We start from the raw sequence: 144,179 nt of genomic DNA, 5'->3' as shown, positions 1-144,179 counted from the left end.
CAATGTACGCGCAGGGTCCTAGGCCTTCTGTCATTTGTTATACGTGAAAATGTTTTCCTGTGGGAGAACATTACAAGAATGTTCGCCCATGGGCGAACAGGGCGAACATAACGAATGTACCTCCCTCACGTGACCGTGTTAAGCCAATCACTAACCGGTATTTGACTAACCCATTTAATATAATGTTATTAGCAGCATGCCACCTCTTAGACAGAAAGATCCGTCTGTCCGGAGGAGTCTTTCATTTTTTTTTACGTTATCGCTCTCCTCCGTATTGCATTTGCAATGTTAGCAAATGACTGTTAATACATATTTCTTCAGTGCATATTTTGAGAGATTGTTTTTACTTTACTTTTGTGCTTATTATGTATCTTTTGTTACCACAAAGTATTTTTTCTTGAGAAATATAATAAGTTCAACTGATACTGAAACTAAAATATCACTTCTTTTTCATTGTCTGTATTACCAACTTCATTATTTTTCAATTCAGTTCAATTCAATTCAATTCAATTCAATAGTTTATTTATTTCCATCATCACAAAGAAAAGAAAAGAAAAAGTTGACATAATCCAAAGTGATACAATTTTTTTTTCATTTCTCTTACACTCGTCCGATAAAGGATTTTTTCAATACAATATAAAGTATATTATACACGAATGTTGTGGTAAAAAAGAAACAATGCACTTTGTCATGGCAACAAAAATAGTAAATAATCACAATGATGGAAAACAGTGTTCCACTACAAAAGCCACGCTTGTAAAACGTGGAACACTTCCTCGTCAATTCATTCTTTCTCTCCCTTGCCCTCTCCCTCCCGCCATTTTCTTTTTCCTGGCCGTCCTCCTAGTCTTTTCCCACTCCCCTCTCTCCCTCTCTCTCTCTCTTGCTTTCTCACTGTCTGCACACAAGACTAGTCTATAAGAACGTGGTATGTGCGTTATCTGAAATGCACTCATGAGTGTGTGTGTGTGTGTGTGTGTGTGTGTGTGTATGAATGAGACAAACAGACTGAAGCAACGTACTGGTCGGAAATTAAGATTACATCATAATCAAAATATTCAATTACCCCTCCTTGAGTTACGTTCATCTCATTCATCCATATTCCTCATTTACATATCACAGAAAATCAGACAATATGATGATTAGTAACCCTGATAACCGTCTCTGTCACGTAGTTTAGAACAAACAGACAAACAAACAAACAAACACACAAAAATAATATTCATGATACTGTATATAAATGAAACTGTTTTATATTCAAACAGAAAAAAAAAAGCATCGCGTACTTTCCTTCTAACATGCAGACTAACTGCGTAATATATTACAGTGACATCACAATTATTGCTGCAACACTGCAGTAATATCTTCTCATGAATAAACATTTTTGGTTATCCTCTACCGTACTGCCTCTACCTACGCAATAAAGTGAACATGAGACAATCACAGACGCGGCTCGGTGTAACAATACTTTGTACCAGTGTTGATCGTTTCGTAATTCTACTCTACAAAAAAAACCACAACAACAACAACAACAACATTCTATACTGTTGCTACTATAGTAATAGACTACAATACTCCATGTAAGTCTTTAGAATTAATGACACCAATAACCATGAATTATACAATATTGTCTTTCGCATGAATTCTTTGAAAGAAAGTCTTTAAAACATTTAGTTAGCTAAAGAATAGGTCATTTGCCTACAATGAATCCCCACAAATTCCAAAATGTGATAAGTCGTATAAGATTGTCATAAAATGAAATAAAGGTCAAGATTCTTTGTGCGAATTAATTATACCACACAGACGGCCAAGATTTTACAACAGTGCAATCACGTGACGTAATAAGAAAGAAACAGTAAACCTCAAAGCATGAATAATACTGGCCGAATTTCTTATGAGTAGATTTTTTTTTTTTTTTTTTTTTTTTTTTGTTTAATGTTCTCTATCAGGTAAGCAAAATCGATTTCCAAAACCTAATGATCGACTTTCACATCAATATTGTGGAAATTCACAAAGGTAATTCAAATTTAGTCCATGGATGACAAAAATTCGTATTGCATGCGGATGACAAGTTGTGACACACCAACAGGCATCCAAAATGAATGTGTCCTGATACGCGCATCTGAAATGTTCGCCTATTTCGAACAGTTTTAGCCAACGGAATAAACGTAAACTGTGAGTTTCATACGAATACATTCGTGAATTCAGGTCATCTAGTCTCTATAAGGGATTTTAGAAGTCAGTGCTTCTTCTGAATAATCATTTCTTCCGAGGAAATCGACTCCTCATCGCGATGCCTTTCCAGCTCGCGAAGTAGTCCCTCCCTTCTTAGATTTGACTTTCGTAGCACTGCCGGACGATCTTGGGTTGGTGGTGGACGCGTTCGAGCCGCGACTCCGACCCACTCCGGTCGGCTTCTCTTTCTTGCCCTGCTGCGGTAGTTCTCGCTTGCGATATTGTGCCAAAAGTGTGGCTAGGTTTGTGTGAAGTCAAGAAGTGTGAGAGAGAATCAAAATGATCAATAACATTGCTTACATAAGACGTCTTATTACACCTTACATGAAAGGTCGGAAGTTTAAGATTATATAGAATAGTAAAATAAATAAATAATAAATAAGAATAAATAAGTGAATGAATATATAAACAAATAAATAAATACAACGTTCCGTAAAATCATCTGGCCAATGGTAAATCAATAGCGTTCAAAGAGGTATACGCAGTCAAAAATGCAAACGTAATGAACGTATAACGTTCAGGCCCGATATCCAAAGCTTGCCTGATGAACGAGCCAGAACAAACATTCTAAAGAGCGTCTCGAGCTACAACTGAACTTTCCCAATGCGAATCGTCAAACAGATTTCAATACCATACAACTAAGCTAGAAAAAATTCAAAAGAGGGCAGCAAGAATAATTTTGGACAAAACATATGACACACCGTCGGCTGATTTATTCAAAAGTCTTAAATGGATGACACTAGACAAACGTTTTGATTTCAGCCGCGTTATGATGATATATAAATGCGTCCATAACTTAGCACCTTCGTACCTTCAGGTGCACTTAGTTAAGCCTAGTGATGTACATGAACATCATACAAGGCTAATAGACAGTGGAAATCTATGTGTGCCAAGATTTCGCTCTGATTGTCACAAGTGCAGCCCAATCGTATCCTCTGTACTTGAATGGAACAGGCTAGATCATTCACTGGTGAACTCTTGCTGTGGCACGTACTTTTTATGTTACTTTGCAATGTACAGTATGCTGGTATGTATCTACACTGTATTATGTCATCTTCTGTATATACGTTTTGGTATGTAATGTACATATGTTCATCAATATTATTCAGGGCTCCATGGAAGACCACTATTTATTGGTGAATGGACTACCCTGACAAAAGATTAGAAATAAATAAATAAAATAAATAAATAAAAATCGTGTCAGACTGAATTGCTGTTCTTCCGTGCCACAAAGCTGGACCAAACGCAACCATTCCACAAGTAAGCTGCATGATTACATAATGTCTTATACATTTGTACTTCCAGGGAGGTGATTCTCTCACCTCCCTGGTACTTCTTACATCTTTACACTGGTGAAGGTCATGTGTAAGATTACCTTGGGTCAACTGACGTCTGACTCTCGAAACTTTTACCTCAAAATTCGCAACTTTTTTGTTTCTTGTTACCGATTTTTCCCTATTTTATCGTAAGTGGTCGTCTTCAGTGTTTTTTTTTTTCTGGTGCGTGACAAAGCAACATGCGATCAGGGCCCGTTTCATAAAACTTGTCATCAGTGACAACTGCCACCTTTCTATGACAAATTTGCTCTCAGCCATTCAGATGCAAGGATTTCAGTAGCTTGTCACGTCTATGACAACTCTTCACTGATGACAAGTTTTATGAAACGGGCCCCCGGGATGGCATTTCTTTTTAATGTGTGGTAATCTGCAGTTAGATTACATAGGTATATACGTACACATGAATTCCTCATTGCTCTTCAGTTGTGTTACAAGCGGTTCGTACGGCTTCACGATATTGTCTTCATCACCTGAAAGAGATGTAGAAATAATTGTAAAGAAAAGCTTATAAAAAAGCCCCTTCTTGTGAAGCAATTCACAACAATTTCACAGGGAAAATATTCTCGCTGGTGACACGACAGTTCAGGGGCGTCACCAGCTTTTTTTCAAGGGGGTGCGTTTTGACAGTAAATGTAAACTGTGAGTTTTTTTTAAATTTGATTTATTGGCTCCTGTGTCATCATGTACATTTACACGTACATAATTGTGATTGTATACATACACGAATCTTTCGCTATGGAGGACTATACGGGGTACATTATGTGACGGTGTGAGATCCTCGGCGATGATCTATTCCGCTCCTTCAATGCGGAGGGTGTGGGAGGGGGATACCCCCTCCCACGGTAGATTTTTTTTTTTTGTGTGGTAAAAACAAGAGAGTAAAAGTCGCGCTTATAGAGCATAGTAAAATACTATTACGGGGGTACATTTTATGTGACGGTGTGGTGTGAGATCCTCGGCGAGGGAGCGAAGCAACCGAGAGGGAGAGAAGCAACCGAGCGGGAGCGGGAGAGGGTGTAGGAAGAGGATACCCCTCCCACGGAGGGACTTTTTTTGAAAAGAAAAAAGGAGAATTGCATAACAATTAAATGCGAGCGAGCGGAGCGAGTGAGCTTGAAAATTTTGATATTTTACAATCCCAAACTGCGGTTTATAGCTATATTTTTTCGCTTTGGAAATGAAGGGCGCAACTGCTGGCAATTACTGGCAGCAACATGAGGATAATGGCATAACGATTAAATGCGAGCGAGCGAGCTTGAAAATTCTGACATTTTACAGTCCAAAAACTGCCGTTTTTAGCTCTATCTTTTCGTTTTGGAGATTAAAGGGGGGAGGGTGGCGCACCGGGCGCAACTGCTGGCAATTGCTGGCAGCAACGTCAGGAGAATGGCACAACGATAGAATGCGAGCGAGCGAAGCGAGCGAGCTCGAAAATTTTGGAATTTTACAGTAAACTAAATATGTTGTTTTTAGCTACATCTTTTCGCTTTGAAAATTAAGGAGGGGGGGGGGGGGCGGGCGCACCGGGCGCAACTGCTGGCAATTACTGGCAGTCACATCAGGAGAATGGCAGAGCGATTAAATGCGAGCGAACTTGAAAATTTTGACATTTTACAGGCAAAAAAATTACCGTTTGTAGCTATATTTTTTCGCTTTGGAAATTAGGCAGGGAGCACCGGGAGCAACTGCTGGCAATTACTGGCAACAACATCAGGAGAATGGGATAACGATTGAATGCGAGCGAGCGGAGCGAGCGACCTTGAAAAATTTGACATTTTACTGTCAAAAAAACTTCCGTTTGTAGCTATATTCTTCGCTTTGGAAATTAAGGGGGCGCACAGGGCGCAACTGCTGGCAATAACTGTCAGTAACATCAGGAGAATGGCATGACAATTTAAATGTGAGCGAGCAGAACGAGTGAGCTTGAAAATTTTGACACAGTCAAAAAACTGCCGTTTGTAGCTATATTTTTTCGTTTTCAAAATTAAGGGGGGCGCACCGGGCGCAACTGCTAGCAATTACTGGCAGCAACATCAAAGGAATGACATAACGATCATATCGTCTGTATCACTTTAGTCAATCAATTTTCCTTACAACGTTTTTGTTACCTCAAGGTTCCACAATATGTTTTCTCAATTTACTTTGTTTCGATATTGCAACCTTGTTCTATGTTACCAAAGAAAGTGAAATGTTTATGTTCTTTTCGAAAAATGAAATAAAGATTGAATTGAATTGAATTGAATTGAATTGATCAAAATACGAGTGAGCGGAGCGAGCGAGTTGAAAATTTTGACATTTTACAGTCTAAAAACTGCTGTTTGTATAGGCTATTCCTTTTCGCTTTGGAAATTAAGGAGGGGGGGGGCGCACCGGGTGCAACTGCTGGCAATTTAATACTGGCAGCAACATCAGGAGAATGGATAGCGATTAAATACGAGCGAGCGGAGCGAGCGAGCGTGAAAATTTTGACATTTTACAGTCCAAAAACTGCCGTTTGTAGCTTTGTTTTTTCACTTTGGAAATTAAGGGGGGGGGGGGGCGGTGCGCCACTGGTAGTCAAGGATGTCGGTTTATGTTCATGATTGGGGGAGGTATGACCAGCGAGGGGGCGTCGAAGTGACCAAGCGGGTGAAGGATGTCCAAAATCTGCACTTTAGAGCATCCCCTAACTGTTTGTGTGTGTGTGTGTGTGTGTTTTATACATGGAAAAGTTGGGAAATAGCCCAGGTCAAGTCTTATTATTGGCAATACAAAGCATTTTGATATAGACTATAGTATGTAATCAATACTCAGTGATCTAGCTTTGATATAACGAAGTGTAAGGTACAGAGGTGTACATTCTACATCACATTACGCAACATTGCAGCGACTCCCTACCGTTCGGATGCTCTGATTACACTGCCCCATCCTCCTTATCATTCAGAATGCCAACCAGGAATCACGCTGAATCACAATCTTTTGTCGGCTCCGGGCTTTTTGAACAATGTTTCACACTATTGATGCCTCTTTAATCATGGTTAAAAGAAATCTTAGAGAGAAAAAAAAAATTCTTGCTCACAAAAGCAGTTTACTAATCCTTGAATTACCATTTTGATATTTTTTTTTTGGTACCAGCCGAGGGGGGGGGGGGGGGGGCACGTGCCCACCCCCCCCCCCCCCCCCCAGTTACGCCACTGATTGGAGACCTATAACGGGGGAGGAGGGTGGGCGGGGTATCTCCCTCCCATGCGACGGAGCTTTTGCATTTTCTGAATTGATAATCCGTTGCACAATGAATGAAAATAATATACCTTACGTATACAGTAAACACTATAGCATCAGTGCTGCCAGAGCCGGGGTGCGATTGTTTTTGTTTTTTGTTTTTGTTTTGTTTTTGCTTTGCTTTGTTTTTGTTTTTTTCCTCCTGGTGCAAAATAAAATGAAAAAATAAAAAAAGAACAATTATTTAGCGTCCGGCGTTGAGGTCGCTCGCAGACTGAAGCGTTTTTTTTTTGTTTTTTGTTTTTTTTTAAGGTTCTGAAGGGGGTGCGTTCGCACCCAGCGCACCCCCCCCCCCCCCTGGTGACGCCCATGCAGTTGCTCCTGCGACAATTGCTCCGATCTTATTTTCTCCAAGGACTAGGGTTAGGATTAGGGTTGTGATAGGATTTTAAGTTTAATCTATATATATATATTATGTGAGGATTTTAGGATTAGGGTTAGGGTTATGTTTGTGGGTACTGATTATTTATGTTTGTCTTCGCGTGCAAATATTTCATGGGAGCAATGTCGCAGGAGCAATTGTCATGGAACCATTCTCGCTACCCACAGCATTAGTAACGACCAATTAAACTGCCAGATTTTTCGTAAATGTAAGTACTAGATACGGTGATTACAATTCAAGGCATGCAACGCCACATGGCTGCGGGGCCTTATCGGCAGCAGAACTGAGCTTGCCTAGCTTTAGACGCAGTAACTGCATTTGTCGTATACTTTAATAATAGTCACTGCTGTATAAATGCCCCGGAAGGGATTTTCTTGGCAGAATGCCACTGATTTTGCCAGTAACATTCTCGTGCATGCTAAACTTCAAATATATACAACGATCAAGGTTATAATATAAAGTCAACTGTGGTGCACCTTTATATCAATTTTCGTTACTTCATATTATTATCATGTCTTGTCTAAATTACTCAGCTATTATATTTCACTACCACCTATTATTCACACAGCTTGCTTATATTATAGGTCTCTTCTTGTTTCTCCGATATTTGTACAACCTGAACCATGAATTCTGATATTGACCAATCTTATTACCATTGTGACTTTAGATGTATTGTTACTACTTTCATGTTTGTTTGCAATTGAAGTGTAACCAGTGGCGTATCTAGGGGGGGGGGGCAAGGGGGGCACGTGCCCCGGGCGCCACTCCTTGGGAGCGCAAAAACGAAAAAAAAAAGAAAAAAAAGAAGAAGAAGAAAAAGAAAAAAAAACGAAGAAGAAGAAGAAGAAGAAAAAAACTCGCCCGGAAGGGGGGGGGGGGGGGAGGGAGAATGGGGGGGGGGGGGGGCAGAAAACCAAATCAAACAAGAAAAAAACAAAACATGATGATGACGCGGACAAAATAACAATGTATATTGTGTTCACACAAGAATTCCTTGTTCTGTCAGTTGAAATACAACAATTTTCGGCTCGCTCGCTGCGTTCGCTCGCCAAAATTTATATAAATAAAGAAGGTAAGAACAAAACGTGATGATGACGCGGACAAAATGACAATGTCTTTTGTGTTCACACATGTCATTTTATATTTAGCAGGCAAAATGTTTCACGGAGCAGCGGCTGCAATTTCATTCGTTCTGAAGCGATCGCCAATTGGATCAAAAGAAGGCGCCAACGGTTTCGAACATACGGGGGGGGGGGCGCAAATAAATCAAGCATGATAAGAACAAAAAGTAATGATGACGCGGAAATATACAAATTTCGGCTCACTCGCTCGTACAATTTAGAGTATTTTTTTCAAGTCCACAGTTTGTTGGTATAAATCGTTATCTATAAGGCCGTCACTATATCTTGATTAGAATTGTAAGATTCAATAAGCAAAAATGACAAGAATTCAATGTTTTGTAAGCTGAAATACAAACATTTTCGGCTCGCTCGCTGCGCTCGCTCGCCAAAATTTATCAAAAAAAAGAGAGAAGAAGATAAGAACAAAACGTGACGATGACGCGGACAAAATGACAATGTCTTTTGTGTTCACATATGTCATTTTATATTAAGCAGGAAATTTAATGTTACACGGAGCAGCGGCTGCAATTTCATTCGTTCTGAAGCGATCGCCAATTGGATCAAGAGAGGACGCCAACGGTTTCGAGCATGGGGGGGGGGGGGGCGCAAAAAAAAAACAAATCAAAAAAGATAAGAACAAAACGTAATGATGACGCGGAAATATACAAATTTCGGCTCACTCGCTCGTACTAATTTAGAGTACTAGTATTATAAGTCCTCAGTTTGTTGGTATGAATCGTTATCTATAAGGTCGTCCCTATATCTTGATTAGAATTGTAAGATTTAATAAGCAAAAAATGACAAGAATTCCATGTTAGTAGCTGAAATACAAAAATTTTCGGCTCGCTCGCTGCGCTCTCTCGCCAAAATTTATCAAAAAAGAAAAAGAAAAAAGAGATAAGAACAAAACGTGATGAAGACGTGGAAATATACAAATTTCGGCTAACTCGCGCGTACTAAATTAGAGTACTTTTTGAATTCCTCATGCAGTTTGTTGGTATAAATCGTTATCTATAAGGCCGTCACTATATCTTGATTAGAATTGTAAGATTTGATTAGCAAAAAAGACAAGAATTCCATGTTTTGTAAGCTGAAATACCAAATTTTTCGGCTCGCTCGCTGCGCTCTCTCGCCAAAATTTATCAAAAAAAAGAGAAAAAGAGATAAGAACAAAACGTGATGAAGACGTGGAAATATACAAATTTCGGCTAACTCGCACGTACTAAATTAGAGTACTTTTTAAATTCCTCATGCAGTTTGTTGGTACAAATCGTTATCTATAAGGCCGTCACTATATCTTGATTAGAATTGTAAGATTTGATTAGCAAAAAAGACAAGAATTCCATGTTTTGTAAGCTGAAATACCAAAATTTTCGGCTCGCTCGCTGCGCTCGCTCGCCAAAATTTATCAAAATTCATTACATTTAAATCACCCTAAAAAGACCCCTTTTAAGTGCTTGAAAAAGCATATCATGTGGACTTTGTTTAAAGTCCCTAACGGGATGGGGTTGGGGTTGAATACTTTTTCAGAAATTAGGGGCGCAATTTTCGCGCTTGCCCCGGGCGCCGTTTTCCCTAGATACGCCACTGAGTGTAACAACTTGTGCTCATACTACTAGTATCTAGGCCTACAATGTGTTCTGTTGCGGGAAAGATGAAATGAGATTATAAAAGAAGATATTTCTCCCTTTTTTATGGCATGACCAGCATGGAGTAATAATAATAAAAGTCATGACAGTCTATTCGGTGTGTTATGCTGATGAATTAAAAAAAGACAAAAACAAACTTGGAACTGTGTACATCAAAATCAGACCCAAGGCCTCAAACAAGCAAAGCAAACAAAACAAACAAAAGAAGGAATCAGACTTACGTTCAATCTTGAAAGGCACGTACACGGCCCGTGGTTTCAGAACGTGTTTGGTACTGATGCGGAAATTATACTCCGGGAGACAACGTACTATTCCCTCTTCGTCGGCCAAATCTACGAGGACTGCAAAGAGTCGAAATGTGACTTTTAAGGAAAATAAAATGATTCGAAGCAGTTAAGACGAGGAGAAACAACGAAGAAAAAAAAAAAAACCCGAAGACAAGAGTACAACTAATCGTAAACTTATTGGTTAACTGCACACCATAACGGTATTTTGTAACCGTGCACAGTTCCTATAAAAACCTTGCCCTTCCCTGTGTTAAACGGCATCGTAGATGGCGTATTTCATATTAACATTTTCAACAGATCAAGTACTAGCCCAACTGTACACAATTATAGAGATTTACAAGACATTAATCAAATTGGCACCTCTGAATTTCAGTTCATATCTAGAAATGTGTTCTAGGACAGGAAGATTGGATAGAGTCTAGAAGTTATCAAAATAATGTTAATAAGCATAAAATAAAAACAGAGATTTGCATAGCTATGAAAATGCCAATCTGAGGTTGCCATCAACCTTGACCACCTCCCCCCCCCCCCGAAAAAAAAAAAACAACAACGAAGACAGCTCCCGTTTCTTACCTTCTTCGTCATCTATTTTGCATTTCTTCCGAAGCAGGTCCACGACGTTTACAAGCATACAATCTAGATTGATAAGCTGGTACTCCGTGCCTGGTGAGTAGAAAGGAATCATGACAATAATGACAACATTTTGGTCTTAAATAATTTAATTTCAGAGTATTAGTAGAAGTACTTTTCATTATAGTACTTGAGTAGAAGTAGGGTCATCACTGTGGCACCTCGATCCCAATGACACACACGTGTATTCATCCCAGTAGGCCTTAGCTTCTTGGTCCACGCAAGAGCTGCAAGAGGGATTACAAGCATCAAATATAACATTCATAACATTCATATTAATGTAATTTTTATAAGACAGGCTGTCTTTACCCTTTATGCAGGGCTCGACACTAACGGTGGCCCGGTGGCCCGGGGCCACCAAAAATGAAAGTCGGGCCACCAAATTTCAAAAAAGGGCAAATTTGGTGGCCCGCCTCGGGCCACCAAAATTTTTTGAAAAGTATGTCAATAAATTCATAACTTTTTGCGCCGGAAATTAGCAGTTAAATTTGTTCAAAGGATAGATGAAAAGGACTGAATGAATGACTGAGAGTGAGTGTTGCAAGTTTGTTGAAGTTTATTTATGAGTAGATATGTCCAACTTCTAATTCTTACCATCATAAATCTTAAATATTTGACTCATTTAAAAAAAAAGACTTTTAATTTTTTTTTATTGTTTTTTTCGGGACTCCAAATTTTTCTCTCGGGCCACCAAAAATTTGACATTTAGGATTTTGGTGGCCCCATCGGGCCACCAAACAAAAAAGTTAGTGTCGAGCCATGCTTTATGATAAGTCTTCGCCTTTCTGCCTGTCTCCGATCGCAACGGTAACACTTTCCAATGTTAATACATCGATCCACTGTAGTTCTAAATCTACCCTATCTTGTTTTTCGTGTTTCTTTATGCCAGTGCTGTGAGTGTTGTAATTCTTATGTCTTTTATACAGACCTATGTCTTTTCGCTTATAATGCTGTCTTTTTTTTTAATAATCTGTTCTATGGAAGTGTGAAATAGAATAGAAACCTCAATGAATACTTCCCCTAGGGCTAGGCCTACCCCTTCCCCCCATCCCCCCTCCCCACCCCCACCCCCGTCCCATGAAACGTCAGTCGTAAATAAAATGGCCTAGCCCAAAGAGCATGAAGAGTGTAGGGTTGGACCTACTACTACTCATCGACCGCCTAATGTTTATTTGCTTGATAAGAATATTTAACACTGAAATTCACGTAAAAAACTTGACCTACGTGATTGAGAAAATCCAGCTCTATCAAATGCCGTTGTTCCCTTTTCGATTCGAAGTTTCAGTGCAAAACATATCGCCGACGAACTTGCATGGCCTCGTTTCAGCTCCCCGCGGTAACACTCGTTATTGATATTAGGATCGACCGCTGTTTTTGCATTGACAATGCACGCAAACCGAGTTGTATTGAACACCGTGTTGCACGAAGCTTTTTAGAAACTTCCATAGACATTGCATTACGATTCGGTGAAAATATTCATTCGAAATTTTGTCCTTGATTAAAACCATTAATACTAGTAAACCAGTGAATTTTCGCGTTTTTCCCACACCATCCTCATCAACACCCGTCAAAGCCAATCCATGTTTATGTGCTTTGCGCGCAGAGAAGTGCGTACTATAGTGTTCAGTGCGCCAATTAATACGCGGTCGGTTTAAAAGAAGGTGGCCGATATGTATGGTAGGTGTCCAACCTACCGACCGGGTCCATAACGACCGGCCGCGCATTATAATGGCATTGCGCGTACAGAAAGAAAATGTACGCATGGGACTACGCGCAACGGTGTTCGATTATTCACTTGGCTACGCTACCGAGTAAAATGTGGCGAAAACAACTAAGTATTCCCTCTAAATTACCGAAATTTAGCAAAATCGAATAAGGTTTATCGTGTAACTAACGTTACATATATTATAACTAGGCCTACCTTTGCTGACTCGTTGTTAGATGTAGAGTATCCTTCCGTAATAAATTTGACGATTTTGACCGCAAAATTGTCACCGCCGCTTGTACGATCGAGCACACACGTTACACATACACATGACATAAACATAACCGTACGAGTTGATGCAGAAACGAGAAATGAATGTGAAAAAACAAACCGACTCATCTAATTTATTTCAATTACGATGAAAAGTTTCCTTATGAAAATCAATTCAAATTCATCAAACGGTCCTTCAAAAGTAATATCGAAGGATTCAAAATATATTCAAATATTATTGGGAAAAAAAATGACGGCTAGAAAAAAACAGCGGCCTGTCGAAAAAACGCATTTAAGTGCCCTTTATACGTATTCTCAGGGTGGTCGGTGGAAATGAGCAGGGCAACTGAGTGCGGAAAAAATGACACCCCACGCGTTCGAAGCCGCCATCTAAGAGCGCGTACCTCAGATCGCATTTTCAGTGCGCGCTTGTGAATACGGAGTATTTTCTCCACACGTGAGTAAAATTTCAGGCCATTTGTGAGATTTTTCACGTTTCTATTGATAGAAAAACGTTAGGTGTCCGGTATTATGGACACCCAACCATATATGTAGTAGGGCTATCATACTGTTGTTAGCCATGGGGGCATGATACGCTATGGCTTAGCCCTACTGATGGACTTATGAATTCATTCAATTTCAAAATAGCATCATGCCATTCCACACACAGCGTATTAATATTCGAAGATATAACGTTATTTTCTAAGTTAAGGGTCTAACGTTACTGATAAGGTCATTAAATTATACGATTACGAAACTAGAAAAAGAAAACAGACTTACCACCCAGCCACACGCTTGCAAACATACTAGTTTCAGACATTGATGGGGTCTGTCGAGTAGCAACACGGAGACATCAGATTCCAGAATTGAAACCAGGCACTGCAATTCAAACAGCTAAAGCAGAAAGGGGGCAAACTAAACTCTACATTCACAAGTCATTCATAGCAAACATGCACTCTCGCTTGTATCGACATCGTGCTTGTAGCGACTCGTCCATATAGATAGCTAGCCGTAGTAGACATGCATTATGCATAATGCCCATGGCATCAATTCCTTTACATTTAATACGCATGTGTGATGTAAAAGTGTGCCAGTATTTTGCAGATCCCTCTTATATTTTTTTTCCTGTGCGATGCGCGCATAACAACATGAGGCGCAGGCATGCATGCAGCAGCCGACGCGAGCGCGTAGTACACATGCTTTATGCGTGCACGTAATAGAGGGTGTAGCGCGTCTGCTGATCTTACGCAATGCTTTTGCGCAGCAACATGTGCGCACACAATGTAAACAATAAAAGAGAACGCTCACCGTGTTGTGTATGTAATGTTGCTCCACATCCACGGCACTTCCATTCACCAGCATTCAACTTGCGCACTGCATTCTATAGCAACGAATTTGGAAGAGACTGAATTTTAACAGTTAAAGTAATTATACTCTTTCTCTCCTTTGTCTGACTTTTCTTGATATGCCTTTACAAAATCCTTTTTCACCGTCGCGGTTAAGACGTCGTCTTAGTCGCGAAACACTCAGCAGCGGAAAATCTTCCCCAGACGGACTTGCAAAACAAGTTCGCAATCACGGTCGACTCAAGGACGGTGATACTGGCAGTGGTAGTGGTAGTTCCCCGCCAAGGAACAGGCGAGATAATACGCTTGCACAGCGGAGGAAACGACTGAACTTGAGCGACAGCCCTGTTGGTGTTGCTGATTATCCACAGAATCACCAGACGACCAGGTAAGTTAGATATAGGGGTAGACTCTAGCTGGATGATTCAGTCATCAAGGGAGTTCACAAAGATGATGACAAGAGAAGATGAACATGATTCGGGAGGCCCAACGACTCAACTTATGCCCTATAAAATATTCGTAATAAAATATAAGATTGTAGGCCCTATAATTATATTTTTTAAATTAAAATTATAGAAATTATCATAAAATTATCAACATTTTGTAATTAGAAAACAATAATCATTTTCACTATAATCATGATGAAAATTATAGAGTAAGTTTCATCATAATTTTGTAATAAACGTGAAGCGGATTGGGAAGCAGATGGGAGATGATTTTAAATGTGTGAATGACAGTCAATAATCACTCAAATGGCCTATTCTAATAATGAAATTTGTAGTTGTCAAAATCTCCGTTTCTAAATGTCAGTATGGCTCTTGTTTGTTCTTCGCACCTTGTCAGTATTTGTAGGCATAGAAGTTCTAGTGGGATTGTATATTTTGTATGGAGACCTCTATATGTTTTTAATTGTGTGTATTCACTGATTCAAATTTATTTTGTAGGCCTATATTTTTTAAGGTTATAGACCACCCTACTCTCTTTCATTTTATTCCTTTGGGTGGTTACTTTCAATATTGCCACTAAGGTGACTTGGTCTACTTGATATTTGATGATATAGGCACAAATATGCTAATTCATATGACGCAAAACCGGTATTCTGGGTTTTTTTTTTTTTTTTTGGATAAATTCCGTCACAGCGGAGACAGATTTATCATAGTTCTCTCATAGTTGTATGTTTTGTGCCATGCTAATCATAAAAGTCTACTAAATTCACCTGTGCTGTGATGGTGACGAGAACTGGATATTTTTGCTTGGCGACTAGTGTGGTACATTATTGAACTAAAAGGCCTATTCACATACAGATTATGCAGATCTAGTCTGTGTGTCGTGTTGTTGTGTTTAATGCTACTAAATGCAGGAATTTTTACTACTTGAATTTCCCCGATTATTTTCTTTTCTTGATAGCAAGGAGCAGGGACGTGTCAAGAAGAAACATGAAGCCAACGTTACCGATAAGAGGATTGATCGTTCTCCAGCGTCCATCAGCCCGGCCCACCGTAAACCTCAAACACCGAACGTCATGTCACCCGCTCTCCCGTACAGCAAGGATTTCGGCACCTTTGACTTGACCCTGTGCGAGGCGATCGACGGCCGGTGCGTCGTCCTCGTCGAGTACGAAGACCGTGTGTTTCTGAACGGCAAGCAGGTATGTGTGCGTACCCGGGCAGTAATGTCCAACCTATTCGCTCGATCTCTTTGTAGAAGGTGAGAAACTACAGTATTGCATGGTTCCCATGTCAAATTTTCTGTATACATAATTATTCATCTTTCACTAGCAATGGAGAGAACACAACAACAGATGAAGGTTGAAATGATGAAACTCCACGGGATAAGATGGCATCGGAAAAAAAAATAAGATAAAATAATAAAGATAATCCTATACTATAATACTCGAAGTTGTTGTTGTTGTCGCGGCCTTATGTATTTCCTGTTTTATTTCGGCGTTGCTGGTTTCTCTATCTCCTCCCGAGCCGTCGGCTCCGGGCAGTTGCGACCGGTGCCGTCGGCCGCAGGAGAGTATCCTACATCGAATGGCGTGGGTTTCGTCCCCTCTCCGCCTCCGTGTCGACGTCGAGGACGAAAAAGAAAAATTAATTAGCTACATGCATAATGCATTTTTGTGCGTGACGAAAGAGCCGAGCGTTTCAATATTCACGGAACCTGCGCTGGCCTCCTGCTTTCTCGATCTTCCATCTTTTAGCTTGCAGAGACACTGGGGGATACTAAAGATGATGGTGCAGCGAAATCTCTGACATCTTCCGGCGGACGCGCACGCACACACACAATGTACCTCGCAGAACTCTATACACACTCTACACTGTGTGTATATAGTTCTGTGATGTACCTTTGCCTCCGCCTGTTACGTGTACTGAATGTATTGACGATGGTTTCACGAATCTGTGTGTGCGTGACATGGACTACAAGGGCATTTACGTACAGTTCGCCATTATTGGCGTCCCCAAATGAAAACAACGAACGTTGGTTATGTAATTGTATTTTGCACAACTGCAGAATACTATATGCAGCTCAGGTACGTCATTTAGTTTGCTCGCCGTTTGCTCTCAAGTCCGGTGTCATTGTACGCAGACTGTTTAGGACGCGGCTAAATATATTTGCCGATCGTACCCTTACATATCAGATTACACGCGCAGCTGTGTCCATTCGTTTACTGCAGAGCTGCTGTAATCATACATATTCATAAGATGAGCGGACGTAGAGGAAAACCTCGCTTTGCCGACCGCCTATTTTTAAAATTGCAAGTGGAAATAGAATGTGTGGTTCTATGGTCTATCAAACCAAGTTTTGGTGACAAAAAAAGAGGGAGCAAATGAAGACGAATGCAGTGATGTATATATTCTTCTTTCTTCCATAACATGGGAAAAATATTAAAGAAAAAAAATACGAGGTCGTGAGAACCTACTCCCACGGGTGCCTATTAAACCTGATGACTATGATCTCCCCCTCCCCAAATAATAACAATGATGATGATAATAATAATAATAATAATGATAATAATGATAAGGATAATGATAATAATGATATAATAATAACAATAATAGGAGCAATAATTGTAGGCCTAATATTAATTATGATAATGTACAATCTGAAGCAGATGTAGTTCTATATTGATATGATATATCAAGCCAAGTTTTGGTGATTAAAAACAACAAGGAGGGAGCAAAATTATGAAGACGAAAATATCTTGTTTTTCTCTCATAACGTGGGGAAAAGAAACATGAAAAAAAAACACAAAACAAACCGAGGCCTTGAGACCAGCCGTGGATTCCCGCGGGTGCCCGCGTGGATGCAAGAGCAGGGGGTAATCAAAGTCATAGTGTTAATATCTTCCCGTTTCAACGGGAACAACCTGTGGGCAGAACTTTCGGGGAATCTCATTTGCGTTTTTGGTAATTTTTCCCTGAATGTTTTTGTTTTTTGCCCTGCGGAGGTGGAAATGTGTGTGTGCGTGAGGGGGGGGGGAGGGGTGAGGGGCAACAAGACAACTGTTGGACTTCAACGGGTGCAAATAACCCCTCGAAACTCAAGTTCTATAATAAAAGCAAGTAGTGGCGGGAAGCGTGTTTTTTTTTTAGACGGCGCAGATTGGGGAAACTAAAAATTTATCGGGGACCCTATCCCTAAACCTAACCCTAATCCTAATCCTAACCCTAACCATCAAACCCTAACCCTAACCCTAACCCTAACCCCAACCCTAACCCTAACCCTAACCATAACCATAACCAAAAACCCTAACCCAACGTTTTTCCCATAGGTTTAACACGCGCCATGCCCCAATCTGTGCCGTCTTAAAAAAAAACGCAGGCGGGAATGATCCCTACCAATGGACCGGATCGCCTGGCATATACTACAAAAATGTATTATAAAATTTCTGGGAAGGGTGGTCATTTAGAAGACAGCACAATTAACGAAAGAATGAGAAGACTTTTCTTTTTATTTCTTCAATAAAAATGTGCAAAATCGTATTATGAGAAAAAAAAATAAAACCCCTCAGACCCGTGGATTTCCACGGGTGCTGCTAGTACATAAATAAATCAATAACTTCCAACTTCCAACGTGCACATTATATTTTCTTTCAAGGTGAGAGAAATCGCCTGACCTATTTAGCTTCATATAATATTTGCCCTCGCACATCGATATACCTCTGAAAATAAACCACATCATTTCATTTCGGAGAACAAGTTTTTATTTGTAATTTTTTATAATGGTTTGTTTTTCGATTCTATCAAAAAAATTAGATCTACATAATGCTGAATGGGACGGTCACAGATCGAGAGGGTAAACCAAGCAAGACGTTCCAGAAATATTACGACTGCGCCCTCAGCGAGAAGCGACGTATACGGTCTACTCGACATTCTGGAACACCAACCACCCGACCAGAGAAAGCTTACAACCACTCTAGGTATACACTGTCTACTTTCTGAACATGATTCCCCATTGTTTTAATGACACTTCCGGGTGATCAATTGTATTCACAGGTCTGAATTATGTTTAAATTCATGATGATAGGGTTCCTTATTTCTTCATTTTGAAAATGTGTAATCATTGGTATGATATGACAGTAACACTAAAATAATGTTATTTGAAACAAGGCGATAGAATTGCCTGATGATGAACGAAAAATTTGATGTATGAAAACGTACTGCAGCATTGATGTGTGATTTGATTTTCATCCTTTTTTTTTTCCTTGTTTAAGGACGGTATTGTTTATATCAATTATCAAGAAGAGTGAAACTTTGACAAGTACTGTACAAGTAAGTCATGCAAATTCATTATCCATCTGTATAGTTTGAAATGAAAATGTTTATGTACTTCTATGTTATAAAGACTTAAACAGTACACGTGACTATGTGTATAGGAAGCTATATACGAGATCAATAGTCTTTGTGATTCATGCAGTTTGTATTGATCGAGCTGAGCTGTTGGATGACTATAGATATTCAGGGTGTGTCGTATCGAAATGGTTTCTTATATTTAGGACCTCACATCAGCCCCGTGGTTCTAAGAGAGTCTCGAAACGCATATCCCCGCCTGGCAATGACCGGATTCCTTCATCGACAAACCGCAAAGAATCCAGGTTGGTCCTCAACATCGACATTTTCAGTCCCTTCGCAGTGAAGGTGTAAATCAGATTGCTGTTTTGCTGTCATAAAACTACATCAGGAGCCACCAACTGTATGAAATACATGAATTTTGAATTTTCATCAAATATCTAGATTTTGTTATAGTGTGTATAAGTAATTTTGAAAGGAAAATATGAATATTTGATATATAAACATTAAATCTTTGATGCACAAAATGCAACGTATGATAGACAGACTGTCACTGAGGCACAGGTCTGTCGAATCACAAGAGATGCTGCTCTAGCCAATAGCTGACAGCAACTAGGGCATTACCCATGGTCATTCTTGACCAACGGAGCCACAGGCAATATTGAAACCGGTGACGTTAACCCAGAAAAGGGGAAACAATTTTTGTTTTAAAGGCCTAGCGATCGTCGTCACTAAAAATACTGTCCGCATCATGCAGCGATACCAAGGTTTAGTAAAACGAAATATTAATGTCTTTTTCTTCCGTGATGTTCCCATGATAACTTAAAGGAAAAGGGTTGGACAGCAATACATACATTACACAATACATACTTTGCCACACATACACATACTGTGCCACCACAAACAGATATCAGGCCACCACTTTCAAGACATGATTTGTTTTGGTGGCCATCGATAGGCCCATCAATATTTTGTGACTGTGATTAGTTTTTAAAATGTATTTTTCTCATCCAGAGGGTGTTTCATAAAGATGTTCGTAAAGTTACGAACAACTTGCGAGCGACTGGTGATCAGTTGTGATGTGCTATACTTACCAGAATTTCAATAATTCAGCACATGAACTGATCACCAGTCGCTCGTAAGTCGTTCGTAACTTTACGAAGAGCTTTATGAAACAGGGCCCAGGAAAGGAGAGAATAAGTCGACTCAGTGTGTGCATGCGTTCAGGCTATAGAGATACAAGTGTTGCCAGATCGCTAGTAATCTTCACTACCAAACTCAATTTATTTTACGGCCAAATTTAGGATTATATATATATATATATATATATATATACATACATGTATTATATTTTCACTGTCTCTCTCTCATAGTCATGTTTTACGACCAAATTTTATGTTAAGTGGAAGTAGGCATACTCGAATATTCAGTATAACTGTTTAATGAACACGTGGTTGTCATAGAAAAAAAAAAGCATAACAAAAGAATCGCACCAAACGGTTTATTCTGACCGCCGTTCTACCTTCCTTGTTTTATCTGTCTATCACTTTTAACATAGATATTGCGTCATGAAAGAACTAGCCGATCTGGAGACGTCCTTCAGCGGCAACATCGCTCGCCTTTGCCAGACGGTCCTAGAATATGTTGGTCGCGAGGAAACAGGCACGGAAAGCGGGCACGAGGATGACGATCTGCCCAGCGAGGAAATTTCCCGTCAAGTTCAGGCCACACTCAGCAGGCTGATCGACCAGTTCCAGTCCGTTGTCGATCTCAGTGCGACCCTCCAAGAAAGGGACGACGACGATCCGGACATGGACGACGACAAGATCATCGAAAAGCTAGTGGAAGAGGCATTTAGTGGTGGGGCTAAGGCAACTAAGAAGGTCACGGAAATGAAGGAGACGAAGGAATCGGCGAAAATCTCGCAGTCATCCAAAAGGCGGACAGTGGGAACGCAAATCCGGGAGGGAACTAAAGAAACACGAGACAAGGGTGAACAGACGGAAAGAAAGTTCCTAGAAGAGACGAGAGGAATCAAGGCTCTGAGAGAAGAAAACGGGCTGCTTCGGGATGAGATCATTGCCATGGAGAACGATATAACCCAGATGCAGGCACTTTATCAGGAACTGGAAAAGCGGTACATAGCTGAAACAGAAGCCAAAGTCGAGGCGATGAAGCAGCTCCAAGAAATGATAGACAGCGACTGGCGGGAAGAAGCCACAAACTCGGCGAACCGGACTGAAGACGTCAAAGAGGTCGCTAAGGTTAAAATCGTCGAAGACAAGGTGGAACCAAAGACCATTCCCACCAACGCGACGTATACTCTCAGTTCCGTTAGCTCCGTCAGTATTGGTAGCCTTTCAACCGTCAGCAGCAGTGACTCAGATTGTCTCGCTGTTGCTGACACGAAGGAGCCCGGTCAGTGTATGCAGCTGAGGACCCGAGCCCTCAAGTCGGAGATCGGTAGACTCCGCGACGTTTATTCGGACGTGGAGGACCAACTGACAAGGATCGCCAATGAGAACTCGTCTCTCCGTCTACGAGTCGCAAAGCTCACTCGCGAAGCAAAGGAGAAGCAAAACCAACTGGCCCAGGCGAATCAATCGCGCGAAAATTACCTGCTCGAAATCAAGAATCTCGATTCTGTGAACTCGCAGCTGGAGGTAAAGCTGGCTGAAGTCATCAAAGAGAAGAAATTCTTGAACGACAAGCTGAAAACCGTAAACGAAGAGTTATCGGCAATGGATGTCGCTCGTAGAAAGGCGGAAAGAGAATCGGCTGAAAAGCAAAAGACTCTGTCGGTTATAAAAGAGGAAAAGCGCCAGATGAGTGAGGAACTTAGCAGGCTGGAAAAGGCTCACCTTGAGGAGAGTACAAAATCTGCTAAGCTGTCGAAAAACACTGCCGAAAACGAAGTACAGCTTGCCATCATGCGCGGACAAGTCGGCGACATGAGCGTCGAGGTTCATCAACTACGCGCAGAAAATCAAGCCAATTCGGATGCGCGTCAACGCGCTGAACGCGACAGCAGGAAGCTCGAGTCTGATTTGCGCGCGGCACGCAAAATGAATGTGGACTTGTCTGCCGAGGTGCTCCAAGCTAAATCGACGACCGGATCTCTGGAAGACACCGTGCGTCATCTAGAAGCCGACAACTCCAAGCTTACCCGGGAGGTCGTTCATCTTGAAGCTAATAAAGTTGCCCTGACGCAGAGTCTCACCGAAGTTAAAGCCGGCAATCAAATGTTGTCGGACTCTAACAAGGAACTAGAACTTGAGAAACAATTGCTGAAACGGAAGACTCTAGAATTGCACAACACGCTTGAAGAGATGAACAAAGTAAACGCAACAATTCGATCTCGACTTGATAACTGGGATAAAGACAGCGTGGACCTTGGCCAGCGGATGAAGCAAATAGTGGGAGCCAAGGCAGAGCTGCAGGATTTCATCCGGCAGCTGAACTCGGTCAATGCCAACATCGAAAGGCGATTCGAGAAGATGGATTCCGAGTATGAAAACCTGGAACGGAAGCTGCGGTGCGCTGGCATGGGGGACGAAGGAAAGGCAGACGATGTGGCCAAAGCATGAAAATATTGATCATAACCAAGGGAAACGAAAACCTTAGTGTGTGTGTTTGATTGTGTCTGTTTTTCTTTCGATGTACGGTGACGTCTACAGGAAGTTAGCAGATAAACTTGAAAAAAAAAATTCTCGCGATCTTCCCCCTGTTGATTTTATATAAAGTAAAAGGAGTCTTGAGTACGCCATTCGTAGTTCCAACAAGGTTTTTTACTTTTTAAAAAAAATGGTCCACCTCGGGCCTTTGCCAGTATATACAATTATAAGTCTTTGCAAACAAAATATTCATGAATCATAATAGCATAACAACGCCATCTGTAATTCCAACAAGAAGGTTTTTATTCACAAAATTGTCCACCCGCCTCAGGCCTTCGTCAGTGTAGTGTATACTAGTATGATGACTTATCATTCGAAACTCCTTCTTATATGATATATGATATGTAGATATAGGTATCATGGTTGATATAATGGTCTTCTGCTGTTTGTAACATTTTCCGATTTCCGTTACTTTCCTCAGAGTGAAAGTCTCATTCCACTTCCCAATGGTATTTCATCTGACGTGACCTGTACGACACAGTCCGACCTCTCCTATCCGGCCTCCCTTTATCCGGATCTCTCTATTGTCCGGATGCGATCTCGCCGTGATTTTTTTTTTTTTTCAATCTGATAATTACGGGGGAAAAGGGGGATTTTAAACTCTAACAAAATTCCTACACAAACTCATTATGAATTACATATTGTTCCCAACATAATAAACATACATTCATATAAAATATTAATCTAAATAACATGCATTCAGACATTCACTACCCCAAATCACCGCAAGAACATGGACAGAAAACTTTTCATTAAATCAGGGCACGATGCAGGCCGTGTAGGCAGCTGCGTGTGTTAAAAATTGAGTCTCTCGTATCCGGCCAAATCCTTCTATCCGGATGAGCGCCAGTCCCGACATGTCTGGATAAGAGAGGTCGGACTGTATTACGTAACATAATAAACATACATTCATATAAAATATTAATCTAAATAACATGCATTCAGACATTCACTATCACCGCAAGAACATGGACAGAAAACTTTTCATTAAATCAGGGCACGGTGCAGGCCGTGTAGGCAGCTGCGTGTGTTAAAAATTGAGTCTCTCGTATCCGGCCAAATCCTTCTATCCGGATGAGCGCCAGTCCCGACATGTCTGGATAAGAGAGGTCGGACTGTATTACGTAACATGAATGTTGCTAAAATTGTACAGATTCTTTATGCCTTGAATGTCTTCTCGCTTGAGAAATATTTATAATAAAGATGCACAAGTTCTAGTCTGATTTTGACCTATATACGTACTTGGTCAGAAAAGTATGGAAAATAAATTTGTTGAATACTATAGGTTTCCCGGTCAATTTCTAATGTTGTCATTCAAGTTCCTATTCCGAGCATTTGATTTCACGCATTCCACGCTCGCAGCACTGAATCAGCAATCAAATTCCAAATCCGGGGCCCGTTTCATAAAACTTGTCATCAGTTTTATAAAACGAGACCCAGATGCAAGGATTTCAGTAGCTTGTCACATCTATGACAACTTGTCACTGATGACAAGTTTTATGAAACGGGTCCCCGGTCATTCAAATTTACTATCGGAGCAATCTTATTGTTAGATAGGAGCACGCATTTCAGCAATGAGCATTTGAATTCGTTACAAGCCGGCGACAAAATCTCGTCGGTCATTCAAATCCATGAAAAGGCAACCATGTTCCCACAAAAGTATATGCTTATGTATACAATTTAAAAGAAGTCTTGAATTTAGTTAGCTTGGAGCCGTATGTCTTTCTCTCTTAGCTTTGAACAGATTGGGCTTTATGATGAAGACTATCTATTTTGCCGTGTAGCTCCACCTGTTCATTCTAAAATTTGAACGTCACGAGCATGAGGAGGGAAAATTGGCAGGCATATACAGGCACATCTAGGCACTGAACATAAACGAGCACATGGGGAATTTAAGGTTGTTTGACGTCTCCGAGAAAAACAATTTCGACTACACTGAAGCTGATAACATGAACATTGTATACGTCTAATTTGTTGTTTTATTGCTATCTCATTGGTTTACTTTTGCCGGACTATGTGAGATAATTGTGTGTCAGTGTATCTTTGAATTGATGCTTTGTGTGGTAGTGTTTGGCGTTTTTAGTTTTTTAGTACATGCGGTGTCATCCAGGAGTATGTTTACATTGTCGTGTTGTTTGGATGCACTGCTGATTGACCTTACAATATTTAAAATTTCTTGAAAAGAAAAACCAAGAATGCATGAACATAAAACAATACATGTATAGAACCATTGAACAATCTAATGCAAGCCTTTCTGGGTTGTGTATACTCCTTTTTTTCCTTCATCCTCACCCCATCACCCCTTCTTTAAGAATCTATTCCATTTTCTCCATTAAATTGATTGGACCAAGGAGGTATGAGTTCTCTCATACCTCCTTGATTGGACGAGGTAGGAAATTGATCACCTGAAAATTAAATTGAACTCAACCAAATAAGCTCAACGGGACTATCGCGTGAATTTGAATGCACGAGTAGGAAATGCAAAGCTCGCAGTTTGAAATTGAACGCCCATATAACATGCGTGAATTTGATTTGACGGAAACGAGGGAGCTTCCATTATTAATATTGATCGCACGGATTCTGAATTTGAATTGTTGAATGCCCGAATATTTTCGCGTGCGCGCATACAGTGTTCGTTTCGATTCGATTCAGTTCGATTTTATTTCTGCATATTTTTTTTCAAGGAAATTATATTTGACCACACGTGTATCTGTCAACAGTAAAGAATAAAAAAATATTACATTCATACTACCATAATCACAATCTTTAAAGTATAAACTTAACAATGAGATCAAAGGAATCAACGATACATTTGTTTCCGAATAAAGAGGAGGAAGAAAAAGAAATGCAGGAGCCTGCCGTCTTTAAGCATATGCTTGACGATGATGACAGCCTCAGAATCTCAAAAAAGAAATAAGAAACATGGTAATACTTGTACGAAATGGGCAATTCCCATCAAAATGCTTTGTACTAACTTTGTGGCGTCCGCATGGGGACGTAAGGCCAGTGGGGAAAAAGAAAGGAAAAAGAAAAAGCAACATATGCATATAGCAGTGAATAAAGTGCATTAAGTGCAATGAAGTGTGCTTTTATCATTATACTGTAGATCAATTAGAACGAATTGTATGGATGTCGGAGGTCGTATGATTACTAATACCTCTGATCATGAATATTGTGTATATGTTTGTGAACTTGCATGTGTTTATATTAAATGTGTGTGTGTATGCAACCTTGTATGTGTGTGTGTGTGCACATATTATGCGTGTGGGTTGATTTACACTGAGTAGTTTAATAGTTTGAAAAAAAAACCTATGTTCGTCCATTCTAAAATAAATGATTATATCTTGTATCAATAGATAAATGATTAATTCAAAAGGAAAATCAACTAATAAATTTCATTGTACATGATATTTTGAAATAAGATATTTCTTAAAAAGTGCCTTAAAGAAATTTACTGAGGAACATAATATAGCTTCAAATAATCGGATAAAGCGTTCCATACATTCCGTCCGTGATGCCTGATTGATCTTTGAGCTAAATTGAATTTGGGATTATCTAAATCGTAATCTGTTTACTTCACACATCACTGCATTCACTGCGATAATCTGTTGGCTTTACACATCACTGCTTTCACTGCCATTGTGAGAGCGAGAAAAAAAAAGTCAGTTGTATCGACGCATGCAACTTTGTCGATTGTGCTCGATCTTCTGTAGACATAGGATATAACAGCTCTGCGCTTCAACCTTTCTTAATGTCTCAAAAGTCATATCTCGTTCCATATTCAATTTTAGAAGTAATACTCTGTATTAGAAAGTGAAGATGCATAAGATATCTTCAAAGCCGGGAAGCCGCGTCATACTGTGGACGAACCCGAGGTCGACGTCCAACGCATTTACAAGGTGCGTAGGACAAATCCCTGAAACCGACATTTGGATAGAACCATTTGGTTACGCCTATTTAGCTTCGCTGAATATGAAGATGAAGGAAGGGGTGGACCTTCCCTGTCAATACGAAGGCAACGAGGGGCTGTATAAAAGGGCGGCCAACCTCGTCGGATCAGTCATGGATTTACCGTTTACACCACATCGCCTATCGTAAGTACAGGTTTTCCCGGCCAATTTCGCACCTTTGTCAGTCCATTTGATAGAAGGTTCATTCAATGTAGCGAAAATCGTCGTCACTGCACATTCTGCCAATCAAAATTGCAAAGTGTTCGTGCAATTGTTTAGCATTTCGATCAATGAAATTTGCACATGTGCCTTTCGAATTCGTAAAACGGGCATTCAAATTGGCACGTGCTCTTCAGGCATTCAAAATGCGCCAGCACTGGCCAAAAAGGGTATTTCAGTTATTCAATTTAGCGTTAGAGCAATCAAATTCCAAACGTGTTAATTGAAATCAACGTCATGTTATTTCTTTTTTTTTGTTGTTGTTGAAAAGGTGAAAACATTAAACGTGTATTTCTATGTGACATTTTGTTTCATCCACGCACTGATAAGCAGTAAAAGGATTTACCCTTAGATACGCTATAACTCGAGTTTGATGTTCTGTAACGATGGTAACGCGCCTCTTCTTTCAAACATGTTATTTTAGGCCTACATGTACCAATACTACAGATTATCTTCATCTTCTTACAGTCATGACAGCACAAGTTAGATACAGACTCCAGAATTGTTTCTCAAGAAGACAGAAAAATAATTATAGGAACATTGATGATCATAACCTTGACTTCCTAGAACTGGCCGACACACTCGGAATAAAGCATTCAACGGCCAGATAAGATAAGTTGTGCCCACACGCACTAATCTTCGAACTGATGGAGGACTCAAAAAGGACATTGAAGAGAGAGAGAAAAAAACTGTTGCCAAAATTTCTAAAATGAAAACGAAAATATGAAATGTAATGACGCTTACAAAACAATAACTATGTTGAAAAAACAAAAAAGCATAAACATGCGTGCTAAATATGACTGCAAAAGATGTTAAATTGGCTGCCCAAATATGAATTCGAATGAACGAATGCGACATGTCCGAGATCACGTGACTGTATCATTCTAAATTGAATGAACGAATAACGAAATGGTGCTTGTTTTACGAATTTCAATTGAAAAGGTGTTAATAAGAATGAGGCTAAAGGTAATCTGAATGCTCCAAAATGAATTTGAATGACGAGATCATAACATTGAAATACCGATCCATGTCATCTACGCTAAATTTTGCTAGATTGAATGCAGCAATTTAGAAATTGGACAACAAAAGTCAGAAATTGGCCGGGAAACCCTATAATAGATAGCTCCCATAGTTTATTATTTCGATGTGACATGCATTTTTATGCTTCCGCTTACGAGGTAAGTTCTGAAGGAATCTTATTTTGCAAGTATGATAACATGTGCGTGTTTCTTCTCTCTGATTCTACCTCAGAACGCAGGCCGATAAATGGGTTTCATACGAGGTTTCACGTCACGAGTTCGACACCCTCGAATAAAACAGCCCACGAGTTCGACACTAAGCAAACAAGGCCCACAAGACCGACACAAACATTGAGCCCTGTGTTGTAATGTCGAACTCGTGGGTTTACTAAGTTTAACCTAGTGTCGAACTCACGGGCCTTTATATTTGCCTTGTGTCATACTCATGGACTGTATGACTCATAGACATTTTTTTTTTCTGTGTCGAACTCGTAGACCGTATGACTTGTTGGTGCCAGTCTCGTGGGATGACCCCTCATTCGAGCCCTCTTATACATTGCATGTGTGGCCAGGACTACATGATGCTATGCCTGGACCCAAAAGACCGATTATCAGTCCGAAAATTTCGTCTGCTCTGCTTGACATGATGACTCTGACTTGAACCTCGATCATCCATATTATGATATTTTGAAAATTATTAAGAAGTGAATTTAAATTGTCCGTGCACTGTTTACATTTTGTCCCTCAAAGTCATATCCCACCTAAAGTTGCCCTACTACAACACAACTATCTGACAGTCTTAGTGATGACATTATACCGTATGTCCCCCAAAACATTACAACGGGGCCCAACGCAATGATATCTTTAAAAATATTGCTTCAATCTAAATACAAATTCAGGGTATGAAACTATAACTAATTGCCCACATCTTACAGAAAACCCCATTCGATTTGCTTCAGTGGTCAAAGAGAAATGAGGAATTTTGTAGAGGATGTCGGGAATCTCTTTTGTCCAAGTTCTGTCTATTGTTCACACACAAAATCATCGAAGTGCTAAACTTGGAAGAATCAGACTCATGACATGCTTTAGTACAATCCCCATTTCTCTGTGACCGCTTAACCAAATCGAATGGGGATTTCTGCAAAATAGAGCTAAGATATTATATTTTAAGACCCTGAAGTAGCATTGAAAAAAAAATAATCATATTGGATGTTATCAATGCGAAAATCTGATTGTAATTTTTGGGGGACATACTGCAGTATGTCCCCAAAAAATTACAATCAAATTTTCGAATTGATAACATCCAAAATGATCGACCTGTCTACGTTAGGTTAAGCGGTCACAGAGAAATGTAGATTGTTGTAAAGCATGTCATAAGTCTAATTTTTCCCATTTTGGCAATTCAATGCTCTAGTGTGTAAATAATAGACAAAAGACAAAAAGACTTGGACAAAAGAGATTCCCGACATCCTCTACAAAATTCCTCATTTCTCTTTGACCACTGAAGCAAATCGAATGGGGTTTTCTGTAAGATGTGGGCAATGAGATATAGTTTCATACCCTGAATTTGTATTTAGATTGATTCACTATTCTTAAAGATATCATTGCGGGGGGTCCCGTTGTAATTTTTTGGGGACATACTGTACGTGATTTCTGATTTCAAATTCAAATTTATTTATAGAGTTTTCTATACATTGAACATGCTGAACATGATATATCTCAAATGAAACTTGACACTGTACTTTTATTTTTCGAAAATGATAAAATGTACTATAGGAGCATTCAAACGTTCCTAAATTTATGAGTACAATGGACTGATATCAAGATGAATGAACATGTTGATTAATAAGAACTAAGGACTGAGGATTTAATGATGATCTGTCTGAATTGAATATGTTACAGTGTTGTGCGGAGTCGGAATGCAGAAGTCTGTCGTTCGATAAGCAATAGCTTCAAGAGACTACAGCCTTAAAGGGCAGGTTCACCTTCATAGACATGTGGGTTGAGTGAATGCAACAATATCAATAGAACACATTAGTGAGAGTTTGAGGAAAATCGGACAATCAGTTCAAAAGTTATGAATTTTTGAAGTTTCTGCTTAGACACGGCTGGATGAGAAGACTACTTTTGCTTGTGATGTCACATGTGTACAACGATATTAAGAAGGTATAAAGAAAATTCAACATACAAGTATTTGCATTTTTCTCGCATAATAAAAGAACACTCGACTTCTCTCTTTAAGGTGTCGGATAGTGAGCTATAGGTTGCCTGTGAAGGTCATTGCGAGGGCGGGTAGTACATGCACTTTATGATGAAGATATCGAAAAAAGTAGTAATTATTAATTTTGTTGTTTTACTTGTATAGCAGATCGGTAGGTGTGAAGATCCTTTATGCTTTCAGGATTTTGAGTTGTTTGAATCGATTGGTATGAGCTAAATGAGCTTCTATTTTTTCTCTATTCTTTCTCATCTCTTCCTTCCTCTCTCTCTCTCTCTTTCTTTCTTCTTGTTCTTTGTTGTTGTTTATTAGTGTCACTATGCTCTCTTGCTTGTGTCATTTGCGTACAGGTAAAAGTGCTTAGTATACACAGGGAGGTACACTCTTCCACCTCCCTGGTATACACGTGTGTGTGTCTGTGTAATAAGAGTGGTTAGTGTAGAACTCTCCTTTATTTCTTTCAACGTTTACAATACAATTTAAAAAAAAAAAGATGAAATGAATCATAATTCACATGTTACACACAAGCGATGGCATACATAGGTCATCATAATACACTGGTGACAAACCACGAAAAAAAGATCAAGAAAAAAAAAGTTCGATAAAGTGAATGAAAAATGGTGTCCCTTGGAAGCCTGAATTTGAAGGGCTTGGAGTGATGGGCTCACCTGACTCTGTAGAGTCGGATCAAACAATGAAAGAAATTGCAACGCTTGTACGATTCATCACACAGGTGTTAGATCAAGTGTGACACAAACTGAAACTGATATTTAGCGAGGAGGAATGTTTTCAATTGTTTTTTAAACGTCCTATTAAATTGTGAACTTCGAATACTGGGCGATAGTGAACTCGTATTCCAAAATAATGACGGGACCAAGGTGGTCAATCGATTTTGAACGGATGTTTGTTTTCCATTTTCCAGCGGCGGACTTTAAAGTTGACTTTTGGGTGTTGCATGGAGCTACAGTCTGTATGTAGCTGCATGGGTGTTTTGACTATAATGTATACATTTTCATTCAAACAAAACATTTCAGTGAGGTAAATGGGGAAATTATAGACTACTGGTTGAATACATATGCATCCGACTTTTTTTTGTAATCGCTCTCCTTGCAAGTAGGTTATTTCATAGACTCATATTCCGCTGAAATGTTGTACATGTTTAACTTTAAATTTAATAATGAATATGACGCTTAATTTGCATTTTTTCCTCATAAATTTACACAGATATTCGTACACAAAAAGAGCACTGGAAGAAGCTAAAGAAAAGAACGTCTTCGTGAAGGACATGGGCATCGGGATTCGAGAAGACGAGCTTCGGGAATACATCCCATCAGGTTATCGACACGCCTTTCTTATCCGGCATCCCTTCCTCACTTTCCAGTCCCTCCGCAAAGCGAGTTTCAAGCAGCTCCTGTGCGTTGGCGCTATCAACTCGGAAGAAAGCGATCTGACGTTTGATTGTCGACACTACCCGGAACTAGGGGAGCCGTGGGAGTTCTACCCGAGACTGCATGCTCTCTGGACCTACGTGAGGGAGAACATTGATGCTAAGCCGATAGTCATTGATTCTTCCGACCTCCTTGCCAAGCCCGTGCCGATGATGACCAAGTTCTGCGAGAATGTCGGACTCCCTTACAACGAGTCCGTTGTGAATTGGCGGGCGAGTGAGGCTGCATGTGGCACCCCGTGGAAGTGGCCTGGCAACTTTAGCTGGCCCGGTTCGTACAACGGAACAGTGCTTTCGAGTACGCGGCTGATGGCGCCAGCAGAACCTTTGTCACGTGACCAGCTTCCTCATGATGTCATCGCCTTGTCGGATGACGCCATGCCATACTATCAGGACATGTATAATCATCGTCTAGTTATTACTGCAGCTTAAAGGAGGAAGACGCCTATAATGTGTGGGTTGGATAAATGCAACAATGTTAGTAGAATAGGGTAACCTACATCAGTGTATAGTTTGAGGATAATCGAACAATCCATTCAAAATTCATGAGTATCTTAAGTTCCGGTGCCACCATTGCTGGATGAGAATATTGTTCACTGCTCTAGTTCCAAAGCTGCCAAGTCTCCCTGATTCTGCAGGAGTCTCCCTGAAAATGTCAAAATCTGTTCTTGTCTAAATAAGAAAATATTAAAATCTCCCTGATTTGGGAATTACTTTAGCCCTTTGAAATGCATGTACCCAGCAAACACGTAACGTTTTCAGAACGTTTCCTAAACTTTTTTTAAGGTTCCGTACGTCTTCGTATAAAAATGGACGTTTTTAAAACGTACATACAACGTCAAAGTTGGAACTTAATAGCATTTACCGCAAAGCACAGGTCTTTTTTTTTTGTGAAAACGTTTAAAAAACGTCAATGGACGTTACAAAACGTTTTTATCATGTCTGCTATACGTCGACTTCGTCTTTAATGAACGTTAAAAAAACGTTTTTATTTGGTCCGCTACGTGTTCGTCATTGGTTTCTATATCATGAATATTCATGCCTGTTTATGAATATTCAAATAAGAAAATACATGATTTGAAAACTAGTGGAAATAAATAAAAGACATTGGAATCTAAAGATTTATGCTGGGTTAAAACTTTCTGTGTTAAAAATAAACTTACCTACGTTATTGTTCAGTTATTCACAATTTCAAATTGTGTTATGGAGAGGTATTTTCATATGTTCATAGGCCTAATTAAGGTGTGTGATATCTAATTTTATTAACCACGTCTTCATGCATTACTACAGTTTGCTGGTATAATGGGATAAAAGAAATGTGATACAGATTCATCAATTGGAAATAGGATGTAGTATAGGTAGGCCTATAGGTGGTAGGACATTAGGAACAGGTTAGGATAGGATAATCATATAGGATTAGGATTATGTATGTAATCCCAGATTGTGTCTGTATAATCTCATAACTATAATTTCTTTTAAAATATCCAATAGAAAATAAACAGACGTTCTTAAAAGGTTCTCTGGACGTTCTAGACGGATATGAAAGGTTCTCTAAACATTCTGGAACGTGTCATAAGACTTTTTACACGTTCTTAAAACGTTTTTGAACGATTTGGATGTGGGAATGTTGGCAGATCTGTAGTTCTATAACCGAGCACTTTACGTACCTCTGTCAGAAAGCAAGGAAGTAGAATTATCCTTATCGTACATCTTAGTAGCAAGTCGCGGGAATGAAATTGCCTTCACTTTTTTTTTTTCATTAAAACAAGTGAAATCCTTTTTGTATTCTTACACTCACTAGCATTTGGGTTTTTTCCCCTTTCATGATATGGAGCGTATAATTCCTTTCTCAAGGATGCAATCGATATTTTCACCCTGATTTTGACCAATAATTCTATCAGAATACAGTGCACTCCCGTTATAACGAAATGCTCGGGACCGGCAGTTTTCTTTCGTTATAACGAAATTTCGTTATAACCGAACAAATACAATATATAACTAAAACAAGGAAACCACGTTTACATATATCATGTTTGCTGAATACTCATCATACACTGGAAAGCTATGTGAAATGTGATGGGATAACTGTATTACAATATAAATAAACGCAAGGTCCCCTCAGAAACTGTGCGTGACACAAGGAGCGGACACACAGTCGTGTGAAGCGTTCACACATGCAGAGACGCTATAAATGCTTGTTCCGCTACGTATTTTCGAAAGCAATTCACATTTCGTTATAACGGAACACATTTCTTTTGTTTTTCCTTGTCTGTGGCGCTCGGAAAAGACTTCGTTATAACGGAAATTTCGCTATAACCGTGTTCGTTATAAGCGAACTTTGTACCATAGACTTTGATTGTGATAATTTTGGGACCAGAAGATTTACTTCGTTATAACGAAATTTCGTTATAACCGTGTTCGTTGTAACGGGAGTGCACTGTATGTAACCTGTGTAAGGTGTTTGGGGTGACATACAGTAGTTACAGTTTACTTAACAGTTTGCATGCGAGCTGATGGATAATGTGGTCAGTTGGAATGAGGAAATTACATGTACATTATACGTTAAGTGTGTCTACGCCATTCTCAGGGAGTACAGTGTAATTCAACAAAAATTAGGTGCACATCAATAGAGTGAGTAGGCCTACGTAAGTTCAGTGGTCGAACGATTTAGAAAGTGGTATTTCGCCATGTCTTTTGTTAGTCACATTAATATGACAGAAACATGCATGTTACGCTAAGTCGAGGGGAAGGTGCATTCCAATGTCTTTTGTTAAACATTTCAGTACTTTAGCAATGATTGACAGATGAGGTCATCTCAAGAGTATTAATATGGATTGGTTTGGAAGGATTTTTTGTGGGCGTTCCCAAGTAATGTGAAGAAAAATAGAATTAAAAAGTCGTAATTAAAAATGTAAGAAATGTTTCTAGATATTTGTTTTACCGCAAAAGGGATATTGAGGGTATCATAAATCAACACTAATCAACATGCATTTGGATTTCTGAGCCCCTTTAAGGTACTGAATCAATGGAGGTCAAGTTTGACCGTCTCAAACGACAGAATACTAGCATTGTGTCCATCAGATTTTGGTTTGTGGTGAAGTGGAATACGCATTGCGTAATTCGCTTCGAAGAGCTGATACTTGCGGTCTTGCCACCACGATGTGATTTGACAGTCTGTTTGTTTGTTTGTTTTTTTTTGCGAGCTTGCGCACATATTAGTTCCATTTTGTTTCTTTTGCTTTCGCTTGCTTTGTCACCGCAAAAAAAAAAAAAAAAAAAATCGGGTAACATTGTTAAATCTGTGTTTTGTCTTCCTGTAGCGTTGTAAGTAAACATTCAGTTTATTGGTTCAAATTGTTTCAATATTTTAGATGTATAATGTTATGCAAAACAACGCAAGGTAGAGAATGAAAATCTGTTCTTGTGATCTTACTATTCGAAATTCTTTAGATGATAATCATAATCTGGGGGGGGGGGGCGTTTCATCAACGAGTTCGTCGGAGGTTTTCACCGACAAATTTGCTATCAGCCAATTAGACGCACGGATTTCAGTAGCTTTTAACAGTTGTCAGTGTAAATCACTGACAAAAAGTTTCATGAAACGGTCCCCTGATCATGTTGTGATTATAATAAACGTGTACCTGGAAGTGCAGAAAGCTTCATAATAAGCATTACAATTGCAGGTTGCTAGCTTCTCTATGTTCGTTCTCTCTCTTCTCTCTCTCTCTCTCTCTCCCTCTCTCTCTCTCTCTCTCTATCTTTCTATCTATCTATCTATCTATCTATCCCTCTATCTCTTTACACATCACTGTAATTTATGTAAATGAGAATCCACACAATTAAAAAAAAAAAAAATCTACAAAGCAGATATCGGCCTCTATAAGTGTACATGCACACCGTCTTATGCTCACATACGTACACATGGTTACCAGAAAGTCACGCGAACATTAATATTGTTTTAATCACCATGATTTAAATCTATATCTTTTTATTCTCATTTTATCACTCCATCCGGAACAACAAATGTAAAGTAATTCTGCGCCACACTCTCCATCCTGACCCATATCGCTATGCAAAATTAAACTGCGTAAGTACCATGGGAGTCAACTACCAACTTAAAGGGATGGTATATTATTCATTGAGGTGAGGATTCAGCTTTTAACTTTTTGCGAGATATTCAGAAACCTCTTAATGAAACGTTACAGGGCATACAATTATTGTAAGAGGAATTCAAAGGTTATCTGATGAAAGTCGGTTTTTGAAATGGCTGAGAAATATGAAAACAAAGTAAAACAAAAACGATTCTAATAAAAGGTGGGTCCCACCTTTTACAAGAATCGCTTTGTTTTAGATATCTCAGCCACGTCAAAACCAATTTTCATCAATAAACTTTGAATTCCTCTTAGAATTATATGTTCTTTCATATTTCATAAGATGTTCCTCACTATATCAAAAAATTCCATCAAAAAAGTTGGAAACCTGAAGCCCCATCTCAACTGAAACTATACCATCCCTTTAACCTTCGGTGGTAGCGGTGTGCTCAGCTCAAACAGGTTACATAAACTCACTTCCTAATTAGAGGGCGGACTACGCAAAATAACTGTTAAGAGGTCGTATACAAATATTATATTTCAAATAAAAAATAGTAATGTTCTTTTGGTGATTGGTTGAAAGAGCTTCACGTGATCATAATTAACATTTTCAACTATTTCAAACTGTTGGCCTGTTTAACACTCCATATACTATCAAAATAGTATACAATGGGGTGTCAAACATGCAGGCCATTTTTTTATTCTAACATACTTGAAAATAATTTCCACGTTTTGGAAAATACCGTCACTTTGTACGACAGTTTCTAAAGAGTACACAATTTGCGCGATTATGTTAGAAAGCAATTGTCACATCACAAAGCAATAACTGACATCGCGCACTGCTTTATACGGGGACTCTGTGAAAATCGAAAAATGTCACAAAGCAGTTGTGGCATCGTGCCCTGCTTCTTACCGTCATGCAGTGTAGGTTCCCTCCACAACATCGCATCCACCACAGGACTTCTCGCCTAATTCTATATCCTTCTTTTTCTTTTCTTTTTTTTTTTAAATCTAGAATATAAAATGAATATATCCTGCACGCCTAATCTTGAGTTTCTGTTTAAAACCATGGACGTCGGTGCCTCTAATAGTACTATTCACTTCGGGACTGCGCCCCCATATAGGACAATAGTACTATTCATTGGAGTCACCTCTGCCATAACCAGACAATCTAAAAGACAAAGTAATTTTGTATACTATGTAACCTCACTGGTTGGCCTACGGAGGTTCAATGGATGGAGTCATATAATGTCTTATTGTCTTTGAACAAGCTTTGATGCCGCCACTCAAAAATATTTTGAGGTATCTATTAAACTGGATCTGTTTATAACAGACAGGAAGACAATTGATTTATGTGTCATTGCATACTGACTATCCCTAGACATAATTATAATTAAAAGATTGGCCGTACATTATTGTAAAGACGCGGATATGCGCGAATAGATACTGATTGCTAATAGACATGCAAATTACTCAACTGCACATGTCTTGACACTAATCTGATACATTAATTTTAAAAACGAACAATACTTGCAAATCATACCATATCAGTCTCCTTGCGGATATTAATCAGCGAAGTGATAAAGTTCAAACGCTTTCACGACATACGGCTCTGATTTACACTTTTGCACATAATTCTCGGCATGACGGACTTTAGTTTTTTTAATGTCTTCGCATTAGGTGACTGAAATTTTATTTCTTTTATTGAAAAAATAAGCAAAATCTACAAATAGATTTTGAGGTAATGTTCGCATTGCTTAGAAAGATGACGGCATCAAACCCTAAGAATCAAAGGCAAGAGTGCAAGTGTGATATTCTTTTATGCATGCATCCCTAGAAAACTGATACCAGTTTAAATAACTATGGCTACTTACAACTCATGCTCTTGAACCTCCTTTGCTTAGCTGAAGAAGTTGGAGGGGAACATATAGCCATCTGTAGTACATCATGATCACCAGTACATTTTGTAATAGAGATTTAAGTAATTGGGGAAACGAGTCAGCAACCTTCTAAGGGCAACCAGTGCCGTATACTGAGTACGGCACCTAACCCTAAAAGGGCCGGGGGGGGGGGGGGGGGAGGGGGTGGAATCAATCCCCCCCCCCCCCCCCCCGTCGACATTTTCCCCGACCATTCTGCCGCGCGATTTTTTTGACCGCGCCGCTCGCTGACTTTTTACTTTCAAGTCTCGCACATCTTATGACACCATTTTCGCGAAAATCGGACATACCGTTACGACGCTGCACGACCTTTTATACATGCTTGTCGGACCGAAAATGGCTCAAAAACGTGATTTTGTGTACAAAGTCTATGCAAATAGAGTATTTCTCCTTATTCAAAAAGATATGATTATTTTCACTTACATGTGGCTGAAATTAATCAATTTTAGCATAATTATGCTTAAAATACGTTCTGTAATGACTTTTGTGAAAAAATGGGGGTCGAAAAAATACATAAGATATTCATAACACAATAGAATACATAAGAAATCAATTTTGATACCAGATTTTTTTCAAGTACATTATTAGGAATGCTATACAAGGAATAATGTCACCAAAAATTAGGATGCCATTAGCTTAGATTCACAGATAACCAAGCTTCAGCGTGTTCAGAATGCATGTGCGAGACTTGTGTCCAGTTCGTCAAAATTTTCACATATCACACCCGTTTTTACGAAGTTAAATTGGTTGCCAGTAAGGCAGAGAATTGCATTTAAGATTTTGTTACTTATTCATAAAGTATTGCATGGTTAAGCACCTGGTTATTTATCAGAATTAATATCAATAAAATCATATCCATATGCGCATAATTTACGAAGTACACAGGATAAGTAAGAATCTAAAGCAACCTCACTTAAAAACAAAAGTAACTTTAGGGATTGTGCCTTCAGTTGTGCCGCTCCAAAACTTTGGAATAAATTACCTGAGAAAATGGGGAAGGCCCCATCACCTGCTGTCTTCAAATCTATGTTGAAGACATTACCTTTTTTCAGAAGCATTTGATCAATACTAAAAACTTTCATCGGTTGGGGATGACAATGAATTTAAATGTTTAAGCTTCTACCAACCTTTAATTGTAGTGGGCAAGCTTTCGTCCTACTCCTGAGGACTTTCTCAAGCCTTATGCAGTGAAGTGTTGTCTTGCTGCCGTTGCCTGTCTTTGATGATCACTGGAGCACAGATGGGTGAGAGGGTATACTCTGGCTACATGCCCTCTCACCCATCCATGGTCCAGTGATCAACAAAGACAGGCAACGGTAGCAAGACAACACTTCACTGCATAAGGCTTGAGAAAGTGCTCAGGAGTATAGGACGAAAGCTTGCCCACTACAATTAAAGGTTGGTAGAAGCTTAAACATTTAAATTCAGCCTTTAATTAATTTGTTACTTATTTTTTGTGTGTCTAATCAGTAATAATGTTGGGAGCTCTGTTACATCCCAGCGCAGTAGAGTATATTTACATAGTAGCTGCGCCATACAAATTTGTCTAATTATTATTATTATTTTCTGAATTAGAGCAAAATTTATGATTTCACGCATATTAATTAATTTAGAATATAAAAAATGAAAAATTCTTTTTTTTTCTTTTATAGTTTGGTAGATTACGTAACAGGTAATGTATGTGCCAATTTTCAGGGCGATAGCGCGATCGACGGCCGAGATCTAGGGTGGGGGGGGGGGGGGGGGTTGAATCAACCCTCCCCTGGCCACAGAACAGGCCAAAAAGCCCGGCCTGGTTAGGGTTAAGGCTCTGAGGGTAACCAGAGGGTAACGGCAAGAGCACGCCATCAACGCTGCTATGAGAAAGAGAGCGGAGAAAACGAAATAATCAGCTGCTGCGCTTCACAAGATCAGTTCAGAAAATATTGCATCGATTCGAGAAAACGTCGACCCTACAAAATTCCATGCGCTAGTTCTTACCATTCTATTTGCAACTAGCTTGATGTGACGTCGATATGTTGCACTTGTAAGAAATACATTTTGCAAAAAAAAAAAAAAAAAACGAGATGAACATAAACACGCGCAAGAAAGATTGGAAACATAATTATAATATAAACAACATGATTTTCAAAAAGTTAAATACTGACGAAAGAATAGCAAAGTCATAGAATACATCTTCTCTTCATAACGTCCCCTCTCACAGATATTCAACGTCTCCATCTGTTTTTCTTTTCTTTGTCTCTAGAGGGCGACAGCAGGTTGTCTCGCGATAAAAAAATGCAGCAAAACATTGAGTTCAAGTTCCAATAGTCTTTATCTCATCATGACACCATAAATCACGTCACAGTCCGAACATGATTACGTAATGAATTATACCAATTTGGTATAATTATATCTGCTCGACTCTTATATTCAGTCTTCCGCAAATAGCGGATACGTATAAAGCATCTTAATGATCATTTACATTTCATAACAAATGTTCGCTTGTCGCATTGCCTTCAAGCGAAGAAAAAGCACTCATTACTCTCATTACAATGTGTCAACATTTTCGTATAAGCACATTGTCCACAAAAAAAAGAAGAATTCAAACTGATCTAAATGGCATCGTATCGGTACTCCCAAACGTTTTTCCTTGACAGTAGTTCACCAAAGGTACGACGGGGAAACGTACATGATATCTCGTCACCCCTCCTACATTGCATTGGATATGTGAGGAGAGTGCAGCATTATGCATTCCTATTATCAAAAGACCCCCCCCCCAAAAAAGTGATTTAAACATCGGAAGCAAGCTTACTGGCATGCAAGAATACAGCAGGACTTGTATTCAACCCATTGCCACACTTCATCAACTTACAGTTTGGATCGGTCCCCATGAAGATTCATTCGCCAATTAAAAATAGTTTCGTCACTTTATGAAACTCTTGGTCGGGAAGTCAGAAATGCAGCAGAGCAACATGCACCCACACAACCATATTTTTGAGAAGGCTTTCAGGTTTGGCACTAATCATTATCAATAAAGAAAAAAAATCTGGAGCGAAATACCGTATGTCCCGAAAGAAATTACAACGGTACCCACCCTCCACAACGATAACTTTAAAAATAGTGAATCAATCCAATAATTATAACTCATTGCCCACATCTTACAGAAAACCCCATTCAATTTGCTTCAGTGGCCAAAGAGAAATGAGGACTTTTGTAGAGCATGTCAGGAATCTCTTCCCTCCAAGTTCTGTCTAATGTGTTTACACATTAATATGCAGTTCCAAGAGCATCCAAGTGCTAAACTTGGAAGAATCATACTCATGACATGCTTTACAACAATCCACATTTCTCTGTGACCGCTAAACCAAATTGAATGGGCTTTTCTGCAACATAGAGCTAAGATGTTATATTTTAAGACCCTGAAGTAGAATTTAGACGGTTTAATCATATTGGGTGTTATCAATGCAAAAATCCGATTGTTTTTTGTTTTTGTTTTTGTTTTGTTTTGTTTTGTTTTGTTTTGTTTTGTTTTGTTTTGTTTTGTTTTGTTTTGTTTTGTTTTGATTTTTTTTTTTTGGGGGGGGGGGGACATATACTGTATACTATCAGCCATCTATCATTGCCTGTAGCAAGTTTGGTCTCTTTGCAACATTGCGCAGGCATTTCCTCATATGAAATTCAGCTTTGAAGTAGACCTTGCAAAAGCTATGGCAAAAGCACATACGTAGTGCCCTGTAAAAACAACACTGGCACTATTATCGGGATAATGAATGATGCAAATATTAACGACGATCTCGCTATTTGTTTCTGCAGCATTCTGAATTAATTTCCGTTCATCCTGAGTTACATGAGCTTCTTTTTGGAAGAAGAAAAATTGTGTCTTCTTATATGCAAACAATTATCACTCAGAATTCGCGTTGATCACCAGCTGTCTTCAAAATTGTGCAAAATATATTTCTCAAATTCATTCACTGTATCAATAAATGACATCTTGTGGAGGTGAAATGAGTATTCGCAAGAACAAGAATTTCCATGGAGTTGCTAATAAAAAAATATAAAAAAATCAGAGTCCACTCGCTAATAGGTCTTGAGTGAAGATCGTATTGGCCTATTTTATCTTAAAGCTGCTTGAGAAACACTGAACGCCCTCACACAGGAATGGACTTGGCCGCACGAGTCATATTCGTTAGTTTGGCGTGCAGGATGTCTCTGGGGAGGAAACCCAGCCCGCAGTCGGGAGCGACGACCAGTCGATCCGGGGACGGCAGGTGTCGGAGGACTTCGATTAGACGCGCACGGATCTCTTCCACGGTTTCGACGCGGCTGTCGGCGATGGCCACGGATCCCAGGATGATGGTGGTTTTCTTAAAGCAGTCGAAGAGGGCGAGATCGTTTCGACGGTGGGTGTCCTCGATGGATACTGCCACAAAAAAAGAAAAAAAAAATCAGCGATACATCTAATGGATTACGGATAGGGAGGGGGGATTGTTACAATCTCACTGTCATGATCTATGCATATAAATCATGACAACTCTTAAATCTTTTTCCTAATTATCGTTATTGTAATAAACACGTCGCCAGACATTTCCACTAAATTGCCTGCATAAACACGTCAGTGTATGAAATCAAAATAATGGGTGTAGTCAGCAAAAGTTTGAGCTTTTGAAATGAGTCGGCCCGAATCCAAGATCTTATATAGCTGAGAAAAATTATAGCATTTCTAGAATTTCATGAATTTTTAATAAGTAGGGCATAGAAGAATATCTCATTCTGAGGCACTCTGAGCACGTGCTGGAATTTTCAGTCTAGATTTTGAACCGTTTCCCCCTGTTTTTGGTGATCTGTGATGATCTGATATGGTGATCTATGCTCACTGATTGATGCGGACATTTTCAGCACAGGCACGAAGGACGTCATTCGCCTTGAAAACAGTTTTTATCGATCAAGACGCTTGAGAGGAAACCTGAAGCGTGTTAAGTTGGAAAAGCAGATTTCTGAGGTGGAGAAAAGCACGACGATGATGAATTAAGGGAAGATCGTGAACAGTAAAAGCGATATCAATAATAAATTTAATAGTCTGTGCATTTGCACATCACTTACTCTGATCGAAGCCCGCGCAGTCAAGTTTGTCCGCCAGCTTGATGTACGCATCCTTGTCGGCTTTTGGGTAGTCTTTCTGATCCTACGAAATGAGGAAAATCATAAATAAAAATAAAAAGTTTTCTTTGTTGACCCGATATGATACAGCATTGTACAGGGGCCACGGAAGCAGGGGTAGGGGTTTTGATGATTTATTAACTTTATTAACTTTTACCACAGCTTTGCCAGGTGATATACGTGTATATTCGTACGTGCATCTGGGTCAAAAGGGACTTTAATACGGGTACAACGTCTTGTCTAGACATAAAAAAATGCACAGAGCTGAGTTTCTAACCACAGACTTTCTGATACAGATCCACAGTCTCACTATTATACTCCCATGGTGTTCCCACAAATATTCACAAGCTCTTAAAGACTGTCGTTGTTGCATGATAATGACACTCTGGTATTAGTATTGTGGGCTTCATTTTGCAGTGTCCAAAGGGGTCAAGGGTCAAAGATTCAACGGTATGCACTCAATGTGGCGAAATGCCTTCTCTATACGGTCATTTGTTATCTTCACAAACCTCACTGAATCGCATTTAGTGAATCTATTTAGAAAACGAAACCGTCAAAGCACTATAACACTGCGTGGAAGAATAGGCTCCACTGTAATTCATTGTGCTGGGGCCTATTCATTAGGGTATACATGTACTTCATTTTCATCAAATTTACGTATTCACAGACCCGCTCTCCAACGACTCTGAGCCGTTGTTGTTGAATGAAATGCATAGTGATGATGTACTTTTTTTTTCAGTTCTATGTCTCATGGTATACCCCATGTATACACAAAGTTGGGCTCAGGAGCTCTCTTGAAGGAGCTCAACTTGATTTCGTATTGCATACTCCTGTTGTTGCTATATCGGGCAATGATATTCACTTATTTCACACTTCCAGGACGCTTGAGGTGTGATGGCTATAAAGCCTGTATCAATTAATCGTGTGTTAAGTATGAACGCATAAGCTGACCCATCTGTAAAGGCATTAATGACTAGAAAAGCACTCAGTGAGCGCAGACCTCCGCCAAGCACCTCATTTCTGCCCTCACTGTGAATTCCACTCTATATCAAAGTCCTGCATTCATCATCTTCGCTATGACCAGCATGAAAAAAGAGCATTGCGCTTGAAGCGGCATGAAATTATGCTAAATTGCCATGAAACTATGTCACATCATATCAACCAATTGTGTTGCACAATCGCCTACCAAGCAAAAACAAAACAAAAAACAAACAAATACAAAAACAAAATAAAAACAAAACAAAACAAACGTTCTCACATTGTTTCCTACAAATTTGGGCGCCCAATTCATGGTCCCCCATCAGATTTTATAATCGTGGTTCCCAATCAATCGATTGTGGTGCCTAATCTACTGACGAGCAAGGTTCTCACTTCGGGTGTCTGATCGGTTCCCAATCAGCTGACAACCAATAAAAAAAAAGTTCAATAAAAAAAAACTAGGTCTAAACAACTTTTTGCTGACAAACAAACGAACAAAAAAAGTGCCACAGTATAAAATACCCATAGTGATTTTCTTTCTGTAAGCAATGATGTCAGAATCATGCTAAAAACAGATAAATATTATGCCTAGCATAATGCTCGGTGCTGAAGAGTAAAAAAATTATGCCAGAAAGCATAATTATCCCAGCTCTGGCAACGGAAGCATTACATGTACATGTATTACATTTCTTGACCATCAAAACGTACCCTTACTGCTGCCCAGCTGCCGCTGCTTCCGCCGAACTTTCTGACATAGTGGTATACTGCGCAATGGCTCTGATGGTTGCAAAAGCAAGCGCGCCACCTAGCGTTCATGATGGGCTCTATCAATGATATAGATGCTTTTAGATATTATATCATACTTATTAAAAATCATAGATCAAGACTGTGATCCAGATTACTATCAAAATCACGATCTGCTGTTCCTTGTGTCATTATATACATTTTCTAAAAATGTCATCCTTATCTGTTCCAAACTTTTTGAGTTATTTTGCACAGAGGCAGACTGACAAACAAACGAACGGACAAATTTAACCGGCAAAAAAATTATAACCTCCGTGCAACATGGCGGAGATAATGTTTGCGGTACAAGGTCACAATATCAGGAGAGCTGTCTCATTTATTCTTACCATAACATGGAATACTATGATCATGCATTGTACATGTAAGCTACTACTGCAGCCCCGTGCACTACTTTTTAAACGAAATTCTGAATACATTGTATATTAAAGATAGAAAACTCTCTTTTACAGAATATCACAGAACAAAATAATTCAAAAGTGGCGAAGATTGTACCAGGTACAGCGGATAGCCGCAGCAGAGGTGAACTGCTTTCGTCACTTCCGGTCCGACGCCACTGAAGCACAGGGCGGCGTCATCGATGCCGTATTCGAGAGCGACGTCGGGTTCGCGCATCATGACGGGTTCATCGAGCTGGATATGTCGGCAGCCTGTAAAGGAAGTACATGGTTCGCCCCAGGTCACTGGCAATGGTCAGCAAATTGTATCAACCGGGTACATGGTGCCATGATACACTTAAAATAATGGCCAGGAAACAACTGTAACGAGATACTGGACAGAAATCACAATCTGCATCAATCATTGATGGAGCATGTGTATAAATTGACACAGACCTTAACTCTCCGGATTATTTTGAGATGTGTCAGAGAAAGAAAGGAAAATCTAGGGGGTTACAATAAGCTGTATAGGCATCGATGCTGAGGGCGCTATCGTGATTTGTTGCGACAGTAATTTTCGCTCATCTCTACATAATGTGTTAACGTCATATTATGTAGAATCAGTTATACAAGAAGGGAGTAACTACATTTTGGTTATTGAGGAACTAGAGAAGGACACGTGAATCTGGTGAGACTGATCCTTTCTGCAAACATGAGAGGTTTTTAGGCGCGTTTGTCGTCGACCAACTTTGCTTTATAGCAACAGTATGTTTTCGGTAACTAGGAAACTAACATTCTATGATTTGCTCGATTGCGAAGATACGATAAAAGCGTGCTAATTAAGTCACGACTTGACCTTCTTATCTAAACGTTGGCGAGAAGTGAATAGGATCTAAAATGTAAGAGCAACCCCTTTCTACTTTACATACGTCATCACAGATCATCCGCTTTCCTTTTATGTCTTCGTTCAACACAGCTGCAAACATCTTGCTTTGCAGGGGCGGATCCGGAAATTTCATAAAAGGTGGGGGCGCCTTTACAAAAGTAAAGGGGGCTCACGCTCCCCTCCAATTTTTTTCTTTTTATTTCTTTTTTTTTAAACAAAAAAGAAAGGTTCCGCCACTTGCTTGTGTCCTCGCCACCAGCCGTTTCTTTGCGGTTACAGCCGAACTATATGGTATATAAAGACAGATACTTTCCGGAGCTGAATGTCTTACTTCGGTTTAACGAGAATTTCGTTACAACCGTTTTCGTTGTAACCAAAGTACACTAATATGTATTTCTTTTTCGTCTCACCAGCATCGGCCAAACATTTAATGTGAGCATTCACGACTTTGACGAGCTCCCTGTTGAGTTCCCTGATGTCATCATAGGCCGTATCTGATTTGGTAGGGAGAGAGAAAGAAGGGCTTAAAGTACGATAGATATTGTGGTCTTTGGTGAGGCTATTGCATTTTTGCAGAGGTCCAAATTGGATGACAGACATACAACGAAATTAAGAATAACAACAATAATTCCAATGATAATGAATATTACGAATGACTAAAGACCTGGTCTGCAAAAATAACTTTACTAATCATATTGATCACAGTAATGATAATACCTGTAATCTGGAACACCACCACTACTACTACTGCTACTACTACTAATACTACTACTACTACTAATAATTTTATTTGTACCAATGATAATGATAATTATAATAATAGTAATTAATAATAATAAAGTTGATAATCATAATCATCATTCTAATATGGTTGCAAGAACTTACTCTTAGACCTGTTCCCTTTGGGTGGTTCATTTTATTTCTATTTTTCTTTTAATGCTATAAATATCTTTTTCAACCATAACGGGGGATTATAAATGCCTTTAGTTACTAATACTCTATGCACTCATGTACCAATGCAACTACTTCATTGTACAACCAAGTGAATAATCTTTAATTCCTATTTTTGGAAACCCCCTATACAGTTATGGCAGATCTAAGTTTTAAAATTGAATCTGAGGATAGGGCCCACGATTAATTGTTTTTACGCCAGCGTTGACCAGTACAGTAAGAGGGTCCGACCCTAGGATCGATCTAGAGGAAGAATGAGGTCTAACACTTTCACCTTGGACCTATATGAGACCTGAGGATCTCCGTAAAGAGCTCACAGAACAACATGTAACTTAACCCTATTCTAACTGTCGCGCCACGAGTCCGCAACACGCAAAGATTTCGTCGCGTCGTTTCATGACTTTTTTCATTGAAGTCTCCCGCATATTTTGAGACCAAATTCGCGACGTCCGGGTACACCGTTCTGAAGTTACGTAATGTTTTGCATATGCTTGTCAACCCCAAAAGAGCTCAAATTCATGATATCGGGTGCAAATCCAATGCAAATTGTGTTTTTTGGTTAAATTGATATAAATTAGATTATTTCAACTTTTAACCATTTAAATTAATCAATTCTAATGTAGATAAGCTTGAAAAAGTGCCTGCAACAAATTTTGGCAAAAAACAATAAAAAAAAAAAGGTCGAATAAGACACTGAAATGCATAAGAAATAACAGAACAATAAAAAACAAAAGAAAACGATTTCGATAGTGCTATTCTTTTACAAGAAAATTGTTCGATGTGTCTTGAGGAACTCAGACATAAAAATTTAGCAATCCTTCAGTCTTTTTTAATGGAATTATTGGTGAACATATGATTTCATGCATAAATTTGCATAATTAATTTACTAAAAATAGAAAATCAACATTTTCTATTGTATGACCATGTATCTTGTAGTTGATACCCGGCTCTATGCTCAGGCAAAATTTTGCGGCGATTGCGCGATCGGCGGCCGAGATCTGAAGGGGGGGGGGGGTGTCAAATTGACCCCCCCCCCCCCCCGTAAAAAACTTGGTCTCAAATAGCCCAGTTAAAATAGGGTTAACAAGTCCATTTTCTATATATCACATTTTTATCGATCGACAGCGCTGATAATTCGTAGGTAGACCGACCACGTCATGGCAGGATACGCGTGAAGTATAGAATCAGTCATAATTTGTCTTGGGTTTTTTTTTCTCTTGGATAACTTGCCATTAATTGTTTTTAACAATAACAACAAAACAAATCTTATCTTATCATCGTAGCGCCTAATGTCCAGTACTGGCTCCAATTGTGTCTGGAATTAGAGATAATGGGTACCCAACCGCATTTCATCTATGTAATCTATTATGTAATCATATAAGCAACCATGAACTGTCACTGTTCACCTATACCTCGGTGAGAAATATTTTGTCATGCCTTACTGATCAATGATCCAGGTGAACTAAATTTAACCTCTCCTTTCTCATTATCCTTTCTACTATCCTATCTCTATACGCAAGTCATCCCTCTCTCCTATGTTTTTTTATGTGTATTATGTACACATATCAAGCCTTACTGTATTATTCATTGTACGGTTCTATTGCTGATACGTTTCTGCTGCACATTGTGTAAAGGCAATGAAGAAAAAAAATTTTGTTGAGCAACTGATGTATATGTATTATGTATGGCTCCAACAATATATGTACAAGAATATAAATGTGCATGTATGTTCATGTAAATTGATAATACAAGAATCAATAAATCAAATCAAAATCAAATCAAATCAAATCAAATCAAATCACAAGCTTAAAGGGGAAGGGTAGTAACTGATCAGTGGGAATCAGTGCGAATGCTGGGAGATGATTGTTCCAATCCTTGTGGGATTCATTTAAGAGTACATTATATATCTATTGTTGTGTGAAAATTATTTGCTTCAGAATGGTCTCATATTCAAGTAATGTGCAGTTTAATGTTTCCAGGTTAGCGTGCTTGGTCAGTGACGGGGCATTAATCTGCACATTACTTGAATATGAGACCATTCTGAAGCAAATAATTTTCACACAACAATAGATATATAATGTACTCTGAAATGAATCCCACAAGGATTGGAACAATCATCTCCCAGCATTTCCATTGATTCCCACTGATCAGTTACTAGCCTTAATGATTAATATTATAGACATCTACTGGTTCTTGGAAGTTTAGCCGTGTACATCGTCACGGCAAAACGTGAAACATACTCGCAGTGGATCCTATGATAGTCATGGGTCCCGGAACCGTAGCCTTGACGGGTTTCTCGCTCTTGTCCTGAAGGATAAAGGTAGAAAAATATTGACTGGGAAAAATGATGCGTCAATCCACTAGCAGACAAAGCCGTGTGATATCAAAGGTTTAATGAAATACAAATACATATTGATTTGTGTTTTCATATATACCCTCAACATCACTTTTGCGGTGAAACGAATATACTATCTAGGAAACATTCCATATATTTTTAAATAATTTTTCTTCTATTTTTTTTCTTCATTGCTTGGATACGCCCACAAAAAAACAAACCTTCCAAACCAAGAGTCTGGTTGTGACTTCATCTGTCAATCATTGGTAAAGTACTATTAGTATTAAAAAGAAACATTGAAATGCACCCTCCCGAGACCAAGCATAACTTGAATGTTCCCTCGCCATGTCTTTTGTTAGTCACATTGATAGCTCAGAAACATGCAAGTTATGCTGAGTCGAGGGGAAGGTGCATTCCATTGTCTATTGTTTAACATATCAGTACTTTAGCAATGATTGACAGATGAGGTCACAACCAGAATCTTGGTTTGGAAGGTGTTTTTTTAGGTGGGTGTATCCAGGTAATCTGAAGAAAAATTATTTAAAAATATATGGAATGTTTCTAGATATTCGTTTCACCGCAAAAAGTGATGTTGAGGGTGTTATGAATCAACACAAATCAACATGCATTTGTATGTCATAAAACCTGCAAATTAAAAATAATGTGACCCTTCTACCCCGAATTTGTTGTATACACTGTAAAAACATCGGTGTTACATTTAACACCACGGGTGTTAAACCTAACGCCGATCAAACTTCAATAAAGGACCACACCCACAGGTGTTGAAAATGCACTGTGATGGTGTTGAAAAGTGTTCACCTGACACTTCGTGGTGTTAATTTGACACTGTACCTGGTGTTATTTTGACACTGTACTGGTGTTAATTCAAAAATGACACCACATGGTGTTGATTTGATATTTGTTGGTGTTAATATCTATGGTTTAACACCCGTCCAGCTTCAATAAGAGCCCACACCAGCTGGTATTACTGTGGTGTAAATTTATTTTCACATCTTTTCAAAAATCTAGTATTTTAATGTAAAATTCTTGATCGTCTTGTTTAAATCAAAAATCAACAAGAAGTGCAGTGACTAAGAAACTCTTCAAAAAACAGTTTAAAATTTGGAAATGACACCCGGAGGTGTTAATTTAACACCAGAAATGAGCACCGAAATTTAACACCAGCTCGGTGTTCACTATTTAAAACCGGACTTTTTGCAGTGTAGAATCAGGACACCGTAAAGGCTCCTAGAGATGCCACCTGCAATGCAGATAGAGAATTCTGTGTCTTTCTTGGTCCTGTCCCATGTTCACAGACCAATGAAACCGTCTAATGTTGGTATGGAGCTACACCCTGTCAGGAAGTTAGCACATTAAAAGACTAACATTCCTCCGTTTCGATATACACTCCATGCAACATTCAGGCGCAGGGTACCAATGGCAACTTTAAAGGGATATTCAAAGCTTAGAATGTCTGTGAATCTATTTTGTACATCATACATCATACATACCCACTGAGGAATAGCGCTCGATAGAGCCTATATGATACATAATCATATCTCTTGCGTTCACACATTGGTGCACTATAGGACAAATTTTCCACCATTGGGAAAGTCTTTTGAACTTCAATGCTGAAAGCTTGATCATTTAGAAGAAAACAAAAACAAAATGTAAATGTGTTAAATATGTGCTTGCTGCCCTGTACTTCGTATATGGGGAAAGAATAAAAAGAGGTATATATAGCGTCCATGTTGGCACAGCATATTCCCGTGTATACATTGTGCTGGTCTTGCAGTAATCTCGAATAGGGGAAAAAGAATTAAAAAGAAAAACAAAAACAAACGTCCATATCACAATCTCGTTTATATGCCTATCTCATTCACGAGCAAATACTTTACCTGTGCGTCCTGCCATTCCTTTGCGATCCAGTTGATATCACCGTCAACCTCTGCATGTAAGAATAATAGGCACAGAAACCCCGGATGACAAACATAAAATTCAACGATTAGCCACGGTATTATCAGCCCACTTTTAGCGTGTATAATTGCAACAGTATCTGATTCCGCTGAAACATTGTGACCGTTGAAATGTTACATTGAAAATATGAAGCTAAACAATAGCACGATATTCCACATGAACAAAGTCCAGACTACATGCGGCTGGTACAACTATTTTTAGCTTCTCGACATGATAATTAATGTCAGTAAATTCAGCGTCACATTCCCAGTCTTAAATAGGGGAGGTATATCCCTTAACTTTGGATTCAGCGATTGTGGAAAGGTTAGATAAACACTGTGGTATCAATATTGACCTTTCGAGGAAAAATTAGACCATCCGTTCAAGACTTCTAAATCTTCAAGATTTGGGTAATTTCCACGGGAACTCAGTAACACCTTTGCAGTGGCATCTTAGCGACATAACAATAACATGTATACAGAAAGACATACATGAAATATGTCACACACACACACACACACACACACACACACACACACAGTAACACAATCATTTTTCCTAAGAAGTACAGTATACTTGACCGAGAACCTTAAAAGAAATGTATTGTTAACAGTGGCTTTTACCCCTTTATTAACGAGTCAAGGGAATACAATGTATGTATATTTCACGAAATCATGACATCAAATAAAAGCTAACAACAGCTTGATGTTATACTACTTGGTGCTTGAATCATTTCGTATCATTTCTCAAGATTGACACGATAGAAGAGATGTGATCTGTAGATTTCGACATTTGATTATTAATACATCAGGAAACAGTCAAATTGCCAGATTTCTTTACGAAACATGAACGGTTATACCAATAAATTCCATGCATGAGAAATGAGTATATATGAATCGAATTGAGTGTCAACATTTCGTTCATAATCTTGTTAGCGAGAGATCAAAGACCAGTTCAGAAAGTAAAAACTTGCCGATTCAAATTATTTTGCAAAAGCCGTAAACTGACCTGGTTTGGCGCGTATCGTTGGCACGTAGGCTACCCAGGCTCCGTTTCGACACGACTTTTTCGTCAGGTTTACGAAGTCGATTCCTTTGATGTGACGGCTGAAATTTGGAAACAAAAATGAAAGTTCACTTTAAAAAAAAATAACAGTTCATACTCATGTGTAAAGTGGGCATGCACATTATGAGCATTTGAAGTATGATGGTGTAGTTCATGAAGTCACATTGATTTCACGAATTTCATTAATTTCATTTAAGTGATTTCATTTCAGTGATGAAGTCAAGTTGATTTAATAATGTGTGTAGGTTTATTGGTTGTTTTCATGTACTTGTACTTATTTCTGATATGACCTCATCCAGGTCAAGCTCTGCTTATGATGACGGTATTGCTTTCTCTTTTTACAGTGAGCATTATAAGCTTGTTTTGAATTACATTAGACACGATGTTGTCATGAAATTGACGATTTCTTGTATGTTTTACCTTTTTTTTGCATATCGCATATCGCCTTAATTGATATGTCATTGTGTAACACATGGAGAAAGACGATGCAGAAATAAACTAAACCAAATCAAACATATTCATATTGGTCTTTGTCTCATGCCAACGACTGCATCTATCAGAGATTTGATTTGATTTGATCTGATTTGAAATGAATTCATTTGCGCTTTGTGTTCACAAAGACTAAGATACAAATATAACCTCATTACAAAAACGCAGCATAGGAAATAAATCTATTGACCTGTCACATAAAACCGTTCTATGAAATGTAATGACCAATTCAAAGACTGTATACAGTATGTCAAAAAGAATACAATCGGATTTTTGCATTGATAACTTCAAATATGATTGAACTGTCTGAATGCTATTTCAGGGGCTTAAAATACAACATCTTAGCTCTATTTTGCAGAAAACCCTTTTCAATCTCGTTAAGTGGTCACAGAGAAACGTGGATCATTTTACAGCATGTCATGAGTCTGATTCTTCCGCACTTGGATGCTATTGACATTGACAATAACAATGACAATGTTCTTTTTTTGATTTTCTTACGTCACCCAAAGTATGGGTATTGAAGAAAATTTGGACCTCCATATAAATGTGTGAGCGCAAATCACAGAACTTGGAGGGAAGGGATTCCCGACATGTAATAAGTTATAATTTCATACCCTGAAAATGCATTTGGGTTGATTGATTATTGTTAAAGTCATCGGTGCAGAGGTTTTCGTTGTACTCTTTTTTTTTTCTTTTTTTTTTTTCTTCTTTTTTTTTTTTTTTTTGGGGGGGGGGGGAACATACGGTATATCCATGAAACTCCTAAACAGACTCTTCTGTGAACACTTACCACAGGTGGTTGATGTAGTTGTCTCTTCTGATCTCGCCATCTGTGACGACGTCGATGCCGATCTCGCACTGCTCGTCCAGGATTTCTTGCAGTCCTCTATTGATAGACTGCTCATGCTCTGAGAACACAGACAGTGACACATACACAATGTAATATATATGTGGAATATATGTATATATATATATATATATATATATACATATACATACATACATATGTATATATATATACATACATATGTATATATATATATATATATATATATACATATATACAGAGAGAGAGAGAGTACACTGTAATAGTAATGTCACAATACAGGAATGCTTTAAATGCCAATTGGCATTTAATGCGGTCCTCTATTGTGACATTATAGTATTACTATTTCTTGTACTGCCAATACGCGGAGCAAATACAATGTTTGGAACAAGTACACACACACACACACACACACACACACACACACACACACACACACATATATATATATATATATATATATATATACATGTATATATATATATATATATATAGATAGATATATAGATATATAGATATAGAGAGAGAGAGATACATACCAATCAGTATATAATGCGCAAATTGTAGTAGTGCACGAACGACTGAGAAATCGTTGATCTCGATCAATATTACGAAAAAAAATGCAGGAGATCGCCATCTTGAGCGAAAGCCTGATTTTGATGACAGCCTCTGACAAGAGTACAAGCAATGGCCAACTTGGTCATTGCAAATAATTTATTACTAAATTTTATTGCGGGGTGGGGTGAGAAAAAAAAATGCTTCAATACAAGGGCGAGTTAGTCATAGTGGATGAATAACTTCACAATGGATGAATTATAGTGGATGAAAAAAATTCAGAATTATGATCAGTCAGATGTAATCATACTATTTAGGATTTGAGACTGGGGTAATGCGTTTAAACAAAATAAAAATGGAGATTTTAGATTTTGTGTATACAGACTGTTTGGAAAGTTGTGAGGCAATGCTCATCAGTTCACTCATTTGCATATTCATATTGACTGTTCGATAAGTCAAAGTGTTTAGTAAAAATTAGCAAAACTTCAAAAAAAATTTCACAAACCTTCATTAAAACTTCACAAAACTTCATTAATATATTCTTATCCGATTTTCAAATTTTCACAGTTGAGATAAAAAGATTTTACTCTGTTTGTCAGACGAACTTTTCACAGGACCGTAATTCCCACAACGCAGAGAGGTGTCCACAATACAGCATGTGTGATTACCTTGTGCAACGAGAACAATGATTAAATATAATCTTGTTATGATATGACAGAGAATATGTTCAAAGCATGCACTGTTGTCTACGTGGACCAAAATGAGTGTCAGCAAGCTGCACAAAATTATGGCATCGCAAAGAAAATGAAAATCACAACACATATGGGGTGAATAGTCTGACAAAACGAGCACAGTGGTTGGAAATGTCTGCAAAAGTGATCAGTACAGATATCAACTCATCGGAGGAAAAAAACAACAACACAGGCGATGCTGCGTCTGTACAGGATAGACAGTTTACATGCCAGGTGTTATAAAAAAAAATCCCACTTTGATCCTTAATAGTTCAAAAACTATACATCAGATAACGCTGTCATTGGCATGAGTAATAGCTGAATAATGTACAATTTAGTTGGAGGTGATTTGAATATGAGAGCATGGATCAGTTTCGTTAAATTCATGATTGATTTTAAAGTAAAGTTCCAGATTTTGGTCAAATTTGAACTCTCTGTTACTGTGTACAAAATTGAACTTTACACAAGAACCAATGATGTGTATGTGAGTGTGTGCTTACAATGACCCTGAACAATAGACATGAATACCACGAATACCACCTTTTCAGATCATTCCTGGATATTGTAAGGCTTCTGGTCTCTTGCTCCAAGGCTGATAAATGCTTTATTAATAATTCATGATGGATTGTCCTGGGCACTGCTAGTCTTAATTCATGATGGTAAGGGGTAAAATGCATGGACATGAAAAATATAAGCACATGTTTTCATGTGCTTGCATCCACTACATTTCAGGACGAATAAAGACTAGCGGTGACAGTGGAGTTTCTCATAAATATGTAATAGAGCATTCCAATCCTGGCCCTTGTTCAGGACCATTGTCAGGGTGTTTAACCAGTACTGCCATGCACACCAATTGACCCCTGTGCAAAATTAAAATTTTGTACACAGGGTTGAAAACAGAGCAAAATCTTACACCTAACTTAAACATAAATCTTGAATTTAATGAAACTAATTTATGCTATCATTCTTGAATTACCTCCAACAAAATTGTACACTATTCAGCTATTGCTGATATCAATGTCAGTGTCATCTGATATATAGTTTTTGACCTATTAAGGATCAAAAGTGGGAAATGTTTTTTGTAACCCCTAGTACATTAGTATTTTGTAGACCGATCTCATGTTACAATTCAACCAAATTAGTCTTCATGGAAACGAAATCAGGATACGTCAGTGTTCTCTGCAGCTATGAAATGATTATCAAATCCATTTACCTCTGGAAGAATGTTTCTTCTTATGCTCTTCCAGCCTCAAAGGACTGAACTTGCCCTGGTTGGTGAACCAGTTTGGTATTTCGCAATAAGCCGGTTTGGGGTAACTTCCGATCACTGTAGTTCGCAGGCGCCGCACGGCAGACGTTACTGCACAACAGAATGACAGCACAATGAATGATAAAACATCTTCAAGAATGAAGGACTTACTTAGATGCGTATATACCACGTGAACAGAATGAAGGAAAATGTTATGTCTATAAAGTAAAAAGAAAAAAATAATGGTGTGTGTAACTTTCAATCGCTGATTTATTTATTTTTTCATCAAAGTGTGCACGAATCAAGGACCCAGTGTACGTAGTACACCAAACACACACAGTCATGGGGTTTAACAAAAGCACTGCTAGACTGCCTTCAAAGCTCAATATTCCCTTTCCCATCTCACACCGCCTTCCAAGAGCATATTCCGAATGCACACACAAACACACACATACACACATACACACACACACACACACACACACACACACACACACACACACAAACACACACACACTCACACGCTTACTTATCAAACTTGAGCTCATGTATAGGTATAGGGTCAGATAATGTTCTTTTTCTTTCTCGCATGCGTTTGATACTCTCAAACTTTTATCTCTGAAGATAAGAAAGATTGTCGTGAAGCTTGCTGGACTAGGGGGCGTGAGTGCTGGCGGTATAGCGGATGTAAATTGAATCTTGCAAAGATCGCATCTTCATATGGAATTTCATCACAGAAAGCAGCCTTATATTCCCATTTCGTTCTGCCATATTAGTATCGACTTCCAAAGCTCTCGATGGTGCGCTCATATTTATAAGCGCGTATTCAGTGTTTACGAACTATATACAATGTGTATTAGTTGTACAAAACTACGAGACTTTTCGTCATTTCTGTACCTATAGCTGTTCTATACTGTAGTAGATTATGTATCAATATTAAGCACTGCGCTAAAAAGATGATTACGACTGCTATACCTCCGTTACCCCAGATAAAAATATAGATATTTACGTTTATGCCAGGCACTTCATGAAATATTTCATGGCCGCAAAACTCGACACATGATCACGTATTGTTACCTAGCTTCTCAATGAGTCTAAAAATGAATTTGAGCCCAGATTGTTAATGATTATCGGGCTGTGGGAACAATGGTGTGAATGTTTGAACATCATGGAACCATGAAGACAATTCAAAGGGAGCAGTAAGGCTTGATAATTTACGTGTACTGATAGTCAGGGGGTGAAAATAGGCAAGTGACAATGGACTCTAAATACTTCGAAAACGGAGGGAGAAAAGTGGAGAAAAGGGGGTGCGTGTAAGTGTGTGTGTGTGTGTGTGTGTGTCCGGGCAAAGAGATTTCATAGATCTGAAAAAAAAAAAAATCTCTTTGGTCTCCGATCAGTGAATTACATCCTGGGGAAGCATGGATCAAATAAGAATCAGCAAAATCGAGTATAGCCTCATACTGTTTTGTTCTGACTGTAGCTTTTTATGAACGTCCTGCTGGAGACACGTTTACCATTGGATATGTGGGAGGCATATAGGCAAACCTCCTTGATATAACCACGGACCTATTTATAGCTCCATGATTGTATATAGTCAGATTTGTTACACATTCTGTACATCCTGGCAGGGACATCGTGGGCACAACACTAGAGATAAGGATGCGCCACGAGGGGATGAGGAAGGGTCGGGGGCGGGGGGGGGGGGGGGGGGGTGAGGCAGGGGGAGGGGAGGGGATCGAACTGGATTCTCTTACTTTTGGTCTTTAGATCTTAATATTCTTAAAGACATTATTTACCATTTGCAGATGGAACAAAAACCCAGCTTTAGTGCTTCAAAATACAGCCAACTTGTATACAGCGGCCACCCAAGGGAAACAACAAAAGTGGCCGCTTTAGACAAGTGGCCATTTGAATTTATAACAGAAAATACCGCATGCTATTAAAAAAAAAAAAACATCAAATAAGTTTGCATGTTCAGCTATCATGGGGATTTTTGATATACAATTCACTTCATTTTATTTTTTTTCTTTGCCTCTTCTGTTCTTTTGATAAAAAAAAAAACACGAAAATTTCGGGCCTGAGGCCGGAACTGCATGCTCTGGTTCGTACCGGTTTGCATGAACCGGTACGATTCATGGATACGTAAAAAGCAAACAATACCAAGACAAGTATCATGTTGTCCTTATTCATATAGGGACTTGAACACTATCTAGCCGGCATTTTAGTAAAATTCTACGATGTTATTAGGAGTTGTCTAATTTGCCTTTGTAGCATCTATTCAGGGCGGCATTACTGAATCCTACTCTATGATATTCAAGTTGTCTGTGTGATTGTGACTGAGATAGGAATCGGTAGAATTTACGCAATGAACATAAAATACATAGTATTCACGGCTGATTTAACGGTTCAGCTAAATTTTTGTGGCCGCTATATACGCAGGTATAGATATTCACCACGGGATACAAAATGAGTGGCCGCGTTAGGCAGGTGGCCGCTATATAAAGGGTCTATAATACAGCAATTTCGTGAGGGGATTTTTCAGTGTTCGCTAAGACAGGTTTGACTGTAGTTCTACATTTAATGCGAGTTAGGTGTAGACACAACCAGTGTATATGAATGTTAATCAGTATATTCAGCGTCAAGTATTGTTGAATAATATTATAATAATGTGAACAATAGTAACAAACAAAAATGTTTCCAGAATAAACCGTCTACAATTATGTTTTTGGTTTTTTTAAAGAAAAATAGTGATATCTTCTTATATTCTTGGCTCTATCGCGATCTTTTTTTTTTATGGGAGGATATATGTTTTGTGATACAACTGACACTATACACAGATGCATCAAAATGTGATACAGTACTCGAGCACTATCATAGCTTTTAAACCATTGCTCCCAATTATATAAACATCAACACTATACCTTAAGTTCCTTTAATTATAGTATCCGGTCTTTACCTTGGTGATCAACTTCTGCAGTGAACTTGTCGTAATCTCGGCTTGGGCATTCCTTGGGCTTCTGTCCAGGTTTCTCGTCGAACCACGAGGGCGTATCAACACACTCGGGCTTACAGTAGCTTCCGATGACAGTGGTGGAAAGCGACATGGCGGAGTGGGGTGGGGTAGGAAACCGAGCGAGACTGAGGCAACCAAACCACGATGGCACTTGAGAAAAATTGAAGTGCGTGAAGACACTGTTTTTATTAACCCTCTTGCTACACAATATTCCACTTCCATAATTTATGTAGATTGAATGAAGGTTTCTTTCGCCCAAAGCTCATTAACATTAGTTCTGAAACATCAGCGAATATAACATATAATATATTATTGTCTCTGTGAAGAATGAATATTACATTATGTTGCATTCATTCATTACACTAAGAGAAATATTAGTTCTCTTCATTTTTGGCTAGTCATATAAGTAATAAAAAAGAACAAAGTTAGGAAAATCGGGAATTAAACAATAACAACGCCTAGGCAAGTGGAATAACAACCTGGCACTCGTCTGATGAGTAGTGCGAAAAAGATACATAAATCATTGACATTTTTTCCCCCACTGATATTATCATGCATTATAGGCCATGATAGCTCTGAACAAACACCTGTACTATCTAGTAACCGTCTTCGGAAGCTCGACATATTATATAGGAAGAGACGAATTTTTCAATTGCCGACGTTGGTATTGGACAAACGGCGAAACGTTTTAGAAGTGAGTGGAAATCAGGAACATATACGACTATCGTTAGTCCCGTACCAATTTATTCAGCTTTTTACACTCGCCAATTAGTCCCGTACTATCTCTTGTCCGGGGCTAAGGAGAAAACTGACCTTTTTACACTCGTATTTCTTAGCCCCGGACTTTCCAAACCACATGAATATTCATAATTACGCTGTGTATTGTACACGTACACGCACGCACCGGCAGCACTTGATTACCTCGTTTCTGATTGGTCAGTGAGGGTCGGACTTCGTCTCCGTCGCTTAGCCCAGGATTATTTTTTCGTTCTGTTTACACTCACTTGCTTGGCACCGCAATTGCGGTGCTAGCACCGCAATTGCGGTGCTAACCCCTGCTATTTTGCAGGGCCAGATAGTACCGTACTATCGGTGGGGCTAGCCCACTTTGGCAAAAACGAGTGTAAACAGAAAGTGGGCTAAGGATAGTCCCGTACCAACGGTGGGGCTAAGGCCCCCCCTTAGCCCCACCGTTGGTCCGGGGCTAAGCAAAAATTTACAAGTGTAAAAAGCCCTTTATTAAGTTCATGCGATATTATGGTTATATAGGTAGTGACTTTCTCAAACTCGCTGTCACAAAATAATATATCATGATCCCTATATGCCAAGTCTCTCGCTACACACCTTTGCATTATGGCTATATGGTATATAGAGCGCATTTTATAGACAGAAAGATCCGTCTGTCCGGAGGAGTCTTTTATTCTATTATTATTTTTATCATTTTGACGTTATCGCTCTCCTCCGGGGATCTGTGAGGCCATAAAGACAGACGCAGTATCCACGGAACATAATTATCCTCGACGACCAGTTCGAGGTCCTTGACCAGATACAGACCGATCTTTCGGTCAATAGAGCGCAGTGAGCGTAGATCCTGCAGCAAGCGTGTATACATACGATCAGCTACTAGTATAAGGATTCTCCTGAGCTCGCGTTTTTACACTCCCTCACACCACACCACACCATACCACAATCAGATGTAAACATAATTATACTGCAATAGCTCCACTATAATATATACTTTTGTGACATCGTCATGACAGATAAAAACGTACAATGCATATAGATCGCCACAAGACATAGACACATTAATATTGAGATCATTTTATTCATATATTGTTCTCCATGTTGTTTGATCGTTTAGACTATTCATTATTGTCATAAGTATGGTTGATATAAAAAAAACACCCACATTCTCATTGTCTTTAATTAATCTTAGTGTACAATGTCAATACCATTATCCACAAATGCTTTGTGAGACATATTTTCATATACACAAATCTATAGACGGCGCAATCAATCAGGCCGATTTTCATTGAGTCATAACTCTTTATACTAAAGCTAGGCTCTATATCAAACTCATCTTCCGAGGTATGTTTTTATTGCAACGATGCAAGAGGTAACATCGCAACGAGAGCTCTGCGTCGTCCGTTGAGAGAGATGAGTGCAAGTATACAGTTGTCTAAATGCATCCGGCACAATACTTGCCGACCTTTATATTGACCTGGAAATGACGCTCCAGCTTATACAAGGCACAGTCAAATACAGAATAAAACCGGCACATAGTACAATAAAACGACACCGGCAAAATACATATCAATGTACCGGCATTATACAATGAGATGCGCGCGCCGTACTAATATTATGACCAAGCCGGGCCTTTGGGGGATGGGCCACCTCTATGTTACTTGTATACACAGCAGTCTCGAAATCTGACAGCTAGCTATACATCAGTTCTTAAAACGTACCTGTTGTAGTCAAATAAGCCAGACAGAGCTCACAAGCTTCCTTCAGGTTGGACCCGTAAAGACGTCCCTCTTTTCATATGTTGCTCAAACGTTCAAGAGAATGAGAACTTGTACGCTGCCGCGTCGAAATGATAACAATGGAATGAGCATTTGAGCATTAGGCGCAGAGAAAATTACAGAAACATACAGCTGCGCAAGCAGCACCCACGGAGCCTCAATGGAGCTGTAAAGTTCAGCAGACACACACATGCCATCGCTTTTCTAGGGCACATGGACTGCTAGGCTATATTTCGCAGACCCCTATTTCATAATGATGATAATAATACAATGTACGGTACTAGTAACAGTGGCTACTTGTATGGTATTTCTGTGGACGTGCTTTTTTTTTCCCCATAAAGTCCAAAGTCCTTTACGACTGGCAGACTTTGAATCAAGCGTGTTTATTCTGAGATGATTAGGATTAATTTCGGATCCAGAGTCTGTCATTTGTATAGTCGTGAGTCGTACAATGATAGATACCCGGAACCCGCCCCCTCTTTCGCATAATACACAGTAATAAATAAAGTGTAACCACCTGGGGCCCGCACTGTTTTTTTTTTTTTCTTTACCCCGGAAGCGGCGCCAGAAAGTTGCGCTGAAGGCCTTTTTTTTTAATCTTATTATTATTTTTTTCTTTTTTTTTTTTACTCGTGAGGTGATGAAACCAGGAAGGGACATTAGAAATATAAACTCCCCCTACCTCTAACAACACATACACACACACACACTTTTAAAACGTGGCGCCGGCCGAGACATACATTATCCGCATACAGAGTGAGAGAGAGAGAGAGAGAGAGAGAGGGGGGGGGGGGGGGGGGGGGGGGGGGGGGAGGGGGGGGGGGAGGGAGGGGGGGGGGGCAAGGGTTTACGTCTATGGTGTGTGTAAGTATCCGTTGCTTCCCTGTGTGTTCTGTATGCTACATTGTTAGACTGAAAATGCACTTGACTTCATAAAATAAAAGTAAAACGTAAAAGTCAATGCTGTACTGTTTCATGTAAATATTGAGTTTTGACAATATACCTGCTTTCTGACTTTTTCTAAACCCTCATCGTTCACCATATGTAGGCCTATTATACTTATTTGATAAAAATTCATTTGAACTTTGAGTGATTTTAGATTTTAAGTGTATAAAACAAATAACGTTTTGGTTGATTGATTGAACAGTGTTCTATAAAAAAAAAAAAAAAATCATCCAGCGCAGCCGCAGGATGAATTGCAGACAGTTCGTCGTAAAACCACATTTAGATATACTGAGATTTGTACAAAACAACAATAAAAGGTATTAAATGTATCCGTCTTGAACATTGTACAATAAAGTGAACCTTTTAAAAAAAGTCAAATTACAATTTCTACTTACTCCACATATTTAATAAATAGAATGAAAAACTATTTTTTTAAAAAAACCTTTCCGGATACAACGAATTTACCTTATTGATTAAAAGTGAATACAATTTATAATATTTTGTTTGAGAATTTCGATACAAAGAAAAACATTTCTATCCTCTCTCTGCATGCCACCACTGGTTCACTTATGATGATTATTTCCTATGTGTAATATCAAAAGAAAATCCCTTAAAAAAAACAACTTATTTTTCGACTTCTTCTGCTTTTTTTTTCTATTTTTAGCTCTTTAACCTCAACTTTCTCCGTCACAGCAGAAGAGATGTTTATAATGGACAACTATTGAAATATAGGAAACATAGCCGTCAGCAGGGTATCTGTAACCAGAATATCAACGAAAACAGTACACCATATTTTAGGGTATAGTCTCTCTTTCTGCCAGTCTACAGTGGCTGTTTATCCATCAGTGAATCTATCTATATCTGTTTATCCTTCTTTATATGTATGTATATATATATATATATATATATATATATATATATATACATATATATGGGTATATTTGTTGTTTCTAGTTTGTTGATGATTGATGAAGATCACGCATTTAATGTCATATATACATATATATATATATATATATATATATATATATATATATATATATATATATATATTAGTATATAATTTCTCGGGAATGATTGCTTATATCTCGATAAAGGGCCTAATTATTGTTATTACTTTTTTAGGCCACATCTTTAGTGAGTAACAGTCTCCGTTTGTTACAGCATCTTTGCAATGAAATGTATGTGGTATTGAGAAGAGTATTCTTCCGATGAGGAGACGACTCGTAAGATTTCTTTATAACGATTAAAAGAGTTCTTCAAGATTGATTATCAATTTGTTTACCATTTTCTGGTTCCTTGTGTTCATGTTTTGGTAAGGGAAAACAAACAAACAAATAAATAAACAATGTTTTAAAACAAAACCTCCATCGATTAGTCAGTGCCATTCTCCGTGAATACTTGTCTTGAATGCAACCCGTTGGACGAGCGAAATTCATCTCACTTCATTACATTTTCATTTCATTTCATTTCCACATCTGATTAAAATGTATATACAAAGACTGTAAGAACTTTCCATACTGATATGCATAACAGACCAACATAGGCACAATAGCTCAGCAGACATTTATTTATACAGGCCCAAGATTCTGGAACTCCCTTAGTCCAGACATAAACGATACTCCTTCTTTGTTTTCATTTTGAAAAAGATTGAAATCATTCCTTCTTAAGCCTTATAATGTAACAGAAAGAAATTAATTTTGTTTGTTTATCTTTTTCAGTAAGTAGGTTTTGTAAGCACCAGGATGCTGTTGATTTTTCATAGGCTTGTTAGGTCGCGTCTTTCGCGGAATTCCGCATCGCATCCCCTGTTTTTCTTTTTGCAAACTTGTACATTATTACACGTTCCTTCACAGAACAGATAATATGTTCTGCTATCAGCAATTCCATACAATTGTATATATCACTTTCTCGTCGCTTTCTACGCTCTACACTTCTAATATGGCTAATAGTCTCTGTTGGTTTGATCTTGAATATATCGATTGATCTAGGCTTTTTGTTTTTAGTTGTCTCGTCTCTTTACTTGTATTTCTGCTTCTTCCCTTTCCCCTTTTCCACTTCTTTTTTCATCCCGCATACTTGTAGTTAAGTTTTCACCTTTTTATTCCTCCTGCGAGGTGCCCACGTTGTACAAGCATAGTCTTTTGAGTGGGTACCTCCACTTTTTTTCGCAGAATGTATAAATATGTCTGTATGAAAAATGCCTAATTTTGTAATGATTATTGACAAATGTTATTCTTTGCTATCTTTGTATCATTCCTTCAAACGCATGTCGAATCTATATTTTTTGGTACATTCTGTTGAAAGAAGTGAAAATAAAACCTTTGAATTGAATTGAATTGAATTGAATTGAATTGAATACAGGAAAATTATAGTCCTGATAATTGGTCTTGAAAATATAGACTAGGTAGAGGCAGCAAACGCACACGTCCGGCCAGATAGAAGAGAATTTGTATACATCCAGTATTCGTGTATACTACTGATCTCTATAGAAAGTATCTGGACATCTCATTGGTCCATTCAACCTCCTCGCCACCATATTACCAGGCACTCCCTATTGGGATCTGCACGCCCAAGTTGTATGGACGACGGGCGTGATAAGGTGGCGGCGTGGTGGCTTCAAAGTGATTGGCCTGTATGAGATATCCAGACACTCTCTGTAGAGATCAATGGTGTATACCTACATACCCTGTCAGATACGGATTATAGTTCACAACGCAGTCATGCCCATGCCCATGTGCCTTCCACAGTTCGACCATGTGGTGGCGTAATGACCAGTTCTGAAAAATACAAGTTCCCTCGAGTGAAAGGGAATTTCTGTTAAGGTTCCTCTCCAGAGATACAGCCTTTTGTACACTCACTTGGGGATATATGAGTTTCCCAAATTTTTATCAATAAATGCGTTAACCCTCGTACAAGATATTTTTCATTTGAATTCTAAAAATGCAAAATGCCAAACCTACTATGCAGGGGCGTCGATCCCTGAGGGGAAGGGGGCAGTTGCCCCCCCCCCCCCCTTGAATGATAACATAAATGTCAGTATCAATTTGATGGAAGGCATGTAATTTTCAAAAATGGTTTTTGTGGAATTCCCTTTCTATTTTCTTTACATTGTTGTCCACACAATAATATGACGCCATAATCTCTTGTAGTTTCCTCATTTAGCGGTTCCAACATCAAAACTTTAAAAATGCATTACTTTTGCATCGATTGTCCGATTTTCCTCAAACTTTCACGAATATACTAATGTTGCTGCTTCTACCAAATCCACATTTCTCTTGGGATTTTGGTTTCCTTTAAAGGGAACGTAAACCCAAAGAGCAATGTGGATTGAGTGAAAGCAGCAACATCAGTAGAACGCATCAGAGAAAGTTTGAGGAAAATTGGGTAATCGATGCAAAAGTTATGAAGTTTTAAAGTTTTGGTGTTGGAACTGCTGGGTAAGGAGACTACGAGAGGTTATGCCGTATGAGAGGACTACAACATGAAGAAATTATAAAGGGAATTCAGTAGAAATTCATTTTTCATGAAAATTACACATTCCATCAACTTGATACTGACAAATGTTAAGGGTAGCACTTATTTCCCCTGCTTTCTGAAAGCGGTTAGTCAAGTACTCTTTCATTTTGCTGTAAAAGTGATTTTTTTGTTTGTTTGTGGGATTCCTTTTATATTTTCTTTATGTTGTTGTCCACTCATACGTCATAACCTTTAGTAGTCTCCTCATCCAGCGGTTCCAACATCAAACCTTTAAAAATTTATTACTTTTGCATCGATTGTCCGATTTTCCTCAAACTTTCACGAATGTACTAATGTTGCTGCTTCTACCCAATCCACATTTCTCTTGGGATTTTGGTTTCCTTTAAAGAGTGATCTGGTACTGACACTCCTTTATCTGGACTAGATAGTATTGCTTGTTTGTTGATGTTCTTCATATCGTTGCATTGGCTCGAAACGATCATAATATGGCACATAATGCATTTAGCTCTCTTCATATACACACAGGGTTTGTTTGTTTGTTTGTTTGTTTGTTTCCTCGCTGTACATCGGTTCTGTCACTCCCCCACCCCTCTCTATTAATTCTTCTTCTTCTTGGTGGGACGTATCTTGTTTTTGCGCTATCGAAGGCTATTTCATTTATTTATCTTTTTTTTTGCATGCTCCGTTTCGCTAGATCACTCCCTCGAGGACAAACGCCTCTCAAATCAAGACCAGTCCGTATAAATGGGTTGTTATTACTAGTAGTCTCGCAGCTATATTGTTCTGTACTAATCCTTTGAAAGTGCACTGACCATGTGGCATGCTAACAGGGTGCGACATTTCGTATTTTAATTGCCTTCATTTACTGTTATTTAATCATCTTTTGTTGCCGTTTTAGATGTCGTTTTTCTTTCTTTCCTTGATTTGAGAATAGGCCCATAAAAGGATAAATAAAGGAACACAATGAAAAAAAAATGTATAGGAGCACTCCGAGAGTACAGACCTCCACCAAGCAGCCATGATAAAAATGTTGCTTTTTCGTAAATGGTAACAACACAACATGATAAGGACATGATACACAATTAGGGAAAATGTTATCATCTATATTGTTGAGTTACTGATGGGAGAGTGAAATTAATTTGTGTCCTTTATGACACCCCTTTGACCTTTGACCTCGTGACTCGAGATTATTTTAGATCTACCTCATCATGTAAGTTTAGTGAAAGTCCCGGTGATCTGTTTTTGTTAGTTATTGGGAGATTTAAGCTTATTTTACGTCCTTTATGGCCATTATGACATTTCACCTTTGACCCTGAAATCGTATGATCCATTTCTTACCTCATCATGAACACACCCCTCAAAATTTGTAAAAATTCGTTCGAATTTATCTTGTACGTAACAAACAGCCACACAGGCAGACAAACAGTTAGACCAATTTACAGAACCAAACACATAATCTTACCTCCGTCGGCCGTAAAGGTTTCAACTATACGGGCGGTGGTAAATTCGAATAGTAAACACTGATTTCACACAAAGCCCCAGAAATATTGCAGGATGCTTTAAGTTGTAACCACTGAAAAAAAAAGAGTCGCGAGAATGTCAATACAATAATGCATCACCGACAATCTTATCTGTTACAGATGGAACTTTGGTCTTCTTTAATGTATTATTTTGTAGATAATCTTTGGAAGGGAGCTTCAACAATAGAAACGAAAGGCTCTAAGAAGAAGGAATGCTGCCTTACGTTACTAGCAGTTCTCCCTTTATATGGGACTAATACAGTGATTTTCATAGATTAAATCATATTTGTCTGAAAAGGAGAATTTTACCTGACCAGAAGACCTCTGTGACGTGCAGGAAGGGACAAACGAACAATTCATATTGTTAGAGACAGATAGAAATGAATAAAACAAAACTAAAGAAAAAGTGAATCCGTGTAAATGGAATATGGACATGAAAACCTATTTTCACATCAAAATATGTTATATGGAGTCACTTTGAAGAGCAAATCCAACGATTTAGCAGGTTAATTCTCACGCCGTTTTCAGAGTATGTTGTCTAGTAGGCCTATATGAGGAGTCTATATCAAGTCTTTAAGGTAAAGGGTGCATATTCTATGTAAAATAAGTAAGTTTTCATGCGGGTGTCCGGAAACCCAACCCCCCATTATACTTATACTGTATGTGCGGGACTTCCGCGAGTGCGACGTGCATAAAAGTTTGGGACGAACATCTTCGGACGTCTTGACCCACAAAGGTACGTGAAAAACGCTGAAAAGTGATGTTAGTTTTCGAATTTTCGACCCATTTTATAAAACAAATGATGCACAGGATTATTTCGTGGCGTTAGTGTAGGCGTAGCTCACTCTCGGGTATTTACAATGTAGTGCAACATGCACTCGGCTTCGCCTCGTGCATGTTTCACAATTGTAAATACCCTCGAGTGCACTACGCCTACACCAACGCACTCTATCCTGTGCATCATTTGTATAATATCGCATGCAACCAGAAATAATGCTAACACAAAACGAGGTGAAGAGTTCATTGCCTCACAGCATGTATCATAGGTTGAAAATAAAGATTTATAAAAATTCAAAGGTCATGTTGTGGCCCAGGTCATGAGACAAAGCAAGCACATCTCACCCACTTCCTTGTCGTTATTGATGAGTTGTTGTTGTCATTATTATTATTATCATTATTATTATTATCATTATCATCATCATCATTATCATTATCTTATTTCATTATCATCATTATTATTGTTGTTGTTGTTGTTGTTGTTGTTTTCATTCTAAAAGCATTTGATAGGGACAAATAATTTCCTCCATTTTTTGTTTAAGTTTCATTCAGGAACAAGAGAGGGCGGAATTCCGTTAACCCTAACCAGGCCGGGCCTTTTTTCTTTTTGTCTTTTGTCTTTTTTTTTTTTTTTTTTTTTTTTTTTTGCGGGGGGGGGGGGGGGGGAAGGGGGGGGGCGGAGGGTTGATTCAACCACCACTCCCCCCCCCCCCCCCCCCCCCCAAGATCTCGGCCATCGATCCCGCAATCACCATGAAAATTGACACTACATTACCTGTCGTGTAATCTACCAAACTATAAAAAAAGAAGAATTTTTCAATTTATATTTTATATTAATTGATATGCGTGAAATCATAGATTTTGCTCTAATTCAGAAAATAAAGCTAATGGCATCCTAATTTATTTTATCCTAATTATTTCTTGTAGCATGCCTGACAATGTACTTGAAAAAAAAATCTGGTATCAAAACTAAGTTCTTATATGTATTTTATTGTTTTAGGAATTTCTTATGTATTTCTTTGTTTTTCGACCTTTCCTTGTTTTATCTTTTTTTGCAAAATTTATGGCAGAACCTACTTTAAGCATAATCATGCTGAAAATAATTGATTTCAGCCTATGAAAGTGAAAATAATATATATGTATGAATAAGGTGAGAAAACTCCATTTGCATAGACTTTATACACAAAATCACGTTTTTGAGCCATTTTCGGTCTGACAGGCACATATATAAAGGTCGTGCAGCGTCGTAACGGTTTATGCGCAATTTTCGCGAAAATGGTGTCATAAGAATGATGTGCGAGACTTGAAAGTAAAAAGTCAGCGAACGGCGTGGTCAAAAAAATTCGCGCGGCGGAATAGTCGCGAAAAATGTCCGGGGGGAGGGGGGGTGATTCAAACCCCCCCCCCCCCGCCCTTTTAGGATTGATATTATATGGATAGTATGAGTCCTGCATTTCGATCATAAGAATGATGATGGTTGTGGCCAATTCACTCTTTTATATATAGAATGTCACGATATTAACATCAGGCCTCTCATTCTCTATCTGATCCTTTTGAAATTGGTGTGTATGATGATCCTCCTTTGCATGTTGATATGGATAGGGGAAGAAAAAAAAGATCTAGATTATGAACAATAATTCAGTTTTCTGATTTAATTTTTGATAGATCAGAACAGATTGTGTCATTTTATATTGAACTTCGTCGTAATTCAAATTTAGTTACCTTTATAGGTCGCCGTTGCAAATGCTATGTTTTAACCCTTTCTGCGCCAATGAATCAAATTTGCACAACTCTCACGCATCCCTATGGACAGGAGATTATTGTGACATACAGGGGGTTGATAGCGAGCTCTAGATCTGCGCGACGCAGCCTCCCTGGTTGGAAAATGGAAACAGCTGAGTAGAACACCATTTTTGTTTCTTGGGTTGTTGGTTATTTTCCTGCGATTAGCGTCGTCTTAGCGTTCGTGTCGCAGACTAGTCTAAAGCTCGCTATTGCTGATCATGATCAGAGGTAAGAGACCAAAGAATGATGAAATACCGGCACTACAGTTGTGAAAATTTCAATTTAATGTCACAGGAAAATGGAATCCCATGTATTCAATACCCATATTACATAAGGACTGGAACATCTGAATCATGTAAATCTCGGGGAAAGTGATATATGATGTGATATACGCACATGATATAAGTGATACAGTGTATATTATACTATGGAATTGATATATGAAAGTGATATAATTGTATTTCACTCATGTAGATAAACTCTCTAAAAAAAATCGAGTGAAAATTTTCACTCTAAAAAGAGTGAATACAAAAAAGAGTGAATTTTGAGTGAAATTGGAGTGAATTTTGAGTGAAAATGCTCATTTTCACTCCTTTTGGAGTGACGTCAGGGATCACTCGAAGATTTTGGAGTGATCCCTGACGTCACTCCAAAAGGAGTGAAAATGAGCATTTTCACTCAAAATTCACTCCAATTTCACTCAAAATTCACTCTTTTTTGTATTCACTCTTTTTAGAGTGAAAATTTCACTCGATTTTTTTTAGAGAGAAGGACTAAACGCTGTTTTGTATTTTTCTTTGGTGTATATCTTTTCTTATAGTGATCTACGTACAGTGATAGCTAATCAACCTGGAGGCATAAAGTTGACTCAAGGAGGTAAGATACCTATATACATTATAAAGGCGAAGCTATAAGTGCATGTACCTCATTGGATAAACTGTGCAAAAAGCATTGTCAAGCACGATGTACTCCCGTTATGAACAACGCCATCATTAGGGGAAAAGTTTCACAACGCAGTTTCGAAAAAGTTGTTCATTGTACATGTTGGAGAACGTTACTGATTACTAATACACAAACTGAAACGATATAGGCTCATGTTCAACAATGTGTCTATTGTTTATATATATATATATTATATATATATATATATATATATATATATATATATATATATATATATATATATAATCGCTATAATAGAATGTAATTAGAGGAAAAAACTTAATTGATTTAAGTGTAAATACAATAAATATCTTAATTGTCATGTTATTGATCCGTTGAGCAAACATAATTGATATTGGTACAACGTCGATATAAAAATAATGATGATTACTAGATAACTTCTCGCAAAATGTGTGTATATGGATCGTCCGAGAACCATATCTTTCTCTCTTTGTTTGCATAATTGAAAAAAATAATGATATTACGAATATTGTTTTGTTAATACACAATACATGTTAATACATGTTAATACATGTTAATACATGTACTTACATCAATTTTTTTATTAATCAATTCGTGCCTGCATGTGGGAGTATAAACTGTTAGGTCTGACGTGAACTTTGAGAAACTGGGCGTTGATTTTAAAGAATCCCCATTGGTTGGACTCAGCAGGTAGACTCTATACAAGTGAATTGTAATACATCTGTACTTCCCACAGGTGGTTCTAGAGGGGGAACAATTAAGCAGATTTTTAAAAGAGTATTTTGTCACCTTCGTGAATAAGAAAGTAACTTCGCCTTTCTGGCTGCCATTTACGCGTCCAGCGGTGTGTTCCCCAACACCTCTTCTTCGACCACGCCCACTCTCTTCTCAGTCGCTTTTGAGACGGATCGACCTCCGCACCTTCCATCATCGTGGATCGAAAAGTTGTACACTTGTACATATATATTATTTTACTAGTATATGATGGGCGCGGGTCCAAATTGTCAGTTGATTACTAATAAGTACACATTCGGCTATAAGGTATCTTCCCATGGCAGTGTGTGGGTGTCCTGCATTGATGAAATGGGAGGCAAAAGAAAGGCATGACTGGGGTGGGGTACACGCGTTACCAGCGCAGCACACACAGCGCGACGACGGTACGGTGCGAGCGAAAATGACGTCATCGTCGAAACCGGAACTCGACGTACAGTTGTACTCGCCTATGCATGCTACAGTGTACATGCAGTATGGGGCAATAGATACACACACGGTGCCTTGATCTAGCATCACAGGCATATCGCCGGTGCTATAGTGCTATCTCAGCACTAGCACTAGCACTAGCACCGAACTTGAAATCACCCATTGCGGTGACCATACTCTAGGCTCTAGGGACTTCCTCAGCATCCTACCAGCGGCGCGAGTTCGCCCGTGAGTTCATGCTTTGATAATCGGGAACTACACGTAGGTAACTTTTGCTTTTTTTTTCCTCTTCCTGTTACATGTCACATCATACTGTTGTTTTGTTTGATGTCAGTATTATAACGTGTTTCATATGAGATGTATTGAGCCACTGTAACGACTGTTAATAAGCCGTGAAATTTGACCACAAATTCAACAAGTGGTTTTGTTTCAAGTAGCCCGACCAGACGCTGTAAGTACGCTGTCGCGACGTAGTACCTGCGTACAGCGAATGTGTGATAGTTATGTTTCAAGTTGACTGTTGTCTGTGCGTGTTTCAGTCAGTGTCAAAAGTCACTGACATGCCATTCATTCACACAGTTTCCGTTTTTCTCTGTCACATGTGTAGATTCTAAGTTACACGTCAATCAACATTTTCTGTTAGATGAAGTTGAGGTGGATTCTCACTTAATTTCTAGAATCTAAAGTGGTTTGTGAACATGGCGATATTTTACACACAATTTAGTATAAAAACTAGTACAAATGTAGCGTGTAGTACAAAGTACGGTAAAAGCAAAGAGCTAAGATTATAAAAAACGTTACCATGGTTTTAAAGTTATCTTGCCATTTGGTTTACTTTTAGTTTACCTTTGGAAGGGTCATGCTTATTTTAGGGAATCTACTTTGCACATATGACCAAGCAAATCAGGTAACTCCTAATGGTAATGGCATTTCTTTTCAGAATTAAAACAATGTGTGAATGTGAATGCTGTGAATGCTAAGTGCTCTTGTCATAGTGTTGATATCGTGTGATGAATGACTGAGCTTTCATTTCTTTTCAATCTTCTTCATTGAATGAGTGGATTTTGCATGTCTTGGGAAATGTGTTCAGAAGCTGCAGTATGTCAATTCATTATGCCTAGGGAATGGCATTGTAGGAGAGTGGATCGTATCACCGCCGGATGCTTTTTTTTTTTTTTTTCGTGGCTCTGAATTCCACACTCATCAGAGCATGAAATTTCAGCCAAAAATAACACTAGTCATTCTTAAAGTCGTGAACAAAATTACTTGTTTTTTGACGGTGTAAAATCTCATCATGATTCCGGACACGATTTTCATAATGGAATAATCGACGTCTTTCACATCTTGTCCATAGACGAAGTCTACATCACAATTCATACCCACAATTCACTGTACAAATTCGTACAAAGCAGTTGACAAAGAGAAAATCGGCAAATGATTCTCAAATTTCGTATTGTGTGGGAAAAGATCTAACATGAACATTTCAAGCACTTTACGCAAAAAAAAAAAAAAATCTTGACTTGTGGTAAATCGACACATCTTCTTCGAAATCTGAGGTGAAATATGATTTGCTTCTCTATAAAACGTTACTACTTTTTTTTTTTTTTTTTTCAAATTCTGGCCCATACAACGCTCTGTGAGGCTAGTCTACGAATGTCTATTGTTATGTGAAAATTATTTGCTTCAGAATGGTCTCATGTTCAAGTAATGTGCAATTTAAAGTTAACGATCGCCCCATCACTGTACAGTCATGCTAACCTGGAAACATTAAACTGGACATTACTTGAATATGAGACCATTCTGAAGCAAATAATTTTCACACAACAATAGATGATATACTCTTACATGAATCCCACAAGGATTGGAACAATCATCCCCCAGCATTCCCACTGATTCCCACTGATCAGTTGCTAGCATCCCCTTTAAAGGCCTTTTGACATCACACTATTCAATGGTCATAAGTTTGTGTGATGATTAGTGTTATTGCTCTTGTATACATGTATTAAAGGCACTGCTCTTGTAAAGGCACTGCAAAATTTGTCTTTACTGCTCTATGAAGATCCCCCCCCCCCTTTCAGGTGACAGAGTAATCTAGTTTGTCTTGCAACATGCTCATACTTTTAGTTACAAAAACAGCCAACAGCAAGAGAGTGAGATACATTGTAGATGATCCCTGTATTTTCTTAAAGTTGTAGGTTTCGCACCTGTAAATGATTCTTTAAAAAAAAAATGTGTTAAGAATTCAAAGAAAATGAGATATAATATACATGAAGTAGTTGGCATTTTTAATCTTTTGTATACATGATGTAAGTAGACCAACTTGTTTCACTCCATCCTGAAATTTGCGAAAGTTTTTTCGTTCATTCTTTTTTTTTTCTACAATGTAGCTTAAAAGTCAGAGGTCCCTCAAGAAAAACTAAGCTTTCAACACTCCTAAAATGTTGTGTGTTTTCTTGATTATCTGTACCTGGAAACAAATATAGCCCTCTTAGAAATAAAGAAACAAGTCCAGCCTCCAAACAAGGTATTGTATCGTTATAGGGAGATCAAGGCACCCATGTCAACCACACTTATGTAGTTTTCAATAACAGAATGGTATGGCGTAGTTTGTATCATTTACCCAGATTTGTTTTAGTGTACCTGGTCGCTGGTTATAACAAAGTAAAAGGGCCTGGCCTGCCCCATGTTATTTGCAAACTTGTATATAGTGAGACTTCTTCTGTAAATCTGTTTATTGTCATGAGGGTCATGACGTAGAGCACATGCTTGACCCAAGTTGATGCTACCACACATACACCTGTACTGTGACTCAGGACAGGGTCAAGGGTCACTGCAGGCCATGTTGAATGAAGCTGTTCCCAGAATGTTCAGTCATTATATGTTTTATATACCAATGCTGAATGTCAGTGCCATAAAGGCAATACTGAGAAAACAAAAATGTGTCTTGCACACTGGACACAGTATAGAGGCTCATGAACACGTGAAGTATTATAATCATCTGCATGTCAAGCTACACATTTAACCTCCACAAATGATGGTGAATATAAAGTGAATAAAGGATATGAGTGCCTGAATGTCATCGTTTTACCCAAGCCTATTTTAGCTTCCATTAAAACTTAATGATCAAAATGATCAGTCTATGTTTTATATACCCATACTGAATGTCAGTGTCAAAAGCAGTACTGAGAAAACAAAAATGTGTCTTGCATACTGGACATACAGGCTCATGAACACATGAAATAATTGTCTGCATGTCAAGCTACGCATTTAACTGGCACTAATGCTTGGTGGATATAAAGAGAATAAATGATATGAGTGCCATCATTTTTATACCAAAACCTATCTAAGCTTCCATTAAAACTTAATTGAGTCATTTAGAGCTATTGCAGCCCTGGTATTCAAACAAGCCAAGGCCATCATTCTGGAATTAAGGCTTACTTTAAAAATGATGTCTCCTGTGGGATAAATGTTGATCTTTTGTGATGTGACAAAAAGTGATTATTTAAAAAAGAGGCAAGGGTGCATTTGCTGTGCAATCTCATTTGTGTATTCCTAGTTTGCAGCTAAATGAATGCCATAGTTTGCACTAGAAAGTGTAGAGTGTCATCTGATCAGTTTAAATACCACATAGGAAGACGCCACCCTTCCTAATCCACTTCCCACAAGCTCAAAGCTCTCAAATCATACCATGTGTGCAGCCAGTGCAGTGAGGCGGGGCCAGGCTTTATGGATTTAATCATCAAGGCCCTACTAAAAACCCACAGCCAGAAGCACAAAAGGAGTGAATGAAGTGATGTATAATAGGTCATGTAGTACCAGAATATAAACTCGTAGTGTCTTGGCTTCTATTTGTAGTCCTAGGGATCAGTACCATGCATGGCTCATGTCAACTGATGACTCAACTTGGGATTAAATACGTGCCACACTTGGTGTACTATGTAATTAAAAACCTGTTGTGGCTGAAGATCTGGGCCCCGTTTCATAAAAAGTTGATATGATAACAACTCTTGCTGGAATGTCAATTGTCATAGTAATGACATGAATGCAGCTTCCTGATTGGCTGTTGCTATAGGAAGTTGTCATTCCAGCAAGAGTTGACATCCTAACATCTTTTATGAAACGGGGCCCTGGACTATATTTCCAGCAGAGTAGAACCACAGACCAACACTTGATATCCTTGAAAGAATAGACAGATATCGTTTAAATTTCACTTCTCTTGTACACTATCATAGCCTATGCTTCATTGCAACAAATGATATTGAGGTAGATGTATTGTTGTAGATACAAATGTATGATGATATTACGTACAATGTGCTAAAAGTATTTGTAAATATTTCTTTTGAATGAGGTACCTGTTTGTTTCATGTTTGTTTGTCACATATTGAGATGTCTTGAAGTGGTAATGCAACAAATGGTAACCCTCTTGTCTTGAAGGTCATAAAAATGTAGTATAAGAGTTTTCTTTGTCTTTTTTTTTTGGGGGGGGGGGGGAGGGGGGATAAATCTGACCAGATATTACATTGTATGTGGCCAGTATGGATTATCTTGGAAAAGTGAATGTCTTAAAACTGAAGCTATCAAATTCAATCCTAACAGCATTCTTTATATCATTTTAACATTGTATATTTCATTAGTATATTTCATGCATATTTGGATTACTAATACAATTTATTACACAAGTTCCACAGTGATGAAATGAAAACACACAAGTTGTTCTTTTTCAGGTCAAAAGTTTGTGGTTTTCCACCTTGGTGACCATGTTCATCGTAATGTTCATCAGGTGTTTATTATGAGATGTAGAAATATTTCACACAAGTTGTTAATTTGCACATTTCAGCCAACTGTCGAAATTCTACCGTGTATGTTTGAAAACCTTCAATGTACATAGGATAGTTTATTTTTTATAAATTTATTTATGTAATTTTTTTCATGTCATAATAATAATAATTATTATCATTATTGTTATTATTATTATTATTATTATTATTATTACCTGTATTATTATCATTAATTTTACAGTGGAAAGCACAAATATATTATTCAGGTGGTTAACATCGGGGGAGGGGGCATTTTATCAAGTGTTTTTCAGTGATTTTCACAAACAAATTTGCTCTCAGCCAATCTGACGCAAGGGTTTCCACTAGCTTTAAAACAATTGTCAGTATTAAACAACACACAATGAATGTCAATAAATAACTCTTTAAAGAGGAAGGCCACCCTTAAAATACATGTTTGTTTTATTAAAACAGACCTAGATTAGTGAGGGAAAGAGGGTATGAAAGAAAGTTTGACCAAATTCTGATTTAGAATCGGCAAGTTATGAAAATTTGAAGGTGTTACCAGTCAAACAGAAATTGTGGAATCTGTGATATAGCATGATGACATGTAAGGTCACTGCAATTTTTCTCATTTTGAAACATTTGCCTGACTTCGATCTTCACTTGACCCAGGCAATCAGGCAAGTGCTTAATGCAGGACCTTGGATTTATCTTTTCTTTTGCCCTGATACAGGAGAAAATCTTGTGGAGTGAAGGAGCACTGAGGAAGAGAGAAAGCAGCTCTGAAACATACAATCAACTTCTAGAGCATCCCTGCAGCTTGAAGTAGCATCCTCCGTTGCCGGGCGTCGGCCATGTTTGACGAGAACCGGAAGGTGTGGGTGCCCCACCTGGAGCATGGATTCCAGCTGGGGCGCATCATCGACATTGGAGTCGATGGCATCACTGTACAACCGGAAACGGGAAAGGTAGGTCATCTTTTGAAGAGGCATACAACTGTACATTCATCTTTCATCTTTGGCTGCTATAGGTGGGGATGCATGATCCTTGCAATTATCTGTAGCAGGTGCTTTGGAAAGTGTCATTGTGCAGCTATGAAAGTACATTTGTCTTACATCATTTTGACAAAGCACACTGTATGATAGGATTATGACACCAAATTTATTCCACTGATGTTTTGTTTCCATGCTATGGTTACTGAGAGAACGACAGATCACCGTCGATACATCTTATTGAAGCTCTGTAGCATAATTAGTCTAACTCATCCACTGATATTCATTAAATAGTCAGGAAATGCAGCTACAGTAGTGGCAAAGATGTACCAGTGTTACCTCTGCTTCTAGCCACAGGTCTGTTCAGTGCATGGCAAACAGATTAAAGGGAATTTCATCCCAAACATGTGAATTCAGTAAGTGTAAGAATCTATAACACACACTGAAGTTTGTGGAAAATTGTGGAGTCTGTTCAAAAAGTGTAGTCAAATGTGTGTGCCTGTCATCACTAAATAGAAGGCTGAAACAATTTGTAATGTTGCAGTTAGTGGAAGTGGAACAATGCCAAAATATAAAGAGAATTCTACAAAATATTATTTTCTATTTGCAAATGAAAAGTACACATTCCCTCGCCTTATTACTGATATAATTAAGTGTATGTAAAGGTGAATATCATTCCCCCTGCCTTCTGAAGGAGGTAAGTCAAATGCTCATTCATTATGTTAGAAAAATAAATATTATCTTTCTCTGATGTGCTCTATTATTTTTTCTTCGTGCAGTAAATTCATGTAAACATTTGGGGTAAATTTCCCTTTAACAAGCATAACCCCTTACACCTGCATTGTACCCCTCAGCATAATTGCGGTTAAAAGATTACATTATATCAGTCGGCAGGAAATGGTACTGACTGTATGTGTCAGTATTCTTCCTTGACCACACAGCTGATGAATCATGAACAGCAGGGGTCTTGAAAACTTGTGACTCTCAGTTGTAAGGCATGCTTGAGAGTTTCAGTCCAATGTAGCTTAAATATAAATGATGAAGTTTTTATGTATGTTAGTAAACTTTGGATTATTTGTCATGGCAATTCATTGCCATAGAAATATTCTCATTGTACGATTGGAAGATGGCTTTGAGTTATTTCACTTGGCTTGCCATACACTGTAAAGCTGTACATCACTGTCCCATTTTGATTACATCTTTAATATGCCTATAAATAATTCTCAAAAGACACACATGGATGTTTAATGTGGATAAACAATCAAAATCTACAAAATACACAGAGGATTCTGTGTCTTAGCTTCATGCTTCTTGAAATCCATTTCAACTTGATTTTAAATTGCAAAGAGAAGAAATGGTGAAGATGTTCTTTGTAGGTAATACCCTAAATAATTTTAAAGGTAGGGAATCCCATTTGCACGCCTTAAATGAAGAGTTGTATAAATACAGTGGTATGTTGAAGAGAATATCATTTTAGAAACTCCCATAAAGTATTGAAAGTGGAAGGTAACATTTAGTACATTTTTTTGACCGTTAGATTTTGAATTGAATTGTTTTCGGGGCTCACCGTAAATTCCAGTACATTACTAGGCTATCACTGTACCTTTGCAGACCCATGTATTGCATGTGTGTCCATCATGTATATTTTGTGAAGAAAGTTCATCAACACTTACAAACATTTCTATAAAAAAAACATTCTTACCACACACTCTATATGTTATTACATCAGCTCTTGTACTTTTAGATTTGTGTTTATAGATCACAAATACAGAAGAATGCAACAAAAAGGCTTAAGTATGGCTGACACACAGAACTACTGAGTAGTTGAGTTTTGTGCATTATTCAAATTTTAGATAACTGTTGACTTCCAAATTTCTAAGCAGTGGCCTAAGCAAGTCCCCTGAGGTTCATATTTAATGTTTTGCTGCATTTTGGGAGGTCTGTAAAAGGTATCCCCTACCTTTAAGGTGTTTTGCTGCAGAAAGTGAGTTGTTAAACCAATTACTCAGTTTAAAGTCTTTTTTGTTTTCAGAGATTAAAAGGAGAATAAGGCACTTGTGTGTTGTGTGCATCTTTTTTTTTTCATGAAGTTGCAACAGTGGCAAGTTTGTTAGCTCCTATTCAAGACATTCCCCCTTTCTTCTTCATTTTCTTCTTCTTGTGTTTTACTGTATGTTATAGTCTTCAATGGACAACCTGCAGAATAAGGAACTATCTATAAAACAAAGAGCAAAAATAATATTTGTCCAACTGTTTGTAGTGAATATTATACACCCTGCAAACAGCCATTGGAAATGACATTAGCGTGGGAAGACCACTGACAGATTGTTTTGCTCCACCCGCCTCAGTCTTTTGTTTTGTTTCTGTTTTGTCTTGTGTGTGTGTGTGTGTGTGTGTGTGTGTTTTGGGGGGATATCACACTTTACATATACTATGTACTGACATTGTAGAAATGATTGAGCACTTTGAGTGAGTATCTTGGTATCACTTTCAAGTTTCTATGCTACCTAACTCGATTGACATGCACTAGTATTCACCTCAGGATGACATGGTTCAGCCAATCAATAACATCTGACATGTGAAGAGGGTCATCAAGCTTGTTCAATACCTTTGTTAAATATTCATGAATGCAATGTACATTGTATTCAGTATCAGGAATTCTTGCGGGATTGTCATTTTTGTGGCACCCTATGCAACTTTTGCATTCAAGAAACCTATTAGCCTTGAAAGATCTGGACACAAAAGTGAATTTGCTTCTAAAATGTAAGCTGGGGAAAATATTACATGCTTGTACTGTAGAGCAGCTAGCTTGTCGTGCAGAAATTCAAATTTGCATAGTAACAAAATCTCTTTATTATAAGGTGGTAAAATTTGCTGACGATACTGTGTTTGAAAGACCATTATTAAGACATTTGCATGCAGCTTCAAGTATTATAGCTACATTTTTTTTTTCAAATAATTGTTGTTTTAATAGTCGCCTTGATGCAAAACTTAATAGCTGTATTCATATCAGCTGATTCCCATGTTGAGTATATGTGTGCATTTACAAAACACATGCAAAGCATAGGCTTTGATTGTTCTGACCTGTTTTGACAATGTATTTGACCATTTTGACAATTTATATTTGACCATCTGAGGTAAACCTCACAACAAAGTGACTGAAAGGAACACAAGACTAAACCATGTATGCAGGGAATGATGGTAAATAGTTTTCAGTGAGGAGAGCGTGTATAATAGTCTGATGCCATGCTGCTGTTTGCTTCTCTCTTCAGACGAGGTTTACATTTGGCTAGGGTAAACACCCACTGGGCTTGATGTAGAATTCGCTGGGCATATGGCTTCGAGAGACGTGGCGAAAAGTCCAAAAGGCATAATTTGCGTTTTGGTGACACTCCCTCATACCGTGTGCTATTAACACTTAATGCAACTAGAGAATCCACCTGCTTGGTGATTTTGTGTCATGGGTTTCAGAGGGGGTCGGGGGTGTTGCCTCCTTAGTCAAAAGAAACCTTGTTTTGCTTGAAATTGGTAGGATTAAAGCACAGATCAGCAAAAGCTTTTTTTAAATATAAATCCCACAAATGATTGGACCCAGTCAAATATCTTCAATGTCCCATACATTTCCAAAATAATGATAGTGTGCAAATAGGGATCAATTTGCTCAAAATAAGTAATGAACACTTTCCTTGTGACCTAGGTACAGTAGTGATAATGCCTTTAACTTTTGCAGTTCCATCATAATGGTAATTGTTTTTGAACATTAATAAAACACAACTCAATACATACAGTGTACATTGTACATTGTACATTTATGAATACATTGTACGTTGTATAAGACTATAATACAAAGTGCATGGGGAATGCAGGGCCTAGGGCAAGATGACAGGCTTGATGATTATAAATGAACATTGTCTTGAAAAATTCAGATTGTGATCATACTAATCAGACTAATGAGAATCCCAGACAATATAAATTATCCTTGAAATAATTAATATATCACTGAAATGCACTGAAGCACAAACATGTTGTTCTACACCCCCATTAGGTGCATTTTATTATTGTACATTACAGTGTACATGTAATGTATATCATTGCCATAATTGTGATAATCAAGGCAATGTACAGTCAACGGAGATCATTTGTTTGTGTCAACAAATACATATTCTTTGGGGATTGGCTCATTGCTTACAAGTACGTGAATGAGTGTAATGTTCTTTGTTGCTTCATTTAGTGTGGAATCCCTTTTAACTGACAGAAAATGCTGTGCTGCAGCACTTTGCCAATAAGGACATTGATTAAATGTTAAGCTTCATAGGTACATGTCGTACATTAGTACTGCAGCTTCCTGTTATAGCGAATCATATTTCACTGATAACAGGAATATCCTTGGCCACAATTTCAGTAAATGTACAAATGTAGAGTGAAATTATAAAACAATCTATTGCATTTTGGTTAAGTGCTGATTAAAGCTGCTGAAAAACCCCACAGAAAATGAGGTATATTTTTAATCATAACTTCAAAAATATTTTTTATTATCTTTAATACAGGTTAGGTGTTGGGAGACCTGTTTTGTTTTACTCCATGTTGATCTCAACATGATGCCTATCCCATTTTGCAGTGAAACTCTTCAAGTACAAGTGTTTCCATTGACTTCAACATGAGTTACCTGAAAAATGGTTTTGAGTCGAGAGTTAATTACGTATGTATTATTCAGATGACAACATGTGCATCCAGTACCATGTATGATACATGTACCTGTACTAAAGGTGTGGCTATACACTGTAAAAGGAGACTGAAGAGTGGTGAAAATGATTTCCAAGAAGAGAGAGAGAGAGAGAGAGAAGAGAGGAGCCTCTTACCATGGTGGTGATGGAAGACAGCTCAGTTTCCATGGCAACCACAGAATTAATGCAATCCCAGCAACCTCGGTTATTATGTTGCTCTTGTGTACACACAGTCTAAGAAATGCACACACCTTTACCATTGGGAAAAAGACACATTCAGTGCAATACATGTACAAAATATGTCAATGTGTTACTGCATATTTTGTTGGTGTACAAGTTGCAGTCTACAGTGTGATGTATGCAGATGAGTTTGATGCCTCCTTGCTGTTGCATGCCTACGGCAACAGATTTTTGTCCCCTCATTGATATAAATTGTTAGAACAATTTAACAAATCTGATCAGTGGCAAAGCTTGTAGAACAAAATTTGAGTAGGATATCTTTCATTACTATTACAGTGACAGTGACAGACATACAATGTAAACAACTGTAGTAACGATATGGATATCATAAGCCCTATCTGTTTGTTGTTGTTGTTGTTGTTTTTTAAAGTAAACAGATAGATTATATCTCTAGATTAGGACCACAAGCTTCAGCCACAAATTACAATCGTGTACAATTTTGTATGTCACAGGTACACACAATGTTATGTTCCCCAGCCCCCCCCCCCCCCCCCCCCCCCCCCCCCCCCCCCCCCGTAGACTGGCTGCTTACAAGTACAATGTATTCATTCGTTTACCTTCCAAGTACTCAGTAATATGAGCTACTGTAAAACATGATATATTCGCGGCATTAATTCTTCGCGAATTGGAGCGGACGGCCTTTTTTGCGGCATGAAATTTTCGCGAACTGCCACTGGCATTCAGTGCATTCAGTTAATTTCGCGAGTCTTCACGCTCGCGAAATTCGCGAAATTAAAATGCACACGAACGTTTCTCGTTTTACGGTATTCCATTCATCTTTTTCCTGAATGCATCACTATGGATTGACTTACATGTTGCATTGTGGGATAGACCTTGGCAAGCTTTCTGTTTCATGAATTATCATTATGAAAGGAATTGTAAACAAGGGGCAGTGGGTGTCATAGTAAGGGGGAAAATCTGGTGAAACAGGTGTCATATCAATATCTGAAGATATACATGTATTCAAGCTGTGAAGAAATCGTGAGTCAAAACTGATTGATTTTCTTCACCCATTTTCGTTCGTGAGCACCTGTCTTCCAAGCTGAAAATGAAAAGTTGTTCTGGGGATGCAAATCACTGCACAAGTGCAGTGCAACACTTGGTCATTATATGCCTGTCTTTGTGAGCAGGGTGTTTCTTGTCGACAGATTTGTCTGGTAACTGAACATTTAGACTTTGAGGTTGTTTGAGTGTTTTGGGGTTTTTTCTTCTAATTTTTCATTATGGTGTTTATCGTTCATCCTGCCTTGGAGGAAAAAGACAATGACACGTGATAAAGTCAAATCGTAAGAATTTAAAACCACACGAAAATATTAACTCTGATCCTGATGTGAATATGTGTGCATGGATACATTTCTCCCTTCAGTACTGTAATCCACAATCAGCGAAAACTAACCACTTATGAAGATGTCGAGAAGTCCCGACTGCAAAAATTTAGACTCACATAAAATGTGACCGTGCACCTCAAAACGAACATAAAGTCGCACACACTGATTTTTCGTGAGGACTGAAAATAAGTGAAATGGGTCAACATAGCCGAACTTGACTTTTTCATATTTTCTGAAAGAGCAGGTCTTCTTTTACAATATGCTAAAATTTGGTATCATAAAACGGGCAGGAAAGTGTGTTTTTTTTAGCAGTTTATCTTGAACATTTTTGGTAGAATAGTGTGATTAGGTGTGTCTTTAAACTCCCTTTTTCATTTCTGAAAAACCTTGTCCACACTCTTCGCTTTCAACTCTAATAACTTTTGAAAGGATAGTGCTACTGCTTTGAAAGTTGGCATTAATTATGGACATAATGTGTTAATGAGGCATTCTTAATTTCAGTTTAATCTGAAAATCCCTTCATTGTTGGTACTCCAGTGGTTTACTTCCTGTTTTTTGTCCCATTCATCGCACAGCCAGCACGGTTTGGTAAAGATTAAGCACTTGAATAGACACTGTACTTCAGAGCCTCTTTTCTCAGTTCACACTTTTCCTGAGTTTGTGCTTTCTTTCCAATATTTAGATAGGTTAGGAGAGTCCATTTGATTTGAGTTATACATCATTTTAAAGCTTAAAGTCTGCTCTTTCAGAATATGGTCTTAACTAAAAATTCATGTCTGGCGACTTTTTGTTTGTTTTGAGATGCAGGGTCACATATGGTGTATACAGTGTATTCACTCTTAATACTTTTTTATCCTTCACTATATTTCAGGCCGTCAGTGCTGCTTATGACAGAGTCTTTCCAGCAGAGGATGATGAAGCAAAGACGGTGGACGACAACTGTAAGTGCAAAAAGAAATGAATAAATAAATGAATGGATGAATGAATGCATGCATGAATGAATGAATGAATAAATAGATAAATAAAATAAAAAAGAATGGTATGACTTTAGCAAAAGACAAGTCTGTTTCTTTGTGAAGATACAGTGAATGTGTAAAATCACATTTTGATTGTTGATGCCTCAATAGATGAAATCCTGTTCAAACAATTACATACAATGATTGGTCAGTATGGAATGTGACCATCTATAACATTGCTGTAATGGTGACGTTTAAAACAAAATGCCAATAACGAAAATTTCTCTACACCGTGCATACTACATGTACGACAACATTTACAATATTGTGTATTATGTCTCGAATGTCATCATGCGATTGATCAATGTATTTTTGATCCACCATGTGTCGAGTGCTTTGGGTATCAGTCTCATAGACCACGTTGTAAATCACGCCCACTGCAGTAATATACTGTTCATCTTCAGTGCTAGTACAATGTAAACATCTTTGTTGAACAAAATTTGTACTATTTTTCAAGATTTGTTGGAGGAATATATTTATCATGAACTGTTTGGTGCCACCAGTGAAATTATGATTCTTCGGTGACAGAAATTGCCCCAATATATATTTTCTTCAGAGCCTCGAGATCCAACATTTCAATTGGAGCCTCTCAGTGCATGGAGTATCCATAGTATCCAATAATCCTATCAGCAAGACTGTATTGCAGAATAAATGCAAATCCACTTCAGTTCTATTTGTATTCTCAGATTGTTCATGTGTTAGACGTGTGAGATCCACATTCCAGATGTCGGAGATAAGGACTGAGCAATGTGGTTTTATCACTGACTGTCATCATAGGAAAAATGCAGCAGTGCGACAAAATGATACAATCTTTAGAGTCACAGTGTATTATTTGACAATAACACAAAACACACACATATATATTCACGCACACACACACACACACTCACACACATATTATACTTGTACACAAAGGAACTGAACAAAAAAAAAAAAAATGAAAGTCGGAGCTATTGTTGTTGTACAGTTATTGTGCCTGGCATTGACCATCACCGTCCTTCACAGGTGATACACTCATATGCCATAAAATTTCTCTGTTGATTTTCTGCCTTGTGTATATGTGTGTGTGTGTGTGTGTGTGTGTGTGTGTGTGTGTGTGTGTGTGTGTGTGTGCGTGTGTACATAAATCTGTGTGCTGTCATGGCTGTCATATTGCAGGGACCCTTGCGTAGAACTTTGTGCATGTGGTGTATTGGAGTTGGAATGGTAATGGTAGAAATGTCTATTGAAGTGGCATGCATGATTATAGCGTAGGCTTTCACCTTGATCGCCGCAGCTCAAAAGTTGAACTTGGCATTTATTTTCATACTGATGACTAATCATACACACAAATGGTGTGTGTTAACATTAAAAATGCTCAGAAAAGAGCTATATTTAGGTAACACGGTACACATGTGTAGTTCAAAAGTGGGTAGTGATCATGATATCATACAATATACCTTAAAAAAGACTAAAAATTCTTATTGATCCTGTTGTTATTTTGATTTTGTGCATGCTCCACATATTGATTTGATGGTTTGATATGTCTGGAGAAGAGAAAGAGATCAATGCTAATATATTTCACACACATCTGTTATGTGTGCATGGTAATTTATCTAGAATTTGTATAAAGATTGATCATAATTGTATGCAGAACTTACCCTGCAGAAATATGATTATAGAGTTTACAGACAAACTTAACTCAAACACACACACACACACAAATGTCTTCAAAATTGTACAATTTGATAAATGAACAGGAAATATACATATCATGCATTATGAGTAACCATTAATACGCTTTTTGTTTTTCATGTGAAAAGTACTGGAAATATTTTATGATTGTTACGATGGTAACAGTGGTTATTAATAATGCAGCATGTTTTATGCGAAAAGTACTGGTAATATTTTATGAGTAGATTTCCCTGTGTGTAAGTACCATAAAATCTTTATCCCCATCAACTGTTCTGAGGGTAGATTTCTATCGAACCATTCCATTTGATTTTGTCCTGTGGTTGTTGAATAATGCAAGATAGATTTATCAGTGGATTTGCTTTCAACAACTTGTAGGCACGGTTTAGATTTACAAAATTCGTATCATAGATAATGAGTGAATATATGAATAGATTTTGATATTAAAAAAAAAAGAATGAATGAACAGGTAGATGGATGGATGAATAATCATCTAGATGACTACAAGTAAAATTTGCAGAATAAATTACAGAAAAATACATGTCTAGTCCTGTCCAGGTCCTATTGACTCAAATTTGAGCCATCTGTGGCATTTATCAACTTTAGGCGTTTTCACATCAGCTCGATGTTGCCAAATAGCGCGCTATTTTCTGACTTGGGAAATTAACCTAACGAAATAGCGCGCTATTTGATAATGTGAACACAAATTAGCGCGCTAATTGTATCGCTTTGGTCGAGAAAATTTCTCGAGTCCAACTCGGGATATTTCTGAAATAACGGGATAGTAGCGCACTATTTGATAATATGAAAACGACTCGAGAAATTAGCGCGATGCTTCCCATTATGCCTAGTGTGTGTGACCCGATCAATGGAGTGAAACTGCACACAAGTCATGAGGAATTTTTGAGAGGGCACACACGTTACTGATGCTGTTTGCACATACTCGGCTGTCGAATTAGCTCGAAAAAAATTTGGACTAATTCTCTTCAGGCTGATGTGAACAAGAAATGAAATAGCGCTCTAATTCGCAATCGCGAAAAATTTCTCGAGCTTGGATTTTTATCGGGCTGATGTGAAAACGCCTGTACACTCTATGGTGATAGTGTCATTCCATGCCTTGAGTGAAGGCCCTTTTCGTCTTAAAAGCTATAGTGTATGAATGTCACCGTATGCCCTGAAAGAGCTCTAAAAATGGATGGAAAAAAGGCTGTAATTTACCACTTCTTCATATCCCAACAGTTTAAAGATAAATTTGGTACTCGCTGTTGTTCCAAATTCTGCAACCTCCAGACTCACTTCTCTTTTTTTTTCTTGTTTTAGAGATTAATGTACAATATTCGTACAAAAACAGGCCTCTGTCATATCACGATGCAGATCTCTTTTAAAGCATTACTTTGCCTTTCGACTCTGCATAATTTGTGAGATATGCTCTATATTTCTCCACTTTCTTGGCAGGTTCCTTGATGTACCTGAATGAGGCCACTCTGCTCAACAACCTCAGGCTACGCTACAAGAAAAACCAGATTTATGTAAGTAGTGTGTTGCCATGGCAGCAAGACAAAAGATGTTGTCACCATCAGAAAATTTCTAATTTGTCATCCTTCATGACTTCTCCCTCTCTCTGTCTCTTTTTTTTTTCGGGGGGGGGGGGGGAGGGGGGGGGGCTTTTAAGGGATGTTCTTCATGGAGAATTGAACTCAAATCAGCTCTGATCAGAAAATGCCATTCAAGTGAAGATTGAAATTACATAAACTGGATATACAATGGGCTAAGTTATTGTTTTTTTGTTTTTATTTTTGTTTTTTGTTTTTTTTAGCTCAGTGTTGATTCTATTTGATTATTAGCTCACCTGAGCCAAAGGCTCAAGTGAGCTATTGCGATCGCCCTTCGTCCGGCGTCCGGCGTGCGTCGTGCGTCGTGCGTCGTCCGTCGTGCGTCGTCCGTCGTCCGTCGTCCGTCGTGCGTAAACTTTTTACATTTTCATCTTCTTCTAGAAAACCCTAAGACCGATTTTCATCAAACTTGGCAGGTAGCATCCCTAGGGGGTTAGGAACTCAATTTGTTTAAAATGGGCACCATGCCCCACCCAGGGGGCCCAGGGGGGCCCAAACCCCCCAAAATTAAGGAATCTGTAAAAATCTTCTTCTCTAGAACCAGAAGTGATAGAGCTAAGTTAATACTATGAGTTAGTACATTGATGACTGTAGTTTCAAGTTTGTTCATGGCAGAATCAGGGGTGCCCCCCTTGGGACCCAGGGGAGGGGGTGGGGAGGGGTCCTAATGGGGCCTAAATTGTACATTTTCATCTTCTTCTTGAGAACCCCATGACCAATTTTCACCAAACTTGGCAGGTAGCATCCCTAGGGGGTTAGGATCTCAATTTGTTAAAATGGGCACCATACCCCACCTAGGGGCCCCCAGGGGGCCCAAACCCCCCAAAATGAAGGAATCTTTAAAAATCTTCTCTAGAATCAGAAGTTATAGAGCTAAGATAATACTATAAGTGAGTACATTAATGACTGTAGTTTCAAGTTTGTTCATAGCAGATCCAGGGGTGCCCCTCTTTGGGGCGGGGGGGGGGGGGGGGGGGGGGTTGGGAAGGTCCAAATGGGGGCCTGAATTGTACATTTTCATCTTCTTCCTGAAAACCTCATGATGGATTTTCGTCAAACTTGGCAGGTAGCATCCCTAGGGGGTCAGGATCTCAATTTATCAAAATGGGCACCATGCCCCACCCAGAGGACCCCAGGGGGCCCCAATCCCCCCAAATTAAGGAATCTTAAAAAAACTTGGGCCCTTATTGTACATTTTCATCTTCTACTTGAGAATGCCTGGTCAAATTTTAGTAGAGCTGTGAATAATATACAAATGATGCACAGGATAGAGTGCGTTAGTGTAGGCGTAGTGCACTCGAGGGTATTTACAATTGTGAAACATGCACGAGGCGAAGCCGAGTGCATGTTGCACTACATTGTAAATACCCGAGAGTGAGCTACGCCTAATCCTGTGCATCATTTGTTTTATAAAATGGGTCGAAAATTCGAAAACTAACATCATTTTTTCAGCGTTTTTCACGTACCTTTGTGGGTCAAGACGTCCGAAGATGTTCGTCCCAAACTTTTACGCGCGTCGCACTCGCGGAAGTCCCGCACATACAGTACAGTGTGTATTTGAGTATAATGGGGGGTTGGGTTTCCGGACACCCGCATGAAAACTTACTTATTTTACATAGAATATGCACCCTTTACCTTAAAGACTTGATATAGACTCCTCATATAGGCCTACTAGACAACATACTCTGAAAACGGCGTGAGAATTAACCTGCTAAATCGTTGGATTTGCTCTTCAAAGTGACTCCATGTACGCGTCCGGTCCCATAACGCTTGGTCTACTGTACTGTACAAAGTGTACGTATAGTACAGTATACGTACGTACGCCACATATGTTATGCACAAGGGAAGACAGGCCGGCCGGCCGGCAGCCCGAACTAGAAGTTGTTTACAGGATTGACAGCGCGTACGCGTATGCATGCAATTCATCAAAGGAGCCGCCGCGCGCACAGACGATCGGCAATCTACCATAGGATTACAGGCAGTGCAGTTGTACTGAAGTAAAGGAAGGAGGTGTGTCTCATTTCAGCGCTTCCTATTGGCTACATTCTTGAACCCATTTTATAATTTAGATTAGTGACTGCGTGAAAGGTGAACTTGCGATACTCAGGTGAGCGCTAGACCCGCGGGTCTCTTCTTCTTCTTGAGAATCCCATCACTGATTTTCACCAAACTTGGCAGGTAGCATCCCTAGGGGATTGGGATCCCAATCAGTTCAAATGGGCACCATGGCCCACCTGAGGAGCCTACAGGGGGCCACAACCCCCAAAATCAAGGAATCTTTAAAACTCTTCTCTAGAACATGATAGAGCTGGGTTAATACTATGAGTTAGTACATTGATGATGTAGTTTCAAGTTTGTTCATGGCCTAATCAGGAGTGCCATCCCCCCCCCCCCCCCCCCCCCCCCCCCCCCCCGTTGGACCCAGGGAGGGTGTTGGGAGGGGTCCTAATGGGGCCTAAATTGTATATTTTCATCTTCTTCTTGAGAAAAGTACCCCTTGACTGATTTTTACTCAACTTGGCAGGTAGCATCCCCAGGGAGATAGGATCTCAATTTGTTCAGATGGGCACCATGCCCCACCTGGGGGACCTTGGGGGGGGGGGATGGAACAACTATCCAAAATCAGTGACCTGTGTATTATTTGTATAATATCAGTATTGTACTTCCACCACAGGTGTCTGTATTTCAACGAATAAAAGACTGACGGCTGGGTGAAATGAACCTGATATTAGTAACTTAGTAGCACTTATTAACTCTTAAACTGCCCCTTCACCCAAGTTTGCAATGTTCTTTAGGTAGACATCTACAAGAATCGTGGAAGGTAAATTTGCGATGCTCAGGTGAGCGCGTGACCCGTGGGTCTCTTGTTCATAATTCTGGTAGGATTGAGCCAGTATTAGCTCATGACTCTATGTGTGATGAGGCAATAGAAGGTAATTGTTCGCTTTGTGCTGGAAATAATTTTGCAGTTTACAATAATGCTTTTGTGTCTACAACTGCACATTTAAAGTTTTGTGACATGTGAGACACCTGTACATATGCAATGAATGTCACATACATGTTCATACATGTGTAAGTGAAATATGAAATGAAAAATGCATGTAGGAAAGCTTTGTTAGATTGGAACTGTATAGTGTAAATAGAGCAATACTTGCGGATTTGTCCTTACATGCATTTGTCATAAGTTTTTAATGTTATGATCCCTTTACTCTACCACAAATAATTGTTTGTGCAGCATATATTTAGTAACATATATACATGAAAGATACACGGTAATTTCTGTATTGTAAAAAGCTTTAAAGGGTATGTACAGTTCTGGTTGAGGTGAGGATTTAGCTTTTAACGTTTTGCGAGATATTCAGAAACCACTCTATGAGAAGTCAAAGAGCATGCAATTCTAAGGGGTATCAAAAGTTCATTTGATGAAAAATCGTTTTTGAAATGGCTGAGATATCCAAAAACAAGGTGAAACAAAGAGATCCTAATAAAAGGCATGGCCTGTCGCCTTTTATTATCATCACTTTTTTGGATATCTCAGCCATTTGAAAACCAATTTTCATCAAATAAACATTGAATCCTTCTTAAAATTACATGCTCTTTCATATTTCAAAAGAGGTTTCTCATTATCCCACTTAGGAATGTTCAAAACATGAATCCCCACCTCAACCAGTACTGTACAGTCCCTTTAATCTGTAATGCTAGAATTTGGATTTATGTCCATTTCTGAAGCACACTGTAGTTTGCCTTAAAAAAGATAGCTGAATTGCATGTTAGAACATCTTTAGACCGAGTCCTGAATGATTTTATAATCGATATATTTTCATGTCTGCATTGATCAATTTTCAGTTTTCATCTCCATAAGAAGATGGCATTATTTAAATTCTTCTGCTTACAGACAGTACCACGTGCAATAAACCAGCAACTTTTTACAGTGTTAAACTACACAAGAGCACAAGGAAAGATGAACTTGCTATTGTGTAGCATCAAAGTACAGTATTAGATGAAGCAGTATAATGGCTATAGTCCTGAATGGTTTACTTAGTAATCTTATTATCACATACTGACAGAATGTCGACTCTTTTTCCACAGGTTGATCATAATTATTTTGACCCTGTCTTGTTTGTCTTTGATACCTCAGACCTACGTGGCAAACATCCTGATCGCCGTGAATCCGTACAAACAGATGGGGGATCTCTACACCTCGGCTACCATCAAGAAGTACCAGGGGAAGTCCCTCGGCGTCCTGCCACCTCATGTATTTGCCATAGGTCAGTCACAACTTGAAACCCGACCATACTTAAAGGCATAATTTACCATTTGCAGATGAAACAAAAAACCAGCATTAGTGCTTTGAAATAGTTCTAAAATGTGAGTTAGGGATAGAAGCAACCACTGTAAAAATGTTAATCAGTAAAATCGATCTTAAGTATTGTTAAATGCTAGTATACAAAATATTTGTAATAAGAATGTTTCCAGACTAAACTGTCAACGGTTACGGTTTATTGAGAAAAATACAGATATCTCCTCATATTTTAGGCTTTATCGTGAAAATTTCATATGATAGGATGTTTTGTGATACGACAGACCTACACACACATATGCATTAAATGTCATATCTTGAAAAAAATTTATTTCACTGTTCCCAAAGGTAAACAGGACCTTTAAAGGGGATGGCTAGTAACTGATCAGTGGGAATCAGTGAGAATGCCGCGGGGTGATTGTTCCAGTCCTTGTTAACAGGCCGTTAACGATCGCCCCATCACTGTACAGGCATGCTAACCTGGAAACATTAAACTGCACATTACTTGAATATGAGACCATTCTGAAGCAAATAATTTTCACACAACAATAGATGTGTAATGTACTCTTAAATGAATCCCACAAGGAGTGGAACAATCATCCCCCAGCATTCCCACTGATTCCCACTGATCAGTTACTAACCATCCCCTTTAATACAAAAGCACTTCACTGGGAAGCTCAAGAAAATCTCATTACTCCCACACACCCATTTTCTTATCAGTTATTATTATTATTTTTTTTATGTTCTTGTCATACTCTTTGTAAGCTTGGTGGAACTCCATTCCAGTTGTGCTGGTCCAACCAATCAATGATATATATATGTGAATTTTTGATTACCCATAGTACAATGCAGCAGGGTTTGTTTTGGTGGTGGTGGTGGTTGTTGTTGTAACTAAATCTACATTACAATATGGCAGTCAAAACATATTACATACTTTAAACTATAGAGCAATTTTATGAAGGTAAGTTTTTGATCTGGTTTTAATAAACATATGCAAGGACATCTAGTTGTGTGTGTGCTTGAAGCGAGTGTATATGTGTATCTGTGTGGATTACGTAATACGTTCTTTGCAGTTTGGCAGCATATGCAGACACCGGAAGGTCTTTTATAAAATTTTATAAAATTACATATCTTCTGGTAGACTTTTGTCAGAGATATTTTATAAGTCCTGTAAATTGCTGATCAAAAGTAATAATACAATTTGAGTGTTAGTCTGATACTTGCATATCACACTACGTTCACAGCACTACCAGATTGCTTTTGAAATGTAGAATTGTTGACTTGATTTCAAATTTGATTAGAATGGATTCAAACTGTTAGTGTGGATTCCGAACTCTCTGATTACTGAGTGTGCAGAGATACACCATAGATATGGAGCATAGTACCTTAGTGGGTTTGGGGGAATTATGGGGATCTGTGCTGGTTTGTTTTGCTTTAAACATTAGTTTGCCAAGCATTATGCACAATTCTCTCATCATATATCTTTGTTTGATTAGCAAGGTTATCATATTTCCATAGGCCTGTAACTCATACATGTAGGATTTGGAAGTCCGATTCAAATTACATTGTTCAATTGAAGATCATTTGTGATTTTTGTTTTTGATGTTGTACTCACCAAAAGAATCATACAAACGTATGCTGATTTTAATGTAAATTGTGCGATTAGGTATATTAGATCAAGAAATGCATTGATTAGGTGAAAATTGTCTGAATTAAAGGTTTAATAAGTTAAGTTAGTGCTTTTGCTGTAGTTGTAATGTAATCATGCACACACAGACTCACACACACATTCCCACGTAGACATTTACACTGTATACATTTGTACGGGCCTTCAAAATGTGTATTGTGTGTAGCACACAATAGTGGTGTAACGTACATTGTACAGGTGTATGAATACTGTCTGATAAATCTTTCCCTCTTCCTCATTACGAGCCCTCTGATCCCACAAATTCAATTAATATCTACCTGGCCATGTGCTCATTTAGATGCTGATGGCTGTTTGCTTAATAACTGGCGAAAGATACGCCGCATGTGGTGGTGGTTTCTCACTGTACACAGATGGGGCGTGTGTGTAACGCCCCAACAGCACGATTACTAGTAGTTTGAAGCATGGCGTGAGGCGTTACCCTGGGTTCAGCGGACATGGACTTTGGCCGTTACACTGATATGTTTACTCTACCCTCAGAGCTCTGAGTCAGACAAAAATTTTCCCCCACATAATAGAGAACTATGACTTCATGATAATATTCAGTTTGTACTTGATTGGTCAAATTACATGAAGATTTGTTATTGCTATCAAACCAATGTGAGGTGATTAAAATGTGCACCTTATCTAATATACCCTGTGATTTTAACTGATATTGAATAGTAAACCGTTTTGTACAAGTGTTAAAAGCCTTAAAAATTCCATGAATTTCTTGTTGTTCAGGTTAACGCCTCTTGCATCAAGTTGTTGTTTTTTCAACTAATTGACAAGTTGCCCTTCATTGACATAATACACACTGATTATTCATGTGTTAAGAGTAATAGCCATGTTCTTAATCTTGTCTTTTTGTTATAAAGTTTTAACTTAAATGCATCTATTCAGATTTATTTTAGCTCTGATTATCAAAGACAACTTAAACAGGAATTATAACGATATCCATGATGACTGAGATTCTTGGGTCTTGTTTCTTCAAAGCTAAATTGTACCTTAATGGGAAAACTCCACTCCGTTTTCAAGTTGACTAATATCAAGAAGAATACAGTAAAACCAACGGCCCTGTAAAACTTTCATTGATATTAGACAAAGAGTAAGAAGTAATGAAAATGTTAAGATTTAATGCATTATTGGCCACGCTACGCTGACACACAGTGATGATGTTGTTTCATCATTTGCATATCATGTGACCATAATATATCACCATTCCATTAAAAAAGAAACATTTCAACTTTATAACTTTTGTAACTATTAAAAATTTGTAACTTTCTGATTTCTCCTTCAATCACTGTAATGACATAGTCTTCTGTATGCTTGATTTTGTTCTTCTTGGAAAAAGTCTCCTTGAATACAGGGCACATTTGTCAGTGTTAGAGTACATGTAAAATGATCTCATTGCACATTGTAAAATCACCTTCTAATGGTTCTTGTGAATGAGCACCATTACATGTCCGTTTGTGAGTTTGCAATGCACAGTCAGTGCGTGCATTGTGTGCACTGCTGCCCCTGTTCAAAACCCTGTACTGAAGTTGTAAAAACACATTGTAAGGACTTTGACCTTAGAAACCGGTTACCTAAAGCAATGAATACAAGAAGTCAAGATCAAAGCCCAGACAAAATGATTATCCTATTGTCCTTCAGTAGTAAGAGGTAATAAGTCTAGATATTGAATAGAAAAGTCATCTTTGTTGACTTATCTCACATGGGGTTGTTCCATGGTAATATGACTTACGTGGGAATATTGGCTGGTTTAATGATGGGGTGCATTTCACAGTTGATTGGTCATAAATTCTGACAGCATGTCATTAATGAACTTTATTTGTATTGGCAAATGTTATACATGTGTACCAGGTATCATAAGGTACATGTACAATATTTGTTAAAATATGTATTTGTTTACTTTATGTGTGAGTTTAGAATAGGGGATTGGCGTCAAAAGTGTAAAACAAAGACATTTCACTAGAAGGAAAATGAATAATGAAATTGATGAAAAATAGTACAAGTACAGAGCTTTAAAGGGTGTGTACAGTTCTGGTCGAGGTGAGGATTTAGCTTTTAATGTTTTGCGAGATATTCAGAAACCACTCTATGAGATGCCAAAGAGCATGCGATTCTAAGGGGTATCAAAAGTTTATTCGATGAAAATCGGTTTTGAAATTGCTGAGATATCCAAAAACAAGGTGAAACATAGAGATCCTAATAAAGTTGTGGCATGTCGCCTTTTATTATTATCACTTTTTTGGATATCTCAGCCATTTGAAAAGCAATTTTCGTCAAATAAACGTTGAACTCTTCATAAAATTACATGCTCTTTCATATTTCGTAAGAGGTTTCTCATTATCTCACTTTAAAGAATGTTCAAAACATGAACCCCCACCTCAACCAGTACTGTACAGTCCCTTTAATATTAATACAATTGAACCAATTTTATTCATTTACTTTCTTATAAATCTGAATTAGATACAAATACAATGGCTGTTGGGAATGAGGGGCAAATATGATAATACAATTGCGAAGTCAGAACTGAGAAAGTAAATCTAGAACTTTGAGATATCAAACTTACACGTAGCTGTACAATGTAGTATGAACTCATGTATGAAACAACAACATACATTTGTAGTGATCTGATGACATGTGATTATCATAGAATTATGAATAAATGCCCCACTGCCACAGAGCTGCAATTTCTCCCTAATTCTGAAGGAGGCTTCTTGAAAACTTCAATGTCTCTTCATGTTTCACTAAAAGAATTAAAAAATCTTGATTCAGGAATTTTTGGCCATTGAGATGCATGCAGCACACACGTATCTGCGTGACTTCCCTTGGGAGTCTCTCTGATTTCGATTTCTGAATGTTTGCAGCCCTGGTAAGGAGAAATATTTACTGTTATTATTTTGTGTTATTGTTATTAGTTATTGTCATTATGAATGTCACCATCAGTATTACTTATCATTCTATCCCACTGTCTCTCCCTATTCTGTAGCTGACAAGGCATATCGTGAAATGATCACCAGCAAACAGAGTCAGGCCATCGTCGTGAGTGGGGAGTCTGGGGCAGGCAAGACAGAATCTACCAAATACATTCTCAGGTGAGGCTTTCCTTTCCAGAGGATGCGAAACATTAACTTTTTATACCCCCGCCAAACGAAGTTTGAAGGGGGTATATAGGAATCAGCGGACGGTCGGGCGGTCGGTCGGGCGGTCGGGCGGTCGGGCGGTCGGTCCGTTGCAAATCTTGCGTCGCGAACTACTTCCTCAGTTTTCAACCGATTCCCATAAAACTTGGCACAGATGTGTGCCTTGGGTTGTAGATGTGCAAGACGTATTTTTTGACAGTACCCAAAAGTACGTTGCCATGGTAACGGCATATTATGGGCAAAAATGGGTACAAATCTTGCGTCGCGAACTCCTCCCACAGTTTTTGATCAATTTTTATGAAATTAGGTACAGATGTTCATCTGAATATGTTAATGTGCAAGACACATATTTCCGCAGTGGCAAAAAGTGCGTTGCCATGGTAACGGCATGTTATTGGTAAAATATAGGGCAAAATGCTTCATGGCAAAACTGCTTCATCAGTGTTCTTCCAATTCTCATGGAATTCATATTGAATGTTTGTCTTAGGATATAGGTCAGCATGACACATTTCTTGACAGTGACAAAAAGTATGTTGCCATGGTAACAGCTCACATATTATGAGCCAAAATGATGGAAAATTTTGTGTTGCAAACTACTTCCTCAGTTTTTGCCCAATTTCCATGAAACTTGGTACAGATGTGTGCCTTTGGTTGTAGATGTGCAAGACGCATTTTTTGACAGTACCCGAAAGTACGTTGTCATGGTAACGGCATATTAATGGCAGAAGATCAAGGAAAGATCTTGCGGATTTAACTACTTCCTCAGTTTTTTGACCAAAGCTTATGAAATGTGGCACACACCTTGACCTTGGTGGGAAGATGTGGAAGACATATTTTTCGGACGTGTCGGAAGCTGCGTTGCCATGGTAACGGCATATACAGTAAATGGCAGAAGATCAAGGAAAGATCTTGCGGATTGAACTACTTCCTCTGTATTCGACTGAAGCTCATGAAATGTGGCACACACATTGGTCTTGGTGGGAAGATGTGCAAGACATATTTTCTGGATGTGTCGGAAGCTGCGTTGCCATGGTAACGGCATATTAATGGCGGAAGATCAAGGAAAGATCTTGTGGATTGAACTACTTCCTCAGTTTTTGACAAAAGCTTATGAAATGTGGCACACACAATAGTCTTGGTGGGAAGATGTGCAAGACATATTTTTCGGACGTGTCGGAAGCTGCGTTGCCATGGTAACGGCATCTAAATGGCAGAAGATCAAGGAAAGATCATTCCTTGGGTAAGACTGTCGTCACGGGGCGGGGGTATTAATCACCTTCAGTGATATTTCTAGTTAGAATGTGTGAGTGTGTGTGTGTGTGTGTGTGTTTAGGGGGGGGGGTAGGGGTAGTACTCACTGTTTGTTGGGTGAAGGATTAATACTTCCTCGTAGAGGCATTGAGGCAGCGAGAAGAAGAAGGAGGAGAATGAGAAGAAGGATAAGAAGAAGGAGGATGAGGAGGTGTAGAGGCGGAGATGAAGGATGATGAGGAGGGGAGGAGGAGGAGAAGGAAGGAGGAGGAGGTGATGGAGGAGGAGGAGAGAGATAACCGGGGGGCCAAAAGCTAAAAACAGAGGTCGAGTTGCACTCTCTCTACAAACTAAGTAGACCATGCTTATTTTCAAGTTTTTATTGTAACAAACAACATTCCACTGGTCTACCTCAAAAAATTTGTTGCGAAAGCCTCCAAATCCAAGATGGCGTCCAAGATGGCCGCCATATTTACTGAATTTGTTATTTGAAAGATAGAATTTGATTGAAAGATCAGATTTCAACAAATGTGATGTCATATGAAAGAGAATAAAATTTTCTACAAGTTGATACCATTTTTGTGGGTTATTGTGATAAGTGGATTGAGATTTTAAGGAAAAAACACTGATTTTTTGATATTTTTCTGAAAAAAGGAAAATCATGAAAATGCTTGATTCAGCATAAATCAGAGAAAGACTGAAGGATTATCTTGAAACGTTTCAAGAATTTTGTTTGACATATAATTAATATTTGGAGAAAATTAGGGGTCAGTACCGTTTTTGGTTCAGGAGTTATAATGTCTCAAACTTGAAAACTCACTATGTAAAAATGGCCACTTTAGTTGTGACAATACCTTGTTGGTCGTAAAAAGAGCCTGCGCGCGCCAAGACTACTACACGCACCACTGACACTGGCGCTTGTAGCAGTGCCAGTGGTGCGTGTAGTAGTCTTGGCAAACGCAGACATTTTCTTTGACAAACAAGGGTTTGTGCCTGCAAACTAACTTTTCATACCAAGTGGTAGCTCAGGTGACGCTGATTGCTATTATTTCAAAGTAGATTGTTCTGAAGCAGATGAGATGAAGCAAAAATATCTTTCAAATAGAGGTAGAAGCTTGAAACAACCTTGCTATAGAAAGTTTAAAACAAAATCTGGATCAATCACTCAAAAAATTCAAGATTGCAGGCCATCAAAGCTGACATAGTGTATAAAATTGCGCCAAAGTAAATGTATTATTTCGATTTTGATACAATTTTGTCTGTTGTGTTATCTTAAACCGTCTTAGGTTTTTATGGACACATTTTTAGAACCAGTGATATTCTACTCTCCGAAAAAGAAAAAAAAAAACCAAATCGAGTGGAAGTTTTTGCTTTTGATGTGAGGAGTGAATAACAAGAAAACGGTGAATTTAGAGTGAAATTGGAGTGACCTTAATAGGCAGGGCTCCACACTAACTTTTATTTTTGGTGGCCCAAAGGCAAATATCCAATCTTTTTTGGTGGCCCGATCAGGCCACCTATGTTCTTCATTTCTGACATTTTGGTGGCCCGATCAGGCCACCTATGTTCTTCATTTCTGACATTTTGGTGGCCCGACGTGCGTTTTTGGTGGCCCCGGGCCACCGGACCACCGTTAGTGTCGAGCCCTGCCTTAGGGATCACTTGTCACTCTTCGAGTGATCCCCGAGGTCACTCTAAAATGAATGAAAATGAACATTTTCACTCTCGAGTGATCCTGATATCTAATATGGGAAAGCATCTACCAATGGCATAAGCTCAGGTCAATTGTGACACTATAACCCACATGAAATCAGCCTAAAAACAATGTAAGAAAAATCTGGTAACAGAAAATACAGTTTCAGCGTGCTTATTTGTAAATGTGAATATACAGCACGATTAATCAATTTGGACAATTTTATTCGAACAATATACTGAAAAGTAATTTCGCACAACACATTTCGCACAACAAAGTTGAGAAATTGCCGCCATGTCGGATTTTTTTTTTTTTTGGGGGGGGGGGTTCGGATCAGAAGGGCTTTCAAGGACATCTACGGATCAGACATTATTACACATATACCATTATCATTCAGGCGTTTCTACAACAGCAGAGTAACATACAAGTAAAAAAGCATATCTTTGATACAGAAGCATTTCTTTTTTATCAAAGATTGGGCCTTACCCTAACACTGGAATGAGCTCCACCCCCCCCCCCCCCTCCCCCCAAAAAAGACCCTCAATATGGTTGACACTAGCACAATATCGTTCGGATGTATAGGAACATGTAATAGACAGCAAAGAAGATTTAAAAATATATCAAATTATAAGTTATAAGTTGAGATTTAACTTTGACGCAACACACTAAAGGTATTCTACCATTGGGAGAGATATCACATTCGATTTATATGTGCAGGTTAGTTGTATTACAAAACATTATACCATGTAAAAAAATTATAATAAAGCCTAAAACATACGGAGATATCACCATTGCTTTTCAAGAAACCATAGCCATAACTGTTGACAATTTAGTATATAAAAAACATTCTTATCAGATCTATTTAGTATATCTAACAATATTTAGCATTAATCATACTGATTTCAGTTTGTTCTATCCCTAACTCACAGTTTAGAACTAGTTTGAGGAATTAAGTAAAGCTGGGTTTTTGTTTTACGTGCACTAATGGTAAATAATGCCTTGAACGACAACCTCGATTAATTACCGCCATCTTGAATTTTGTGTGGATACTATTTTTATCGCTAAATATTACACATTGGCAAAATTTGTGCCAAATTCCAAGCTCCTATCTCTTTTTGGAAAATACTTTCTGTTCAATTTTATCTGCCTCAGAACAATCTACTATGATGAAATGCTACAGTTATAGCGATCAGCGTCACCTATTGGCATGAAAAGTTAGTTTGCAGGTACTTGCAAGTCACTAGACCGTTAAAGTATTACATGTGACCATGTAAACACATTGTATGCAAAATTTATAATGCATAAATGTAATTTTTTTCAAGTTTTAGACGTTAAGTTGTCAATAATGTATGATATTGCCTGTAATTCCAGAAATATGAATTATGTCTCAATCTCAGTAAATCTCAATCTCAATCGCAGGTTTCAAAATAATTCTTCAGTTCTTCTTTGATAAATACTAAATCATGCATTTTCACATTTCTTCCTTTTTTCAAATTAATATAAAGATATGGATTCCCCCCCCCCCCCCCCCCCATTTATCACAATACACAGCTAAAGTGGTATCAACTTTTAGGAAGTTTTACTCTCCTTCATATGACATCAAATGTGTTGCAATCCAATGTCTCTATCAAATTTTATGTTTGAAATGTTAACTTCAATAAAAATGGCGGCCCTATTGGACCGCATCTGTACTTTCGAGGTTTTTGCAACAAATCTATTGAGGTGTACTTACGGAAAATTGCTTAGTATGCTTAATATTATGTATGGTCTTGTTTATAGAGAGAGTGGAACTCGAAAAGTAAGCACGATCTTGGATTTGACCCTCTGTGACGTCTTTGGGAACAGATGCGTGTAAATGCATATTATGTAAAATGGGATTTCAAGTTTGAGACATTATAACTCCTGAACCAAATACAATAATGACCTCTTATTTTCTCCAAATATTGATTATATGGGAAAGATGTTAATTTCTGCATGGTTTTCATAAACATTTCTAATTTAATTTTTTTTTTACTTTTTAGAGAAATTACATGGTGCATTCTGAAAAAAAAAAATGTCTCCGTAAAAACCTAAGATGGTTTGAAATAGCATTAAAATGTTCAGAATATATAAAAACCATATAAATAGACAGCAAAACAGACAAAATTGTATCAAAATCGAAATGATACATTTACTTTGGCGCAATACACTATGTCAGCTTTGATGGCCTGCAATCTTGAATTTTTTGAGTGATCGATCCAGATTCTGTTTTAAACTTTCTATAGCAAGGTTGTTTCAAGCTTCTACCTCTATTTGAAAGATATTTTTGCTTCATCTCATCTGCTTCAGAACAATCTACTTTGAAATAATAGCAATCAGCGTCACCTGAGCTACCACTTGGTATGAAAAGTTAGTTTGCAGGCACAAACCCTCGTTTGTCAAAGAAAATGTCTGCGTTTTGCCAAGACTACTACACGCACCACTGGCACTGCTACAAGCGCCAGTGTCAGTGGTGCGTGTAGTAGTCTTGGCGCGCGCAGGCTCTTTTTACGACCAACAAGGTATTGTCACAACTAAAGTGGCCATTTTTACATAGTGAGTTTTCAAGTTTGAGACATTATAACTCCCGAACCAAAAACGGTACTGACCCCTAATTTTCTCCAAATATTAATTATATGTCAAACAAAATTCTTGAAATGTTTCAAGATAATCCTTCAGTCTTTCTCTGATTTATGCTGAATCAAGCATTTTCATGATTTTCCTTTTTTTCAGAAAAATATCAAAAAATGAGTGTTTTTTCCTTAAAATCTCAATCCACTTATCACAATAACCCACAAAAATGGTATCAACTTGTAGAAAATTTTATTCTCTTTCATATGACATCACATTTGTTGAAATCTGATCTTTCAATCAAATTCTATCTTTCAAATAACAAATTCAGTAAATATGGCGGCCATCTTGGACGCCATCTTGGATTTGGAGGCTTTCGCAACAAATTTTTTGAGGTAGACCAGTGGAATGTTGTTTGTTACGATAAAAACTTGAAAATAAGCATGGTCTACTTAGTTTGTAGAGAGAGTGCAACTCACTCGTTAAGTAAGCGACTTTTTGGGGTTTGGCCCTCCGGTTAAGAGGAGGAGGAGGAAGAGGAGGAGAATGAGAAGAAGGAGAAGAAGGAGGAGGAGGTGGAGAGGCAGACAAGGAGGAGGAGGGGGAGAGGAAGAAGAAGAAGAAAATAAAAAGGAGCGGAGAAAGACGACGAGAAGAAACCTTACCTTATCAGTCTACGTATAGCTTTTATCGATTAGAAAGGTAACTAACGTTTATGTGAAGTGCATCTCCATGCCAATGATACTGGTTTGACTAGTATTCATAGCTGAAGTCAGAAGCAGATCCAGAGGGGGGTGCCCCCTTACTTTCACCAGACTTTTTTTGAGTGGATATTTTCAGTGGATTAATACAATGTAGTCGCTTCCTCGCTGCTGGTGCCCCCCCCCCTTTTTTCAAAATCCTGGATCTGCTCTTGGAAGTCATTGTCCATCTCACCAGACCTTTGGCCAGAGGTTTGTCTTTGACCAGTGCTTCATCTTTGACCCATCTTGACCCCCAGGTACCTGACAGAGTCCCACGGCCAGAGTGCGGGCATCATCGAGCAGCGCATCATTGAGGCCAACCCTCTCCTGGAGGCCTTCGGCAACGCCAAGACGGTCAGAAACAACAACAGCAGTCGCTTTGGGAAATTCATGGAGATGCACTTTGGAGACAAGGTAAGAAAACATTCATATACCTGTCCTGTAAATTGGTAATAAGAAATGAATAGATGATTAAAAAGATTTTTACGATAATGATAATGATAATGATAATGATAATAATAATAATAATGAATGCTCATATAATGCATACCATCATCATCATAGTATTTATGGAGTCAAGCCTGTCAATAGCAACCACCTGTGGTGAACACATGGCCTTTACTGACAGGTGGCCACTATGGACAGGATGGTAACCGATTCGATTTGACTACATATCATCAGACATGAATATCCTGAATCCAGTGGTCTCTATGCAACACAAAACCAAATTAGGTGATCCAAAAGATGACCATCATACACAGGGACCATATCAGAAATTTATGTGTAGCAAGAAATTGTCACTGGAAATGCATTTCACGATTTCTATGTGTCAGAAAATTTCCTTTCTTCCAACAGAAATTAAACATACATTTTTTATTATATGCTTCATGCATCTAGCTAAGCTTTCCTTTCAGCTGAGACATCAATGTCATTTCAATGATACTGACAATATCTTTAAAGAATTACTCATTTTTCCTCCCCCTCAAACAACTGTTTCCATTCTCAATTTCATGCCCCTCCAGAGCGATGTAGGCATGCACCAAGCTAATTTTAGCTTAAACAGCTTCAGCATATTATTATTGAAAGCCACGTAATTGGCATTAAGTATGATAGATAGTAGGCCGGCCCATCTGGTTTGCCCTGCTGCACACAGAGTTCGAAGTACAGGTCGTGCGTGATGAGGCGTTCATGCTCTGTTTGCACAGTTGTAGGATATGACTGCCATTAGGCCACTGACATTGTCATCATACAAGGCTACTACTACCCAGCTATCTATCTACTTGTACTTCTGTACTTTGTCCCAAAACTCTTGTCACGGTCAATCTCAGGGTGTCTTTCTACCACTCTACCTCCTCCTAGATACCAGAGCTTGTGGACGAGCATGGACACCATGCGTCATTGGCAGTTTTCTTTTTGCGAATTTTGCAAGTCAGCTATGCAAAATCACAAAATCTACAACACACACAAAATATTGCTTCTTCTAAAACACAATGAAGTTTGTTATGTTTTGTTTTGTTTTATGTCTTCAAGGTCAGAAATCAACTTATCTTGCCACTTGAAATGGGATATCATGCATGTCTCTTTCCTGTCGCTGAGGTTCTGGATTACCGGGAATTATAATTCAGTACCTCATCGATGTCCAGAAATTTACAGACCAAAGATATAACAAACTAAAACAGATGAACAAACATGAATAGTCCCAAGTATATTCTCTCTGGAATCACCATCATGTGTGTATATATCAACTATTTTTCAGATCTACTGATATCACCCCTTCTTAAAACAGTTACACTTAAGACCAAGTGTGTAATGCTTTTGAATGCCCACCAGGGGGACTCTCCACCCCCCCCCCCCAAAAAAAAAAAAGGTTCCAGACTCCCTTTAGTATGAGGAGAAAAATAACATATGATACTACAAGAAAAAAAAAAGTGCTCCCAACTTGGCACTCTGAAATGAAGCATGTGCAGAAAGTAGATCAGTAATTTTGTTCTGTCATTTTATTATGTTTGCTGATGTGATGTTTGTTTTGTCACACATCCTGCGGTCATGTGATGTCGTTTTGTCTGGTGTCTCATCCAGCACAACGTGGTAGGAGGCCACGTATCCCACTATCTCTTGGAGAAGCCGCGAGTTTGTTGGCAGAATGCAGAGGAGAGGAACTACCACGTCTTCTACTATCTCTGCGCCGGGGCTCCAGACGACCTCCGGGCCAAGCTACGGATCAAGACTCCAGATGACTATCAGGTGGGACATTGATGTGAAACTCCGCTCATTGTTTAAGACTCAAGGATAGAGAATGAAATCAGTGAGACTAAACAGGTACAAAGTGATGTTAACCTGACTAGAATGTAATATTTATCTAGATTTTATGCTTTCGCATGAATCAGTGATGGTAGCAGTAATTTCGCAGTGAAATTAATTAGTGAAATAATTAATTGAATTGAACCGGTGTCCAGTTGACAAAGACTCCAATACACTTTCTATTCAACCATTACAGTTACCCATTTGAACTCTTTATTAATCCAGTCATCATAGCAGTACTCACTGATATGCACGTATTGTACAATTTCCCATATGGCTTTTGCTCTTTCTGTTTAATTAATCAGCCCTAATTTTCTCCTCTTCTCTCAGTACTTGAAGAATGGAACGACACAGTACTTTGCAGGGAAAGAGTCCCAGAAACAACTCCCAGCCAACAGACAAAGCAAAGTGGTAAGTTCATAGTTAAAGCTTTTGGCGTTATGTCATATCAAATAGGTCTTTTACAATCATTTGTTTAATTGCAGTGGTACGTAAACAATCCACAAAAAAAAGTTAATTAATATTGTAAAACTAGGCTTATATGTTAAAAAAAAGTATTAATGATGATGATAATGCTTGTATAAATCAAATTATTGTAGTATTTAGTCTTGTTTAAGAGTTAAGGAGACTTGTGCTTTGTACATGTTTTTCTCTTACAACTACCCATAATTATGGTAAACATATCAACTTTTCAGGCCTTGTAATATTTACCATAGATTATTTCTTCTTGAATACATGTGCATAGCATTGCAGCCATTAGTTACATGTAAGAAGTAATCATGAAACTTTTTCATACAAATATGTTTGATTTTTCTTTTCCATGTATACTGCTGTGTTCTAAACTTACCAGACCCTGTTGGCGTACACCAACCTCCCTTCTACTTTAGTCGTACATGTTAGAAATAGAAGCTATCAAATTTATCTGTATATATCATGCATGTATAACCATATTTTCTATGACTTTTAAGTGATACCCTCCTCGTATTGCGAGTTGCGCTTCTCTCTTTACATTTATTGAAGTAGAATTATGTGCTTGTCAATAGAGTATTATCTGTCCTTGAATTTTAGAACTCTTGATAGTTGATTGATTACAGTATTTTCTTCTGTACTCTAGTACCTATCAACCTAAATTGAGATAGATTACTACCTTCCGTCGTTTCTCTTGTGGTAGAACTCTATGTTTTCATTTTTTTTTTCAAAATAATGTAATACTTCATATTCTTGCCATGACAAACCTCTAATATACACTCTTCTTTTTCTGTACCTTAACATTTTTCTCTGGATACTTCCTAAATGTATCCACCACAAATTCTACTTACTTGTTTCCTTTGACCTGCTCTCTTAACTATGGGTGAGTTGTCGTGGGTAATCAGTACCTACTGTGTCAAGTGAGTCCTTTTAGAGTCTGCACAATTTTTCAGTTTGCATGACATGTACGTCACATTTAGGTGCACCCCATTTGATTTTAGTTTGTTCAGTTTTGTTTTTGCATCATTTTGTGAGAATGCATGTGCACAAGAAATCTATGACTAGGTCCAAACTTTATCGTGCTGTTCACACTGCTATGATTGAAATTCAAGGTCCTGATGAATAAACATTTTGTAGTGAAATAAATGAATCTGTACCAGATGACTGATTCAGTGGTAGTCATTTACAACTTTTCACACAACTGTATCCCACTATAATTAGAGAGAAGCAAACTTTTCATTTTTTTTTTTCATATCTGTTGGCACTCTGTTACCATGTGATCCAATCTAAATTTGTCAATCAGTTTGAATGATCCAATCTAGTCAACAAAATATAGGCTTTTACACTCATTAGGAAACAAATACCAGGTATATAAAATGATGCAGGGCATTCATTGGCAAAACTAAACAGAAAATTCCAGCTTTTATATTTTTGTTTACCAAAATTCTAACAAAAAAAAAAAATTGCTTATTGTTTTTGTTCTTAGCACTTTTGAATATTCTGTATTCAGTGCTTTATCAATGTTGATTATTGTTATGATCATTGTTAAAGGAGAATTCATAGTAGTTATGATGCCCTGGACAGTTTACATGTGCCTTCATACATAGGCATTGTTTGACTACAAGCTGCTACTGTATGTCTAGCCCTCATTAGAAATGCTATGGTCTAGTTTGTTGTACAATTGGTGTTCTGCGGAAGGTTCGTCTTCAGTATTCAAACTCTGCCTCGGTCGATGTATCCTCTCATCTTCTTTGAGCAATGTACAAATGATGCACAGGACAGAGTGGATCTGTGAGAACTGGATGCGTGAGTTTAACTTTGGAACTGTTTAAACCCATGAGTGCAGCGAGTGGGTTTTAGACTGTTCCAAAGTTAATTAGAGCATCCAATTCTCACTGATCCACGAAATAGGCCTGTGCATCATTTGTGTTATAAAAAGGGGCCGTAAATTCATGAAATACTAGCATTTTCCGCATCATGCGTCCTGTACACCTACTACACTATACAAGACTTGAGCCATGCGTTCGGATTTTACCGGACGCATGGCTCAGTGTGGTTCAGTAAAAATAAATGCATGACAATTGACCAATCAGATTGCAGGGATTCTAAAGCCCATTTTATAATGCACAATAATCCACAATGCTTCACTCCACCCAGATGTAAAAAGTGGAACTTGGGTAGGAGGTGGAATATCATAATTATTAGATTTGATATTTGTGTGCCGGCAAATGGCAGCCTTACTGGAGTGCTCCTCAGAAAACTGTATTGATGTAAACTCCAACAGAGACAAAAATTGTTTCCATCAGTTTTCATCTGTCATGTCACTTAAGACTCTGTTTGTTGATGTGCCTTCTATGAAAGCACTTTTTTTTGTGTGTATTTATATGTTTATTTTCACAATTTTGCATTCATGACATTCACTGCAGATTCTACAAATGGTTTATGCAGTAGTGTCATTCAGTAGTTGGTAGAAAATGATTTTGGTGTTTCTCACTGTCATCCACAGTAGAGTATATGCCACCCTATCACTGCAAATGTTGTTTGATTGGCTTTAATGTCCCACCATTACTGTAAAGGTAATGTTGATTTCACCAGGAAATTTTTGTACTACATGCAATTTTGCAGATACCTGTGTTTTGTTTTGTTTTGTTTTTTTATTTAGCATGCTGGTTGTATTCAAGTGTATTATGTTTTCTATAACAAAGTATGCAACTGTAAAGCAGTTGCTTAACATTGTTAAGCTGCATTATTTGTTCAATATATGCATGTTTCTAAGTTTCTAAGTGGCTTGTGTCAGATATGGAAAGACATTATTGTTGCATGGCTATTAAGTGTAATGGTTAAATATCGTTGGCTGAGAATGATAAGGGTGATAAGTTGCCACAAAACCCATAGTGTTCAATACAACTTAATGCCCTTCTCATTCTCAGCAGACGATATAATCTGATGAGACAATGCAGTAAGTTACAAATGTATTCATAGTTAGTTTTTATGTACACATTTATATGTTTCTATATAAATATACCATATCTTTCTGTTTGTCACATGTAGTAACAATTCAGGCTTTGAAATGTCAAAACACCCCAATATTTCTGGTTTATAAAGTGTTCTTTCCAGACAGATAAAACACATCCGTGGGTATTCCAGAAAAGATGACCTAAATATTGCATTTGAAGATATTTTGTGTCATCAGAATTAGTCCTTTTTTTCCCTCTGCCTTGCATTTGAGGTATCCATCTGCTGACTTGTCCTTCCTATCCCATTGAATTACCTGCTGCTGTAAATTGTATTTCTGTTATTGATTTCAACAAGTAAAAATATTATTAAAAGAATGTTTACCTTTGGGAACAGTGATTTTAAATATGTTCGAGTTATCACATTTGCCACATATGTGTAGGTCAGTTTTATCACAAAACAGCCTTCCACATAAAATTTTCGCAATAAAGCCTAAAATACAAGGAGATATCAGTTTTATTCTCAATAAACAGTAACTGTAGTCGGTTTAGTCTGGAAACATTTTCATTATAACTATTGTTCACATTTTGTGTATATGACAACACTTAACATCGATTATACGGATTCAGATTTTTACAGTGGTAGTTTCTATCCGTGATTCACATTTTAGAACTGTTTTAAAGCAATAATGCTGGGTTTTTGTTTCATCTGCAAATGGTAAATTATCCCTATTAACAGTGAAGGAACCTGTTTTGAACTTCTCTCACCCACTACTCTAAATGTACCTTCCTTGAAACTGTGTTAATTTATACAGCACCAAAAAAAGGGGGCGCTGCTCGACATCCAGGTGGATGATTTCCGTGGTTACCAACGAGTGGTGGACGCCCTCCGGAAGATCGGTCTCAACACCAAGGAGGAGGCGGACATTCTGCGAATTGTGGCATTCGTCCTGCACCTCGGCAACATTGCTTTCAAGGGCAACGACAGCCAAGATGGTGAGAATACCTGTGATGTAACATCAGGGCTGCCAAAACATGTAAAACTACACATCAAAATCAAGGAGGTTCCATAGGGCTCTGAGGGAAATACTTGACATGCTACATGCATCTCAATACATGCCTAAATTACAATTCCAAAAACATAAGAGCTTTTATTTTAGCTTTTCAGGACATGAAGAGATTTTCTTTTTCATTTTTTCACTGAGATTCTAGTAGAATCAGGGAGGTTTGACAGCCATGTAACAGCCTCTGAGTTACAAAGTTAGTAGTGATACTTTGTTATTAAGGAACACATCAGAAGGGCTGGAATTATGATTTACCAGTGCAATGGAAGTTTGTAGAGATGACGGCAATCAGAAATGGGCTAGGTATGCTGTGATGGAGATTTCAATAAGACGTGACAGCCACTACACTATAAGCATACTTTTTTCATGAGATCTTGATTTGGAATGCATTTAATCATTTGTGATGATGCACAAAAGAGTTAAACATCAAGTAGTTGTTCAGATTTTCACACTGTCATTTCTTGTCATGTGACTCCCCTCATCATGTGACTCCTCCCTGTGTCAGGTGGTTGCTGTGTGTCACCTGAGTCCAAGGACTCCCTGGCCTTCACTGCCCAGCTCATCAGCGTGGATTCCAAGGAATTGGACGAGTCGCTCACCTCTCGCACCATGCAGGCCCGGGGCACCGTCATCAAGTGAGTCCCTTAGTAGCAGGTGTAGAGATGTCTGGAGGTATCAGCAAATTCCTGAAGCATCACACACACCCACTTACCAAATTCTAAAAGTTTATGCACAGACAAAGGTGTGCAAACCCTGTTATACTGAAAAATTCAGGACCACAGAATCTATCTCATACCATAATCCACTTAAAAAACAGACAAATGAAATAAAATAAGTAATGACAGTTAGTTTCACCTGTAAAGTTTTCTAGTACATATAAAATTTTGTTGTAGCCATGTCCATTTGTTGCAGGGTTCACCTGTATAACTGATCAGTAGCAAACAAAAGAGGGTTCTCAAATGACTTGAGCTTTTCATGTTGTGTTTTGAATGATAATGGGCTTTAAATCAGTGCTATGCAGTACAAGTCCTAGAAATACTGTTGTGAAGTTTTTACGGGAAATAGTAAAGATGAGAGGGAAACTGAGGCGTGGATGCATTCATTAATTTAGTGAAATGAGGGATTAGGGATGCTGACCATGCAAATAGAAGCCTCATTCATCCGTATATTCATAGATTCTGGCCACAAGTTACATATTTTGTTTTGTAGCTCTGTTCTTGAGTATGATATTTCATAGAGGAATTGAGCAAGGTTGTAAAGAAAACGTTTATTTCAAAGTAATACAGTGAAATTGAGTGGCAGTCAAATTTCTCTAAGTAAACCAAATGGCAGTTTTTGTCCCCGCCGAACGAGTTCGAGCAGGGGAATATGAAACGGGCTCCGTACGTGTGTGTGTCCGTGTGTCCGTCCGTCCATCCGTGCGTCCGTCCGTGTGTCCGTGTGTGCGTCCGTGTGTGATCAAAATCTTCAATTTGCTACTTCTCTGTCATTTACGAGCCAATTTTGATTCTGTTTGCTTTATATGATAGCACTACATGGGAGCTTTGAAACTTCTACACAGAATTTCAGTCGTGACCTTTGACCTTGACCTTTGACCTATATTGTACATTTTGCTACAAAATGCTACTCCCTCGCCATTTCTTACCCGATTTCGATTCCGTTTGCTTTATATGATGGCACTAGGTGAGGGCTTCAAAACTTCTACACAGAATTTTGACCTTTGACTTCTTTGACCTTTGACCTTGATTTTTGATCTATATTGTACATTTTGCTACAAAATGCTACTCCTTCGCCATTTCTAACCCGATTTCGATTCTGTTTGCTTTATGTGATGGCACTAGGTGAGGGCTTCAAAACTTCTTCACAGAATTTTGACCTTTGCTTTCTTTGACCTTTGACCTTGATTTTTGACCTATATTGTACATTTTGCTACAAAACGCTACTCCTTCGCCATTTCTAACCCGATTTCGATTCCGTTTGCTTTATGTGATGGCACTAGGTGAGGGCTTCAAAACTTCTACACAGAATTGTGACCTTTGCCTTCTTTGACCTTTGACCTTGATTTTTGACCTATATTGTACATTTTGCTACAAAATGCTACTCCTTCGCCATTTCTAACCCGATTTCGATTCCGTTTGCTTTATGTGATGGCACTAGGTGAGGGCTTCAAAACTTCTCCACAGAATTTTGACCTTTGCCTTCTTTGACCTTTGACCTTGATTTTTGACCTATATTGTACATTTTGCTACAAAACGCTACTCCTTCGCCATTTCTAACCCGATTTTGATTCCGTTTGCTTTATGTGATGGCACTAGGTGAGGGCTTCAAAACTTGTACACAGAATTGTGACCTTTGCCTTCTTTGACCTTTGACCTTGATTTTTGACCTATATTGTACATTTTGCTACAAAATGCTACTCCTTCGCCATTTCTAACCCGATTTCGATTCCGTTTGCTTTATGTGATGGCACTAGGTGAGGGCTTCAAAACTTCTGCACAGAATTTTGACCTTTGCCTTCTTTGACCTTTGACCTTGATTTTTGACCTATACTGTACATTTTGCTACAAAACGCTACTCCTTCGCCATTTCTAACCCGATTTCGATTCCGTTTGCTTTATGTGATGGCACTAGGTGAGGGCTTCAAAACTTGTACACAGAATTTTGACCTTTGCCTTCTTTGACCTTTGACCTTGATTTTTTACCTATATTGCACATTTTTTGCTACAAAATGCTACTTCCGGCGGGGACATACGCACCGCGTAATTTCTACTTTTCCTTGTTTAAACAATGTAAATGTGCATTGTAGATTAGGTTGACCGTTGAATGTAAAAATGCTTTCTAAACTTTCCAGGGTACCACTGAAGAGTGACCAAGCATCCAATGCTAGGGATGCTCTGGCCAAGGCCATCTACTCCCACCTCTTTGACCACATCGTCTCCCGCATCAACCAGTGTTTCCCCTTCAAGAGCTCCGCAAACTTCATCGGCGTGCTCGACATCGCCGGCTTTGAGTTCTTCACGCTCAACAGCTACGAGCAGTTCTGCATCAACTACTGCAATGAGAAGCTACAGCAGTTCTTCAACCAGCGTGTGCTGAAAGAGGTACATGTAGAGTAGGGTAGCTGGTTTCTTTCCACATGAGTCTTTAGTTTGCAATTTAGTGTGAATTTGAGATCATAGGTCACTGAATGTGTTTGTAATTATTATAATTGTAGATTTGTTGAGAATGATTGCCATATATTTCCATATCAGTTGGATTATGTATGTTACAGTGCAAGGGATGTCAGTGTGCCGAAAATCCTTGTATGAAGTTGAATGACTGTGGAACTCTGCATTAAAAGGATACAGTTATCAGTTACAAAATAATTCAAGTGTAACAAGTTTACTCTCATAGCAGAATTCCAGAAACTTTACCTCATTCTTTATAGCTTTTCATGGGATTTGATAATCTAAAAGCAACAACATGACTTTAAATAGCTGGTAAGCAGAATTTCACTTGTGCTTTTTAGGCAGCACCAATGAAAAGATGGTGATGGTGTGGACTCAAGTTGTCTTTCTATTGCCACAGACAAATTAGAGACTCAGTATGGTTATCTCATTTTTCTCAAAGCAACAAGAATGGTATAAGAGGGTAAAGTCTTTGATTTTTAAAGCAATATTCTGCTTTTTTTTCTGCTGGGTTGCAAACTTTCAATGGAAGTTTTGAGGTTGCAGATGTGAAAAGATGATGGTGTTGGAGTTCTTGATGTTACTGTTGCATCAGACAGTGTTAGAGTTAATATGTCTACCTCCCTTCCTCCCTAGGAACAAGAACTGTATGAGAGAGAGAGTCTAGGGGTGAACACTGTCACATACGTGGACAACCAAGATTGCATTGGTAGGTATTCAAACAAACAAACAAACAAACAAACAAACAAAAAGACACTGAATTTGCCATATATTTAGCGAGTTTATTTTTATTTTTTTAGGCATTGGGACTTCTAGACAATCTCACAATTGCTTAAATTCACAATCATACAGTACAGTAATGAATGGAGGAATATAAGTATTCACACCATATTCATGTTGAGATCAGAGTTAGTAATTTCTTGTGTTGTCATATTTGTGAATAACACCAAACTTGCAAAATTTGCAGAAATAAAAACCTTGTGAAATATTTGGAGTATAAAGTATACTTGGTGGAATATGCACCATTGTACTGACACAAAATTTATAGGTAACTTCTTTGGACACTTTCATAGTGAGGGTTGTCCTTTTTGGAATGCTTGTCGAGGCTTCACTGACATAGCAACAATAAATTCAGCTGAATTCCTGATATTAACATGCATTCAGCAGGAACGTGTGAATTCAGTTGCATGTTTGGGATAGTTCACAGGCCTGTTTCCGATAAACTGATATCGTCAAAATGTGACACTGTAATGTATGCAGGCAATGTTGCCTTTTTATAGAATTCCATCATATTAGTGTTTTGTGTAATAGGCCACTTGAAACAGACAAGAAAAACTTCATAGGGCCTACTAAGTTTGTAAAAGCCCCAGAGGATATATGGGTTTGTAGCACAGTGTACTGTGATGAGTTTTGCTCGTTTTAAGTGTTTATTTCTTTGTTTAACTTATTGTGCAAAAATTATATTCCAAAACAAGTGCCAGTTTGTATATCAATAAAGTAATTTCCCTCTTGCTAACTCAAATGTTGCCTCTATTTATCTTATCTAATGCTCGTCGTTATCGGTCAGATCTGGTTGAGGCCAAGCCAAATGGAATACTTGATCTTCTGGATGAAGAGAGCAAATTACCCAAGGCCAGTGCCAACAACTTCACCCACAATGTCCACCAGAAACACAAGAGTCACTTCAGGCTGGCTGTGAGTATACCTACTTGGCAGAGTTTGAGGAAAATTTGCCCTGGAAGTTTGTATCAAAACGTTTTGGAAGACTTTAAAAACAAATCAAACATCTGGTGGGAAAAAGAAATTAAAGTTTACCCACAGTATGCACCAGGAACATCAAACTCATGATCACTTATAGCTAATCTGGTATCCATTTGTACATGCAGCAGAATGATAGAAGTAGAATTATTTGAATGACAGCACAAAGGAGAAAAATGTATTTCCGATGAACTTGATGCCCCAATAAATTGCAATACATACGTTGAAAAATTGAAATTTCCTGAGTGACGTTTCTAAAGTTTCATCATAATTCCATGCACCCCATCGGAAAAATGATTTGACTTGAATTTAGTAGCAAAAATGAATACCTGAGACCTGGGGGGCATTTCATGGAGCATTTTTGTCCGACAACTTGTCGGACAAATTTGCTCTCAGCCAATCAGATGCAAGGATTTCAGTAGCTTTTAACATTTTGTCAAACGAAATATCTGACAAAACGCTTCATGAAATGCCCCCCTGATGTGTTGAAAACAAGCCGGCAACAAAAATGTTGCATTTGAATCTTTCTTGAGCTTTGTTTACTTTCAGATAATCTGTAGCCCTATGTTTGACTTTTCTGCAGATACCTCGTAAATCCAAGCTTACTGCTCACCGCAATCTTCGAGATGATGAGGGCTTTCTTATACGTCACTTTGCCGGAGCAGTTTGTTATCAGACGGTATGTCTTCATCAAATCAATGCGTGATACTGTAATGGTTGTTATGTTAAAGTGCAGACGTTTTCATGAATGAAGAGGTCACAGACATTTTTGCAAGATGTTGTTTTCGCTATTTGACACCATGGCTATTGTATTAAGCGCATGTAATGCCTGTTCGTTCACTCTGTTAATGTATATTTTTGCATGTTGTCAAATTCACAGCCCACCAGTGATTTGTCAAAAATTAGTGAAAATGAGACCCTCATGAACATAACAGCTTGTGTGTGCCCTCTGTAAGACAGGAAGTGGTGTCGCATTTCATCGGATGAATTTATGGTTACACGGGAGGTGTTAAATGTGTTCTACATTTTTTTTTCTCATTTCTTCTGTTCAGTGCTTATGTCTTTTTCAAAAGGTGAAAGCATTCAAGTTCTTTTAGGAACACTAGCTTCAATCTATGGATTGAATATCATACAAATGATGCACAGGATAGAGTGCGTTAGTGACCCGAGAGTGAGCTGCATCTCCACTAACGCCACGAAATAATCCTGTGCATCATTTGTTTTATAAAATGGGTCGAAAACTAACAGCATTTTTCATGTACCTTTGTGGGTCAATACCAGTCAGCTACATGTAGCATTCGCTCAAGAGTCAAGATGTCCGAAGATGTTCGTCCCAAACATTTACGCACGTCGCACTCGGAAATCCCGTACATATAGTACTGTACGTATAAGAGTATACGTACACCACACATGTTATGCACACAAGAAAGGCCGGCCGTGGCGGCAGCCCGAACTAGAAGTTGTTTACAGGATTGACAGCGCGTATAGTAGCGCGCGACGCACTTGTAACAACTGATTGAGTGCGCACTGCTAGTGTAAACATTGTGACGTCAGGCCGTGCATTCAGTGAGAAATTAATGCAGGCACACGTGACTCATTTCAGCGCTTCCAATTGGCTACATTCTTGAACCCATTTTATAATTACTTGATAAATGTTACCTGAAGTCCATGGATGAAATGTTAGCTAGATAAGTTACCCTTCCAAGCTACAACAAAATATGGCGTAGATGTGACTTTTCATTCAGAAATCCTGATAAGGTCACAGAAAATTGACTTTCTCACGTTGGTATTACGAGATCAACCAGTAGTCAGATTTCTCAGCTTTTTGTAGCAATTTATCATCTCAAAAATTCGACACGAAGGTGAATTAAGTACTTGGAAAAAGTAGCTATAAGTTTAGAAGCAGTCTGTTTTGCATTTTGACATAATAGAGCAATTCAACACATCATAGTGATGTGCTTCATAGCAAGAAGTAAGTTTTGAATTTCAACATATTTTTTTAGGCTATGAAATTCAGACAGGACATAGCTAAGATATCAATGCATTTATTATTAAGCTAATGTCCAATGCCTTTGCTTTCAGCCAAGCCATTCTATTTTGTAGCTATCTGAGCTTTAATGACTGCATCTGTACTTCATATATTTCCTCACTCTAAATATGTCAATGTAACATAGAGATTGGTCACCTATGTCTGTGTTAATCCAACCCCTTCAATCTATCGCATCACACAGAGTGAATTTATAGAGAAGAACAATGATGCGCTCCACTCCTCGCTGGAAGTGGTCATCCGGGACAGCAAGGACCCCTTCCTCCAGAGCCTCTTCCCAAAGGACACCAAGGAACTCCCCAAGGGGCGGGGTGGTCAGCCCATCCAGGTCCAGAAACTGGCCTTTGACAGTGTCGGCAACAAATTCAAGGTACGTCCTGCAGTTTTCCTCAGGGAGTCTTTCAATGTTTTTCACAAGCAGTTTATTAAAGATTTAGGCCTCCATTCTTGAAACTGGTGTAAAGGCAAGTTTGTGAGATAGCAAAACAACCTACAGTATTTCGAAAATTCATGATAAGTCAACTTAGTCACATATTTCAGTTTGTTTGAGTGTAATCGAACTCTTGACCAAATCTTGAAATCAGAACGCAGTCCGTTACTGAGATATGATGCCCCCTCCTGGCGGGAATTGCTATGATTTTGTTGGCAAAACGACGTAAACAACGATATGCTTGCCCCTTCTCAAAGCGCATTGGTCATGAACTTGGCAAAACAATGTTATGCATGCAGTAAGATGTTTTGCCATACATACATGTTTATACAGGCTGACTCTCGTTAGAATGTCTTACTTGTTGAGATATCATATATGATGCAATAGTTGGTACCCTGGGGTACCAAATAAAAATTTGCCATTTTGTTGAATTATTTCAGCCCTGTACCCTGGGTTACCAAAAAAGTATTATTATGCACAAAAAAATGTATTCTTGTTTGCGATTATGCAACATAATCAGCATTAGGATCGTTATCGCTGCACCGATTTTATGTCGGCGCTGATGATGAGAAAATAATTGTCATGACAACATTGCACAACTGTATGATAATGGACACGAGATGGCACTACTCAACGCCGTACCCCAGGGTATGGCGTGCCAAATCATACGTATCTCATGTATGCAGTCTCCTCTTGCCATCATATTTTAGGTGCAACTCAACCAACTGATGGAGAAACTCCAGAGCACTGGTTCCTCCTTTGTCCGCTGCATCAAACCCAATGGGAAGATGGTGGACAATCTCTTTGAGGGTGGTCAGATCCTTAGCCAGCTTCAGTGCTCAGGTAACCCTGCAAATCAGATCATTTTTTTTTTTTTTTGGGGGGGGGGGAGGGGGGGGGGGGAGGGGGGGAGGAGAGTTAGTTTTCCTAGAATATCCCCAACTACCATAATGATTGTACCAGCAGAGTAACACTGTAGAAGTGCTACAACATGATTCTTGTCATACAAATGAAAATATTACAGTAGCAGACTTGTCCTGTCAGGTAAAATTACAATAAAAATCAGTAAGTGAGAACAGCATAATGGAAATGATTTATAGCATGGATTTTCATTCCTATCTCACACTTTCATTGTGGCTGTATTTGCGTTTATTTCTTTCTTTGTGCTTTTTTTGTCTGTTGGTAAGAATATATTGGTAAACTGATACCAACCTGATAATGATGTTGATCAGATGTTAGATGCTAGTACTGTAAACGTCAATATTTTCGCGTGACTAATTTTTGGCACAGAGTGAATCAAAACCATATTCACAGATTTTTTAATTCGCGCTGTGCAATTGTCAACATATTCAAAATGTGCAGATAGAATGGGAAGATATTTTCACGGGTTTTAGAATTCATGCTAGACAAAAGTAGCGTGATATATACAAAAATTAATGTAATGCAAAAATTTCTGCATTTACAGTATGTTAGATTCAGAAAATGAGTGCTCTGGAGATGGACATGGATAGTCTTACCGGGTCTTCTTATCTTTCCCTGCAGGTATGGTGTCAGTCCTGGACCTGATGCAAGGAGGCTTCCCATCCAGGACCCAGTTCCAGGACCTGTACAACATGTACAAGCAGTACATGCCTCCAGAACTGGTGCGACTAGATCCGAGGCTCTTCTGCAAGGTATGTGAAAGCTGTGACACAGTTTTTAGTGATGTGCCCTAAATTAAAATGGATTGCCATACAAAACATGCTACCAAGAGTTTGTGACAGTGTGCACAGCAGTAAAGAATATTAGACATGGTCCCGTAATTGTTGGATCATTTTATCCTGGTAACGCCGCTTCGAAGGCTTCTCCAGAAAACGTGTAATCTATATTTCCAGCACTATTTTTTATGCTCATGTAACCACCTTTACTTTTCTTCTCTGCCTATCGCTATTGAAAATCTTCTGAGGGTCTCATTGCACAACTGGTTGTACATAGCAGGCAAAAGGGTTCCATGACATTTGCTTTTGCGACAATTGCTCCCACAAAATATCTGCATGCTAAGCCAAATGTAAATTCTACACACAAACATAACCCTAACCTAGTAATCGTAATCCTAATCTTCACATCAAACTGAACCCAAAACCCTATCACAACCCAAACCCTAAACCTAATTCCTTGGAGAAAATAAGACTGGAGCGATTGTTGCAGGAGCAAATGTCGTGTCACCGACAAAAAAGGGCTTGGAAATGTCCAATATTTTTTGAGTGTTTGATTTCAGATGTCTGAGTTGCTATCAACGTATAAATGCGCGCAGTGATAATGGAATTATAACATATATTACAGTGGAAGCATTCACATATTGCCCCATATAGGCCCTGTTCCATGCCCTTGGTCTGGACGAGAATGACTACCAGTTTGGTCTGACCAAAGTCTTCTTCCGACCGGGCAAGTTCGCCGAGTTCGACCAGATCATGAAGAGTGACCCCGAAAACCTGCGCATCCTAATCAAGAAGGTCCGTCGCTGGCTGATCTGCACTCGCTGGAAGCGAGGACAGTGGGGGACACTGATGGTCATCAAATGTAAGTTTTTCATGAGAAGAGACAGTGACCCTGACAAGCAAACATGCTCATGTGCACTCATATGTACATGTATTGCACATATCCAGATAGAGAGATAAACATATACATTTATACATAAAGCTTTAGTGATTAATAGATAGATTATGAATTGATAGATAGAGATAGAGAGAAAGAAAAAACATATAGCTTATGAAAAAAGTATTAATGCAAACTTTTCTGGGGAAAATGAATGTCGTAAAAATGTCTTTACTTTTTTTTAAAGTCAGCAAGTAAAAAGTCAATCAGATGTCACTCATAGTTATTAACAGTGTTATCACATTGAATTTAATTGTCTTCCTTTTTACAACCAATAGAGCCATGTTACACTTTGAGCAGCTTATAAGCAATTTTTTTTTCTCTCTGATATCTGAATGCATTATAGGTATCAGTCAGTGATGGTTGAAAGGGAAATCACCTTAAAAATATACATCAATGTTAAGTAAGAGTAGTGAAATGATTACCATAGTAACACTAGAGAAGCACTCTCCGCCAAGCAGCTCATTTACATCACTGATCCTGTTCTTCCATAGATATCAATGATTTCCACCCATGCTGAAAGTCGCCCGATTTCCCAATATAGAAGCCTTTTGTTATGTCATCAACCTCCAGCTGCGCGGCGTGCCCCGCCCTATAGAGCACGCACTTTAGTGCGCATATGAAAACTTCAAAACTGCTTAGCTTGACCAAAATATCGAGAATCCTTCATAAAATCCCCCAAAATTCCCAGATCACTGCCAAAATTAAATGATCTGATAGTTGTGTTGTCCTCAATCTTTCTTGTAAGTTTCATCCAAATCCGTTCACTACTTTTTGAGTTACTTGCACACGGACAAACAAACCAACAAATGCCGAAGAAAACATAACCTCCTCCCTTGGCGGAGGTGATAATTGAAATCTGTTTGACTCCATGCATACAATTATGCATTTCACACATGAATTGATCAGTAATCACTTGTGCTGTGAATCAAGATGTGTTTGTGTGTATTGCATTTCACAGTGAAGAACAAGATCCTGTACCGACGAGCGGCCCTGGTCAAGATCCAGAGCTCGGTCCGGATGTTCATCGCCGTCCGCAAGCACCGGCCCAGGTACAAGAACCTGATCCAGGTCCGAACTCTGCACAAGGAGTTGGAGAAGATGGGCCAAATTGGTGAGACCAAAATCGCAACACTTGATAGCATCTATCCTTGTATGTGTACTGTAAAAGTGAAAATATTCACAGTGTGGAAATTTTTGCACATTTCGCGCAACCAGAAGCTAGCACGAAAATAAAAGCATGTGAATATTTTTGCATGCCATTATGTTCCAGTAGTTGATGTCCTGATTCGGCGGAATTAAAACCACACATGAAATCCATCTTACCTTGCCAAGCACAAAAAATCACTTGTGCGAAAATATCCACTTTTACAGTACCTGATACTTGTTGGTATTGAGGTAGGAAAGTACTGACTGTCTGCTTTGTAAACCACATCAAATTCTGTGACTGTCTTTCAGGATATGGCATAAGATTAGCTTTTCTGTGACATTTCTCTACAGTTTTTCTGTCTCTCGCATAGAAGTTCCGTTGAATTCTGGAATATGACATGGGTAGTCAGTCAATCAAGCTGAAATATACTGTAATATGCAGTGTATTTCAAGGTGTTTTTATTCTTTCAAATTTAACAACTCAAAAGATATTGCTTCTTGTGACACTAATAATTGCTATTGTTTAAACATTTTCTCTTGAAAGTCGATAATGATTTCGTTCTTATTCTGTTGATGTCGTTTTCAATCACCAGTAAGTTGCTTGTGAAATTGTCTAATGAGTGTCATTTCGCAAATTATTGTTCTTGTGAAGTGTATGACATGTACAGTACTGTAAAACCAGAAACATTCTCAGCGTGAAACTTTGTGGATTGGAGCCGATGGCCATTTTCGCGTCATGAAACTTTTGCAAATGTTACTGGCATTAAATGCATTGTGTAGACAATACTGTTCATGTGCATTTCAGTTTCGCAAATCATGGCTCCTCGCAAAATTCGTAAAAGTTTCGTGCAGGTGAAAATTTCTGGTTTTACAGTAATAGGTATGCTGATGTGTGCTTGCTTGATAGTATGCCAATATCTTTTTGTGTATTCAGTGTGTGTGATTTCACTATGCTAACAGCATCTTTATAGTTAATTTTGTTTAGATGTATGCAATCAACTGAGTAACATTTTTACTTCAAAATCTTAAAATGGCGTTTTATGATTTTCATTTCTCCTTTCACTTTGTATTTAGTAGATGAGATTACGATTCATTCAGTCAGAGTGACCATTTTTAGCTGTCATGCATTTATATCAACTTTTATGTATGTAGTTCTTATTTCCAAATGTTATCAAGATTTTAAGCACACTGTAGCACAGTGTCTTCCCTAATTGTTTGGGACAAATTGGCAGTGTGCCAAACAGGTGCAAGATTAGTCAGTCTTTTATTTTTAGCTGTGTAAACAGCCTTGTTTGGTTCACATAGTTTTCTTGAGTCAAACAAAGAAAGGAGTGCTGTTATTTTGTTTCATTTAATGTAAACAACCTTGTTCATTCTGCATATTTTAAAGGGTAAAACAATAGGAGGAATGTGAACCAGCTGGGGAAGGGAGGGGCAGAGATTTTAGTTATCAAACAGGTGTTGATATTGTTGCCAGACTTAACTGCTGTAAACAACTGTGTATATTTCGCATGCCAGCACGCTGGAGCACAGTGCCTGCCTTTCTTGTCAGGTCCATATCTAGTTTAGGAAGTCAAAGAAAGAAAGGAGTGCTGTTCTTTTGTTTCATGTGATGTAAACAACCTTGTTCATTCTGCATATTTTAAAGGGTAAAACAATAGAAGGAGAATTGTGAACCAGCTGGGGAGGGGAGGGGCAGAGATTTTAGTTATCAAACAGGTGTTGATATTGTTGCCAGACTTAACTGCTGTAAACAACTGTGTATATTTCGCATGCCAGCATGCTGGAGCACAGTGCCTGCCCATCTTGTCAGGTTCACGTAGTTTAGGGAGTCAAAGAAAGAAAGGAGTGCTCTTCTTTTGTTTCATGTGATGTAAACAGCCTTGTTCATTCTGCATATCTTTTAAGGGTAAAACAATAGAAGGAGGATTGTGAACCAGCTGAGGAACTGAGGGGCAGAGATTTTAGTTATCAAACAGGTGTTGATATTGTTGCCAGACTTAACTGCTGTAAACAACTGTGTATATTTCGCATGCCAGCATGCTGGAGCACAGTGCCTGCCCATCTTGTCAGGTTCACGTAGTTTAGGGAGTCAAAGAAAGAAAGGAGTGCTCTTCTTTTGTTTCATGTGATGTAAGCAGCCTTGTTCATTCTGCATATCTTTTAAGGGTAAAACAATAGAAGGAGGATTGTGAACCAGCTGAGGAAGGGAGAGGCAGAGATTTTAGATATCAAACAGTGAGGCCCATTGCATAAAACTTACCATTGAATTTCAATGGTAACTACCGTCAAAATTAGGCGTCACAGCCAATCAGCATCAAGGATTATAAAATTTACCGCTAATTTGAAGACTTAACGCTAGAAAGGAGTGGTAAGTCCAGCGGTAAGGATTTTATGCAACAGGGCACAGGTGTTGTAGTTGCCAGAATTAGCTGCTGTAAGCAACTGTGTACATTTTGCATGCCTTAGAAAGTCAAAGTGGGTTTGCTGTAGGTCATTTGTGAAGTCAGCGACCTGACACACATCAGTCCTAATTAGTTTGTTGACCTAAGATGAATCTTACATACATGAAGAAGACTTGAAGCAAATCATCCTAAATATTAAAGTTTGTTGACCTATTGTAAGTGTGACAGGATCAACAAATCACCTCCGACAAACAACATTTCTGTTGAATGAGAGAAAGAGGTAATTATTATGTGGAGAGGAGAAAATGTGCTATAACAGGGGGACATTTCATGAAGCGTTTTGGTCGGATATTTTTCTGACAAACTGTTACAAGCTACTGAAATCCTTGCATCTGATTGGCTGAGACCAAATTTGTCCGACAACTTTGTCGGACAAAATGCTTCATGAAATACCCCCCAGATTTTTATCACTTGTCACCTTCTCAATTTCTGGTAAATAAGATCACTGCTGATCTATTGAACTACTGATCATCTCCCACTTTTCATGATTGAAATTCCTATTTTTCTCAAATTTACAATTTTTTAGAAATTTCTTTCTCTTTCAAAATATGATGATGTTCTAGCGGGCAATACAAATCAACAGTGCCACTTTGTTATTAAATAAGATGATAATTTGTACAGCAAAATTGCTTTAAGGCCTCATTAATTGATAAACCTTTAGCAAAACTCTCCAGCAATAAGGTTGCGGACCAGTACAAAGTCTTCATTGAATATTTTGTTGAATGCATACATGTCAAAAGAAAAAGAAAGAAGAAGAAATACTGAGCCACTTCAGAGAACACAGAACTTTAGTTTGGAACGGTTGAACAGACTTTACATGTGTCAAATAAAGCTGTTTGTGAAGACCATGATAAACACTTGTGCTACTGCATGCAAATGCAGACTGGTAAATTTGATGCTTATATCCAAGAAACATTTCTTTATTATATTACCAACAGCAAAGACAGTAAAGGACAAAAGTGCTGCCCAGCAGGTCGCTGAGACGAACAAAGCCCTGGAGGCACTCATTGTCAAGATCAAGGTAAGAGGAGAAGAACTAATAAGTTTTTCTTCGTCTGATTGAAGGCACATGGACCCGGTGGTTTAGTCAAATGCATACGTGGGCGCACAGCGCATGTTTCCTACATAGACATATGCTATCGACTCCTCTTTAGCGCTTACGCTTTAACCCATTTCCACGAGTCCGAAGAAGTCCGATTCACTGTAGTCAGTGGTCCGATCACAGTTTGGCTCATGATTCGGCTGAGGGGGATGACAGCTTTAGCAGACTTCCTTAGTGATGTCATACTAAGAAGCACATAAGCACGCTTCCTGGCATCTCTACAGACTGCGTGATGTGCAGAGAAGACAACGAAGGCAATGTTACCTAGCAACACCTACGTGCTTTACTCTTGATGACAGCTCAACTTCAGCAATCTTCGTATCATGCTAACGGTGATCGGCAGTGTCATCCAACAGCGCCCTCGCACCCACTGGGTCTATGCACCTTTAATTTTCCTCCTATGAATCATGATGTTATCTATGGTGGTAGCAAGCAGGTGGTCAGTGGATCGGTGTTATTGTTGTTACTAGTCGTTGCAATTTTTTTTATTTTTTTTTTTTGGTAGTCTTCTCCTCCCACTCCTTTTTGTTTTCTTCATCATTTTAATTTTCCTTTTTTGAATCATTGTTATCTAGATGTTAGTAGTTATGGGTATTGTTGCTTTTAGTTGAGATGACCTTGCTATTATCATTGATCAGGGGCCCGTTGCATAAAAGTTACAATTATGGTAACTTTGCCATCCAATGGTAACTACCATGGCAACAATACTCAACAGCCAATCAAAATCAAGAATTCCATGGAAGTTACCATTGGATGGCAAAGTTACCATAATTGTAACTTTTATGCAATGGGCCCATGATAATTATTATCATCAGCAGTATCTGATATTCTATTACTGCTGCCACTGTGGCATTCAATTAGAGTGCTTCAATCATCTGCTTTTGAGCAGATATCTTGACAGACATTATTGATGCCACTGATTATTTGATAACGTAATTGAGAAAAAGAATCTATAGGCAATGGTGACCCAATGCAAAACTATGTGTAGTTTTTACTACACAGTATTTTACTTCACATAGTTCGGATAGTGTGACTGCAAAGTTCTTGGGAGGTTGCCAGGGAAACTTTCTGCGAAACTTCCTGTTTGCACTTGGGAAGTTTCTCACTTCTCGCGAAACTATGCCTAATTTTGTATAGTGTGACCACGTGCAGCTGAAAGTGTGAGAACTTTGTGATGTGGTGATAGATCCATTCATGTTATTTATACACATTGCACATTATTTTACCTGCTGCTACGCTTTTGCCCCTTTTTTTTTATATTCAGGAGGGGGGGAGGGACTTTTTTTTAAAAACCAAAACCATGAATACATGTAGTTTCACATCACTAAAACTATGCATAGTTTTGTTGGTAATCTGACCACATGCTCAAACTTCTGGAAGTTATTGAAAAGCAAACTACCCATAGTTTCCCATAGTGTGACCATGGCATAATTATATGCTCTTCCAGCATTTACTCGTGGTGCTGTCATTCCATCTTGACAGACCACCATCATAAACTTTCACTGCTGCCAATTGATTACTGTATTACTTCATTCCAGTGAAGAGAAGAAAAATCTGGAATGTTCTGGAGCATTCACTTTATATGGTGCTGTCATTCCATCTCAACAGAACACCATCATAAACTTTCACTGCTGCCATTGATTTCTCTATTACTTCTATATTAAAGAGGAGAAAAATCTGGCATGTTCTGGAACATTCACTAGCTACTGTAAAACGAGGAATGTTCACGTGCATTTAAATTTTGCAAATTTCGCAAGAGCCAAGATTCGCGAAATTAGAATGCACGTGAAAGTTCTTGTCTACACTATACGCATTGAATGTTAGAGGCAACTCTGGAAAATTTCATGCCGCGACAAAGGCCGTCGGCTACAATTCGTGAAAATTTCATGCCACAAAGTAAATATCGTGTTTATACAGTATGTGCTATCATTCCATCTCGACAGACCACCATCATGACGCGTCGCCAGATGGAGGACGCCTACCTCAACCTGGCAAACCAGATGCGCAAGCAGCTCCAGGGCCTTATCAACAAGAAGAAGGCGGAGGATGCGGAGGCGGAGCGGCTGCGCAAGATCCAGGAGGAGATGGAGCGGGAGAGGAAACGGCGGGAAGAGGAGGAGCGCAAGCGGAAGTTGGAGGAGGAGGAGAGAGAACGCAAGCGCAAGCAGGAGGAGGAGGAGAAAAGATTGTAAGTTTAGAAATGATGCTGAGGCCTAAAGCTTGTAAGGCCAACCCTAAGAATGATTCCAGGTTTTGAAAGGGAAAGGGAGACTTGGTTCTTCTTTTGGGACAGGTATTTTTATTTTGTATGGAATGTTTATTTTATACCCAAGCTGATTTTGAGATAGCTGTAAGAATGGAAATTCTGAGTGTCACTATGATGTTGGTACACGATGCTATGAAAGCGATATTCTGATGACAGATACAAGTATGTCTGTGCTGATGTTAATGTTGATTATGAAGGTACATAAGATTGCAGCCTGATGAATGAGATGGGAATTATATTGACTTATGATATTTGTGATGATATTAAATGATGAAAATAATGTTATTCTTGATGATGATGATGATGATGATGACGACTTACGATCAAATGGTATCATGATGGTGATTGTAGCAGTGGTATAATATTGCCAGATGTTGAAATGGTAATGTTATTAGATTTAAGATAATACAGGTGAAACTGTCCATGTAAAGGTAATGATAATTTATGTGCTGCAGGTGTGATGCTGATTATTAAAGATTGAATGAATGATGTAGGTAGCGTGTTAATGGTGCTCATGAGAAGCTGCTAGTTACCTCCACCAAGGAAGGAGGAGGTTAAGTGATCATCAGCATTGGTTTGTCTGTTCGCAAAATTACTCGAAAAGCGGTGTACAAATTAGAATGAAACTTACATAAACAGTCGATATTGACACAAAGAACACCTCACTTAATTTTGGTAGTGATCCAGGAATTTTTATGGATTTTTGAAGGATTTTTCATCTTTTGGCTTATAAGGTCAACCAATTTTGTGTTCAAGCTGTGCGTACTGGAGGTTTACATACGCGCAATAAAGGACGTGCTCTGCTCAGGCAAGGCGCTGTGCAATGACGTAAACAAAATCAATTACGCTTCTGTTTTTGGAAATTAATGCGTGTAAGGGTGGAAATAAGTTACTGGCTTGGCGGAGGTCTGTGCTCTCCGAGTGATTTTCTAGTTGTGTGTTTTGGTGATGGATGGAGATGGTGATGATGATGGCTGTGAAGATGATGGTGATGGTACTGATAATGATGGGAATGGTTACTGGCATAACCAAAGTTGAGATCAAACTGGATATCGGCCTTTCTCAAACGTAACGTCACTTTCATTCTGCAATGCACAGGAAAGCAGAGATGGAGGCCAAGCGGAAGAAGGAGGAGGAAGATCTGCGCATCAAGTTGGAAGAAGAGAGGAAGAGAGTGGAGGAGGAGCGGAAGAAGCTGGAGGCAGACCGGCAGAGATACGAGGAGATGCAGAGACAGCTGGAGGAGGAGAGACAGAGAAGGTAATCACTTTTGTTTTCAGCTGGGCATGTTGTCATGGTCACTGCTTGCCCCTTCACAAACGATAGGAAAGGTCACTTTTCGCCTACGCTTACGTTAAGCCCCACCCTATTATATTGCTTATGTAGATCCCTTACCAACGATACTTTTTTATGAACACCACATACTGTATAAGCCGTTATTTTCACGAATTTTGTGATTCACTGTTGGACTGTGAATTTTACAATACGCGAAAATGTCGCCATGTGCTAGGCTACTAGTGCACTTAAATAGCTTCGGTGTCAATTCGTGAAATCAACATCTCACAAAAATGTCTGTGACCTGCTTATTCGCAAAAATGTCTGTATGCGAAAATAATAGCTTTTACAGTATGCAATAATATAGAGAATCTCGATAAAAAAATGTTGTACAAATTTTTCATTGTATAGCCTACAGACTGTTCAGGTATATCTTGGCCAATTGCAAAAGAAATATTGCATAGCTGCATAGTTTTCCACTGCGCATGTTATGTTCGCTGCTGGCCCCTTCAGAAATGATAGGTAAGATCACCTAGCACTTACGTTATGCCATGCCTAGTTATACTGTTCTATGAACACCATGCATTCAGACAGAGAAAAGGGTGATTTGTCTTTGAGTTCTAGTTCAAACAAATACTCTCACCTTTGTTTTGATACTCGTTTCGTTTGTCAGCATTCAGACACATAAATTCATTGGAGAGCTATATCATTTTGGTTTGAATGACTGTACGTTTTAGTTTAAATTTTGTGTGATCTGAACACCCTGAATAGAAAAGCACTGTCCTTGTTTGGCCAACTTTGATACTTAAAACCTCCCGTTAAACTGCAATGCTGGTACTAGTTTCATTTGGAGGTGTTAAGTTTCAGCAAAGTAAAGATGTTCCTTCACTTGCAGAGTAAACACATGAAAAGGTGTTTGATGATGGTTTGTGTTATGTATTTATTTCTTGGTATATTTTATCCACAAGTGACATCATCTCCAATTTCTGCTGTGTCTTTTATTTTACGATGTTATATGGTTAATTCATAATTTTGCCATGAATAATGTTTGGGTAGCATGAATTTTTTTTTTTTCAGTTAACAGGAATCGAAACTTATGTCATTAATATCATATGGATTTGTTATTCCCTTTTGCTCTTCAATGGACAATTATTCATCCATTACAGGGAGATAGAATACAGGCGGCGATTGTACGTAGGTTTTGTCCATCCATTATATACAACATATACCCCCAAAACCCACAGAGATTAATTGACTTACACACACATGATATATATGGATGTCTTACGGTGATTTAACTCATGTGTAACAGTGTGTATAAGAATTTGCATGCTCACTGGTGTACAATGTTGGGATTCATGCTGACACAAATTAGCAGGATACAAATCTTGAGACTTGCATCACGACCAAGATTTTCGTCTGTCTGGACATGAATATCCCACTAAATAGCTCATTCAGCTTCGTGATCCAAATCCCAAGATATCTTGTAGTTATTTGGCTATATCATGATAATTTGAGAATTAGCGTGATAATCCGTACTGTGGTGAGTGTGTGAATACTGGAGCAAAAATATCCTCCTCTTATATCATCCTCTTACATTGTGCTTTCTACCGTGTTGTGGTACTGAAGGCGATTTGCAAGTTATTAGTAACACTACCACTCAAAGCATCACTAAATGTAACCTTTATTACTCAACACAACATAACAACTGCCACATGGTGTCACGGTGGGAATATAACTGTATTTTTTTTATTCACATTGTAAAACCACAAGTAGAACGTTTGCAGGGTAAATTTCCTTTTTTGATTTTTTTTTTCAATATGACTGTCACATTGCAACTCTCTGTACCATTTTCTATATATTTCCTCCAAAGTTTAAATCAAGAATAACCTCCCATAGAAGCACAGATTCCTTAAGAATATCAGATAGAAAATATTTAGATTTGCATTTTGTTGCCTGCTCCTCTTCATCCCCTGTAGGTACCAACCAGATTTAGATTGTATCTGGTCCCTTCCACCCCCTCCCCTCTCCCCCTCAACCCCCCCCCCCCCATTAAAAAAAAAATAGTAATAGCATGCTGCATCACTTCATTTTACAATGCGGGGGGGGGGGGGGGGGGGGGGGGGGGGGGGTTTCCCCCTGCCCTCCCTTAACCCCCCAGTTTACAGTTCTCATTCTTGCCTCTTCCCTGGATCTGAAGCAATGAATTGCATGAGGATGAGGAGACTGGGTGTGTTTGCATTCTATCCTCCTTTTCTCTTGCTTGAGATGCAAAAAAAAAAAAATGCCTAATTTTTAATTCTACTGTGAAGATTTTGAGTAATTTCTGACTGTAAATGTTAATGAAGCAGTTAGTCTTGAACCTCCTAGTACGGGAGTGGCAGTGATTTAGTGTGTACAGCATATCTACTACTGTAAATGTGGAAATTTTCACGCATTTCGTGCAACCAGAAACCAGCACGAAAAATAAAGCATGAAAATAAAAACATGCAAATATTTTTGCTTGCTGTATGTCTCAGTAGCTGATGTCTTGATTCTGCAAAATTGAAAACAGGCAGAACTCATCTTACTCGGCTGAGCGTGAAAAATGACTCATGCGAAAATATCTGATATTACAGTGAGTTCCCCCCCTCATTGTCCCCTTTCCCCCCCCCCCCCCAAAAAAAAAAGAATAAGAAGAAATGAAAGAAAGTACAAATTAGAAAAGGACATTCAGTGTGTACATCTAAGAAGTCAGCATCATTCTTTATGTGTATTACACTTAGAATTCATGTCATTGGTCCCATTTCATATAAAAAGATGTTAGGATAACAACTCTTGCTAGAATACAGCTTTTCATAGCAACAGCCAATCAGGAAGCAGGGTTCTTGTCAATGTTACCATGATACTTGCCAATGCAGCAAGAGTTGCCATCAGAACATATTTTTGTATGATGTGGGACTGTGGAGAATCTCAGCTGTGACAAACATGTTTCCTTCCCTCCTCCATCATCCCAGGGAGGAACAAGAGAGGCGTGACTATGAGCTGGCCCAGCGTCTGTCGGAGGAGGCTAACTCACAGGTTATTGCGGAGGAGGCCGTCGTAGCTCAGTAAGTGTTTCAGCACCTTTAACCGTATTGCATTGGTACGAGTTTTATTTTGCTGTTATACCTTCCTTTCTGAATTAAAGTTTTGAAACTTCAATTTAGCCTTTAATATCAGTCTTTATCATCCTTCTACAACTCTTTACGTGATGTTTTTAACAATATTGAGACACTTGGTTATTACAGGTGAACTAGTGCTAATCAAAGAGCTTTTTTATCCTGTTCAAGTGGAGCATATACTTCTATACACTGCAGGAAATGAAATCATGAAATTTTTTGATCTTCCCTTAGGAGCAGTAAATTTTCTGTACACTAGATTCTGAATCAAGGATAGGTTTTCATAGGGATGATTTGAAACTTTCTTTGTACCATCTTTAGTTTTATCCAATCAATTTTGCTTCTTGTTCCACCCATCGTAAAGATTCTCTCTCTTAGTGTCCTACTATACATGTAGGTCAGACCTCTTTCTTTGAAGTATTTGCGTGCTTGTTTCTCTCTGATGCTATCCTACATCACGTATATCTTTTTTATCCTATTTGGCTTCCTTCATTTTCTCCATAAATGGTACTGTGCCTTTGTTTCGGAATTAATTTGATTAGTACTTCATACACCATATATTTCATGGGGTTTTTATTTTGACATGTGAGTTGCTCTTTAATATCAAAATTTAAAAACACACAAGAATTTTGATATTAACTCTGATCCCAACATGAGTGTGCTATGCGATGTGCATATGTACATGCACTGGTATGCAGTAAATAGTACATGACCTTGGTGCGTGATTATGCAATTAGTAGGCCTAAGTCTTGGTGCGCCTACTGTGTGAATGGATGCATGCACTTCTTCCTGAAAACAAGTAAATGATACTAATTTCTCCATCTATTGCTGTACTCCATGCATGTCAATTTAACCACTCGCGAAATTGTTGGAAAGTCCCTATTTGCAAAAATGAATAAATAAATGAATAAAGAATAGACTTGTTAAACATATAGTGTATACAGTACACAAGTTAATTTAGTGAGATATGTTTAAGATGTGTCTCCACTCCTAGATGTCCTCCCATCAGCACTGTTGATTTTGTTTCTCTCTTGACCACAGAGCTGAGGCCACACCAGTGCAGGCAGCGGCACCAGCCAAGGCGATGGATCTGACTACATGGAAGTACGCTGACCTCAGGGACACCATCAATACTTCCACCGGTAAATGGACATCACTCCTTAGTCTTCTGACCAGACCTCTCTCTCTCTTTCTTCTAGTAATCCCTCACACAGACTTTATAATAGAGCACATCTGTGTGAGAGTGAAAATTTTGATTAGAAGTAAGTGATAAAAAGGTTTTACTAGTTATTAAAGTCTTGCACACAGGCACATGTATGCATAATTAAGGTTACACAGGCACTTGTATGCATTATATGAATCCATACATTTGTGAATAAGAGGTCATGGACAGATGCACAAGAAATGGTTGGGAAATAGTATGTTTGAAGTTTTATTTCTACAGATTGTGAGCTAGTTTTCTAAATAGATAGAACTGGTACTAGGTTGTCTAGTTTGAGCTCTATCAACTCAAATGATGTACTGGAAAGCAAGATATTGTTGCGACATGAAATTTTAATGAATTGGAACTGACAGCATATTTTGCAGCATGAAATTTTCACGAATTGCCCCTGCCATTCATTGCATGTAGTGTTAATGAGAGCTTTTCGCATGCATTTTGATATGGCGAATCTAGGCTGTCGCGAAATTTGTGAAGTTAAAATGCACGCGAACATTTCTGGTTTTACAGTATATTAAAGGAACTTTACAGTACTGGTTGAGGTGAGGATTCAGCTTGTAACATTTTGCGAGATATTTAGAAACTACTTTATGAAATGTTAAAGAGCATACAATTCTAAGGGGAATCAAAAGTTTATTTTGATGAGAATCGGTTTTGAAATGACTGAGATATCTAAAAACAAGGTAAAACAAAGAGATCCTAATAATAGTTGTGGCCTGTCAATTTCATTAGGATCATTGTTTGGATATCTCAGCCATTTCAAGACCAATTTTCATCAAATAAAAGTTGAATCCTTCTTGAAATTACAAGCTCTTTCGTATTTCATAAGAGGTTTCTCATTATCTTACTAAAAAGTGTTATAAACCTGACATTAGGTCTCGTCCAAAACTATACAATCCCTTCAACTCATGCTCTGTGGTTTCTCAACTGCTGTCCCACTCTGCATTTCCTATCACCACCAGATATTGAGCTGCTCTCGGCCTGCAAGGAGGAGTTCCATCGTCGCCTTAAGGTCTACCACGCCTGGAAGATGAAGAACAAGAAGTTGGCCGGCAACAAGGCGGGGCCAGAGAGAGCCCCCCAGTCCGTCTTTGAGAGCGGTAACAAAGTTATCCCGATATCTCTGTCTCACAATCACTCCTCTTTTCATTTTTTCATATTTTCTGATGCATATTTAATCAAGACATTGGTGTTTTAACCTGAAAAGATGTTCACTCTGATATGCTGTGTAGTGTCTTTGAAAGAGGTCCCAAAAGAGACTGAAAGCCTGACTGTTTAAATTGTATTGAAGTTGTAGGAATATGCTATATTGCATTTCAAACAGAGATTTGATCAGCTTGCGGTAGAAGTGCTTTACAAGAAACAGTTATTGTTGTTCTTGTTCTTGTTGTTGTTATTATTATTATTATTGTTATTATTATTATTATTGTTATTATTATTATTATTATTATTATTATTATTATCATCATCATTATTATTATCAATAATTCATATGTTTGTTTGTATTCTTTTAAACAGTCTGAAATGATGAAGATATGCATATATATGAAAACTAGTTTTAAAAGAGTATGGGTAGACATCACAAGAAGCAAGTCAAACCTTTACACAGTCATACACATTTGCACACTCATAAATCTCCCCAGCTCAAGAGTACAACCAGTTGGCTCCCCCGCCCCAGCCACCCAGGCCGACGCCCGCCCAAAACATCCAGCGCTACTTCCGGGTGCCCTTCACCGTCTCGGAAGGTGAGAACGGTCAGCCGCCCCAGAGGGGCTGGTGGTATGCCCACTTCGATGGTCAGTGGATCGCACGTCAGATGGAACAGCATCCTAGCAAGGTTCCAGTGCTACTAGTAGCAGGTATATTTGTCTTTTTTTTCTCTCCTTCTTCTTTTTCATGTCTCATTTTTGAAATACTGTACAGTGGAATTTTGGATTTCGTTTTCCTCCATTTTTTAACAGTGAGGTTTGTGAAAGTTTGTATGAGAATGCACAAAAACTAATTATGCAGCTGATTAGCTCTATCTTTACTCTTTCTAACTACCAGTAATCATAAATAATGTTATTTAGTGTAACAAATTTTATGATGGTGGAAAATTGAGCAAAGATAATGGGATTCCATCGGGATTCGAACCCAAGACCTCCAGATTGCTAGCCCGGTGCTCTACCGACTGAGCTATAGAAAGACCTAGTGCAGTGTTTGTCCCAGAAACCCTAAATTTTCAATGCTCGAATGGTCAGAAGCTAGCAATCGGGAGGTCTCGGGTTCGAATCCCGATGGAATCCCATTTTCTTTGCTCAATTTTCCACGAATAAATAATATTCATTTCTGGTCAGTTTTTCTATTTTCGTTTTGTTACATACTCAAAAAGCTGCATCACTTCGGTGATCCCTCGCATTTATCCCAAGGTTGAATTATCCTTCGGGTTCATGCGAGGTTCAAGTGTGTACGTGTGTGTCACACACAAACACTGCTATAGCTTCTGACCATTCGAGCATTGAGAATTTAGGGTTTCTGGGACGAACACTGAACTAGGGCTTTCTATAGCTCAGTCGGTAGAACACCGGGCTAGCAATCCGGAGGTCTCGTGTTCAAATCTCGATGGAATCCCATTTTCTTTGCTCAATTTTCCACTAATAAATGATATTCATTTCTGGTCAGTTTTTCTGTTTTCGTTTGTTAAATTTTATGTTAATCTGGGGCCCGTTTCATAAAACTTGTCATCAGTGACAAGTTGTCATAGATGTGATAAGCTACTGAAATCTTTGCATCTGATTGGCTGAGAAAAAATTCGTCATAGAGATGTGGCAGTTGTCACTGATGACAAGTTTAATGAAACGGACCCCAGATAATCCCTTCACAGTGAATACCATGGAGATTTAAATTCCCCCTTTATTCCATCTATCTCTGCTGTATATCATGTCAATGAAACCATGCCAATATTTTCAAAAAGAGGAAACAGACTTTGAGTTTTTATTTAATTTTTCCCCGATTGTGTCTCAGGCAAGGATGACGAGAACATGTGCGAGATGAGTCTGGAAGAAACTGGTCTGACGCGACGCGCCAACGCCGAGATCGTCGAGCGCGAGTTCGAGGAGCCGTGGGCCCGCAGCGGGGGCAGGGAGTACCACATGAGAGCCATCAAGAACAAGCAGGCGAGACCGACCTTTGCCACGCAGAGCCTCAAGGTGCGCTAATGAGCACCATCTCCACCTCCTCTCATTGACCTCTTGGTGAGCGCTGGAGGTGTCACAGCAAGGTGGTATCACAGTGGTGGATCCAGGGGGGAGCGCCCGCTTTTATTTTTTGTTAAAGCAAAAGAAATAAAAAAAAATTGGGGGAGGGGTGTGTGCGCCCCCCCCCCCCCCCCCCCACCCATTTATTTTGTAATGGCGCTCCCTCTTTACAGAATTCCTGGATCTACCTATGTATCATGTGTGTGTTGGTGAGGGCAAATATTAGAAATGATTGAAATTGTTCAGCTGGTAGTGTTTATATGTGTAGAAGTACTGTCTGAGAGGGAAGCAGCACAGATTATGTAATACATATTGATGGTAAAAACAGCGGTACACAAAAGATTTAACCAAATTGATATGTCCATACTTGTGTTAAAGTGAAACAGAGTTAGGCATCTATTGGCAGCCTTATTTACTGTGGCAAGTGTTTCATAATAATAAGAGTTCATGGTTGTAAGGCACCTTTTCCACTGGATACAATGCAGGAATGATATTAAAAGGCAAAATCATGATACTAAATATATGGAGCATTGCGTCATACACACATGCTGAAATATGCTAGTTACTATGCGGAATATGCGCAAGTATGGTTGGGATAGCAAGCTTGTATGGCTGATGCATGTTCACAAGAAAAACCGTTCAACACAAAGATAACATGATTTGTGAGCATTGCATCACACTGATCTCAGTCTGAATAATAGAGCATTAACATAATTACATCAGATTCATAATTGCAGTAATGCAAGAGAGCAGTGCGGACATTTAAAGTCCAGATAGTAATCTCGCACCTGTGTGCCCTGCAACCTGCCAACCCCAGACCTCCAGCTAATATTTGCTCACGTAAAGGGGGTCCAGTATTATCTCCCGCTGCACAAAATGCCAGCACCCAAAACGAAACGACCCATGCGAGGGAGTGGATACATCCGAGTCTGGCACAAATAGACTACTACTCTGGGTCGAGTACCAAAACCAGCTGCACTGTACAGCTCATTGCATATTTGCATTCAAGTATGCAAAACATTCATCAGTATCAATTCCTTAGCTAGTGTGTTCCTTTTCTCACCTTTCAGAAAAAGTAGGGTTTTTATGTGTTCTTTGTTATTTTTGACAATTATTGTTATTTCATCTTGTTTCAGCTATTCCATTATGAAAGGCAAGATGATGAGTATTCAAGTAGTAAAAACATTCTATGTTGGTTTAGTATTTCCTTGATATTCCAAGAAGAGCATTCCAGTATTCAGATTCAGTGTATTAGAGCCCAGATTATTTTGGTTTGATCTATCCAGAGATGTCGGGTACGTTTTCAAGAGACGAGTCAATGTTTTGTACATCACACACATGCAGATATTGTCTGCAGGTAATTTTTACTGTGAAGATTCGTATCTCTATTATACAATTCAAGTGGAGTATTTAACAATGGTTTCAGTGAACGATGTTGCTTGATAAGAAATGTATAAATGTGATTGTTGTATACAGTTTATATCATGGACCAGTACTGAGTAATTTGAGCCACACTGATTGAATATTATCATGCATTCTTTGATTGTGCCCATCTCTAATTAAGCAGTGGCTATAATACTTATAGTAGAGTGCCCTCTTATATAATTCACACTTGTAATTTTCATATTTGCACGATGTATTTATACTGTTTTTGTTTACGTAAAGGAGCACTAATGTACTTAAATTCAGTCATTCTAAGTTGAAATGGTATTTAAAGTTGTATTGGAAGATCACATTAACTCTAAAACATTTTCTCTCTAACCCCCAGTGTGAAAACCGAAAAGATAATAAATTTAAGACAATCAATATTTCACCATCTTCAAAAAGGCAAGGTCAACTGCAATAATTTGTTCAACTGTTCGTGTGTTCTGCTGAAGAAACTCCTGTGTCTCTCGTATCAATGCATTCTTCCCTAAAGTAATTCCACTTACATTCACAACAGCAAAATTCTATATATTCTGTAGGCCTACTTACATGTATAATTAACTGTACCAAGAATGTAATTTTCACTCTTTTTACTCCCCCTCCCCTGCCCTTCCCCCCCCCCCCCATCATAGTAGTTTCAACTCTTTCCTCCTTAATACAACTCATGTAGAAAATTTGTATTCTCAAGCTAATGAAGTATTCTCCCAAATGGTGATCAAGTGGCAACATGCGGTCACAGTAGACTTCGAGCTCTCTTTTTTCTGCACCGTCTTTCAAGTTGTTTTAGATTTCATATGTGAAGCAGCCTTGAGGATTATCAAATCACATGTAGATCATCCAGGATTTGTTCAAACTTGGTATGTGCTAAAAGTGTTTCTTTGTTTTTGTTTAGCAATAAAGCCCCATCTTTACAGGGCCAACTGTGTAAATGCTTGTGTTACCTGGCTTGATTCAATGCCAGATGAGCGATCTTCAAAAATTTTGTGAAACTAGCAAAAATTCTATGCATGGTTTGTAAGTGGTGTTGCATGGAAGCAAAGAGCAATTTTCAGCCTTTGAAATAAGTGACCATATCAGGTAGTCCGGAAGTACTATCACAAGATGCCGAGACCAATTCATCTTCAGGCGACAGAATTCATGATAATCATTGTAAATGGGCCAAAGCATTTTTTGCAATAGGGCAAGTACTTTTTGCTCCAAAACAAACCATGTGCCACAAATTTCTCTCAGTTGCTTTTGGAGGATGTTGTGTGTGAGTGAAATACTTCAATAGTCACGAAGTACTCATGACCGGTCTTTCATGAATTGATGAATGTATGCAAGTTCTGTAACTGGAGTTTTGACTTGCTGTAAGAAGTTGTGTATTCCACTACCGGTACTCGTTCGTGAAAATTTACCTTGAAGTGGGTGTAAGCTCAGAGTGAAGACTTCAATTTGTGACAATATGTCACAGATATTTGGTGCAGATAGCCTACACCAGAGTGTAAAAATTGCTTTAATTTCTGGAGCACTTGCTGAAAGTTTCAGAGATGGAGGTGCAACTTGTAGGTACTGTTGTATTGGGCAAAAGGCTTTAGCATCTGTACAATATGTGCAATACCATCAATTTATACTTCATAGAAGTGCTTGTTGTGTAAGAAGGACAGGCTGCAAATTGAAACTAAAGAAGTTGGCTTGCTTGGGCTGGTCAGTTTGCTACTAACTACTTGGGATCCCTTCAGTTACTCTGGGTCAAAATTTACTTGCAACAGGGTTGACGAAGGTATACAATACAATATGTATAGTGCACTCAGAAAATTTGAGCAATGTTGCCAAATTCCGTACATTGTATGGAACTTGACTTTTGTACTACAAAAAGCAAAACGATACATACAGAACAAAATGTGTGTGATCATGAAAGTTTAACAAGTATTCTTGATCACACGCATGCACATGGCATCAATTTTGTTACAGGTACAACGCATTTGCCATTTAAATCCCAAATGTTTGTACACAACTGAAAATATGAATTTGTTTTGTCCGAAGCAGTTTGAGCTTTGTTGCCCAACATCTCTTTTTATTTGACCAACAGCTGTACCTTGGACAAACAACTTTAATTGTACATTCAATTTGTAATGGTTGAGGCAACTTTTTGCTCTTTCAAACAAATGCCAGTGATTATTTTGAGTGAATGACTAAATTTTTCACCGATTGACAAATTCTTAAACTGTAATGTACATTGTACTAGAAATGCTTGGTTATTAGATGGAAGATTTGGTGTTTGATTCTGGATGACGTTAGGAGGGTAGACTGGATTTGGTGGTGCTGTCAAGGTGGAAAAAAAAAATCCTTTTTCTAGTGTAAGGTAGTTATGTGTTTGCTTTGTTTCGTAGAGAATTAGTGTCTTTTCCTAGCTCAGGTAGACAGTTGCAAACCTTGCATCCAGCAACAGTACGTCAGTCATCAACATGGACATCCAGTTGGCCAATTGAAAAAAAAAAAGAAAAAAAGTTTCAAATGCATACAAACCAGTACGTGTAAAATGCTCCTTTCACAATCTTTTCAAGGAGCCATTCATTGAACAATGGAGGGTTTTGGTTTTTATTGTTGTTCTTTTTTTTTTCCAATATCAATTTTTCAACACATAGCACAAGCAAAAATGACATTGTAATATATTTCAAAAGCTTTAGATTCACCATTGGCCGATGTCTGTGAATTATTGTAATATGGTTTGAAGATCGTGTCTGTGCCTTTGCCTAAAATTAAAAGTCTACATAAATGTCAGAGCCACTAAGGAACCAAATTGTTGAGATGTGTCAGGTATGGATTTGATGGTACATATTTACCTGCACAAGAGTCCCACATCTGTAGATCCGATGTAGGAGATATCTGTTTGGGGTTTCGTTGTGCTTTCTTTTTTTCTTTCTTTTTTTATATCTATTCTATCGTAGTGTTGATTAGAAAGGATTTTGTCGGCAAACATTAGGATTGCTATCCTGTCTTTCAGATGATCCTTACAACTAGTAATTTATTGCTTAGCTGCTATATTTAAACATGATACTTTGTCGGCTGTTTGTCATTCAGAGCAGTGTTTGTCTAATATTCTGATTAATGTGCGTGCATGTACAGATTTGAAATGCTAATAAGCAGCACAGCTTCAAATTGGTGGAATTTTCTCGTAGTATTTTTATTGTGTAATAATTGTAACTCAGTGTGCATTAGAAAAAATAAAAATACCTGCAGCATTTTGTGTAGAATATATAATAAAATGAAAATATATTTTTTGTGTGAATTAGATATATTGCACATATATTGTTTTGTGATTCACTTGTAGATTACGACATAAACATCCACTAGATATTGCTTAAGTGGCAGGAAAAGGAAGTGTCTTTACGTAAAAAGATGATTCTAAGTGTACTTGAAAGTGTGTGACACTCGTAGGTAGCAATGGTAGAGCAATTAATTAATTACTGTATTCAACATAGCCTTTGCCTATCAGCCTTAGTACTGATATGTCTTTCACCCGACTCGTTTCACATTAGAAGTAGATACTTGACATTTGTATGACTCACAAATTATTGATGTATTTTTACACTAAATTAACTTATGATGTTGCATCAAAGATATCAATATTCATGTTTACAGTGCATCATTAGCAGTTGTTGGCAAAAGGCACATTTAATAGCATTTTAAAGGAACATGGTGAATGCTATGGATGTAATTCTTATTGCAACTGTTTCAAGATACAATGTACATGTATTAGTAAATATATGTGCAGGTGAAGTCTCATGGACATTCTGCCTTTGTAGAGTACATGTATATGAAAATGGATTGTTGCCTTTCACCTTTATTAATTAACAGTAGAGCTTGCAACCAAATGTCGATTGACTTTTGTCTTGTATTTTTTTTTTGTCTGTGGAGTCCAGTCACTATCGTAGAATCTTGGAAATTTAATTTGTATGAGCAAGCATACCACAAAAAAGCCCATGATTAAATGTCAGGTCTGTTGGGGGATCTGTGATTAAATGAATTGGTAATGAAAATCATGCAAAGCTTCAATAGAGGCCAATGTCATAAGTACTTAATTTCAGTTGACTACCGTACATGTAATTAACTTAGCCACACACCTACAATTGAAGAGTGGCACAATGTACTTGGTTTTAAGGGGGTATCTATGACTGAGATTTTTTTTTTTTCCATGTTGATAACAGGTTTTCATTAAATGAGGCATTAAAAAAAAAAAAACAAAGCAAAACAATAATAAGCTGAGAAGTTTGTTGTCGACACCAAAGAAAAGGAATTGTATCATACCTTGTACCCGATATAATTTTCTATGTCCCATTCCCTCTATACACACTGTAGTAGTTTTCTGTTCATATCTGATACATTGTACCTGTGTCAGTGGCTGCAAGCAGCTTGTAACAAGTATAATGTATCAGAAACAGTTTATGTATTTAATTATGTAACAAATCTGTTTTAAATCAAGTTTAAACTGTACCACAAGACATCCAGTCGGCACATAGTATATCTTTCCATGGTTGAAGACACTAATGGTGATGTTGTTCAATGTAACTTAAATATCACATCAAGTCCGTGCCACAGGACCCCTAGTACCAACTCCTTGTGCTAAAAGTATTTACAGAAACAAATGATATTAATGAGGCAGATTTCATGTGGATAAATACACTATATTTATGTAGAATGCAAATGTTTGCGTGCTGCAAGTTAGTACAAGAACATACAAATGTATGCAGGAGAAATAATTCAAGGAATTATAGGTAGACAACTGTTTCAATTTGATTTCATTGTAGACACATGCTAGACAGTGTGACAGTGAATAATGTTCCATGAACATTATTTGTTTCTTTCAGTCTTTTTTTTTCTCTCTCTCCAAAGTTCAACCTCAAATAAATTTGCGCAAGCACTACAACACACTCAGAAATGTGTTCATGTTTTTTTTTCTTTGTGTTATATATGTGAATAAAGATTATACGGTAACTGATACAATTTGTAAATATTATTGGAAAAAAGGCAAAACACCAAAGCAAGAAGTGAGCCATTAATTATGTTCACATGCAGTTGCCAAACATGAAGTTTAGGTCGCTCAAGTGTCGATGATTAGCTCAACTGGTGAATTCAACGACATGCATTCACACGCGCACCTAAACTTAAGTTACTGTACAACTTACAAGCTAATCCCACTCGATGATTACTCTGAAAGTGCAGTGTCTTTGCTAGGACTATGCCCACACAAAACAGCACAGCTGGAAGTTGATTATTTTGTCCACACAGAGCGAAACTATGAGTGGGACCCCCCCCCCCCCCCCAGTGGCTCGTGGAGAGAGCGTAAACCTCAAGATGTCTCGTGGTTTTAATCATCAACTAACTTTTGAGGGCGTCCACATGGCACTAAACTACAAGCTAATCATCGAGACTTAAGTTTTCAACCTAAACTTACAGATTAGGAACAGCGTGTGAACCCAACTATTATTGAGTCCATTAATGTTAGGTCATCTGTGTATGTACATGTATTTACTGTTTGACAAGCGACATGGATCATATGTGGTCATCATTTGAAATTACACCTTATTTGCTCTGAAGAAAAACATAGCACACATTCTCCCCAGTACATGTACTGTACTGTAGTTGAAGTGCAATTTTGGACCACTTGAACATTAGTCTGAAAAGAAAGAGTAAAATTTGATAATGTCACAAGTACTGTGTGTGAAAATTTGATCAAAATGAGATACAATTGTAATTCAGGACTTCATTGACATTTTGAACTTTCGCTTATTTCCACAAAACAGACAAGGTGTAACAATATGCACATAACTTGCCATATAGCTTGGGCACAAATCTTCACATTTACCTTTTTTCTTTTACGCAGTTATGATTTGGTCTCAACTCCCAATGTAACATATGCCCAGCTGATAATTATTCTAAAGTCAGTAAACTAGAAATTAACATTGTTTTACACTTTCACGGCAGAAAAACTGAACTCTTGTCAGCTTTCTTTTTTGTTGTTGTTGTAATGTTATTGTGCCTATGAATGGGAAATTGTGAGTGATTACATTATCAGCTTTACTTATTTGCACATGCATATGGACTTCAAAAACTGACCAAAAAATTGCAAAATTGTACAATTTCAAAACTTCCCTCATTACATTGTGATCCAATTTTCATCACATTCCACTTCTAAGCATATACATTCTGTAAAACTTTACTCTTTCTTTTCAGCCTAATCT

The 144,179-nt window shown here is 38.4% G+C and overlaps 6 protein-coding genes across 6 annotated transcripts; 4 read left to right on the top strand and 2 right to left on the bottom strand.

Moving 5' to 3' along the window:
- Positions 1–2,285: 2,285 nt before the first annotated feature.
- On the bottom strand, positions 2,286–10,903 carry LOC139722420 (uncharacterized). The gene is made up of 4 exons (XM_071633712.1): positions 10,846–10,903; positions 10,207–10,326; positions 3,971–4,042; positions 2,286–2,473 (listed from the first exon to the last, which is right to left on the bottom strand). Exons 1-4 carry the CDS (start codon positions 10,901–10,903, stop codon positions 2,286–2,288), a joined length of 438 nt encoding a protein of 145 aa, XP_071489813.1.
- A 3,439-nt stretch (positions 10,904–14,342) lies between these two features.
- On the top strand, positions 14,343–22,603 carry LOC139722449 (uncharacterized). The gene is made up of 4 exons (XM_071633742.1): positions 14,343–14,611; positions 15,631–15,871; positions 18,483–18,646; positions 20,575–22,603. The coding sequence occupies exons 1-4, from the start codon at positions 14,343–14,345 to the stop codon at positions 22,601–22,603; spliced, it is 2,703 nt and encodes a 900-aa protein (XP_071489843.1).
- A 2,872-nt stretch (positions 22,604–25,475) lies between these two features.
- On the top strand, positions 25,476–27,586 carry LOC139722448 (uncharacterized). The gene is made up of 2 exons (XM_071633741.1): positions 25,476–25,581; positions 27,513–27,586. The coding sequence occupies exons 1-2, from the start codon at positions 25,476–25,478 to the stop codon at positions 27,584–27,586; spliced, it is 180 nt and encodes a 59-aa protein (XP_071489842.1).
- Positions 27,587–31,381: 3,795 nt separating this feature from the next.
- Positions 31,382–31,975, top strand: LOC139722447 (uncharacterized). Its single transcript, XM_071633740.1, has one exon. The coding sequence runs from the start codon at positions 31,382–31,384 to the stop codon at positions 31,973–31,975; it is 594 nt and encodes a 197-aa protein (XP_071489841.1).
- A 9,151-nt stretch (positions 31,976–41,126) lies between these two features.
- LOC139722419 (5-methyltetrahydropteroyltriglutamate--homocysteine methyltransferase-like) lies at positions 41,127–61,561 on the bottom strand. The gene is made up of 11 exons (XM_071633711.1): positions 61,394–61,561; positions 58,872–59,078; positions 55,877–56,023; positions 53,342–53,459; positions 52,006–52,103; positions 50,940–50,989; positions 48,947–49,013; positions 46,166–46,249; positions 44,988–45,142; positions 42,657–42,738; positions 41,127–41,976 (listed from the first exon to the last, which is right to left on the bottom strand). Exons 2-11 carry the CDS (start codon positions 59,017–59,019, stop codon positions 41,705–41,707), a joined length of 1,221 nt encoding a protein of 406 aa, XP_071489812.1. The 5' UTR covers positions 59,020–59,078; positions 61,394–61,561; the 3' UTR covers positions 41,127–41,704.
- Positions 61,562–77,593: 16,032 nt separating this feature from the next.
- LOC139722432 (unconventional myosin-VI-like) lies at positions 77,594–136,565 on the top strand. Its single transcript, XM_071633726.1, has 27 exons — positions 77,594–77,827; positions 85,015–85,084; positions 88,286–88,359; positions 92,582–92,711; positions 97,426–97,531; positions 104,113–104,269; positions 105,935–106,099; positions 106,487–106,567; positions 110,394–110,574; positions 111,148–111,277; positions 113,494–113,743; positions 114,446–114,518; positions 115,377–115,504; positions 116,151–116,246; positions 117,799–117,984; positions 118,755–118,887; positions 119,587–119,717; positions 120,396–120,603; positions 121,640–121,792; positions 125,231–125,313; positions 127,338–127,582; positions 128,759–128,920; positions 131,932–132,024; positions 133,117–133,217; positions 134,257–134,394; positions 134,938–135,153; positions 136,298–136,565. Exons 1-27 carry the CDS (start codon positions 77,714–77,716, stop codon positions 136,489–136,491), a joined length of 3,798 nt encoding a protein of 1,265 aa, XP_071489827.1. The 5' UTR covers positions 77,594–77,713; the 3' UTR covers positions 136,492–136,565.
- Positions 136,566–144,179: the final 7,614 nt, after the last annotated feature.

The sequence above is a fragment of the Diadema antillarum genome, unplaced genomic scaffold (assembly GCF_040938485.1).
Source record: "Diadema antillarum isolate AM-2024a unplaced genomic scaffold, OU_Dant_1.0 scf00000165, whole genome shotgun sequence".
Taxonomy (NCBI): Eukaryota; Metazoa; Echinodermata; class Echinoidea; order Diadematoida; family Diadematidae; genus Diadema; species Diadema antillarum.
This window is presented reverse-complemented; position numbering and strand designations above follow the sequence as displayed.

What these genes read in the sequence shown, in the direction of transcription:
- LOC139722449 (XM_071633742.1), top strand. Translation starts at nt 14,343, where the DNA reads ATGCCTTTACAAAATCCTTTTTCACCGTCGCGGTTAAGACGTCGTCTT. An exon ending in TGTTTCTGAACGGCAAGCAG is followed by an intron (nt 15,872 to 18,482) that starts GTATGTGTGCGT and finishes CAAAAAAATTAG; the next exon opens with ATCTACATAATGCTGAATGG. An exon ending in AAAGCTTACAACCACTCTAG is followed by an intron (nt 18,647 to 20,574) that starts GTATACACTGTC and finishes CTTTTAACATAG; the next exon opens with ATATTGCGTCATGAAAGAAC.
- LOC139722420 (XM_071633712.1), bottom strand. Translation starts at nt 10,903, where the DNA reads ATGCTTGTAAACGTCGTGGACCTGCTTCGGAAGAAATGCAAAATAGAT. An exon ending in CGTGCCTTTCAAGATTGAAC is followed by an intron (nt 4,043 to 10,206) that starts GTAAGTCTGATT and finishes CATCTCTTTCAG; the next exon opens with GTGATGAAGACAATATCGTG. An exon ending in GAGCAATGAGGAATTCATGT is followed by an intron (nt 2,474 to 3,970) that starts GTACGTATATAC and finishes ACACAAACCTAG; the next exon opens with CCACACTTTTGGCACAATAT.
- LOC139722419 (XM_071633711.1), bottom strand. Translation starts at nt 59,019, where the DNA reads ATGTCGCTTTCCACCACTGTCATCGGAAGCTACTGTAAGCCCGAGTGT. An exon ending in AGGAATGGCAGGACGCACAG is followed by an intron (nt 49,014 to 50,939) that starts GTAAAGTATTTG and finishes TTTATCCTTCAG; the next exon opens with GACAAGAGCGAGAAACCCGT. An exon ending in TAAATGTTTGGCCGATGCTG is followed by an intron (nt 45,143 to 46,165) that starts GTGAGACGAAAA and finishes CTTCCTTTACAG; the next exon opens with GCTGCCGACATATCCAGCTC.
- LOC139722447 (XM_071633740.1), top strand. Translation starts at nt 31,382, where the DNA reads ATGGGCATCGGGATTCGAGAAGACGAGCTTCGGGAATACATCCCATCA.
- LOC139722432 (XM_071633726.1), top strand. Translation starts at nt 77,714, where the DNA reads ATGTTTGACGAGAACCGGAAGGTGTGGGTGCCCCACCTGGAGCATGGA. An exon ending in TACAACCGGAAACGGGAAAG is followed by an intron (nt 77,828 to 85,014) that starts GTAGGTCATCTT and finishes ACTATATTTCAG; the next exon opens with GCCGTCAGTGCTGCTTATGA. An exon ending in GTGTCGGCAACAAATTCAAG is followed by an intron (nt 117,985 to 118,754) that starts GTACGTCCTGCA and finishes ATCATATTTTAG; the next exon opens with GTGCAACTCAACCAACTGAT.
- LOC139722448 (XM_071633741.1), top strand. Translation starts at nt 25,476, where the DNA reads ATGAGATCAAAGGAATCAACGATACATTTGTTTCCGAATAAAGAGGAG. An exon ending in TATGCTTGACGATGATGACA is followed by an intron (nt 25,582 to 27,512) that starts GCCTCAGAATCT and finishes GAACTGATGGAG; the next exon opens with GACTCAAAAAGGACATTGAA.